We start from the raw sequence: 120,229 nt of genomic DNA on the forward strand, positions 1-120,229 counted from the left end.
ACGGTTAGCCTAGCTTAGCCTAGCTTAGCTTAGCTTTGCTTAGCTCATGATAAGAGCGCTAAGCTCTAAAGACAGGTCCAAACACAAGATTTTCCCCTGATTTGAAAAAGTCCGGTCTTTCTTACTGTATATTCTTGTCATGAGCTAATGTATAGTTATACTGTAGTATCTACATGCTACTCTGTGCTGGTCTGACTTCCAGATGCACAAATGCACACGTTTTTTTAAAAGCCTTATTTCTGTACTCAGCGAAAGCTAAACTGAGTTGCAGCCATCTTCCTCTCTTCAATAAGAAGCAGATACAAGAAAAGGTTCAGGTCAGTTAAAATGACTTGCACGTGCAGCCTCCTGCTGCCAAAATTTCACAAGTATATCTTCAATATGTAGATGTGTTTTAAATCAAATGTTCCTTTGTTAATACAGTGTGAAATAAATTGGAGCTTACTTTTTCCGAAGGCGCTTGTTTTGTCTTGGAATATTCCAACTGATTGCTTGAGGTCGTTTCGTGTTGTCTCAGTTACTAAGAGCCACATTTTGGGGCCAATAGGTTTTCACTTAAGTGATTTAAATATAACTTGAACTATAAATAACAGGAGAGGTCATTGGATTTGAGGACATTTCCAGCCCCGGGGATCACTTTTCCTTTCGTTTATAACTCGTTCAGCTTAACAATTTGACAAACAGCTTCATTAACGTTTTTCGCTACAGCAAATAAAGAGAATAATGAATATGTCGCATTGACACAGTATGTAAATGACCCAGAGGCTGCAAAGCCAGGGTTGGGGGTCACACGTGACAAATGTGTGAGTTTGCAAACATTAAATGTCGGCGGGACAGTGAGGAAAGTCTGTGCACTCCAACATCTCCCCATCCAAATAATCACTCCACAGCATCTCAGATGTGAGCGCTCAAAGGTCCCTGGAAAGGATTGTGGAAGGCCCCTTGTCTAAACAGAGGGCTGAGGGAAACAGAGGGCCCTATGGTGCGTCAAGGACCACAGGAAGTGTTCAATCCTGTTGTGACATGATCGCATCTATGCAAAAACAAAGCTCAGCCAGATCCCCCTGACCTGCCCTCGCCTTCACATATGGACACACTGCGCTCGGAGGCCGCCAGACGGTGTGTGTGGCGGCTGGAGCGCAGGCGTGGACGGCTGAGGAAAGGCAGAGAGAAACGGGAACCCGTCACGGCGCCGGCAAAGAGGAAACGCAAAGTGTCTGAGGCCGAGGTGGTCGTCCAGCCGCCGGGACGGTGCATCAGCGCCGGTGCTTTCTCTCCGCACATGTTGCACCAGATACATGGTTCTCATCAGAAAGGCGGAAAGCTGGCGCGGGGCCATCGGCCCACTCGCTGCTCGCCACGTGACTTCACGGCAGAGCGTCCGATTTTCTGCACTCCCCGACATCCCACACATGTTTCGAAGGCGCACGTGGGAGCGCGCGGGCGAAAACAGAGTCGTCCCGCGCGATCTCTCGTGGATTCACAAGGGAAAGTGGGCTGCTGGGACGTCTGATTTAAAGTGTTGAGAAGACCGCATCGACTGACGCTTTGCATCAGCGCGAATTTCAATAAAACATCTGCTGCAGAAGTGCAAAGACACAAGTTGCAGTTGGCTTGGATCCAGAGACGAGGATGCAAATAAGCGAAACATCCATCACTTTTTCCATCTGCTCAAGGTTAATTACCTTTATGAGTGTTTGTGCTAATTTTTGCAATTAAATATGGGGGACTTGAACTTGGTCATTGTCTACGCTGACATGTTGCCCGTGTCCATCTGTAAAACAAGAACGCTCTGGCATTCTTCAAAGCTTTTCACACCTGGCAGAATTACACGTTGGCACAATAGCGCTGTAAAGCCGTCGCGCCGCAGGGGCTCTGGAGGTGTTGCAGAAAAGTTGTGGAGGAACATGAAATTACGAGGCCGTCTTTGACGTCTCGGCCTACATGAATCGTCACGACCTGTCGGAGTCGCGGGATGAAGAATGCCCCTCTCCGAGTTTCAGCCAACAGTTATTCAATCATTCCACATTTTCCACTTTCGGGGGTAATGAGGACCAGGTTGGCAAAACAAAGTGGGAGCGAGGGAGCGAGGAGGAGAAATTAGGCCAGCAGATTAGTGACGCGCAGCAGTAGCACCGGCTCCTGCGTCCGCAGCAGCGTTTCAACATGGCGACCTATAGGTAAAGCCCCAGCAAAGCCTGGGTGCGCTGTAGGCCGGGAAGCCACTTCAAAGCGGTGGGAGGTATTAAAACAAGGAAGAGGAGAGTTAATTGAGAGCATATAATTTCCAGATGGCCCGCAGAAATCGTCCAGAGATGATTAAACTACTAAGAAGCAATGGAAATCCCTGCAAATTAAGCAAGATCGCTGCCATATGCACTAGACGAGAGTTAAACTGCGTCAGACCGGCTTTTTTTTCCTTCATCTTGTGGATTGATCTCATTTCATCACCACAAACTGGCTTAGTAAAGAGCGCGCTCTTACCCGATGGTCACCGTTTATTTACAGTGGGTGGTGATAGGACCAAGAAAAAGCTGAACAAAGTTGAGGATTTTTGCTTGAATTCAAGGGGATCCGATGTCCACTATGCAGGAATTACAGCCATTTCTTTACACACACATAAATATTAGAATGAACTTCGCCAGCAGTCACTTCAGCCGCTGCTTGTTTCAGTCCATACTCAATGCTACAGTAACAAGCAGGGAGCATAAAAAAGTAATAAAGTAATTCATAGCATTCCATCAATCCAGATTAAAACAAATACCAAGGGGATCGTTTGACCCAGGGCCTTTTCCAATAACATATTATAACAGGCAGCTACACTATGCTCCCTTCACAGGCTGGAGGCTCATGAGTATCAGACATAATTTGCATGGATATTTCTCTGTTGGCTTTATTCTGAGTACAGGTCTCATTGCAGTCCACCTTTTTGAAGTGAGGGTGATGGAAAAGTATGACTTCTTTCAAAAATATGCCATTTCCTGTAATCACGGTGGCTTTACTATGCTAAGTTAATCTAAATAAAAGGAGGTTATTTGTATTTGTTTAATTTGATTAAATGGAAGAATTTTGATTCTTTTTCCATCCAAACCACTCTGCTCCAGGTTGGTACTCAGAGAAACAGTGTTGTTTGCCCAAAGAGTGTTGGAAAAGGCATCATTACATGTTGTTTTTAAAATGTGTTGATTCTGGTTTATTCAGATTTCCTGCTTCGGCTTCACCCTCAAGACGACAGCATAAATGCAATATTTTGCTGTCGTGGACATGTTGGGATTCGCGGTTTGCCGGGAAGGGCTCAAACAAGACACAAATAAAATGGAGCGCAGCAGACCACAAAAATGACAAACCACTTTTGGAAAAGTCAATTCTCCGTGTTGCCCGCCGTCCTCTTACCCCAAATGACTTTAACAAGGAAACAAACACCCACAGACACTCCAGACATCATCAGGCCATTACACCCAGCACATTCCAAGAGTTGCTTGATGGTGATGTGCTGTTTTCCCGTTTTCCCGACGCTGACGAGTCCAAACTACTAATAAGCAGCAACACGATTATTTATAAAGGCCAGACTAGAGGTCAGTGGTGCATCATCAAGAGGGTTGAGTAATGGTGGTCTAATATTTAGCTGGAAGCTCGGTCCACGCTAAGTTTGGACCTGCTGTGTACTCAGCATCTTACTGGGTTGTTTCCATGATGCTCTTTTCCTCCTAAGCCCCAAAGTCATATGAATTTGATTAAACTGAGATTCTAACTTGCCAGTGTTATATATAAATGCAATCTATCACATTATAATCCCCCCGATCAAACCCAAATAACGGATCTGTTTAAGTGCATGTGTTTAAGTAGGAGTCAGTGACAATTTTTCATGGTTGACCAGTGGAAATTGGACTTTTATCCTGTCCAGTCCAATATTGGAGTGCAGAACAACAAAGCACAGCCCCTTTCTTGTTCCGCATGTTTTGTAGTAGCGTTCAGGGAAGGGTTAACGGGCCTGTGTTTGGCAGTAGACAGCGATGTACAGCAGGAATCAGACAGGACCCCGCGCCCCCTGGACTCATATGCATCCACAATGCACCGCTGTGGAAAAGTACAAGGAAAGTACACTCACAGCTGGAGGGGGAAGGCTGTTGACAAACACAGGGCACGGTAATCCTCATCTCTTTCCATCGGCCGCTTTCATGAATCTGTCTGCTCCTAAAGCCTGGTCTGGTCCCGAAGGATCCCACACAAATAAAAGCACATCGAGCACAAAGTCTTTGTTGGCAGACCCCTAACTGGGTCACACCGCTTCCAGTGTCCACCGCGAAGAACACACACTGTACTACATGAAAGGGGTCAGGATTTGTGCTTCCGTTGGGAATTTAAAAATATCCCCCTCGGGCTCTTCGCTCGTAATCCCAAGGTGTGAATGACAACGTGTAATTTCACAGTGCTGCAAGGGCCAAAAATGTTCTCAGCTGATTGTTGCCAGCAGTAATCCCGCGGGGCTCCGGGTTGTTGAAATCGACCGTCGCGCGTATGTGAAGGTTTTGGCCTCAGCTTGCAGACGTGAAGGTGCTCGGCCTGCAGATACCGGCCCGTATCCCGCTGCGCGGCTAGCTCTCCTTCAGCCGAGAGCCAGATTAAAATAGAATGTTCTCATAATCGCCCTCATAAATATGGTTGTTTTTATGCAGCTAAAATAAACGGCACACTAAAAATCTAAGTGCTTTTACATGGGACACAGAATGTGTTTTTAAAGTTTATGATGAGACACACTGTTATGGTTTAGGAAACTGCTGCGTGTGCATTTAAATCAGCGTAGCATGGGCCATTTCTTGGAGATTTTTAGTACTGTACATTTGTGCAGACCCTCTAACAACTGTAGTTTTCACTTCAGGTCTCCAAGACTATCGCACAGCACAGATCACTGTTTCTGAGCTTGGGATCAGAGAACCCAAGTGTTTTCCTGTCTAAAACAGATACATGGTATAATATCTGAACACTGACAGGCACAAAACAAACAGCACAGGGTGAGTCATTTTGTTTGTCTTTATAGTTTATTTACCTTTTCTTGGCCATCTTGCGTTTCTTTGTAGTTTGATTGATTTTCCAACAAGTAATGTATAACAGTTGCTTCAAACAGAGACTCTGGCCCCAAGGGGTCAGGGGTCTGTGTCTGGTAGGTCCATTCAGTAATCCTGCCATGATTTAAGTCGCTCTATAACCAACATAGTACTGCCAACAGAGCCCTTTCTTGGCTGTGGATAACATCTCTATAGACACTTACTGTATGTATTTCTGGTGCCTCCACAAGCGCCTAATGCACCTTAACGTTGGCAGGGCTCAACGAACAGCACCAGAGGGCACGCTGGGTCCTTTGAGAAAACGGGCCCGGCTCGCCAGCCTCCCTGCTGTGCCCTCAATGTGTGGCTCCAACCCACCTGGCAGCACTTCAAAGCCCCGACCATCCTTCTCTCACATGGAGCAGAGAGAGACAGAGAATAGTGCATTTTATCAGTATTTGTTCATGTGCAGCAGGGTTGTGCTGTATAAACAAAAATAATATATCTAATATTTCTTTATTCTTCTATTTTCTTTCTAAAAGAAAGCTGATCAGTTTTGTTCTTAGCTTTTAACAGCTGACTGCCCAGCAATAACCTTCTGAAATATCACAAATGCCCTTTTTCCAATTTTTAATGCTCGTGAGAGAGATGCTGCTGGATCCTGGAGTTCCCCAAAGGTGTACGACTGTGTCCTTTTAAGCTCAGAGGAAAGAGTCTGGTATGAGCGATACTAGGTGAAGAAAGGCAAATGGAGATGAGAAGCGGGAGAGGGCGCGGGGAGCGGCCTGGAGCGCCGGGGGACGGGATGTTGACGGGAGCCTGGCACCGGCGCGGTGGTGGGGGTCTGCAGGAGCGGCGTGTTCACACAGAGCTTCTCTGTGGCTCTTTATCTGTGGCCTGGCAGCACTTCAGTGGAGGCCTTATCGTCATAATGGACACGGGGGAGAGCACCAGACGAGAGAACACATTCAGAACACAGGCCGGCACACAGTGTGCAAACACGTGCACACGCATGGACGTGTGGAAGCCAGAACATTGTTTCACTTCCTTTTTGTAGCTGCTTGACCTTCCTCTACGCTATTTGATTTCATTCACCATGGAGAACTTGAAATGCTCCTTACTCTAAGACGTCCTCCCACTGGACCTCACTGTAATATCCTTCCCTTTACAGGCTTAGTGGCTTTACTTCCGAGGCTCTTTGAGGCCCTTCAAAGTGTGTGCATTAAACTTTGAGGGACAGTTTTGACAGCCTGAAGAGCCACTTTAGATAGAACTTCCTCCCAGCTGCAGGAGACGCTGGTCTAGTGAGCATGAGAGCAAGTTGAAAAGCAGTTCTGAACGCTAGGAAAAACTGAAACAATACAATAAGGACCAGAGAAAACACGGGCTCGGAGGTAAACGCAAAGTTGAGATGGGGACAAGGAGCAAAGCGAAGAAGATGGACGAGGAAGAGCACTAACAGAGCCAGAAATAATGCAACACAAGGAGGAAGTGAGTGGACCAGGAAGAGTCCGGCCAACATAAACTGTTATGATCCAGGCTCATTAAAACACCCTTGTATTTCCACGTGACGGCCTGGCGGTGTACAAGGCGTGTGTACACGGCTTTCTAAACAACCGAAGACGGGAAGAAGCGATGCGTTCAAAAACACACTGTTTTATCTTATGGGATAAATCACGCAGGGAGAAGCGTGCCCTTGAGGATTAGAGTGCGACCTCTGACCCCTGGAGGCTGCTGAATGATTCCACCAGCTGGGAACATCTGAACCTCGTTTTCCCTCGTCTGACAAACAACGTGTCTTGGTCAGTTTTGCCGTCACGAGGGTTAAGAGTTGTGTGGCTTGACTGAGGATGGAGAAGGAAAAGGGGGGAAAGGAGTTCAGCAGCCACCCAGCCAGCGCTTGTTGATCCCCGTGACAAACAGATCCCTCAGCGTGGTGTGGAGAGGATGAAGCAAGAGAGGAGGACAACAAAGAACACAAGGCCAGCAATGTGCACGACATGGAACGATACAATAAGAAATTAAATAGTTCCAAATATGCATAGTCAAAAAATGCAGATGGTTTCATTTAAATTGGCCCCTTTTAAAATGAACATTCTGCTCTCTCAACATTTCTGAGTCAAATATCAGACTTTTACAAATATAATGATGATATAATGAAGAGCATTACGTGTGTCACTTTTCTACACTGACTAAAGCTGAGGTGTGGGTGTGTTCGGGCAGCTAAAACTTGCAGTTCAAAGGAAACGCTGACTAGCAGGAAGCTTTGCAGAATTTCCGTGCAACCTGGGTGACCGACTATTTACAATGAAATTCTGTTTAGGAGCTATTTCAGGGTTGCAAGTAGTTAACACAACCGCTAAAAGGCCTCCACATGAAAATGTAAACATTAGCCTTGTGTTGATCATTTGAGTTACACACCAATTGAATATCAAATGGCTGTTTTATTATATAAACAATGCAAATACAATAGATTATTAGTAGGCCTACTGGCAATGCACCATGTCTACACTGGCAGAACAGCACTGCAGCAGCTGTAGCTCTATCAATTAAGGGAAACCCAGCACAGATACAAAAGCATAAGTTCAGTGCAATTGAGATACTGAGTAAAGGGTTCTTGTAAAATCTTCCCCCCTTGTCTGACCTACAGTAATCCTGTCTCTCATGGGGCTCTGTGACAAATAGTCTGGCTGATGTCAAAATCCAAAAAGCAAAAACAAAAAAAAAAGGGTCAAGGCCGTACAGTTGTTACAGCCTATTAATTTTCCTAACACATAGTCATTCCCAGCCGTGTTTATCCGAACTATAACTTGGCCTCATCTCCAGCGGGTAGTCCAAAAAAAAAAAAGAAAAACACTTCTCAGCTCATAGTTGTTGTGACGTTAGCGAGACACTTATATGACGCTGGTTGATGGCAACCAAATCTCCCAGAGTCCACCCAGAAGCGATCCCATTGGTGAATCATTGGAGTTTTTCCGGAAAAGCAGGGAAGGGATGTTCTTTTCTCAAGAGGAGTGACGCCGCACTGAGGTAAAACGCCGTCATAAAGCTGCTGAACATGAATCAGCTGTCCTCGCCAGCTGATAGCAGCTTTGAATACAGCCACTCAGCTTTATCTGCGAGTGCGAGGGCAATGATGTTTTCCAGTCAGGCCCTGTCGCAGTTCGAGTGTGATCTGTTTGTGTTTTTGTTTTATTCCTGGCACCCGTTTCATATTTCCACTGCTGCCGTTGCCTTTCATTAAACCATTTTCTCCCTGAAGGAAGGAGAGGAGTTTTCATTGCCAGAGTGCTCTAATCTGTGTCAAAAATGAAAGAGGACAAAGGCAGTGCTGTGTTGCTGGCAGACAGGAGAGGAGTTACTACATTAAGTTGATTTAGTTTCATCCCAGTTGAACTAAAAAAAGAGGCAAAATAAAATTATTCATTGGCAAAAACAGACACTCAGAGACACAAGTCTCACGTGCATGGACATAACTCAGTCCTACTATACTTATAGTTTAAGTACTCTGGGATTTACAATGGCAGCCCCAAATCTTTTCTGAACTTGGTATCATCCCATTAGAACTTGGGTGTTACATTCATAAATTTACTTAGATAGTAATAATTAATCCCCATTCATTTTGAGTTTCTTTCTGACACTTGACATTGCTATAAACGCATTTCCTAATTTCACAGAACTTAACAATGACTTTGTTGTTGTTATAACTGATAGAACTGATAACTACGAGAGAAGACATATTGTTATAAACCTGAATTATCAGTGTGCAGTAATTAACAGTACAAGCTTTAATAAACACTGGCTGCAATGACACAGAAAATGCAATAACCAGTTATAAGACGAGCATCACCTGATGCTCGTGGAAAAAGTTCATAGCAGCAAAGGTCCTTTGTATTCTACGTAGATTGAGCATTTTTAACCCTTATAAATTAAATTTCTATCCCCTCTCTTATTTTTATTTTCTTTCTCATAGTTTTTCATCTTTATTTTTCTCAAACCTGGCATGTCACGTAATAATAACATGCTCTTTTAACGCTTAGGTTTGCGTCGATAGGTTCGATGAGTTGCTTGATTCTGATTGGTCAGTTCGGTGACGTTGTTACGTGCTCGGCCACGTTAGAGTGGAAGGTCGTCTGAGCTAGCTAACAAAACTACAACAATGTTCTCAGACTTGGCAGTGGCGTTCGGCAATGAAAGTCTCTACGTAAATAAACTAATCGAAACCCGCGCAGGTTTTTAAAGTTTATGAAATGCTCAATTTGAGGAGATTATTGTGCTTGTTGTACTAAAATATTTCGGACGCTAGCGCTAATGTTAGCATGCGCTAGCATCGAGAGGCATTAGACAAGGTGACGTGAAGAACACCAAACGAGACTTGACGGCTGGAAGAAGCGCACCCAAAGGTGGACTATGAGCCTCCCGAAGACAGGAGAACTTCTTCCACCTGACAGCCGAATAACAGGACGCTGTTGGTGGCTCTTAGGCACCTGCTGCCTCAGGATGGGATTCATCACTTCAGCAAGGTACTAAAAGGCTACGTTTAATTAAAGTACCGTAGGTTAAAGACCACATGAAGCTTTTTTATATATTATAAGTATTGGTATATTTTTATATGTGTTAGTAATTTTAAAACTGCTATAAAGCCAAGTGAGTTTCTTTGTGGTCGTGCTTGACGTGGACGTGGACGTACCGCTACGTGCAGAGGTAAATTGGTTGGTTTTGGTGGTGGTGGATGTGTGGTTGCGAGAGGCTGAGAGCAGTAGCTTAAAGGGAAGATACAACCCACTGTACCTCCTTCGGTTACTGTTTCTGCCCGTGTGCGTTCAGTGCTTTGACATCCGACTATCTGATGTGTGTGTGTGTGTGTGTGTGTGTGTGTGTGTGTGTGTGTGTGTGGAGCCCAGGCTCCCCTGAAGGTACCCCTCCTCCTCCAAAGCTGGAGTCCTGCGCTGTGTCTCGCTGAATTCCTTATCTTAAAACTCTCTCGTGTGGCTATTGTGTTTCGGATCAGCTGGACCTTATCTAATCTGCTCCTTCTCTGTCTGTTTACCTCTGTCCAACAGGGCTCTCAGGTTATTAGACTGCCGTGCTTTGTCTTGAATGTCGTTTACCTCTGCACATAATGCACACGGATCGCATGCATGATTTTATTCAGACTTTGATGTTGCTTAAAAGGAAATTTTGTGTTTTCTGTGTCTGTTCACAAAAATCAGATTTTAAAAATGTTACTGACACACTGGAAAAAGTGGCCTGAAAAAGATCACATCAGCTGAATAATGTTTGACACTAGTTAATATTGCATTAAATAGGAAAAGGGAACAGAAACCAAGATATTAGCAAGTAAAAGTTTACGGCATCTGAGTAATTTCCAAAACTTGATCTTTGACTGCACACAACCTGCCCAAACACGGAGTGACACACTGACACACTGATTAACACAATGAATGAACCAGAAGTCGCTCATCAGTCTTTGGGGTCATCCTGTCTGCTGACACATGCATTTTAAGGTTAGCTTACTGAAGGCAGAGATCTCAAACCGCATCCGCCACATATCCAAAAACCTGGCTGTCATCACCGCGTGTGTGTACTTGTGTGTGTGCGCTTGTGTGTGTGAGGGTCATTGAGGCTGTTTCAAATGAACTATCACCTGAGCCGCGGTTTGAAAAGTGAGTTAACAGTCGAGCCCGGTCCACCTTAAGAAAGAGTTGCCTGCAGTTTTTTATTTTTGTCTGCTGGTGTCAGTGTTGCACCAGGGAAAAGTCTCCTCTGATCAGGTTCTGGTGCCAAGAGGAGGGTCTTGGTTTTAAGGTAGTTCATGATGGTTAGAAAACTTATTCTGAGGAAGAAACATGCAGTACTGGACTATATAATGATCCTACATTGTTTCTATTATAGAGCACAAAAGTATTGTGCAGTTTTATGTGAGACCCTTGGCCTGTATCCATGCATTGCCCCCATGTGTGTTTGTTTTCAGCTCTTACTGTGTACAGTACACCCTCTATTGCCCACTAGGACCAGTGCTGGCTGTGTCTTGGTGTGGCATGTGGAGACTGACACACGGAAAGCAGCTTACAGCTCTGGTCTTAGCCTGGTCCTGCCTGGGCTGAATGGCGAGCGCCTGGGGGCCTCCCAGACTGCCACGAACAGGGCTTTACTGACACTTAGGATTAATGCGATTTCATCAGGGCCTACCTGCTGCTACCACACACACACACACACACACACACACACACACACACACACACACACACACACACACACACACACTAGGACAGGTAGCATTGCTTGTTAGTTAGTGCTCATGTAGAACTACATGATTAGTGTGTTACACTGGAATAGTGTGTGTGTTTGCCCATGCAAGGTTGCTGGAGCATACGCTGACTAGAGGTTGTGTGGGGCTCTGTATGGATGGACGACACAACCAAACAGCAACAGTTACCAAGGTCTTCTGTGTATGTATACTGCAGATGCTCGTGTGTGTGTGTGAACGTGGTGGAAAAGGTCAAGCGTAGTCAGCGTTAGGGCTTCACTCAATTTGCTGTGAAAACATCAGATGGTTCACTTCTGGTTTGTTCTAAAGGATCATTATTATAATTATTGAACAAGACATTCAAACAGTTTTGCTAGAGGTGTATCTTATTAGAATACATCTTCTGCTTTCTCTCAGTGTCATCTTTAGGTTAGGGCAATAAATGTTTGCACACATATTTGTAGCACTGACATTTGTTTGTGAAACTGCAAAAATCCATGCGCTGCTTGATGAGATTAAGCTCCTACTGTAAAAAACACTGCATCGTTAAAAGCAGTAGAATAGTAACATGTAGGACGAAGAACCAGTACCCCTCTGTTTCTGATTCTCTGTTTAGCTAACACATTTTTGCACCAAACCATATAGAATCGAATATACATATTTGGTTGAGCTCTGTTTATGTTCCTCAGACCAAATCAGTCCAAGTTGTCAGGGAGCCAGCGATTGCCTGTTGTATATGCACTGTGAAAGCAGTGAAGCCTAAAGCAGAAGTTGATGTAGCCAGGAAAGTTTGCATTGAATCAAGCAGTGTTTCCAAAAATGTTTTACATTAGCTGCATTAAGTCCATAACATCTTGCGTTTATCTTGCTCGAAAACAGATAATAAGTCTTAATAATAATAATATTAATAATAATACAGATAATAAACTGCATTACAAATTAGTCCTCAAACCTCTTGTTTAAGTAACACATTGACATTTTTAAATGCTCATTCAACCCAAATGTGAACATCACCTACAGAAATAAGCTTTTTAAAAAGGGCCTGCATGCTACTCTACAGGCTTTTCACCCCAAATCTTCAAGTCATAATGTTTTGGACTGAAAGTTTACTTAAGCTTGATTTATGCCCGTGAGTGGTGCGTGTCTAAACTAGCCTGTCTGCAATGGACGCTTTTCCTACTGAACATATTCATGTTAGTCTTGCAGTTGCCGCTTGGTTTGTAGTTGCTGCTTAAGGCTGACCTTAAGAATAGAAAATTTACCAGTTGGAGCAGCCATGTGGCAGAAAATATAACAGTATGATGGGTTCAGTGTGTCTGTGTCTACGTGTGTGTGTTTGTGTGTGCGCGCGCGCGCGTCTGTTTACGTCTGCGTCTGTATTTGTGTCTGTGGCTGTTTGTGTGTGTGTGGCCTTTGCTTTCAGGTGTGACCATGCTGGTTGGCAGTGTGCTGCCCACTACGTGCCTGGACTCTGGGCTGTGATCAGTCCACTTGGCTGCAGGCTGTGAAAGCAGTCAAAAGCCATTACCTAAAGATTTTCATTAAAATAGCATCCACTGTTAAAAAAATGAAATGTTATGATTATAAAATTATTGGTGGCCATTTCCATAATAATCCAAACAGATTTACTGGATATTTATAGAGGACAGCAAACATTTGACCTTAAATACAGGGTGACACAGGAAAACTGGAACTTTTTGCAATCAAGTCGTTTTTTCTGTCACCCTGTATTAAATATTGAGTAAATCCTAGTTTTCTGTCCATATTTAATGCTACAGTAAATGCTCACCAAGATTTAACGATTTACTTCTAGCTTATCTAGTTTCTTTTTACATTTGTGTTAATGTCTTTTACTGTAAGTAGCAGCTGTTAAATAACAGACAATTTCTCTATTCTCAGTTCTGATGTACAGGCTTAAAGGTTGCACTAACTTATACTGAGAGTTTAGATGGCTCATCCTCACTTTTCCATAAACGGATTTCCTTCCTGTGCCAGGTTTTCTTTGGAGAATACATGTAGCTCCATAACAAACCCAACACAACAAAGTTCTTGTCAGTTTTTGTAGAGCTGTGAGTGCTATAAATTTTAATTCATCTCTACTGTATTGGGTTGGAGGTAAACCCCAGTGGCAGATATGTCAAAACCTGAACTCATTAAACCAAACAACAACTCTGGTGGTACAGTAATTTATTGCGTGTTGAGCAAGTAACCCTTCACAGCCCGCAGCAAGTTATTTCCCTGTACAACTGATGCACACTTAGGGCATATTTAGGTATTTGTATACATTACCGTTATTCAAGCTTTTAAAGCTCCAAAGGTGCTCAGATCAACAATGCGCAATGCAGTGAACCAAACCTTAATATAGAGTTGATGGGGTCTGATAGCAATTCATTGTGGCTGTGATAATGGCGACAATTCAGCCATAGAAACCGGAACTATTCCTATTAAAGCTTACTTAAAGTAAACATAGATGTGGGGGATTTCCCACCCTTGTGCTTTTTAATCAAGTAGAGTAATAAACTATTATCTCTTTCTGTTTAATAGGTAATGGCTTTGTTTGTACTGTTTTGGCTTTAAGACCTTTCAAACAGTGCAACAAGAAACAGTCATTAAGATGCATTACTCCCTTATTGAATGATATGGAATGCCTAGACATCTGGAGTGTCCTTAATTACAGACCACTCCCGTCACCTGTATTCATGTTGGCTTTTAGTGCATAATTTTGACTCCTGGACTCTTTGAGATACGTTTTTGTAAAGCAATTTGTGCAGCTTCTTTTATTTTGAAGGATTAGGGATTCCTGAAAGTAGGTGCCTTTCACAGTGATTAAAGGTGCAGTGCTGATGCAACTAAATACCGAAGTGGTACAACAAAGTATAAAGTGTGCAGTGTACTTCTGCTCAGATAGCTCAGATTGTACGTTATGGTTACAAGTTGGCGTATGAAAGGTAGAAATTTATACAAAGCATTTAATACACAGCTAAGTAAACTGTATTTCATGATCCTGTATCACTCTGCACCCTTAACCCCTTCCTTCCTGGCCCTTTTGTTTTTAAGTCTGTTTTCTTTTTGCCTTTTGTATTCCTTCTCACATGCGTCATTTGCTTTATTTCCCATCCACCCGTTCGTCATCCATTCATTTCTCACCTCTACCCATGTCCTTCTCATTGCTTGATGCATTGCGCGATCACTTCTCTCACGTTGAGACTGATCCATGAGAGACAATAGTGCCGTTGTATTTTGTGGGTGTGAGTCGGACCACACAGGAGTGCAGACAGAAGGAAGCGCGTGCACCCCTCTTGTCTCTCTACCTGCCTGCATAATCACCACTGTTGTCACCCGGGTCTGACAGTCCATCGCCTCACAACTGAGATAGAGGAAATACCTCCAGGACTTGCATGTCTTTTAAGGTGTGCATACGTGTCTACATGCATGTACGCCTTTGAGGAGTAGGGGGAACAGGGGGATTAAGTGCCTGTCTCCTCGTGGCACCTGAACGGAGAGAAGGTGCGGTGTAACACATGCACACTGGCCCTATTGTGCATTGTTTTCCTCTTCGTGGCTGACGGTGTATTGGTGATACTGTAGATAGTGCTAACTTGTAAAATCAATATGAATTCCTAGACTGTAACTAACGAGCAATGCACTGTAAAGACGGTTTGTCACAGTTTGAACACGTACTGTAGGGGCTAGGGTTCATGCATGTGACCCAGCAATTGAGGTGGTGAAGGCTGAGCTGAGACAAATGTTGTGAGGTGGTGTTCAGGGGACACGGCTTTCCTCTTTTCAGCCGTTCTACTGAGGCGACAATGCCAACTCACTGTCTGCCTCCAGCCATTTTCCTGTTATTTTTGAAGTCCAGAGTGAACTACATCTGCTAATGAAAACCATATGATGTAAGCTGAAAGCTAGCAAGTGAACCTTGAGTTGGGAAAGTTTGGTCAAAGTAAAATTTCCATCATGAATGTATTCTTGGGTTTCCCCAAGATTTGGTCCTTTCCATGTCAAACTGAAACTCATTATAATGACAAATGAGTTGTAGCCCATTCATAACAGATATACATAGACACATGTCCTGTATATAGATATACATACATAACATAGCTCATGTTGTCTCTTCGCCTGTTTTTGCTCAATTTCCAAAGCTGCATATATATTTAAAGTGTGTGTGTGCATGTTGGCGTGTGTTGATGCTGAAGGCCATTTGACCGTAAATCATACGATACTGTGCAATGTGTTAAAGCTGAAAAAACAATGGTTCATCATGTACCTATACTCAGGCTCAGTGCAGCATGACTTTAAAAAGGGGGTTCTCTGTAGCAAAAAAAAAAACTAAAACAGGACCTGCTTCCTGAGTCGAGACTAAGCCTAATTAGAAAAGCACTGGTATTCTTGAGGACAAAACCAGTATTATTTTTTAAACTTGTAAAAATATCTCAGAGGATGGGCTGAAGTCCGTTTCTGAGAACGCAACCATGAAAGAAGCACTTTTAAACTTCAACATAACACACAATTAATCTGCCAGCACAGCACTGCCCTCAACAGAAGCTGAGGTTCTCCTTATATAGACATGATGGCAACTTACAACGGCAACTGGTTTCAGGAGTACTATTAGCATGGACACGCACAATGTATACAGTGCTGTAAGTATGTGTCTGTTGTAAATGTGGGGTTTACAGCACATTTACAGAAAGTGCCTTTCCTAGAAACAAAGATCATACCTCTGAGCAAAGAGTAAGTGCTGGTGGTCAGAAATTATATTCTTCTGTGTGATGTTTAAATTGCAAGTAATTCATTCATGATTTTCTTAGTTGCTAAATCTTAATTCTATTTCAGAACAGTTGAAAGTGTATTACTGCTACAAGAAACCTAATTTCCCCAGTTAACAGTAAAAATTAAAAAAGCCCCTTCTAGATGGACTGCTGAGTTTTTCCCCTTCACTTTCAACTTGCGTTATTTTGTTATTCGCTTCCCAAATTTCATGCCAAATTTCATTTTTACAGCTCTAATATTTCTCATACTGAGAACTGCTTCTACTGTTGTTAGACCTATATGACTCAAACATTTCTAAGTCTTTCCCTTGTGGACAGATAGCATTCAGAAATGATGACTGTACAAAGTCATGGAACATAGTAGTCAAACACCACAATAGACAATGAAACTTATTCTACCAGGAGTTGTGTAAATCTGTGATAGAAATCACAAAATATAGGAGCCTGGAACCGTAAGAGGAGGTGTTTGCTCGCTTGATGAACTGATATTGTCTTCCTATATTTTTGGTATGCTTCACAAACCGAACTATAACATTCACCACACACTGCATCGCTCACTTATCTTATCTTTGTTCCTTCATGTCACCCGCACAGAAGCCCTACTGCATAGTAGAAGGCCTAGGGTGTTCTGCTGCTTGTGCACAGAATCACAGCTTCAACACATGCAGGGTACCGGTGATCAGAATGTCTTAAGCAACTTCAACAAAGTTATCTATGAATAGAGATTACGGCCTTGAAGCACTAGACAGTCATAAGTAGAATTACGTTTTTCTTCTGTACCTGGGGCTTTGTTATGTAACCTACTTCTACAGTAAGGTGCATGTGTAACTTTCCCATTAGGGCTTCGGTATTCTTGCCTAACACCAAATGTAATGCGTATGACCACATTTTTCCTGTCTTTTGGTCTGGTTCCTAAGACTGACGCGCACCTTCAGTTTTTTCCCTTACATGTGCATTCATGAAAGATCAACCCATCCATCCATCCATGCACGTTTGTGTTGAGTGGGATGCAGGTTCTCATGTAGATAAGGGATCTTATCCTAACAGTGGAGCTCAGGAGCAGGTGAACCTATCAGCCTCAATTGAGATGAACAGATTACGTGCATTTACATATGCACAGTCGCATGCATGTATGCACTAATGCACGTGTGCGTCACACACGCACATTGTTAGAAATTCGACAAAGATTTTGTTATATTTAGTTTAGTGTAAGTTTTGGTTTTGTATCTAATATTAATATCCCTGTTTTATGAACATGTTGAGGATAAAGCATTTACATTTCTTCTGTTATAACATTTCTGTTGCCTTTTGTGTTATTGGACTATAAGGCTAAATTTGTGCCTATAATTGAGCATGCTAAAATCACCACACACTTGTACTGTAATACTAGCTGTTGCTCTTTTTAACAGCCTTGAGCAAACTCCGTGTCCACATCATCGATCACATCATGCAAGCTGCCTGTGAAACGTCTGCACACTTTTTTTTTTTTTTTTTTGTCGGTGTGCACATTCTTGACCTAAAACTGCTGTCAAACTGCTACTACACACACTGGTGCATGCACAGGTCTGCCTGATCCCAGGTGAAGAAACCCTGGAGCCATCCAGGGTCGGGGCGAAAATAACACACAGACTGTAAATTTCATACCGTATCTGCTGACTGCATCATTCTGAGTGTGCTGGTGTGTGTATGCGAGCTTGTGGTGTTAGCTCACGTTTTTGCTGCGCGGCTGTGTGTGAAGGCTGGACGCGATGATATATCAGCTTGGTGATTACAGTGCACTCAAGGATGTGTGTGTGTGTGTGCGTGTGTGTGCATGTGTGCGTGTGTGTGTGTGTTTCAGTGCATGTGTGATTTCTTCACTTCGCGTACTGCAGCCTGACACTTGGGGGAAATCCTCACTCAACGCTGTCAAGAGCCCTGAAGCGAGTAAACACGGGGCTGCAGTGCCTACTGTGTTGTTCCCCTACCAACCTGGTGTGTTTTGTTCGCTGCAGTGACGGCAGGCACCCGTCCTTGAAGCGCCGTTCGCGAGGCAGGACCCAATAACAACGTCCCATTGTCTGGTCAGAGCGTGAGGAGAACAGGCAGAGACAACATGAGCGGGAAGTGTCACTGGTGGTTATCTCTCCAGGAATGTGTGGTTGTCTCGGGATCCTTCGTTACCTCAGGGATGAGAAAAGACCAGCACCAGTGCAACCTTACCCCACAGTGTTTGGTTCATTCTTTGTCAAATTGTCAAACAGCATTAAGACATTGGCTGTTTCTGACAGGTCATGGTATTCAGACATGAGGCATTAGAAGGCATGATGTATTAAAGGAGAAGGTTTACATTTTTAAGTAACATATTGTATTACTTGGAGCAGAGGCTTGCAGGAACACACAGCTTTAGCTTACGTAACGCTTCAACGAAAACATAACCTTTTTACCTTTTACTTCATCTGCTCAACCGTCTAAGCCGGTGCACCGTTTGCCTTGATGACATAAAGACAGAGGTGTTTCTGAGGACGTAAAGATCCCTTAGTGCAGCTTACAAAGATTTACACAGGAAGTCCATGCTGTACATTCTGTAGTGCAGCAGTGACAGCCTCTTTATGGGTTACAAGCCTCTGGACTTGTCAAGAGCCTACTTCAAAAGGAGGGCTTTGAAGCTGTCCGCCATATGGCACAAGTATGCTAAGATGAATTTCAATTTCAATGCTGTAGCGGCACGGTGACCTGTCAGATTAGCCCGCGGAGTGTTTCATTTTGATCAGCTCGTTGGCCGTTTCGTAAAGGCTTTTTTAAAGGACAGACACAGAGACCGCAGCGTTAATTCTACTCAAACCCTGGACATGGACTTGCTGTCAGCACTCTCATGCCTGACTCTAACGTTTGTGCAGCCTAGATGATGCTGGTCTGGGCAAAGAGTAAAGATTTTCAAGCCTTCATTTAGTTAGGAAAAAGGTTCCCAATGGATATTAGTTCTGACCCAACAAGATTAAAACTGAATTGATTTAAGAAAATCATTAAGTTTGCTTCCCATGTTAAGTGGAACTATTACTAGTGTCTTAGAACTTGTTAGAACCTTGAGAAGACACCAGTTTGTGCTATATTCACGTGAAAATAAACTTAGTAGGACCTTTTTTAATAATATTAGCAGAATATAGTGTCAAAAGAGAAAGGTGAAGAAAAATACACATTACTTTTTACCACTATGAACAATTAACTTACTAGTAAACAGAGATGCAGTAGGTAGTATTAAATTCATGGAAGATTAACTTTCTTTTAAACCTGATTACCAGAGTTACTGTATATAATTGGGGTAATTGAATCACGCTCTCACTGATACTTTACCTATATTCAAGCTGTCCTAGGTACCTTACTGTAGCTTGATTCATCTAGCTGATATCAATTAGCATTAGCATTAATTTCAAGTCTAATAAAGTGTATTTGCTTTTTTTTTAATTTTTTGGCCCACATACACTATAAATACATTATGTGGCTATTTAGCTGCTACTGTAAATTACTACTGTAATTTGTGCTCAGAAGTGCTTTGCTGCTGGGCAGTTAGCTCATGGTTTGTCCAATGGTTTGTCAGAGCTTTTTGCTCACTGGCCTTATAACATTAACTGTCAAAATGCTTCTGAACAATAAACCCTTAGGTTGTAAAAGCTAAAGCAAGGCATTGTTTTAATTATGGACAAATAAAAGATACTGCTTTTTAATTTAACCCATAACATCACACATCAATCCCTGTCAACAAGCGTGTAAAGGTACACCTAAACAACTTCCAATCTGTGTTGATTAATATTTGAGCCAACAGCCTCCCATTAAAAACATGCTGAGGAGCCACTTCTGCTGTCTCCTGTCTCACAAACCACAAAGTATGAAACAAGTCATTAATAGGAAGCATATGGAGCAGTGATAAAAGTCTTTAACACAGTTCTTCTCCTCATTCATATGTACACAACATTGTAATGAAATCTCCACTGAAAGTAACGTCTAAAGTCTTGATTCCAAATTCAGCACTTTCTTACAAAGTGCACATAGACTGGCACCACAAAAACATGAGCCAAAGCCATTACCAGCTCCAGTCACACATGCCCCTTTCGACATACCATAAAATGCTACTCGTTAGATGGATTGATTTTTGTGATATGAGGCAGTTTCATTTCATCAATTTGTTTATGATGTACACTTAGACAACACAAAATCAGATTGTACCTCTTAAATAATTCACAGTACAGTACCTCCAGACCTGTATGTAATGCACCTATACAAAAACCCACCACAGGTTTGTGTGACCATTCTTTGTCACATACAGTGGATGTGTCTACAGGTGCAGTTGAGAAACACTGCAGTTATCCCAGCCAGGAAATGATTCAAGGGCAATTGAGAAGGGATGATGTCTCACTCAGCGTCTTACTCTGAGCATTCAAGAGTGTTTGATATTACAGGTGGACTAGGACACCCAGAGGACTCGTATGTCCACAGCTAAACTCAAGGGCCTGCCAGTGGTGGTGATGGTGAAATCGTGTGTGTGCGTGCGTGTGCGTGCGTGTACGTGTGTGTGTTACCTAATATTGAGTGCATGAGGATAGAGTCCAGAGAGACGCTAATGGAGAAAAATGTGAGCCAAGCTTGGTAATACTTACCAGCTGCACAAAAGCATTATCTTCCCATTATGAGTTCTTTGTGCAAATTAGGGTGAATACTGGGAATTAATGTCATTAATGTAAAATTACAAGCGTAATTCATCCATCTTCTAGCACACCAGGTCGTGGGGCAGCAATGTAGGCAGGGAAACCCAGACTTCCCTCTCTCTGGACAGTTCCTCCAGCCCTTTGGTGGGATGCCAAGATGTTCCTAGAGACTTCCTGGGGGAAGACTGCCTGTTCTGCACAACACCAGCCAAGTATGGCTTCTCCTGTGGATGGTACAGTAGATCCACCTGAAGACGGGCCCACGTCACCAATTTGGTCTGTGCATAGTTAGGCCCTGTGGAGAGACCCGGTCACCAGTTGCTTGACTTCATAGCCTGACCCCAACAATGATTCCAGAAGCATTTAGACCCCAGTTTATAAGGTCATTTGGACAAACAAACACCTCCACCATAATTAACTAGTGGTTAAGTGAAGAGTACATACTTACTTTTCATTAGTAGATAAAAACATCATTTCTAGGATCTATAGTAAGTGTCATGGAGCCCTAATAGTCAGTCTCTTGTTGTGGTTGGATGTCTACTCAAAAGTGCTTTTAACGATTTTATTACTGAACAGCTGCCAGCATCTGAAAACAAGAATAGCTGTTGAATGAAACTCAAAACAATGAACTTAAACACACTTACAGTAATATTCCTGCTGACAAGAGTCTGGTGAGAATTCCCTGTGGCTTTATACTACCAGTGACCCCTGTCACAAAGCACACAGTCAACGGATCTATTGTCATTATGTAATATTGATTATAGTGGATTAAAAGCCATCATAATGATATTAACTAAATCATTGTGGTTTTAGCAGCTCATATTCATTTGTTTGTTTAATTCTGCTGTGTTGCAAAGTAGACTTTGAAATAAATTTTAAATCTGTGAGGAAGAGCTGTAAAGAACATGATTTAGATCATGACTTACTCCAATTACAGACCAACAAGCAAATCTTTGTTCCACTTCAAGTAAAGTGGCACAGTTTGTTGATGCATTTGTAAAAATATTTTTTAAAAACAGAATAGAAGAAATAGGAGACATAATCTATCTAGAACATATATATATATATACACACACACACACACACACTCTATTCTCACCCTCCGCGGGTGGTCTCATCCACTTTCCAAGCTCGGGTCCTCTACCAGAGGCCAGGGAGCTTGAGGGTTCTGCGCAGTATCCTTGCTGTTCCTAGGACTGCACTTTTCTGGACTGAGATTTCAGATGTTTTTCCAGGGATCTGTCGTAGCCACTCCTCCAGTTTGGGGGGTCACAGCCCCTAGTGCTCCGATCACCACAGGCACCACTGTGGCCTTCACCTTCCAAGCCTTCTCCAGTTCTTCTCTGAGCCCTTGGTATTTCTCTAGTTTCTCATGTTCCTTTTTCCTGATGTTGCCATCGCTTGGTATTGCCACATCCACCACTACGGCTTTCCTCTGCTCTTTATCCACCACCACAATGTCTGGTTGGTTCGCCATTACCATTCTGTCAGTCTGGATCTGGAAGTCCCACAGGATCTTGGCTCGCTCGTTCTCTACCACCTTGGGAGGTGTTTCCCACTTTGACCTTGGGGTTTCCAGTCCATACTCCGCGCAGATGTTCCTGTATACTATGCCAGCCACTTGGTTATGGCGTTCCATGTATGCTTTGCCTGCCAGTATCTTACACCCTGCAGTTATGTGCTGGACCGTCTCTGGGGCCTCTTTGCACAGTCTACACCTTGGGTCTTGTCTGGTGTGGTAGATCTGGGCCTCTATGGCTCTGGTGCTCAGGGCCTGCTCCTGTGCAGCCAGGATGAGTGCCTCTGTGCTGTCCTTCAGCCCAGCCCTTTCAAGCCATTGGTAGGATTTGTTGAGACCAGCCACTTCAGTTACTTCAGTTATGTTCCGGTGGTACATCCCGTGCAAGGGCTTGTCCTCCCATGATGGTCCCTCTTCCAGCATCTCATCCTCTGTTCTCCACTGCCTGAGACATTCACTCAGCACGTCATCTGTCGGGGCCTTATCCTTGATGTACTTATGGATCTTGGATGTTTCATCCTGGATAGTGGCTCTCACGCTCACTAGTCCTCGGCCTCCTTCCTTGCGGCTAGCGTACAGTCTCAGGGTGCTGGATTTGGGGTGGAACCCTCCATGCATGGTGAGGAGCTTTCGTGTCTTAACATCTGTGGTCTGTATCTCTTCCTTTGGCCACCTTATTATTCCTGCAGGGTATCTGATCACTGGCAGAGCGTAGCTGTTTATTGCCCGGGATTTGTTCTTGCCATTGAGCTGGCTTCTTAGGACTTGCCTTACTCGTTGGAGGTATTTGGCTGTTGCCGCATTCCTTGTTGCCTGTTCAAGGTTGCCGTTTGCCTGTGGTATTCCAAGGTACTTGTAATTGTCCTCAATGTCTGCTATTGTTCCTTCTGGGAGTGAGACCCCTTCTGTGTGGATTACCTTGCCTCTCTTTGTCACCATCCTCCCACATTTCTCGAGTCCGAATGACATCCCGATGTCCGAGCTGTAGATCCTGGTGGTGTGGATCAGCGAGTCGATGTCTCGCTCACTCTTGGCGTACAGCTTGATGTCATCCATGTAGAGGAGGTGACTTATGGTGGCCCCGTTCCGGAGTCGGTATCCATAGCCAGTCTTGTTTATTATTTGGCTGAGGGGGTTCAGACCTATGCAGAACAGCATTGGGGACAGTGCATCTCCTTGGTATATGCCACATTTGATGGATACTTGGGCAAGTGGTTTCCCATTGGCTTCAAGGGTGGTTCTCCACAACCTCATCGAGTTTGCAATGAAGGCCCTTAGAGTTCTGTTGATGTTGTACAGCTCCAAGCATTCAGTGATCCATGTGTGTGGCATTGAGTCATAGGCTTTCTTGTAGTCGATCCAGGCTGTGCACAGGTTGGTGTGTCGCATTCTGCAGTCTTGGGCGACTGTTCTGTCTACCAGGAGTTGGTGTTTGGCTCCTCTGGTATCCTTACCAATGCCCTTCTGTGCTTCGCTCATGTATTGACTCATGTGCCCACTTATCTTAGCTGCGATGATGCCTGACATGAGCTTCCATGTTGTGGAGAGACAGGTTATTGGCCGGTAGTTGGATGGGACTGTACCCTTTGAGGGATCCTTCATTATCAGAATCGTTCGCCCTTCGGTTAGCCATTCAGGGTGAGTCCCATCCCTTAGCAGCTGGTTCATTTGTGCTGCCAGGCGCTCATGGATTGCAGTGAGCTTCTTTAGCCAGTAGGCGTGGATCATGTCAGGGCCAGGTGCTGTCCAGTTTTTCATACCTGAGACTCTATGTTGGATGTCTGCCACTGTGATAGTCACTGGATTCTGTTCAGGGAGGTTGCTGTGGTCTTCCCTCAGATCCACCAGCCACTGTGCATCACTGTTGTGTGATGCCTCCCTTTCCCATATACCCTTCCAGTACTGTTCAGTTTCCAGCCTTGGTGGGTTTGCTCTGCTGTTATTACCCTGCCATTGAGAGTACACTTTCGCAGGTTGTGTTGCGAACAGCCGGTTTATTCGTCTGGCTTCGTTATCTCTGGTGTATCTCTTTAGGCGGCTGGCCAAGGCTTGTAGCCTTTGCTTGGCAGTTTGGAGTGCTTCAGGTATGGTCATCTGGCTGTACCTCTTAGGCATTGGTCTTTTCATTGCACCTCTCTGGGCCTCTGTCATTTGGCTCACTTCCCTCTGAGATGCCTTGATTTTTATATATATATATATATATATATATATATATATATATATATATATATATATATATATATATATATATATATATATATATATATATATATTGCAAATCTTTTATGAGTAGTACTGTATATGTGAGCAGTCATAGGGGGAAAACTTCAAAGAAGGAATTATGAGGTGATAAGGATACTTTTAAGAAGTGGTCTGTACTAACATGTTACATAAGGCTGTCAAGCAGACCCTCTCCAATTATCAATGACATAGCAAGTTATGTAACAGCAGCGCGTGTGTTAGGCTCTAGAGGAAGGAGCACAAAATGTTCAGTATTGACCTGCGTGTGTGCCTCAGTGATTTCAGCAGCTTAATGTTTGTATCTCTTAGCCACAATATTTCCACGTGGAGCTCACACTGGGCTGGATGAGCTCTCTGTTACTGGCATAGAAACAGAAACGTCACGCCGCAGTAACAGTTGAAAGGGGGCAAGCGTAGAAGAATGTTCAGTGTACATCTACCAAACACCTGCTCAGGGTTCTGTGCTACAGTACCTGCAAACGATGTTGATGCACAGGACACACAAATGTGAATGTTTTTGGACGGATCGGCTGCTGTCTGTGTCCAATAAAGTTAAAACCAAGCCACAGCTTTATCAAATAGAAAACAATTGTAAACTGTTCTTTTTGAAACTAAACCTACTCTTACACTAAAATGAATGAAAAGCCTATTAAATATGAAAGCTCAACATGTGCGCTAGCGTCTGAGCGTTTGGACCGCTGGCCCTTTTCATTTTGTGCAAACAAACAGCGATCACTGCCAAAAGCAATCACTCAGTGTACTGTACTGACGACTAGCTTCAGAAAGTGTAGCCTACTGACTGTGTTAAACAGTTATCTAAAGTCATCTAAAACGAAAGCCGAGTAGCAGCTGGAGACGACACGGACCCAATTTGTCAGTCTTCATTCTTGCCTAAACCTTTTTTATTTTGACAAGATCCAACATATTCACCACTAAGAACGAGTGGCAAAAAGACAAATTGTGACTCACACACTGGAAATGTTTTCGCTTGTGCAATAAAGAGCCCTCATCAATCAGTAAATGTCAGCTGTGGCATGTCCTTCTTCTCTGACATAAAATCAGTGTGTTTGTGTGTGTGTGTGTGTGTATTGAATAGAACATCTTGTGCGGAACATCTTGACCAGCCTTTCTGGACTCTGTCACCACCTTTTTGGCCCTTTTGACTTGACCCACATTTTGTGTTGTCTTTTTGTGGATGACTTTCGTCAGAGGACTTACGTATGCGTGTGTCCTAACCTTTAAAATCAGGAATATGATGTGCTTCCATGCTCGGTGGACTACTGTACTTGTGTTGTACTTGTACTTGGGGTGTGCAATTGTGGCCACCATATACAGAAATCTGGTTTTCTTTTATAAATGTTTATCTCGTGTCAGAGTCAGAAATGAACATAGTCTTGTATTAAATTCATTCTCCACAGTCAAATATAATTGATAATCAAGAGGTGAACCATGATATACCTGCAGTCGGCAGTAGCGATTCTTCCAATGTGCTGTGGGTTAGAGAAAAGCTGTTGCTAAGATCATTGCCTTTAAAGACAAACCACACATAACAGATGACAAAAGCAAAAAAAATGTAAGTTTCAAACTTTAAAATGTCAATTTTGCTATAGCAAGGGTAATTTGGTTAACATAAGTAATAACAATAATATATTAATATTAATAATCCTCATAAAAACAGTAATACTGTATAGAAACTTTTCAGTCATAGTTGCAGGGTCGACCCAACTTCAGTGAAGGGGATGATTATGAAAATGTTTGAGGTGAAGCTGCAGACTAACATCTTCTGAACTGCTTTGACTTGTGTGTATGCGTCAGGGTTGCCCTCAGCAGAACATTATAAACTGTCTGTCTGCCATAGACGCCACGTGCGTAACTTCCCCCCGTTCTCGTCGGCCTTACAGTCGAGCACACCAGAGAGTCTATACAGCTTTGCAGATATGATTATATGTCTTGGCAGAAGGCGCTTTGTGTGTTTCATTGTGTTTATGAGTGGACGTGCATGTGTGCATCACACTGTGTCCTAGTTGGAGGGAGACTCCACTCATGGAACACTTGACAGAAGATTTACGTCTTTTCCAAAGGAAAAGGAAACAAAGACAGACTCAAATGATACACGGCTCCTCTATGAGGCATGTCAGAATACTTTCTTCCCTCGATTGATCGATTTCACTTCTTTAGGTAAACCCAACTATGAACCCGCAGTCATTTTATCGTGACAATCTCTCACAGCCAGGCTGTCTGCTGTCTCCCAGCACGTCCTGACTCGATTTGAACCTGTCTCTTTCTCAGAATGACATAGATTCTCCTTTTTACTTTTTTGCTTTCTTTCTTTTGTCTTCTTCATTTTTTAAGGTGCCTTTTTCACTCTCTCCCAACTCTCCTTTTTACAAAATAGCTCCCTCCTCTTCTCTTTCCTCCCTTCCACATCCAGGTAGGTCTTTGGTGCCAGACAGAGGAGCATAGTGTTCCTTTGTTTTTTCCAGGGCTTAAGTCTAACAACTGCAGCCACTCAGGCTCAGTAACACATCAGCAACCTCATATCTGAGGCTTTACATTTCCATAATTGGAATTTGAAAGGCAAGTTCTCACAAAGGGAAGCGGAGGAATTTCCGGATATCTAAAAGTTCTATCTAACAATAGTTACAGACTTCTTATCAGCAGGATTTTTGAACCAGAAAAGTAAATGAGATTTCTTTTGTATTTACCAATCAAGTCTGTTGCTGGCGGACAACATGTGTGTTTCAGGTGGAACTTTACTTCGCAGTTAACATTTGCAATAGAATATCTTGTCATCTCCTGCACATGCTTACTTGGTGCTTTTCCATTCGGGACAGAGGGATAATACATTATCAGCGAGTCCTTCTGCAGTTGGATCCTCCCCTTGACGACTGTTGCCCAGTGCTACGACTGGAGCCCATCACCAGGGTGGGCGGACGGCCAGCCTGCCAGATGTGAGGCCTTTACACGCTTTCTGTGATCCAAGCAGAAACGCAAGCTTCATGTACCACACAGGCATGCACGTAGACTGAAACGCAGTTTAGCTCCGGTTGATCACAAGCTCATACCTGCAGTGTGCGACCTTTACATATAGTCTGCTTCTGGAGTGTACTGAAGAACATGAAAAGTAGTGTCAGAGGCCTGCAGACCTCTGTATTTCATCCAAACCCAGTAGTGACCTTGTTGTGGCCACAGATTCCCCCTGTGGAAAGCAGTCTCCTTCTAGACCCTGCTATTAGCGGCTTTGTGGGGCAGAGTGGCGACATTTTAATGGTACACAGATACAGAGGAGGCTACAAACCCCTGTACTGAGAACACAGCTGGCTGCAGGGAGCATGGACACTTTGACAGTAACCGCCGAGGGATGGTTTGGATTTGTGTTGGCATCCAGATTAACTCAGACATTATATAGTTTTTAAGAACATACCCACATCCATTGTAGAAAACATCATTTAGAACATTAGCAGCCTTTTATTGTCTTTTATACTATATATTGCTGGGTCGAATATGGTGGGAACTTCTCTGGATTGCTCGTTAGCACACAGTGGGAAAGGGGCATGTTTTTTACAAACAAACCAAACAAGCTGTAACTGTTACACTACAAAGACAGTTTGGCATCTTGAAATGAGCCCATCTGCTTTTTTATAGACCGTTAAATGTTGAAAAGTGATGAAACGGTTTAGCTTAGCTTAGCATTAAAGCTGAAAAGAGAAGAAACAACTAGCCTGGTGCTGTACGACAATAATAAAAGCAATGCTGTGAGGGAAGGTTTTGCATTAATATGGAAATGTTTTAAAATAAGCCATCAATGTAAAGATTCAAGGAAGCATTCATCATGACTAAATTGTGAATTGAACTAGTGTAACTAGTACAGAAATGTGTTGCTGAATGTGCGAATGCTGTTTATCCTGTCATAGCAGTTCTTGTGAAATACTTCAGCTTATACTTTTTAATAAAGACAATGAAGGGACATTCCGCTGAGAGTGTAACTGGTGCAACAGATGTTGGGTCATTGGACACACTTACGGTGATCTAAGTGGCAGTGTCATCAAGCTAATAAGTCACTGTTTCCAGCTTTTGCAAAGTATTTTCTGCCACAACATAATGGACTATAAGTTTGCCTTTATATTTAAATGCCGGAACTGTGTTTGGATATACCATTACATTATTTTCTCATTTCCTATAGAAGTGACAGACGGGCTTAGGAAATCTGGCACACATCAGTGAATAAAGCAAACAACAGTTAATAGATTTAATGATGTTTTAGTAAGAAGACTAAGTGATTTTGCATAGGTCAACGGTCATAATGATGTGGTCATCTGAACTGTTTCCTCATAGTGTGTTGTAAGCTTTAACATAGTATTGGGGATGAATGCACACACTCCTGACACAGATGCACACTGCCCCTTGTTTCTTGATGAGACAAACATTACTGCCCAATGATCCATTTGAGACGGTCCAGGTCAAGGTTGACAAATAGCTGTTGTCCAGCCGTGTCATTGTTTCATGAGTCACCTGAGGCAGATCAAAGTAAGCATTCTAAAGATCTAAAGTTGGTACCATCAGATAGGCTTGGTAATGAGGCCAATCTGAAGTAGCGTCTGGAAGGAAGCCAGCCGGACTAGAGTAAGGGGAGGGCTGAGAAAACACAAACAGAGCAGGAGACAATTTTAAGAAAGTAACCCACTGCTTTTAAAGCATCCCTTTATACACCTAAAATTGGTCAGAGTAATATCCCAAGACCTACTGTAAAATGTTAGCCTTACCTTTATTGTACTTGGTTTCCTTGTGGTCGGTCACAGACCATGACAAAGAAAATGTAGTCAGAGGCTGATTATGCGATGAGTCACAGTTGGTCTTCTGTCGTAGCAACCTGCCAAAGCAGCAACTACTTATAAAGATCGCTAAGAAGCGTGAAGGGTAAAATACCATTTTGCACCATTATTACACAGTACAATACATATGCTTCACATTTAAAGCCAGCACAATACTTTAATGACAGACATGCTGCATACTCTATGGCCATTTGATGATAATGCTTTTGCTGTACCTTGCTGTTGTAGGAATTCTCATCTGGGTGGCTCATAGCTCCAGCCTCACCATTCATTAGAAATAAGTTTGCAACATCAAAGACCGGTCAGCTGGTGTCTGGCTCGCTGCTCATCAGACTGGCACGGAGTGATCCTAAACTTCACAAGCTCTGGCCTCAGTTTTAAAAAGAAAGCAATGACGTCAGGCTTTCTGCAACATCACACCGCTCTGAGGCTCGAGACGAGCTAAAAGCTCCGCTGAAATTTGGAGGCACGGTGCAATCATAAATCAGCAGTCCCTCACACTCTCTCAGTCCTGACTTCTGCTGCTTTTTCTCCCCTCCTGCGTCTCGGCATCTCTCGGCCAGAGACGGCATATTTTAAACCCATTAGCGAGCGGCCTGCCAGCTGTACATCAGCAGAAAACCATAAATTGTTTTATTGGATGAAGTTTCTGCAAAGTGATGAGCTCAGCTTTACCAGTTCCCGGTATACCACTAGCTTATGATCTGTGTGCGTGTGTGTGTCTAAAAAAACGCTTTAGTTGTTTATATGCATAACGTCCCTGCTTGTCACTACTTTCTCCAAATCTGTGTCAGTAGACTAGGAACTTTATAGCATTAAAATTGAATTAGCTTCTTATTGCCGTTTTTCATTTATTTCTTCAAGCATGGGCTGTACAAGAAATCCCAACACAGTTTACATATCTTTATTTCACTGTAGCTACCTTCTTTGCAGATATTTCTGATCAATTGTGAAATTTCTAATTAATGGCATCAGTTTCACTGATCTACTGGTTCGACCTCTTTTTCTCTCTGTTTCCACCCTTGCGACTTTAGAAAGAAGGGCAGATTGTGTGAAGCTGCTGACATTAGTGCCCAGCTCTCACCCAGCTCTCATCAGCCCCCCCCAGTCACACAGCTGTGTGCAGTGCAAACACTTTGGACTCGCTGGACTCTGTTGCCATGGTAATCGAGACCACAGCCAGGTGTATACCCACAGTACTGTTCCTGTACCCGGTGATCAACCCATAGCCCCTCCGTAATGAGCATTACAAAAATAAGGGGAGATGGTGTTACACAGTGACGTACAGTCATTGGGGTTTAGAGGTTGTAATAGAGTTGGAGCAGGCCTTCCTCCAACATGATGTTACTGTTTTCCTTCGTCACCTTGGAGAAGGGATTTCTCAAAAATGGAAAAGCCCCCAGGCCCTCACCTTTCTTACCCTTTTCCGGACTATAGCCACCCACCCCCCAAAACATACACACCACATATTCACTCCTCTGTGGAATGATATTGTGGTGCGTCAGCAGAACTACAGACTCCAGGGAGGAATTTTGTATCGAAGGTCAGGTGCGTTGCACCTGTATAGCCTGCAGTGCATGTCGGAATTCCGTCTTCAAGCCTCCCTCACAGACTCCTCAATGTCAGTAAGAGGAGTGGATGTGAACGGAAGTATAAGATGAATGTTGCCGTCAGTGAATTGTACACACCATTCATATCTTTGGAAGAATATACACTGTACTGGACACTCAGTGACACTGGAAGGGACTCAAGTGGAAAGTGTTCCAATTTACATTTAAAACTTTTGGTACATTCATGCTTTAAAAGCTCCTTTAAGTTTAAAGAGGTAATAGCACATTATTACTTTGGAAATTAAATGCAATAAAACACACTTTGCACCATTAAATTAACTTGGGTTTCTCTGCTACAGCCTTAGTTCATGTGTTAATGGACTGTTTGCGGTGTTCTTGACTCTAATTATATATCGCTGTGTGACTGACTTTGCTGAGTCAGTTTGTTGGCTTTATGAGTCTCTGTCCTTGGCCTTTTGCTGTAATACACTTTAAAGTTATCCCATAACTGTTGCATTTGCAGCATGATTAAATTTTAACTACATCAGAGTGCTTTAAAGGCAGACTATCCTTTAATGTGGTTGCGCTCTTGCTCTTCCTTAAGAAATATGTAATTTACCGTATAAGCAATAAACTTGTTGCTGCTTCAGTTGTAGCCCCTTCTTATTTGTGTGACTGATAACGTTAAACATCTAAAGCCTGCTAATATTCCTATACAGTAAAATGGCTCTTGCTAGGCTCTTGCTATTTCATTGCAGACACAGTGACACTGATAAGAGGTATTTACAGTATTACAAGTATATAGTAATATAATGTGTGTACATATACAAGTATAGTATTGTTATTTATGGGTTTAGTAAACGGTGTCAGGGTTTAAAAAGGCTTCCACACATCCCTCCATCATTTATTCTAAAGTGGAATTATGCCCAAATAAGGCCATAATAGACTTTTTGTCTTTTGGAGCGTCTCCACATTTGAATCATTTTAGTAAATGTAATCTATCTCAGTACAGTATGTGAGGTACATTTCTGCTTCTTAAGGCTCACTTTTGATCCTGTTCTACTGTTTATCCTTTTAAAACTTTATTCAAGAAATCTAACTGAGGCTGCACTTAAAATGAATTACGTTATTCCTAAACAGTGCTGACATCTGTTTCAAGGCAAATACTGTACATGAAAAATGAACATAATGGGTCTTTTAAATCTGCACCTAAGGAATTCTGATATGGTGCTTAAAAATCCCCCTGTAGTGTTACTGCTGTAGCGTGGAGCAGAATTGCAATCGTAAATCATGTCCCTTTTCATTTTATGACTCTGTCCACTAAGAATAATCTTAATTCTTCCTTACGCTTTGAATCAGGACTTTAGCTTAAACATGGATCATCTCCTGTATATACAAAGGCAGCCTTTCCTGTAACATGAGGTGAACCAATCCTTTTAGGGAGACCAGCCATAGAGACAAAACTGCTCCATCAAATACAGAACATGTTTGTGTGCTGGGATGGACATGCACACAACGAGGGGGGTGAATCAACTGCTGATTAGGAAATACAGGCATCCAGTCTGGAGTGTTTCTCATCAATAAACAATAACCTTACTAAGAAGTACAATTTGCAATCTACTGCTTTACACACACACTCAAAGGTTCTGTCTGACCGCTCATTCACTTCTTTGACGTAGATGTATCACTAGCTAGAGGGCTGAGGGCTGCCTGAGTGTGATAACATGATTACTTGAGACCAGAATGAGATCAAGCTGTACTTGTTTTCATAGCTGGGTAAAATGGACAGAAAAAACATTGACATTATAGTTATTAAAGAGTAAAGCGACGTTGTGTGTGGAGAATCTAATCACATACAGAGGCATAGGAAGGATGAAAGGCAAAAAACTGAAGAAAAGGATGGTGACATGGCATGTGGTGTTGCGTAACAGCTGACCAGAACACACACAGTCATACAGTACATTACATGTCCGAGAACGCCTGGAACCCAAGACATAACAAGTGGTGGACGTCAGACGTGTAACGCCAAAACACACTGACACATGAACACAACCACATGTTGGAGTCATTTTAGGCAAAACAATGTGCAGCTTGCCACGAGATATGCAGCGGAGCTGTTTGACTGGCGTCAGGTGAACCACAGATTTCACATCTGATTAGTCACACACACAATCAAAATCTCACGGGCATGTAAACGATTACAGCACGATGAAGAGACATTACGTTACGTCAGAGGCGCAATTTCGTGGATCTGAGAGCTGGGAAAAAAAAGCTGCTTTTATAATGATGTTTTTTTTCTGTGCAATTGAGGCTGGAGGCAATTAAAACAGGCAGTTTCCTGTTTTTGGGAGAAATTAGGATTGTCAACAGTTTTTATTGTCATGTTTGTGAATCGTCCGCTGATTGTGCAAGTCGGAGTGGTCTCGAAGGAATAATCTGATGTCTTCAGATTCACATGGATGGCAGGAAAGCAAGCACGTACGGATATTTAACTAAGGAACAAATGAGTAACACGAAGAACGTCACGAAATAAGTTTCATCTCTGCGCAAAACGTGACACTCACCAACAATGCGCAAACACTCGCTAAGACACAGAACCACAAGACTGTATGCCAGCCAGGCCTCGTCCCGACCGCACTGGCACACTCTGTTTCTCTACTATTAGTGTTTTAGGGGAACTCAGTGGCGCTAACAGTCATCGGTGCGTTTAACAAGAACAGTTATCAGGGGTTAAATCCAGGAGGGAACAATATAAACGACGAGGAGGAGGAGGAAACGGCAGCCAACCTGTTTCTTTTACTGTCCTCATGCTTCTCATTATTAAATTAATCCAATTTACTGGAAGATGCGAGATGAGGGTCAAAAGAGCTTCAATGGGTCCAAAATACGCACCACGTTTTTACTAGATGCTGTATAAACAGCTGTCTGTAATTCTAATTGCATAATTCAAAGATAGTTTTGTTTTGTGGAAATGTTATTATTGTTATAATTTGCTCATGATTGTCTTTGTTAATAGCTCATCGTTTTGTTTTTTTGGTCCACTGTGGTGATGCCTTTTTCAAAAATTACACTCTTCTACCTCCGGAGCAACAAATAGCAACTTAGTAAAGTTATAAACTAGATGCTCCAGTGGACCAACATAAATATTATTCTAAATACTTAATAATTGGCATTCACCCATTAAAATTTGTGATCAATCCAAAAAACTAAATATGATGAGACAGAGCTGAGAACTGAAATGACATTAGGATTTTGTAACATTTAATAACATTCTGCACACAAAATGTGTTGTATGTGTGTCTAAGCAATGTTGACTGTGTGCTGTATAGCATCATTATAGATTTACTTACAGTACAGCGCTGCATTGAAAATGAACTGCAACAAGGTTTTCTTACAGCTGTGGATATCAGAAATGCCTGTGATGCTCTCTTACGCTCTCGTTGTTTATTTGCCCCCGGTGACACCCCAATGCATTTATTTATAGTAGATTTTGCCTAATCTTGCATGGAAACCTAATCCAGATGTAGGATTATGTGGAGGAAATGTGTTGTAATTCTCACAATCTCCACTTCAAGGCAAACATTGGCTGCAACCATACATTTTCTCCTGGACAAGGTCCTGTGAAGCTGTTGAGAGCAGGCTGCCCATCACACCCGTTTTCTCCGCACCTACGGCATCAGTTACATGCTACGAGTGGTCTGGTGCCACATGTGTGTGATCATAACATGCATGCTAGTTGTTAGGATGTTTTAACACTCGAGAGGCACATTCTGATTAGCAGCAATCCCAAATGTGATTCTGATTAAGTTGTATTTAGTAGATGATATGTCCCACCTGCTGCTCGGTTACATAACTCATATTTTGCACGTAACTGCAAACATATTAAGCTGTTAGTTAAACTTACATAATGGATGACGTTACAGTATTGGAATAAAATAACCTCTGGGCATTCAGTACTATACGCCATACATATCTATAGCTAGTACATGATGCATATTTTTTGATATAATTGATATGATATGATATGATATGATATGATATGATATGATATGATATGATATGATATGATATGATATGATATGATATGATATGATATGATATGAAACGGAAAAATTAGATGTTGCCTATGTAGCAGCTCTGAGAGAGTCAATGCAAAGTTATTATATTGTACAGTAGCACAAGCTTTATATCAAATCCCACTTTATAATAAAGCTGTTATCATCTCACTTTCACTAACTGTAAGAACAGGGGATGTCGGTGCTTCAACTTATGCAGCTTTGTGGAAATCTGTCAAGCTTTGCCCAAGTTGCTTCTCACCATCATTTAATCTCAGTCGTGCTTTATACGAGATGCTAATTGTCATGTTTTACTGTAGCATCCAGCAGCATCCATTTATTACCGTTAGTTTATTTATTACATGTTATGGTATGTTCATCTTAACATATTCACGCACAGCATCCTTTTTTGTAATGGTGTTGATTTGTTCTGCATAACCTGTAGTGTTGTTTCAACCCCGTTTCCAGTAAAGTGCAGTAAAACTTTAGTCTGTGTTTATTGTTCCTCACTATTAACAGCCCTACGTCAGGGACATTACCTAAAATTGCTCAGATGGTCTACATGCTTAGTGATAAACAGGAAATACTTTTGAGTGTTTGTTGTTTGTTAAAGCAACCAATAGCCAAAGTACTCTCACATTTACAGTAATTATTGTAAGAAGTGGGATCCTTAAAGCCAAAATAAACAAATTACATGTCCCACTATAGCAATCATGGGATAGACCTGCATCGTATTATACTGTAGATTTGAGTAGTGGCGATATAGAAGCACACTCTTGTAAAGTTAAAGGCACATATTTACTCCATCACTGGGTCTTTCCACTGACATTTGGCTTGACCCAGAAGTTCTGCCATCATCAAGTCATCTGCAACAGAAAGAATGATGTGGCATTTCCAGTCCAATGTGTCTGATTCTGGGAAATCTGTTATTAAAAAGTGCTTTTGTTTTTGAGATCGAGATGGTTCTGTTTTCAAGCTCAACATCTTCATTGAGTAACTTTTATGTAAATGAAAGCAGTGTGTGACGTACAAAAGGCAAAACCCCACAAAAATAAAACATTCTTGCTCTTTGGAAACAAGTGCTACTTTACCATTACCAGTAAAATCCAGAAAAATTTGAAAATACAGATTCTTCCAGTTCCCATCTGTCTTTTTTTCCACCTTGCTGGATTTGCTGAGTGGTACAGTATTTGACAGCGGCTTGACAGGGTCGGTTTCAGACGCGGTCGGGGTGGTGCGGAGGGTCATGATGATGTCCGTATAGACTTCCCAGCAGTCAAGGAGGCAGATGGCGCCTCGTTCAAAGTGCTCGCTTGTTGGTGTGGAATGTTTGGTGGGCAAGGTGATTCCGTTTAAAGTGTGAGTGGCTATTTCGGCAAGTATAAATACCCAGTGTGATGGTTTGTTTGTCACTGCCGTGGCCTGTGTGTTGTGCATGTGGCCCAGAAACACAGCGGGTCTTTAACTTATGTTATCATCACACATACAGTAGAGCAAAGTCATTCATGCATTTTATTATTTGCATTTAATTAATATTTACCATTATTATTAATTGCATTAATTAATTTGCTTAACAAATGTGCTGCTAAAATAGTGTATAACCATGTGAACTGATAAAAACAAAGATGCAGATACTGACACAAATATGTACAGTACGTCTCAAAACCGTAAAGCCCCTGAAGTCATATCTAGGTGCCTGACTGAAAACAAACTCTGTGCCATTCACTTGGCAGACTGCAATTTACCTTGGACGGCAGATGTGTTAGCAGTGCCAGCCTTAGCACTTTGTTATGAGAATCGTCTACATGGCTCAAAAAGAACACAAGAAGCAGCTTTCTTTTTCTGTTGCTTTCTGGGTCAATGAGTGTAATGAGTGTGTGTGTGTATGTGCGTTTGAGTGTGTGATCAGGGGACGGGCCCACTCCTCAGTGCATGGCAGATTCTGGGAATGGGTGGACCTGGAGTGTAGCCTTTGTATGAAGAGTACACAGCACCACACAGGTACCAACCACAGCCACTTACTGTGTCTCTGCGCTATTTAATATTTACTAGTGAGTGAAATTCCTGGTTGTTTTTTTCTCTTTTATAGTATTTTATACATCTTTTTACAGGAACAGGACCTTTGGACAGCAATCATTATTTTTCTGCTTGTCTATAGTGTATAGAAGTTCATCACTTGCTGAATTTTTGCTTAGACTAAGCCAGGACAGACTGCTGGACCTTTTGATAGTGCAGGCCTCTGCTTTTGCTCCATTGTTCAACAATACATACAGCAATGCAGAAAATGTATGGCTCTCTTTACATTCACAGATCTTCACAAGGTGCAGCAGCATCACTCCCGTAGTCATGCGAAATGAAGAGGTCAAAAAGGTCAAGCAGGACTTCCCAGCTTGTAGTTGCTCCATTGCCAAAAAACAGGTTCCGGGTAGTTTAGGTTGGGGGTCAAGGATCAAACATATTGATTACATCATGGAGGACTGATCCTTGACCATTCCCAAACACACACATACACAACATTTATCTGTCTCCATAGCGACACTGTGAGTAAGTGTGTGTGTGTGAACACAGCGCATATTCACACATACTTTCCAAGAACCTTGTAAAGCAGCAGTACCTCCACATACTGTACCTCCAGTGCTGCCACCGTAGCACTTTGAAAACAATAGGGATGGAAGGATCCCGTCTCCATGTGAGCGCTTGCCATGGCAACGCCAGCATGTCTTCATTAAGGATCCCAGAAACATTCTGCTGATGATCCTGCAACATTCCTCCTGCCAATCAAAGAGGAGGAGCAATGAAGTGAGAAAACGTAGGAGCAGGAAGAAACATCTCCTTTGATTCATGTTCAGATGCTCTTCTCTGGGCGATGCCAGTCTTTGAATCGAAGCAAAACTGACTTGATTACTGTAAAATCTCCTTGAAATAATTCTATTAAGAACATCTGCATAACTGTTGGATACACGTTGGAGTCCTCAATCTAAAAACCTCAGTTCCAGATTGTTTTCCCCCAATCCTCGTCTCCTGAGGCTGAGTGAACTCTGGGAATACATTTCATTTACTCTCGCTCTTTAGCTCATAGACCGTCCCTTCATGCACACGCCAACTGAGCCAATGAGTCACAAACAAGGCACTAATGGAACTGTGACAGTAACTTGGTTCAGACCAGCTACTGAGAAGACCTGGTGAGGCCTGAGATCACCATCTGTACAGGTGTTCATACAGTGTAGCAGTTTTACTATTCATTGCTTATTGAGTTCGAGACAGGCCTGTATGAAGTGTGTGTTGGTCACGTTTACCTTTGGGAATTTGGGAGACGAGGCGCTGCTGCGTTCGTGGAGCTGCTCAGTGGATGTCAAAACCTCTTGGCTGTGAACCTCGAACTGCGTGCTGCTTGAACTGTTTTCACTGTTTCACGAACAATCAGTTTCTGGAATAATCCTGTATCTCTGAGTCACGCGACGTTTTTCTGTTGCCCCGTCCTGTTCCACTGTGCATGCCAGTGATGAGGAAATGCGCACCCGGCGAGAGGCTCGGACTAGTTCAGGCCGTCGGTGGAGTAGTGCGGCGCGGTCCAACCCAGCTGCGTCATCGCTGCGAGTTAAATGTGTGAACTTGGAACACGGAGCAGCTTTGCTAATTAGCACATGTGTTGTTGATGCACTAACCTCCTCTAACAGAACATCTGCATGTGTCGGAGCTAGAGCTCAGGACGTGTAAGTGGCCAGCTGTTTCAGCGGGAGTTGGAAGGCACGCAGCAGTGGGTTAACTTCATTCAAACTCTTTGTGTGGCCTAGTGATGCTGGATTTTATATTACGCTCTCCTTCAGTTACCCGTAATAAAACAGGGTATGGTTTTCTCTTTTAAGACAAGTAACAGTGCATGTGTTACAACCTTAGTCTATTGCTTTGACACTTTATAATTACTTATAAATACAGTAAGACAAGAAAAAGGTCTCACTGTAGCCGTTTGTGTCTGCAGCCTTTCTCTTGGCTATGAGAAACCTTCATCTTTGTCAACGCACGCTCCATGTGGAGCTCCAGCTCCCCGTGCTACCCCTCAGTTGATTCTCAGGAGAATGTAGCAGGGACTTAACAATTTGAAAGTAAGTCGCTGGATTCCCCTTGGAGCCATCCGCGCTTTAAATGCATGCACTTACGCTGCCGCTGCAATTAGGCCTCCTGTGGAAATCTCCTGTTGATGGGGGGGGCTAGAGGAGCTCAGGAAGACAAGGAGGAAGAGGGCTCAGTGAATGGCGGGAGACAAGTCGGGGAGGAGATGAAAAGAGGGGAGAGGAAGAAAGAGAGAGGCCACACGTTCATTAGACTCAGCCTTGGTGATCACAGGGCTCCGCCGCAAAAACCTCAGAACAATGGCCCCTGTGTGTGTGTGTGTGTGTGTGTGTGTGTGTGTGTGTGTGTGTGTGTGTGTGTGTGTGTGTGTGTGTGTGTGTGTGTGTGTGTGTGTGTGTGTGTGTGTGTGTGTGGCGTCTCTCAGATAAGGCGACCTACTCTCCTTTTCTCCTCATCTCCTCTCATGCCCTCTTGTTGCTGCTCCTTCTTTCCTCCTCCTCTGTTCTCTTTGTCTCCCGCGCTCCGAGGCCTCTCCCGAGATGAAAGGGAGAGGAGATAAGGGCAGGTAAGAGAGTGCAGGAAGAGAAAAACAGCAGAGAGGAAAGTGATAAGGAGAGAAACAATGAGGGCTTTGATAGCATGTGAGCTACTCTGTGCAGTGTGTGCATGTGTGTGTTTGCATAGATGTACATATTGTGTCTATATGTCCCGCAGGGATGTGCATAATCTTAGACTTTGTGAGCAGAAGTCTTTGTTTTGAATAACGAGTTGACGGGTGAGGTAGAGGTGAGGGCATGAAGTGTCTTCCTATTGACCCCTCATTTTGGGATTATTGAGCTCCCTTCTTTTCTTTTTATTAGCACTTACTTGTCCTGTTAAGCCAGCATTCCTCCTTTAGCCATTCATTACCTTGCCCTAGAAGAATCCCACACGCGCACACACACACACACACACACGCACACGCACACACACACACGCACACACACGTTAACTCACCTGTTTCTCCCATTTGAGGCTTTGCGGCCCTTTCGCTGCCCTGGCCTTCCTCTCCATGTCTCAGATAGGTGTGGTTTTCCAATCTGTCCTGCTTTATCTATTACAGCTTCACCCACCCAGCGTCAGACCAGGCAGCCATCTACCACTAGTGTGTGTGTGTGTGTGTGTGTGTGTGTGTGTGTGTGTGTGTGTGTGTGTGTGTGTGTGTGTGTGTGTGTTAGTGGGTTTCCTCCTCCCCTCCCCTGCTAAAAATGTAGTTTCTGGCCAAAAACAATGTGTCATATTACTATCTTTTTGACAGGTGCTTTGATCCATGCAATGACGTGTGCACCCCACATTCTGGCTCGTGGGAGAAGAGACTGGCATCTCTATGATATTAGCTTGTGTGTGAGTTGCAGGCGGGATATACACACTGCTACACATTCCTGAGGATATGGAAGCACAAGTGCCTCCAGGTTAAAGCTGAATCTGGGAGATGTGGCGTATAGGGAGCAATTTATTTAAAATAATTAATATTGTAAAGTAAATAATGTTTTAGGAGTATGACACAAAACTTTCACAACAGCCATCCACATACTGCATCACCATTTCTTACTTAGCTTGGGCTATATTTAAGTGCAAATTTCAGCCATATGAAACAATAGGATGGAAACATACACATTGAGACTTAAAAGGCAAAGTAAAGAAATGCCCCTGAACAGAGTTTTCATCATGGGCTGCCCTACTTTCAAGCAAGCGGCTCCTTTTTGCCCCCTGGTGTTTGTTCCCCTTTTTGGGGGTGCTCGACACTCCTCGCCTGCAGTTCCCTCATTGTCCTGCAGGGGGCAAGCTGAGCAAAGGGATGCTGCAAGGAGCCAGTGGACAGCGTTTGGTGGCTGCACAGCAGGCGGAGCTGTCTGAGTGGGAGCTGAAGGAGTGTGTGTTCGGTGTAGAGCTTGAGTGGTGTCTGCAGGGACGTATTGTGTTTCAGCATACCAGCTCTACTGCATTAAGATCTAATCATCATCATTAAAAATGAAATACAACAGCAATAATAAAAAGTTCAGTTTGTGACTTACCCAAATAAATTAATTTTAGTACAAACCTCCAAAAAGTTCCATATCTGGTGATGAATTCCAGCCGTACGAGGGGTGGTGGTGGATAAGCATCGACTACAACCGGAGCTGCATGAAAGCATTAAGTTTACGTTGTGTACAGCACAGGAGACTCCAAACAGACAGACATGAGTCGACCTACAGCTCAGTGGGTGATTCTGCTGGAGCCAAGCAGCTGCATCCCGGCCTACAGGGACCGTTGTTGCATCCCACCAGGCTGGTTATGAATAAACAACAACAAGGAAATATGAGCCCACCGCTCACACAAACCCATTACGTCTAGAGTTTCCCTAAAGTCACAGGTGGTTGAGGTCAACACCAACTTATACTTATTTGGTACATTTTGGAGAACATATCATGATCACGACTAGTATTTCACACTTGTTGGCTCTTGCCTTTATTTGAATCCTTTTGTCTGTCAGATGGCGTTTAGAAGCCACAGTCTGTCTGTTTCACTAGTATAATTGCACCTCGCGCCATCGTCTTGTGCCAGTAGTTGTTTTAGGGCCTCTGCCTCCTATTCTAATTAGGTGAACATTCATCAGTCATGCAGTTGAGGTGACTTCTTTCTTAGGGAGAAGAGAGAATATGCCTTCTCTTCTTCCTACAGTAGCATACTGTCTCAATAACTCCTGGTCATTCTCGCTCTGGCTGTTAACTTTGTGACCACCATCCTTTCACAGTAAGAGGGGCTTCCTGTGTGAATATAGAGCAGAGAAAAGCTTTCTGGTTGTTCTGTGATTCCAAAGTTGTCCCATAACCTTGTTCCTGTATCTACAGTATAGGGAAAGTTTAAGTGTAGTATTTAAATTACACCGTACTAAAGACAAGTCTCCACCTTAAGGATAATAAGGTGTAGGGTAGCATTGAACTTGACCAAACTGGAAAGCATTTGTCATTTCTGTCCCGGTATGACCTGCCATGTGCGTCATACAAGGACAACTTGGTAGCTGATCCTATTTCCGGCCTAGTTTCTCATGTTTCCTCCTAAATTCTCTGATGGCTAAGGCAAACACGACAGAGCGCTGCTCCTGCAGTCACACAGGCTCGCAGCTTGTGCACCGTGCACACGGGCCCACCTACTGTGCAGCTTGATGGTGCAATTGGGATCTGGTTTTCTAGAAAGGTTAAACAACGAGACCATGCATTTCTTGTGTACATCGTTTGCCACGAACCCAAATCAACCACCGAATCTGATTATTCAGTCATGTAGTTTATCAGATATGTCAAGAGAAGTGCTTGTAGAAGGACTGTGTAAATACATGAGAGAGGGTGACTCAGCCTAAACAAGCTTAGCATCAGACAAAGCTCATAAGCTCCTCCAGAATCCTTCGCTGTGTTCTGCCATAGCTGGGCGGATGCAGACGGTTCATTGTCTCCTAATGATCGGACAAAAATGATAAACGGATGTTGTCATTTGTCACTCCTTCCTCGCATCGTCTGGTATTTTTAACCGCTGCCTTGCCATATGAGCCCATAGTCTAAACCTAGTGGTGTCACCTCTTGTCTCTGGACTACAGTGGAACCAAAGACATAAACACCACTGTGCATTGTGGTGACTGTCACTCCAATGAGCACATCACTCGGGCCTTCAGAGTGATGCAGCGTCCCATAATGGCCTCAGTTCACTACAGTGACACAGTCTCATGTCAATGGAGCGGGCCACAGTGATGTAAGGAACCAAGCATTTCTCAGCTAAGCCATACCAACGCGTCCCGTGTGACAGACGTCTCTGTGTGTCCATTGTCTGTGGAGGAACCGGGTGACAGCAGCGTTCCTCTCCTCCTTTCCCTCCCAGGAGGCCCGTGACATAATGGGAATCCCCCGTCATGCCAGCCCTACTGTAGATGAGCCGTCAGCTGACGTCTCTGAGTGGGGAGGGAGGATGAGTAAGACTCCCTTCTCAGTAGACAGTAGCTGTCCAAGCGACAACTAAAAGGCTTCAATACATGGATGTTAGTTTTCAGTTAGCTAAAGGAAGGGTTGGCTAAGTTAGATGTAGCACTATCAGTCTGGGCCGAAGTAAAACACACAGTGTTGTCCGGTGTGATGCTCTTGCAACCAAATTCAAAGAAAGAAGAAGTGGAGAAAGGACAATGTGGAGGAGTAACCTCACAGGACAGCAACCTCTGTCCAAACACTCTGTTGCAAGTGTGTGCTCACAAAGGATCCATGCAGACACATGCACATGTCCACACGCAACCTCTGCACACGACATAAAAGGTGGTGAACCACATTAGCCAGTGAAGAACTACTGTAGTGGAATGCCTGCGCATGTGAAGTTCACGCTTGCAGGTGTCCAAAAATACGCCTCCCATACACATGACCCTCAGATATGAACGTTTAATGCCATCACACACACACACACACACACACACACACACACACACACACACACACACACACACACACACACACACCGGAGCGGAAGTGGGCTGCCATGGCACTAAGAGCAGCAGCTGTGAAAACAGGCAGTAAGTGATGTCAGAGCAGAAAGGGACTCTGGCAAGCCGAGCCGCTTTGAAGTGTTCAGAGCTGCCACAAAAACCCAGGGAGGGGGTCAGCGTGAGGAATGAAGCTGGCCCGCAGTCCCCAGCGAGAACGAGACAGAGACACGTGACCGCGCCGCGTCGCCATCGGCGCTTCTGGCCGACGGCTCCCCAAAGCTGCAGGTGCAAAGTTACAAGCCTTTCCCACTCCCTCTGCCCTTCCCCTCCTCGCACAGGGAAAACACAGGAGAGGCCGGCGGGGGCACGGCTCCAGATGTGCCAAGTCATACCAGCGTGCCGGCGGACGATCAAAGGCTACAGACGGGAGGAAGGAGCGGGCATATACCTTCACGTGCGTGTCTGCTGTCTGAGCGGACCGCGTGCACAGGTGTGCGTTAACGTGCTAATGCTTTTACGTCTTTAGCCTCAATGGAAACTCTGCAGCATTTCCTAAAGAGCAATTAAAACGGTTTCATGAAGAAACGGCCACTCTGTCTCACCGTACACACGCCGCACCGTCGTTTCCGTTCCATTAGCCGATGTTAATGACTATCGGATTATTCCAGAGCGGTCCCGGCTCGGGCCGCTGCGTGAGCGAAGTTCAGAGACTGGGCACTGGTCTAGCTGGCAGATGCGATGGTGTGATCTCAGCGGGGGGTTCGTAGGGTGTGATGTCTGGCCTCCTCTTCATCAAAACACTTCTAAATAGAAAGTGACTGGCGCTGATGATGCATTAAGACAACAGTCTGCTTGTGGCTTGTTTTACTACATACTACATTACCTGTGTGCGTCAGTCAGTTCCACCAAGCAATTTGTAGCTAACGCTGCTTGTTCCTTGCTGTCAACGTTGTTGTTAATCAAACTCAAGGTGTCTCATAGTCTCTATCTCATAAATGACCCCCCCCAGACATCCATGAGGCCCGAGCGCTTGACCTTCTGACCCCCTCTAACCAGTGGGCGGACGTCTTCCAGGCATTTTGACAGAAATGCAGCCCTCCAGTCACCTTTCCACCGCCTCTAATGGCTCCCAATAAACGTCAAAACAAATCACCCTGCTCTCTCGCTGCGTGACACCCGGAGGATACGTCCGCACACGATGCGCCTGCCGCGACTTGATACAGACACTAAAAGAGGAAAGCGCTTCGGGAGGTATGCTCCTTGTGTCTGCGGCCGGTGATACGGCAACACGTGGCCGCGCCGGATGTGCTCCGGGGCCCCGCTTTGTTCGACGGGGATACAGTCGCTCGCTCAGAAGACCGCTGCCAGCGCTGAGACATTCCTTAGGAGTCGAGGCAGATACGCGCGCGGCAGGTTCGCGAGAAACATCAGCGAGGAATGCGCCGCATCCACTTGGGTGAAGCGGCCGGCATGCGGTCGGGAAGTGGCTCGCGGAGGGTCTGGATCTGAAGAGACAGCCGGGCAAAGTGGACCAACACTGCGAGAACACGTTCATCACCTGAATGCCTGTAGGGTGACTGTGGGTTTAATGAGTCACGCAGACTAGGGTTGCAAAAAAATCTCCAGTTCAACAAGGTTAAAACCAACACCGATTAAATAAAAGAGGTGACGTGCACGGGACAAAATAACAAGACGCTTATGGAACATGCCTGTAGCTTATGCAAGGGATCCATTACTTTCAAATAGACGCTGAGACCACACACCTTTTTGCTCCTGGGTCTCCCGAGAGTCGGTGTTTTGCTCTCATTCACATTCTTTCACTTTCCCGACACCTTTTACTTCATCAAATATCCGTCCGTCAGCGTGCGTCAGATTCCTGCACACACACTTCATCTCTTTGGACTTTCACTCAACCTTCTGACACAGGCGGCGTTTCATCCAACGCCACGTCTTGTGAAAGCCTTTCACCGCCACACTGCTCTCCTTTAATCCCCGGTCCAAGCCCGTAGGATCTGGTATGTCTCCCTGAGCCGGGGAGCAGGGGCGGCTTTCTGCCCCGGCTTGTTCTGAGAGAGAGAGAGAGAGAGAGAGAGAGGTTGAGAGAGAGAGAGAGAGAGAGAGAGAGAGAGAGAGAGAGAGAGAGAGAGACTTGTTTCCAGCTGCATGCTAAGAGGCTGTCTGACATGTCAATCTGTCAGCATACCCACCGAGCCCTGAGCTCAGGGGATGAGACTTCACTCCCTGACCCTTGGCCGCCAACGTTTTGACAGAAACTTGGTTTTAAGATATTTGGATGTCCCATGACTTTATAATTCCACCTTGAACTATTCTGAAATTTGATAACTTTTCAAAACTGACAATCCAGTTTTCACTCTTTTGTGCCATTCATTTATTTTCACCACACATGCTCCTATTTGGGTAATAGGATAGATGCGCTTGTGCGTCCATTTAACTAGCATATACTGCAAATATGTATTTTTAAATCTATTATTACTTTCATTTATTTACGTGCAGTATAAGCTAATCACATGATTATTATTAGCCCTTGCGAAACCACTTAGCTCTGGTAAAATGTTTCATATTTTAGAGTAATGAAAATAGATTGTAAATGACCTCATGCTAAAACCATTTTTATGTTTTGCGTTGGTGATATGATCAAAATTTCTAGATTGCCCTGATAAAACTGACGACATAGTCGTCAGTTTAAAACTGACGACTATGTCGTCTGTTTTATACGAACGGTTTTATCTGTCACTCAATCTTGTGAGAGCTACGTCCCTAAACGGGGCCGTGCGTGCATCACTCCCCTCCATCCTGGAGACAAACAGCCGTAATGGACGCGAGCCGTCACGGCTGACGAAGCTCGGGTTTGGAGCAAACGCTCAGGACGGCAACTGTTGAAGCTCAAATGACAGTGATGTCAATAATTACAGCTTTTTAGCATAGCTGGAGGTCAACTAGCAAATGGAGTCCCTGGCGGTTTGTATGCGTTCCTGCATACGTTGGTGTGTGTGTGTGTGTGTGTGTGTATCACTGTGCATTTAAAAACAGTGGGTGGCTTTCCTTCGTATTTCTCTTGACTTCATGTCTGGTCTGTGGAGTGAAAGGGACTTTTTCTGCCCACAGCAGCTGCTCACATAGTCCGTCATCTGCTAATTCATCTGGTCAGTACTGTATGTCAGTCAGCGAGTGAGGGCAGGGCCTCTGAAACATGAGTCAATTAGATTTTTAAAAACTTTGTAAACTCGCATCTAAAATATGGCACGTTCATTTTTATAGCAGTGCCAGCTTATGCATTAACAGTAAGCCATACCATTATCACGGGCTATCGTTTCAACATTTTGTCATGAAGCATAAACAGAATTGGAACCACACTTCACTGTTTGAGTGACAAGTGAGGCAGAGGACGGGGAGTGGTACAGTAAAGGAAATCTATAGGGTACAGTAGATTAAAGAGCATGAAGCATGCATCTGTTTCACTTTGATGATTCCATGTATTCGTCCTACTCATCCAGAAGGTTACGATTATGATGTATGGCAGGCCAGTCATGCCCAATCAGCTGCCTCCCCCAGTCTGCGTTATTGCCCTCGTCCCTGCATATGTTCCATGCGAATACTGCCGTGGAAGCACAAAAAAGCGGTTGATGTGGTCAGAAATGTTTCGAGCTATGTTTTCGCGGGATCCATCTTTCGAGCGCACACAGGAACCGCAGTCCGTGCGCTACATTCAGATTTTTGTGTTTTGATTTGGGTGTAGCATGTCAATTTGTCAATCGCGGGGCCAATGTTGGAGAGTGTCCAAGTGCTACAGCTGCGACAGAATTAGAGGAAGACGTGGCTTTTTTTACGTTTGAGAAGGGGATTTGACAGTTCAGTGATTACTGTTCGGGCGTTTTAACACAAGGAATTGAAATGACAGGTTTGGTTTAGTCCTAGAGGCCTAAACTACGGGGAAATTTGCCATCATGCTCTACAGTACGTCAAATATGACTTGGTGGTGGAGGAAATACCCTGTTTAGTTGAAGCTAAAACAAACAGGAGCCATAGGTGGTTTAAGTGATAGGAAGGAGAACAGACCAAGTGTTTATTCTTAGAAGCCCCCTCCTCTCTCTGATGACTGACCGGAGAACAAAAATACACACAATCATTTGACTACCCACACGTCGCTGTCCTGATGCAATGCTGTCTTTGCCTTCTTCCTCCTTCACTGGAAGCTCTCTCACAAAGATGACAGAGGTCTCGGATGAGACCCACAAGGCTCATGACGGGGGGGAGCAAGAATAAATTACAGAAGGAGTCGTGGAGAGTAAAATAGTACTGCTGTTACGTGGAAGAATCTGACACTAAATGCGTCTAGATCTGAGGAGGAGTGAATTAAGAGAGGAACTGATGTACATTCAGAAGTGCATCACTGTTGTCTCAGCATGACTAAAATAATCCACAGTCTTGTCACTGAATACACTCATGACATGAAATACATTCCAAGCATGTGTTTGTCTGCAAGGTAATGACATTTGAGAGACTAATGGGTTGTTTTGAAACAAACATAAAACTTACTTCGACACACACCTTCGAGCTGCTTTATGTCATTAGAAAAAAATACGGAAAGTATGTTCAGGGGAAAATATGACCGCACAACTGTGGAGGATGTTGGTGTGTGTGTGTGTGTGTGTGTGTGTGTGTGTGTGTGTGTGTGTGTGTGTGTGTGTGTGTGTGTGTGTGTGTGTGTGTGGTCGTAATATGTAAGTACGGTGAAAATACAGTGTCTTCTGTCAGGCCCAAGGTGCAGCTACTTTGTCTTAAAGCCAAAGACGTAAACATATAATTTGAAGCCTGTGTCCTGTTTTGTTCTTCCTTCTTCCATCGCCTCTGTGTGGAAAGACTAGTTTCCTGGACACTTCTGAGGACACGATAGGTTGTTGACTTTGGAGCGGTCTTGCCTCTTCCCAACAACTGTTCATGAGAAGCTCCAAAACATAACAGAAGAGGTGGGATGAGAATGTGAACGTTTCCCTTTGCTGCAAAGGTTATAACCTTTCTCTGAGGCAGTTTAATTTACAGTATGTTGAAACGAGGGACGTTGCAAAATCATGTTGGTAGTTAAAACCAAGTCAAGTTTGCTTAAAGCTGCAATAATGCCGTAAATAGCTGTGTGACAATGGTCTTAGCTCATGAATGCTGTTGGCTTCATAGGCACAAGCTTATTGTGACACTACTTTTACAAAATCTTTGACTACATAAAATTAATGGAAAAAGTCTTTGATTTGAATGGAAATTGTCAGCATCTTTTAGGCTTGATGCTGCTCTGACTCTGCTGTGTGACTTTGCTTTTATTTCCTGAAGCTGAAGTGTTTTAAATCAGTCTGAATCTGAATTAGTCAAAAACATGAACCAGTCACTAAGTCACTAAGCATGTAGCAGTTAACCAACAAACTGGTAAGTGAAATCTTGAATGAAATTCGTCAGGTGTAAATGAACTAGACTCCAAGTAAATTCTGATGTTGATTCTCTTGCCAGTTATAGAAAACATGCCACTTGAGTCTGTACTGTGTCCACCTTAGCTCAATCAATGATGTAATTGTTGCAATGTGTGTAAAACTTTATTTTCCCAAAAATCCCAGAGGCACTACTGTAGGTGTGTTTGCATGTCTGCGGGTGTAGTCAGCGGTAACCGTAAACCATTTCAAACTGTTCAACTCAAAACCGATAAATCAGGAAATGCGTTTACCCGCGGTGCCAGCAAAATGAGGCGAGCAAAAAGTCCAGTGTTACCAGAGCCAGCTGTTTTCAGGATGTAGTGTTTGTATTTGTTTCATGTCGTCGTCTCTGTGGGCTACGGTTACTGTAGGCCCAAGGGAACGCGGCCTCCGCTTCTGATTCATGCCGACACAGTGGGCGTTTTCTCACAGGAAGCCTCACGAAAACAATGCCGCTTTTTGTTTGTCCGTGTTGCAGTGCAAAACGTAATTCCTGTGTTTGTGCATTACCCACCCTCATTATCTGTCTGTATTCCCAGGGCAACCTGTGTGATGCCGTAGCCTGATTGCTCATATGCTACAGTACCTGGAGCCCCACGTTACCACAAACACACAAGTCAGGCACCAGTCTAGCCAGAGAGAGCGGAAAAATAAACCCACCGGACCCAATCTCCAGGCCTGCTCTTTGTCTGCCACGTAGTAATTGTTTTGGTTCGTGCACAAGCAAGTAAATACGTGGCGTGTAGTATTTGCCATCTTTCAGCAGACTGGCCTGGTTCACACAGTCTGTGCTCAGAAACAGGTGGGATGCGGGGAAAGGAAAAAAGACAAATACCTTCACGTGCACATACAGTATATTTGACTAATGAGCAGCACATGTACCGTAATGTGGACGCACCATGCAGTGCTGTGTGTACATGCTGTATAGAAGCTTGTTGATTTGATTAAAACACGTTACAGGACAAACATTTTTCAGGCTTGACCTACAGTGATGGGACCTCATGAAATCTATGGCGATGAAACAATGCAGGGACATGTTTTTCCATGTTTTAATGTTAGTGTCTGGGTACGATCCGAGCCGTGCCTCAGTCTTTTACTTTGGCCTCACAGCTAAGAGCTGGCTCTTAGTATTAGGACTGTCAGCTCAGATCTGTTTGTGCAGTCACATTCCCCAGACTGCACACACACTACAGGCTGCAGAGTGGGTCAGTAGGACAATGGTGAGTGTGTGTTTGTCTGGGTTTCACTTTTATTTTCATCTGAAACCCCACCAGGGATCTGATATCCTGCAGGTCAGAGGGAATGGTTGATTGCACAGTTGGCAGGAATTTTAATGGGGATTTTACATGACAGAAAGTAGAAAAACAACTGTAGCAGGTGAAGACGACACATGCTGAACGCACAATGTCTGTTTTTTACATATGTAGCATATACTGTTTTGAAATCCTGCCCCTTTAATTGGCATTTCATGGGTTCAGCATCATCAAGGCTCCGGCAGTGAAACCATGCATCCAAGCAATAATATAAAAGGAAAGAGCCGATAGCGACATCATAATGGAAGAGACAGAAGACGCTTAGAATAATGAAACCCTTTTTTCCACATGATACATATTTGTTTTTCGTGCTGGTCTGGGTCGGTTTTGTCCTGTGATCACTGACTAAAGGCCAAGTGTAATATGTCTGGGAATGATTTAAGTGGTAAGAAATGTGAATGACCAAAGGAAATATTTTAAAACAAGTAATTCCTTTTGTGTGAAGTCCTTTAGTCCTTGCAAAATGGGAAAATGAGGTCCTCCTTTTCCATCTTTCAGGAAAAACTGCAAAATATACACAGATGTTTATAAAATATAGTTTAGAGATCTGAGTACTGTAACAAAAGGTGCTGTGACACTTGCATACAGTATGCAAGCAACAGGATAAATTTCAGATTGAAGCATCAGGTACTGGACTCCCAACAGTTACAGTACATTTGAGACTGAGTGATTTTGAACATGCATACTACTGTATACTGTATGTTGTTTTCATAAACAAACTCTACATTATTTTATTATGAAACACCACGTTGTTGATAGATGAGATGGGACGTACCGAAATTCTGCACTTCTTTAGAGGCCATTTGGTTTAAGTTCATGTCCATAGTCTCAGCCAGTACACATGCACGGGGGCAGAGGACTTTGTCAAACAGCTGAATGATCCAGCTGAATATTTTAGAAGTTGTGTATTATTACAATTAGGAATTGTATAGAGGCATGTGTAGTTCGTGCAGAGCCTCCAAATGGGCTAAACAGAAGCGGCTGTTCCTCCATATAAATGTTCCATTACGTGCCTTCTGCAGGAGCGTGACTCGGCTGTGCAGATGTTCAGCAGACCCTCAGCTGCCTCACCTACAGTATTTCTCCATCATCCTACATATCCCATAATGCACCTCTGAATTGCTTTTTGTCAGTCCACGCTTCCTGGTAATTAAAAAGGCCCACACAAATGTTGACGGCATCTGTACTCTACATGCTCATATCATTTACTGCCACGTTTCCCTTCGGCCCCCTGTCTTTTCACTTCTGGATGTATTTGGCAAAACCATTGGCAGTTATATAAAACATTTGTTCCTTGCTCCAATAATTAGGCAACCCTGGAGCACCTATCCAAGCCTGGGGGCTGCAGAAAGAGCCTGGGAATATGGCCTGTACCTGCTGCAGATCCAATGGAAAATAGACACGCTGCACTTCTTAACAAGTAATTTAATCTGACTTTATGTCCGTAGTTTGTTTTTCTTCAAAGAAGAGAAAAAAATCATAATGGGGTGAGATAATTTCACATGGTTCCAACACAAATCTTGTTACTAGAACGTTTAATAAGACAGTGTTTTTCTTCTATGGGATCCATTCAGTTGGATTTTATAGAATGTACTTGTTGTTTTCCATTATTTAATTTTATTGAAGCTAAGACACAAAGGTGACTCCCTCTGACTGTACACGGATTACAATATACTGTAGCCCCATTGTTTTAGTCTTCTTCATTTTTCCCTTCATCCACTATCTCTATTTTTTCCTATGATGTAACATTTGATATAAGATATGATAAGAGACAGAAGAACAAGCCAGTGTTTTAACTACATTATAGACTCAGAAGACTGTTATGTAAATGCATATAAGATGTTTTAAATAGAGTTGAGAATAGAGCCCACGTTAGGTGCAGGTCAGCCAATATGTGAATGCCTCTCAATTCCAGCATTATCACATGTTTACTTACTGGACGTATTAGGTGGGTGTTATGTTATTTAAATTTAAGACAAGATAAAGCCACACTATTCGGTCTCTGGCGAATTTCATTTGCAAAACACAGGGTTCACGTTTTATCAACAGGTCAATCTTCAGCTTTTAGGTGGAGCTTTGACCTTTTCATAGGGACCGTTTTAGTTTCCATTTCAGGGCTTATCCATTATAAACATGCAGGTCAACATTCCTGGGTAATTAAGGCCTGCAATACAGGGCATGTTAAGAATGAATAGATTATTATTTCCACTTGAGTTTCCATAATAAGCGCCAACTAGTATTGAAACCGTTTTTCTTGTCAGGTCTGTTTTTAGTCAAGGTTTTGTATAATTTAAATCAAATGAAAAATCCGTAATTCGCTTCAAAGCAAAATGGCAAACGCACACCCAAGACCGTTTTATGTGCTGTGTAAAACCCGTTGTCCACCTCACTGCTCGGCTAAAACCAAATGTTGTTTACGTTGAGAAAGCACGTAGTAGTTCCAGCATCCCTAGCTGGTATTTACCCGGCCAACCCAAGACATACCTATGCAACAAACCCTCAAATTACTGCCTAGTTTAGCAATCAGGGTGCAGCTAATCCCACTTAATCTGACCGCTGTCCTGCAAATGACCAGTGATAGCTGGGGACTAATGAGAGACTGACTGCTGCCTGTCTAGCCAAGTGGGATTGTCAGTCGTCCTCTGGCTGGCACGAAGGCAAAGAATGCCCGTAAAACATTGATGGACGCGCCGAAAAGACCGAATTGAGGGAAAACAAAAGAGGGGAGGAATGGCTGGAGGAGAAAAAAGAGGAAGTAAAGCAGAGTTGAGACTTTTAACGTACCTGAAGTGTGAGTCCGGGGAGGAAGCGGAGGAGGGGTGGTCGCAGCTACAATAACACAGTCTGGCAAAACTTACAGAATACACTACACACACACGCGCACACACACACACGTGATTGTCCATATGCTCTAAAAACCTTTTCCTACCTGCCAGGACTTTCTTGTGTCACACAGAGCGCCTCGCGAAACACACGAGTCGGCAGTTCCTCCGCTGTCTCTCAACACAGCCCAGGAAAAAATGGTTGTTCGTGTCACTGTGTGCGCGCGTAGGTCCCGGTCAGCTAGTGCAGCTCCGCCGCAGGCACGGCTGCTGCTCGCCCCCACATCTGGCTGCCCGGCGTCTGGCCTTGGCCTCGGTTCACAGCCTGCGGTGGTCTGCTCCGGGCCCGGGCTTCCCAAACGCATCTCGCGTCGCGTCGCGTCGGACACGCCGGTCCAGACCCTCGCGCAGAGACGAGGCCTCGCCGGGCTGCGGGTCACTTCTAGAAAAAACAAGACCGTGAGTTTGGAGTGCGGCGGTGATTTAGGGCCACGGTGGTAGCAAACATGTCACGGATGTGGATGGGTGAGGATAGAAAAGTCTGATTTAAGTGAAAATAAGGTTTTAGTTTACCGTAAATAAGCTCTTTTCTGCACAGCTGCGGGTTGAGCGAGACATGTTTTTGCTCTAGCGAGGAAATTACATCATTCAACTTTCCTGACTTTACTCTCCTTAACATTTTACTACTCTGGACAATCTTCGTCCTCCCACGTTGGAGCTCAACATGGAACGTAATGGCTTATGCTCAGTGTTTATGTGGCTTTTGTTTTTGTTTTTTGTATATTAGTCATAGTCATGAACATGCAGTCATGGTGCCGGTAAAACTTTGTGTGGAAGCCTTTTTTTTTTCTAATGGGACTTGTCAGACAGTTGTAGACACAGTGTGTATGTAGCTAATGGTAATTGTGTTAGACAGATCATTATCATTCATCATCAGATCATTTGTTATCAGTTTATGAAACACCTGAACTCCTGTCCTGAAATGACCCTTTTGTTGTCATATAATCTTTGGTGAGCATGAGCAGCGCAGAAAGAGAGGAAAGAGCAGAAAGTAGATGAAACAAAGATGAAAGTGGTGTCGGGAGCGACGGGGAAAATATTTAGTGGAAGTGTGTTTGAGAACGTGGCTTAAGATCACAGTCCTGAAGCTGGGGGAAGGCCTGAGTCGGCCGAAAGCTGCGTGTGTGTGAGGGGAAAAAGTTGCTCCCGCTCCTGCTGCAGTTCTGCGCACTCAGCAGATGTCTCCCACTGATGACACACACAGACCCGAGCGCTGGCCTCGGATCAGTGTTTAGGCAGAGAATAGGAAAAACAACAGGGTGTTTGAACATGTGTTACTTTTGTGTTTGAACTTCATACAGTACAAGCCTCAAGGAGCAGCAGGTCATTAAAAGCAAACCTCTATGTAGTCGGTGTCACATCAGTATCAGCATCTGAAGTACTGAAGCATCAGGATGCTTTGTGTTGACAGGTAGTAAAAAGTATGTTAGTGATAGGATCTCAGTTCCTCTAGTACTGTTTTAGGGAGTTGTATTTACCTTACAGTATGCTTTTACTGTGATACATTTTGTAGTGTACAGGACTGTATGTTCTTGGTGTTGATGTAAATGACCCAGAGAGCATTTATTTCCTGGAAACCCTCTCCACGTTCGCTTCCGTGAACTCTTTCCATTCATCCCACGGCTCTACGACTTGAAGGCTGTGCACCAGTAGGCACCGGGCAGCAGGCAGCGCCCTGGACAGGTTGCAGGTAGTTTTGCCAGGATAAAAATGCACTTTACTACTTATTAGGCAACAGTGTTGTTCATCTTAACTGGCTGAAGCCCGTTTCTCACTGTGGAAAGGTTTTGGAGCCACTCGGAGGCAGATCTGGGCCGTGTAAACAGCCTACTTATTCCGATTATTTACAAGAAGCATTAAATCATGAGAGGGAGCTTCCTGTGCTGCACACACACCATGAGCACAGCCTGTTTGTGCCCCCTGCCTTTATTGAGCAACGCTTCTGTGCTGAGTCTGCCCCTGAAATGTACTACAATCATAACGTCTGTTCCCCTAAAGGGCTAATTACTCCCTTCACCCCTTCTAAGACAGTCTCACACACATTAAATGGAAGCATCTAGATAAGGTTGTCATAACTGCTGGCATTGATGCTGGAAAGTCACATTGGTGGGCTACTGTACGTCCATGTGAGCGCGGAGAATCGTCCCGGTTAAGTAAACCCACTGGTACCAAAGTTCAAAATCTCCACCACTTGGCTGCGAGGTTTGCAAGAAAATGACATAACAGCATGCGCAGACTGGCCGTCGTGGCGGAAAGTCATTTACTAAAAAAAGACTGGGTCAGTCATGGCTGACATGCCACCATCAAAAGGGAGATTTATTCTAGACTCCTTGGGGGTAAAGCGTGTCACCGCTGCTATAGTGCAGCAGCTAAAAAACAAGCCAGACCGTACAGAGCCACGATTATGCAGTGCCAGTAGCCACTGGGCCGGGCCACTGGGGGCAGAACAGCCATACTGTGTGCAAAGATGACTTTTAGATGTCTCGTTAAAGCCGCTAAAATAAAGCCCCCGGCGCTCCAGAAGACTCGTCTGAAACTTGTGCCCCGATTTTCAAACCGCATGCTTGTCATTCTTCATGCGTCTGCAGCAGCTCAGATTAAGAAAGATGTGCAGCAATTCTGTTCAGCGTGTTGGTTACACAATGTCTGACCTTCACAGTGGGAAAGGGTCACATGCTGTTCGACACTGAAAGCCCAAGTGTCCGACAGGCAGCTAGTGCTGGGTCAGGAGGACTTCATTACCCAGAAGCCCTCAAATGGGTCATGTGGTGTCAGGGTCGCATATCAGATGAACTATATATCAGATTTGCTACCATGCTGCGAAACCCTATCATTCAATAACCTCTTACTATTGCATTTTATTTTCATGTAAACTGTTTGCAACATTCTGTCAACAGATGTGTCCATAAAGCTCCTTCAGCAAGTGAGAGATGGAGTGAGCTGTGTGTGCCCATCATAAAAACCTAATGTCATGCTGCACCCCTTGTGTCCATTTTTACCTCCTTCTGCGTTTATAATAGGAGCACGTTGGAAAATCCTGCTCTTCACTCAAACACGGTGACGCTGGATAATACGGTGGAACAGATGTGCTGTTAACGCATGCACTCGGCGTAAACAAGCCTCCGACTCCGACTCGGTCATTGCTGATCGGACATTTTTTCTTCCATATCTGTCTTCTGCTCCCATCTGTCACCAATTTCCAAATCCAAAACATCTTTTTGTGAATTTTTCTCAGCCAAACCTGGCAATTACTGTCCGGCTGAAAGCCTGCTTTAAACCCTGCTCTTTGTTATTATGTCAGGAGAAGCTCACAGTGCCTTACACGACACCAGCCCCTCCTAGAGTCTAAGTGTTTTTCTGTCTTCGCTTTACATGGTCATTATAGAATTGTTCCTCATCAGAGATATTAATAGTGACTAAAGATGGCTGTTTTATATACCATCACGGCTGGCCCACCGTGTTCCTCAGAGAAACGCTCCACACGCGGAGTTGGAGGACTTAACAAATAACACCACAGGCCACACCTGACAGAGGAGCTGAAAGGACGGACCACACAGTTTGTGCCCTGAGAAGCTGGGCTACGAGATCTATTAACACAACAAACCACTGGGCGTAATTTTCCCACAGATGAGCCAGCTCCTCGCTGCTGGGGAATGTCCCGCGGATGTCAGGAATATACCTCAGAAATGCCCAGCTGGTGATGCAGGTGGAGGCTGGGCAGCGGGTTGTACGTCTGAGGAAAATAAAGTGTTTTAATTGGAGTTCTTAATCAAATAAGTGTAAGTAATAATGTAATACTTCGAATGAGGCTGTTTCTCATTCTCTCAGCAGTTCATTTCAGTGTATTTCTTAAAAGATAAAAAAGTAAAATTCAACTTAGTATCTTATGACCTGTGAAATGAGATAAAACTGCTAATTGCTACCATTACCATTTGTTTATATCTGAGTTTGAGTTCATCTCCCTAAACTGAAGGTAATCCTGGGTTAAGCATTTAATTGTGTGTCAGGAAATAAATGGAAACCTTAAATGCCCCGACACCTCAGGACTTTCCACGTTGCCCTGGTATTTAAAGGCCGGCTTTGAGCTAAGTGTTCGAGTCGCTGCACCAGGAGTGAGCTCATCCCTGAAGTTGGTAGTTGCACTTGTGGCAAACGTCTCACACATGTGGGCCACAAGATTTATGCTGTGTCTATGGTGTGTGGGCGTCTCATGGGATATGCAGAAGCTTGGTCAATATGTTTCTCCCACTAGCTGTCAGACATGTACACAGTTCACGCGTAATGTACAGTATAATTATGTGAATAAACTGTTAACCGAGACAGAAGTTTGCTTTCATCAGTACACTCAGCTTCGATTTTGCTGACTCAGCCCTTTGAAGGTCTGACGGTGAGGTTTTTATTAATGATACACGACAGCGGCCCTTGTCCAGCGGCCTGGCTTCCCACTCTTAGTCACACCTAGTGCTGGTGACAGGCGGCCCAGCGCTTTGATGTGAATCCCACATCCAGCGGTCCGGATGCTGTTCAGTCAGATCAAAGGTTGAACGCACACGTTAACGTCCAGCTCAGACCAAGCGGTTCGAAGGCTGGGGTTAAGTCAACATTTGTTCTTCTGACACTGAACTCGCCCTCAGTCTTGGTGTTTGGACTTTGCTGCTTTTCTTTCCCAGCTGCTGCATACATTTGGTTTTAATACCAAAGTCGGTCAGTGTCAGTCAGGGCTTAGATCGCTGCCAGGAAGAACTGCTGCAGAAACCGAAAATCACAAAAATGCAATAGAGAGATGGACTTTTTCAAATTGTTAATTGCTTCCTCTGTGAGTTGTGCGTCATTCAGCCAACAGGGTTAATGGGGTGAACATTTCTCTAATCCTGCTTTACAAACCTGCTGGTTTTGGCCTTGTCCTGTGGGAGGCTCCCAGTTAGACCATCTTAGATTACGCACTCTCATACAGAAACTCACACTTGTGAATTTTAGTCATTAGTCACTGTGGTATCCGTCTAGTGAGCATTACAGACCAAACAAGAAACTTTAGAAACTACGAGACTAAAGGGTAAAAAAGGGAAAACAGATTAAATTGTTATTTTCCTGTAACTTTATGCCTGATGACAAACTTCATCTGTTACCATAGAGCTTCACTGCTGGAATCCTCTGTCATCTCAACTAGACCATCACAAAATGGGGAAAATTAGCACTACGAGAGTACACACTTGTGCCAAAGCTCAGATTCTATGTTTGTTTCTTATGTGTCTGATGGGACAAACAGCACAATGCTAATTTCAGAGGTAGTGGCGGTCAGTAATCAGAGGAAGGCCACAAGTCACCTTGAGCAAAAAGACGTTGGAGTAATAGAACCACACGATGATTAGACAGAACCAGAAGCCTGCACAGAACCAGGACAAAGACGTTCTAAAAGAACTGTCCAGATCGCCAGAATATGGGCCTGAGCCACAGTCACAGACATGAATGTCTTTGTACTTGCAAACACGCACATAACAGCACACAGTTCACACACTAACACCCATTGTGCCAATTGCCTCGTTCTGCACTCGCTGCTTCCTCCAGCTCCGCTTCGCCCTCCGTTAACAAGGAACAATCAATCAGGGTCATTTCCTGAGCAGAGTCGACGTCCTGTCTCACAGGATGTGCCTTAAGAGGGTCTTGGGCACTGGAGACTTGGTGGGCAGGAGCAGCGGAGCCCACCGCTTTCATGGCAGGAAATCTCGACATGCCTACTAAACGCTGTGTGTAACGTAAACCCAGGCACCTGAGTGCAAGACGGAAAGATCTGCAAATTAATCCCTCTTAATGTAAACGGTGTATGCAGCGGTTTAATGCAATATGGACGTTTATGCGCTCATAGTCTGTTACACGCAGTGTGAGAGAATGGAAACTGTACGTTAGCACATCTGGGCGCAGCATTAACACCAGACCCTCGCTGCAAGTTTATTCACACCTTCTTCCTCTTCCTTTTGGTTTGACATAGTATTTGAAACACATTAAATTCTTTTGCTTTCATAAACACATTGTAAAAAAAAGATGCTGATCAGCTACTAGCTCACACACACACACACACTCCAGTCCTTCCACTGCTACCTTGTCCTTCCGTGGGCCGTGTACAGGAGTTGGTGGAAGCTCAATGTCAAGCCTCTGCTTAGCGAATGGTAAAGGTCGGGCCGTGGAAACTTATGTCACGACAGAGGCGAATTTACACCCCTCTGGAAATATTTCACAGCATTACAAGGAGGGCAAAGGACGAGCCCGATCCCCGAGGAAAAACATTAACAGTGGAGCATTTCACCGAAAGCCAGACTTTAAAATGGGGCAGGGCTCTGTCGTCCAGTTTTTGTTTTGTTTCCTGATACACATGACAAATTTACAGTGCACATGAACATTAGACTTATTACTTACTGTAGAGCTCTTCAATAGGTGTCTGGCTTGAGACACTTGACTTAACTATAACAATCTTCATTGAACATCAACCATCACAGTAAGAGGCAAAATATATATATAAGATTTAAAGGCGCATGGAAGGCCACTTTTTGTGCATTCTGGTACATTCACGAGTCTCTGTTTAAGAAGTGCACTTGCCTGCAGTTGGACAGAGTGGAGCTGCAGCGTAGCCGCCTATCACAGACAGCAACGTGCTCCCGCGACACGAAGCTACTGCCGTGTTGCAAGGTGCTGTGTGGGCTCAGGTCCTCTAGAGTTTCAAACTATCCAGCTAGAACCCATTCTAGCTGGAGGTCCAAGGTCCATTCACTGTTGACCGCCCATTGTTATTTTGGCCATTACCGTACTGTTAGCCATTAGCCACCGTTAGCTGCTAGCTTAGGCCAAACAACAGCAAGCTGGATGCTGTGACCTGTGACCCTTCTACTGTATGACACCTAAAATAACCTGGAAATACCTACTTTGAAAACTTAGCATGAAAAGCAATAAAAGCAGTCATGTTATGTTAAAATATCCCAGTTTAGATAATTACTGACCAATTTATCCCATCATGATTTAAATGACTACGCTTGGTGCCTTGAACTACTTTAACTATTCCATCCTATTTTCTCAGTGATAAATAAAATGTGTCTTGGGACTTCTCCCACTCATTTAGACGTCTTTCCCAAATCAACACTGACAGAAACACATGCAGCCACAGCATTTCAAATCGCTCACAGGCAACATTACTCTGCCAGAAAATGGTGGCCGTACGTCACTACATCTTTGAGTCACTTATTGAAGCACGCTGCAGTTTTCAGCCGTGTGGGTGCAGCTAATGAAGACACTGACACCGGAGTCAGTCCTACGCAGGCGAGTGACTCAGGCTCATGCTGATTAAGGGATCCGCTAACTCCTACTCTCACCCCTCGACCACGGCTGTGGTGTTGTGTTTATCCAGCTGCCGGCCTGCTGCCTCAGACAGAGACCCCCTCAGACCCCTGCTCCTGTCCTGGCTATCTCCTGGACAGATGGAGGGAAACCCAATCCGTCCACTGGTGCATTACTCGTTCAGCTCACTTTAGCGATATATGTTCACACAATTACAGCTAACTACAATATGTCACAACCTCGTCTCCGTTCCAGACCTACAATACAAACAATATGTGTGTGTAATATATACACGAGAGCAACCCATGGGGATATTTAATGCACTGCTGCCAATAACTGAAAAAGCCATTTCGTTCAGAATTTTCGTGCAGTTGGGAAGTTGGAAGGAGTCAGACTCTGACTCTCAGCTCACCCACGTCAATGTGGATTTGCAGCCCGACGCCCAACAGAATACGAGTATGGCTCAGTGGGTTAGACTCTGGAGATGTGTCGAAAGCAATGAATAGAACCAAAAAATAAAGTGCATTCATATTTACGTACTTGGCTTCTGTTTGAGAAGTTTTACTGTCGCTGCGGGTAAAAAGCAAATGAGACGTATCAATGGTAATATAAGTAATTATAGACCAGTGCAGCTTAGAACTAATCGAGGCCAACGAGCGTGGACAGTTTCTGGTTTGCGCGTCTGCAGGGAGGTCAGACGGAGTTAAGTCAGAAAGCAGCTGCCGCAGCCTGGACCTGACGCCAGATACTTAACTTGGAATCCCCCGAACTCCACCAGCTAAGACTGCAGGCAGCACCCGCTCGCCTAAGGCCCCCAGGAAGCTCATGTCTCCGGGCAAGGAACGGAAAAGGTCAAGTTACCCGCCATCGCTTAAAATACAGCATATTTCCCATTAAACTATACTGTGAGCCAGACGATAAAGGTCCATGGCTTATGTCTCTGGTTGGTCAGAAAGATGAGCTTCAACTTCTGCAAGTTGTGTCTTGTGAAACTTGCACACACACACACACACACACACACACACACACACAAACAGACCGGCACCGTCAGCAGTCCTTCCGTTTGTTGTGTCTTTCTACCCGACTGTGAAAAGCTGTTTCCCCGCAGCGAGCAGACAGAGCGATGAGAGGTGTTCTCAAATCCCACGCCGCCCTGAACGCAACACACACATAAAGTCGTAAAACCAGGCATTTTTGCTGTTTTACACACACTTTTCCCAGGCTTCAGCGGGAATACGGCAGTAGGTTTGACATCGCTCATGTTACACATTGAGGCGTACTGCGCGTCCCACAGGGTCCCCCCATCCACCCACCCACACACACACACACACACACACACACACACACACACTGACACAATCTGGTGCCTGCTCTGATGTATAGCCTATAAGTTTGAGTCTGTAGAACTGTTCAAACACTAAGTGCTTATACATGTCTGTGTATATTAATGTTGGTGTTCCCCCAGGGATGAGGTCACAAGGGTCACTTGTTAGTATAATTCTGCTTGTGTGTAGTTAGAGCAGAGAACAGCTGACCGTGTGTCCAGACGGGTTTAAAAGCTTTCCTGGTTGCCCCAACATTGTTAAATTCCTAACCAATAATATCTCCACTCATTTTGTCTCTTCTTCTGTGGTTTCTGTGCATAGAATGTGCTTCGCACTGTATCACTGGCATTCTTCTCCACAATAAACTATATGATGACACTGTAAGTGCTGCGTTCTTTCAGCAGTATCATCAACCAGTGCTAGCGCTGTGTCAGGGGGCCTCCATCCCACTGCAGCCTTACTTTTCCTCTCTCCATCTCTGTTTTCTGTCTCTCCGTTTGTCTGCCTGTCACGTCTGGCGAACAGATTATAGTACGGAATTGGCCAAAAGGAGGTCACACGTGTGCGTATCTATCTGGTGTTGCTCTCCCCCGCTTTCCATCCTTCAGCTCGAACTCAACCTTCCTCGTGTAGTGACAACAGCTTGGGGGAGATATAAAGTTTCTGGCTGCAGACTTTCACACTGTGAATTGACTGCGGTGACTGCCGTCAGATCATAGTGAACATAGAAGCATGGGACAAAGGCCGGCTGAACCCAAGGACGTACTGTACTGTAGCTGTTGGACGTATGCACACCGAGAAGCACGCAAATCATATTTCATGGAGTATTAAGCCACTGCTCAAAGCATCACAGTCATTTTAGAGTTTAGTGACATCCATCGTCTAACAGTGTTTCCATTCACTCAGCTGTTGTTGCTTGTGATCAGAAAATCAGTGGAACTTCATGTTGAGTTGGATGAACTTCTAGGAATTTTACATCTATGTCCGCCCCAAAACATCTACTGTAGGCTTTAATCTGAGGTGCTGACAGATGCGAGTGTGTGTCTGTGTGAGAGGGCGGGTGTGTAGGTGAAGCTGCAGGAATTAATGGGGCTTTGCTGACAGACAGTGGAGAATCTCTGTCAGGGTCTGAGAGGAGGAGGGTAGAAACTGAAAACACCTACACACATTGATGATGGAGACCTGTAATAAATGAATTAGACCCTTGTGTAATAATGACATCAGGACCGTTGCGTAAAGCTGATGAATGGTGTTTATCACTTGAGCTAAGGGAACGGAAAACGATTCTTCTGTTTGAGTTTTTGTGTCTTATCATCATGGTTTTAGACATTTCTGAGAAATCTGGCAATTGTTCATTAAAGTTCATTCAAACCTGTACAGTAATCATGAAAGTGCTACGATACGTGGTTAAAGGTGAAGCGATGGCTAGAGTTGGTGAAGATCGGTGAAGCTAAAGTGTTTCCCTGCTCTCGTCCCAGCTGCCAGATCGCCCTCATCCTCCCTCACTGCCTCTGTTTATTTGAATTGTGCATGAGGTGTTTGGGGAACAACGCTGAGTTGAGTTCCAGGAGCACAAGCCAAATGGCTTATATCATTTACAGAAGAGGTTTTCTAGGCAGTGTGGTCGACAAAGTGAATGGGAAATTAGGAAAAGTTATATTAATAGGAGCTAGTTTGCTAACAGTACAAGTGTATGTAAAGATCAGCAGGATTAATGAGTAAACCTACCACAAGCTCAGAGTAAATGCATATTTGTCCTAACTCCTGTGTAATGACTCAAGCTGATGTGAGCCTTTTCCAAAATAACCAGATGACACGCCTTCGGCATCACTGTGGTAATATCCCCAGGCTTGACTCCACTCCCCCAGAGCCTCGGTGGATGTTATATCATCGTTTTCACATTCACACTAGTTACTTGGAGTAACACTCTCAGAGTTATAATAATGGATGTGCGGCTCCTGTTTATTATTTGTGTGATGTGAATTGCTTTATCTTGGGGAATGTAGTGGTTGAAATACTTAAAAAAATGATAAAAGTGATAAAGAAGAACTCATGATTATTAGTTGGACGCAAGTCATAACACGAACAAAATGTCTGAGTAATTGTATAGAAATATGAGAGGTGAAGTAGGACAATGGTGTGAAAGATCAACCCTGGTCATCTGACTTGACTCCGATAAGTGGGAGGCAGTGTCCGGTTATACACACATGCACATCCACACCTCTTTCATCCTTAACGCATCGACTCTTGGCTGCCATAAGTAACCTCTCATCCCTAATCTTTGCCAAGACCCTCCCTGCCTGATTAGATTTCCTGCTGCACAGGAAAATAGAAGGAACTATGGAGGTGGAGAAGCACGGGTCAAAAGGACAGAGGTAAGAAGAAAGGTAGCGGGAGGCAGAGGAGAAAGTGGGACATTTTCAAGAAAAAAACCACCAGCATCTGCTTACACAGCCTTTTTTCTCATATTACACACACAATGTGGGCAAGAGTATGGGTCACAAAAACACATTCCACTCTCTGAACATTCATATGGTTTCTGAAAGCAGAGGAGCGGGACAAGGGGGGGAGTGAAAGTCGGGAGGGAGGGAGGGAGAGAGGAAAAGAGGGAGAGAGAGAGAGAGAGAGACCAAAATAGGGCAAGACACACGAAGAGAAGAGACATTTATCTGCTGTTCACTTCAGGTGATACTGTCATCGAGCACAGAGCGTAAAGCTCTGCTTCATAATGACCGACTTGTACAGTCTAGACACAGTTGATGGATTTGACTCCATGATGGATGACAGACTCCGTAACATTCCATTTCTCATGGCGTTCAGGATCCGACAGCTTGCGTTGAAGCATCAGTTTTTCCACCTGCGGAGTGTGTGTGTGTGTGCGCGTGTGTGTTTGCCTCCCAGCACACCGAGCATGCGTCGCTACCTGCACACCAGACACTCCAAACGCAAGTTGTTTTTCCAGGCTTCCAGCAAAAATACACACTCATGCTGTGTTTATTATGTTTGTACATAGATGTACACATGACCTCAGTATCTTCAGGCCCTGGGTTGGAAGTATCCCACAGTGGCTTACTGCATATCACTTGTATATATTTTTCACCTATTTGCACTTGCAATAAAATGACTTAACAATGAGCGCGTGGTGTTTTACAGTCGCCAGTGTTGCAGTGCTGCTACTGTGCAGGATCGAGACACAAATACAAATGGTCCCTGACATGTTTCAGAGTTTAGCACACGGTCAGCTGACACATAAATGACACGGGCTGTCAGCTGAGCTGATAAAGTCACGCTGAGCTCAGCACATGCCACACACACACACACACACACACACACACACACACACACACACACACACACACACACACAGCCAGTGGCACTGCTGTGTGTTAAATGTCTCCCTGACACAGACCATGTTGCTGCTCTCGTGTTTGCTTTCTGTTGCATGTAAAGGGATAGTGATTCCGTGTGTGTGTGTGTGTGTGTGTGTGTGTGTGTGTGACTGTGCTTGCGTGTGCGCGCACAAAGACTGTGCTTGCGTGTGCGCTACGTTTTCAAACTGACGCCCAGACACTAGTTGCACAGCACAGTAGGGTTACACAGCCTTTTCAATGGATACACGATGCTGGTGTGTTTTTGACAATACGTTTTTCTGTGGTGATTACATTATTTTGCACTTTTAGGGTGTGACTGCCCTTTAATTGCACACCATGTGTCCAAATCTATGACATCGAAGGTTTTAGTTGTTGTTGTTGTTCTTGTTGTTGTTGTGGTGGTGGTGATCGCGGGGCCCTGTTGGCAAAGAGGCCGCTGCCCCCCGGCTCTGACCTACTTCCCTAGAAGCTCCCCGTCCTTTTGGGCCGCTAACAATGATTTATCTGTGGCTAACAATGATTTATCTGTGGCCACAGTGCGCACGCAGCTTGTGGGTCGGTGGGGTTACTGTGCGAGCGTGTCAAAGTTCACCGGGCCACTTTTCATGGGTGGGTGACGCAGCTGAACAACACTGCTGCCGACTTCCTGTCATCAATCTGTGGCGACCGACTCGCGTGATGACAGACACGACAAAGACAAAATTTACACACTTGCTGCAAGTGTCATCCTTGCGACGTACTAAATCGTACCTCTGACAGGAAGTTGACCTTTAACCTTGAGTGCACTGCCCGAGACCCAGACACACAACAACAGGAAGTTTGGTCTGTTCTTTCCTAGTTAAAAAGGCCTCAGACGCGGATTCTGCACGGTTTCCTACACAAGCGAGTGACACAGGCACATCTTCCTTCAACAAGCTTCCTTTTTTGGATCAGTATCATGCTCTTTAACCTCAACCAGACCTTACAGAGGTTTGCCATCACATTGACCTTTGACCTAAACATTAGCCTAATAGGATTCTTTGGAGTGGGAAGCCACCATAGGAGGAAATCCTACTCTAAAACATATAAACAAAGGGCCCTTGGACTGATAAACAGGAGGCCCAGCGTCTTATAGCTTAATCCACTCCCTGTGTAGCATTTAAACATCCTGGTGCAAAGGTAAATCACTGTGTAAAAGGTACATATCAATTTTCATGAATGATGCGTTCATGCAAGTGAAACGGGCCCGTGCTCACAGCAACTGAAGCTGTTTCACTGCAGTTTGGTGTGACGGTCCGAGGAGGAACCCAAACGGGTGTGTTTGGTTAATCCTGCCATTCGTCAAGGGGGTATTAGCAGGGCGGGAACACGATCCTCGAAGCTGGGGAGTATCAGAAGCCATTAAAGGGAGGTGAGGAAAAACAGAGCGCAGCCTCTGGACAGTATCACTGCGTGTCCACATGGGAGATTCGAAGAAATGACACTGTCATTGATTCAGGGCCCTGGGAAGGGCACCGCTCACATCTGTGCTATTCAGACCAGTCTTGGTGGACTACTGCTGGACGAAGAATGGAATAATATTTTGGAATTAATTTGACATGGAGGGGAGGAACCACCCATCTGGCAGAACAGGACCGACACATGTGCTCCAAGTTTCTGACACAATTCCGATTACACAACACGCCATCAGGTCCGCGGCATGCTAGCACAAAGGAACGCGGGTGGAAAAAAAACCAAGAAAAAAACGGGGGAAAGAGGATTATAAGAAACGATGCATAGTGCAAAATCCATTCTTGAAACAAGGCGGAACCGGCGCTGGTGGTGAAGTCATGGTTGCTTCCAGCATGAGGTCGTCGAGCAGCTGCAGCCGACCTCCTCCTCGGGCCCGCTCCAGCCGGCGGCGCTTACGCAACCCCCGCTGTGACGTCATGCGAGAGCTGCATTGGCGAGCGGAGCCGGCGTCGCCGCGTGCTTACGCCACGAACGAGCGCGAGCAAGTCGTGTGCGCGCGATTAGCCGAGCGAATCTGCGGCGTAAATCACCTCCAGCCCACCGCTGGCAGTCGAAGCCTAACCCACTTTCATCGTCGGCTTCAAACGCCACCAAAATGAGGCGCCCTGACTCATCGCGGGACCGCCGACGGTTGCTGTCTCACCAGCGGCCCGCTTTTCAACCCCCCCTCCCGTCAAAACCCCGCTGTCAGCGTTTTTGAAAGGTGCACACAAACAACGACACGCAAACTCGCAGCAAATCATCTCCAGATGTCAAGAGACATTAAGGGGGTCCGCGGGCGCAGAGTCGAGGCTGGTAGCAGTCCATCCTCGCGGATTAAAGATTCAAGCACGCAGAAACGTCCATTTTCTAACTGCCTCAAGAGCCATGATGTCGTACGTGTGCTATTGTTGTGCATCAACATAGCACATATGTGACACAGTGTGACCTGGCGACTCAAAGCGACCTACATGTTCTTGTTACTCGCAGGGTGGGAGACGGGAGACGTGCTTCATGCCTAATACACACTTTAGTGCTGTTGGGGAGCATTCAGGGGTTGTCCCGAAGGGTTATCGCTCCCAGATCGTATCTGCACAGCAGGCACCCAACCCTCCCCGCGTTCTCCATTAAAGGCGCGCGTGGCTGGAACCCATGACTTCACAAATGCCTGGTGCCTCCTCCCAGGGACCTCTTCACCTCCATTCGGATTTCTATGAAAACACTCGGGCGCGCGCGTCCTGAGCGAGCGGACTGCGGCGGCGCGCAGCTGGGCCTTTTCAGTCGGACAGGAAACGCTCCGTGCACCTCGTTAACCACTGAAACTTGAGTGCGTAATTGATTTGTGGGGGGAAAGGGCCTTTTTTTTTTACCTGGGGTGACAAATAAAATGCCCCGTATGATCCGGCAGAGGCAGAGAAATCATGTGATAATTTTATTGACGTTTAGGCAGCCGGACTTACTGTTGCTGTGATTTGAGCTATGAGTGATGTGTTTTTATACAAACGCTAATGCCTCTGTCTATTCCTCACTGGCATGATTAACATTCAGAGGTCTGACAGGCACATGGGTTTGGTATGTGATGACAAAAGGGCCAGAAAAGGCTCTGGCAGGTAATGGGAGCAGGATGTTTCATGACCGATGGGGAGAAAGAAGGAAAAACACAAGTTCTTTGTCTGTCCGACATGCGACGGCGTAAACAGAATGCTGACGGCCGATGTAGCATCAGATCAGGCAAGAGACGGGCGGCGAGGAGGTCGGATTAGAGAGAGGACAGAACAGACTGCCACTGTGTGTATCATAATTATGCTGCTCGCAGCGTAATGAGGAGTGACGGCCGTGGCCTCCCAAATGAGGCAGATTTTCACGGACCTCGAAAGCAGGGACCCCTGTTAGTCCTGTTTATTGATACCAGGTGCTGGGGTGGGCATGCTGTGCTATGGCTCTGTGCGTCTGGCTTGTATAACACGGCATGTCAAGTACAAATGCTCTCCTCGCTCTGACTCCGCGTACAGTTATAATACACATTTAATCTATGTATCAAGTTCAGGTTGCTCCAATCGCCTGTACTCTGTTCTGTCTTTGAACGCCTCACGCCATCGATGAACCGCAGCATTTCACCGGAGCCTGGGCTGGCAAACGGCTCAGCGTGTGCATACAAACACCCCAGCGCAACTAAAACCAGCAGACCATCATACACTCATAGCTCATGACCCAAACAAGTGTTGTCTGTGCACAGTCGGCTCATTAAGACTTTGTCAAATTAACTAGATGAGTCCACGCATTGTTACCTGAGACCTGTGGGTCTCCTTCCTGTTATAATGCGTAGCGTGCGTGTGTGGGGGGATAAAGCCTCCGTCCACCTGTTCCTGATCATGTTGGTCACACCATCTGAGGCCCCCCACCCCCCCAAGCACCGGTCTCAGTAACCGTACGTCTGAGTGCCATCGTCCTCGCTGGCATCTGAAGGCGTAGCTTTCTGCTGGCGCTGAGCAGAAAACACCCTGCGCTTCATGCTTTCTAGCAGCTTCCCATCAAAACCAAACCAGAACCACATGCTTGGATTTTTGTGAGACGCGACCCAGTGGAAGGTTTGCAATGAATCGCACATAGCATGTGCGTTTATACCTACGAGGCTCCGGCTTGAAGCTGCCTGTAAATGTCATGTAGGCGTAATGAACTGCAGCATTTATTGACATAGATCTTAATTAGGTTAAACGTCGCCTTGACTGGACTCTCCTGGGTGGTTTTAACTGACAAATGGTTACTTGTTACGTCCTGGTGCACGAGCCCTGCTAATTAATTTACAAAGCTAATCCTGAATGGCAGCTTGTGCTGAATCCTGTGATCGAAAGGTCAACGTCATCCAAGTCAGGGTATGTGGAGAGTCAAAGGGAAGCAGAACAAATCGGTGTGGCGATGTGATGTGATGTGTGTAGCACGGGCCCTACACACATCAGGGAGGGGTTCTTCGTGAGCTGGACCGTACTGTTTCTGCTCGCGTGTTTAGAAACAAGGGGGACTCGCGCTGCAGCTTCAGTCTCATGGACCCAGCACAGATCAAACACACTGTGGGCGTGTTGATGTTGGCCTGTGTGTGAAAGAGGAAGCTGCTCCTGTCACCAGGGGAGAAGAGCAGGCTGGACTGTGTGTGTGTGTGTGTGTGTGTGTGTGTGTGTGTGTGTGTGTGTGTGTGTGTGTGTGTGTGTGTGTGTGCCCGCAGAAGGATCTCCCTGGCTGCGACTAAATGGATTCTTCAGTGGGGGGAACCCTCCCTTCCAAGCTTTCCGCTTCCTCACCCCACACCCTCCAGACCTCCACCCAGGCCCTACTGCCTCTGCCGCCCAGGGATAGGCTGCTCTTTCAGGGCAGGGCTCGCACATTATTCCCCCATGTGCCCAGCCAAGGCGAAGTAGCGCTCTGAAGGTGTTTCCAGGACAAGGAAACAAGCCTCACTTTCGTCAGTGCAAATGCATTAGCCCCTGGCCCTTCCTATTGTTTCAACTTCACAATGATCTAAAGCAACATGGAAACCGCTTCATAATGTGTGTGTGTGTCTTGTTTTATTACAGTTGACGACACCTTTTCCTTGCCTAAGACTACAATGCGCACGTGTGAGAGATACAGTAGTGAACAGACTGCCACAAACTGCATTCAGAAGGTAAGAAACGTGTGTGTGTGTGTGTGTGTGTGTGTGTGTGTGTGTGTGTGTGTGTGTGTGTGTGTGTGTGTGTGTGTGTGTGTTTTAGGGTGTGGGAAATCCAGACGCTTAACATTCCAAGTTTCCTGCCCATGGAAACCAAGGACAAACTTTATTTTCCCTCTGTTCTGGATGTACAGTACACCACACACAGCGGACACCAGCCGTGAACACGTTCAAGAAACAGGTCGTTTTATAATCGTTCCCTACGTTTACAAAGCCCAATAATCATGCCAGGACATTTGCATTAGCATAATTACAGGGTTTAATAAAGACGAGTGCTGTAATTGTCAATCATAACATATTATCATAATTATTATAATTATTACTAATTTGTAAAACAGACAGAAACACAACTTTCATCCTGTGTGTCAGCTAAACTCTGTACTCAAAGCACAGGCTCATAATATTAGCACTGAGCTACAGAAGGCACCCCCCACAGGCCTTTAGAACCGTCCCACCTTGTCTGACAGGTGATCTGTGTCTCCTGAGGGGCCTGACTGTTCACATGCTCCGTCAGGTGATGTATGTTGCCGGCTACCTGCTGTGCAGCTGCAGACTGTTTTGGGCTAGAGGTCGAAAGGCCCCAGAATCTGAGGCGGAGCGGCACAGCGCAGTCTGGGGTGGTGTTAAACCCAGGCACAGCTCAAGCGTCCTGAAAGCGTGCACACATTCTGCTCAACCTAAGAGACAAAGACGGATGCAGCTGTGTGTTAAATGTGTCTGTAGGCTGACGTCAAGGCTCCATCAGACATGAAGGGGATTATGTCTTGCCCTGTTGCATTTAGTTTGGTCGGATCATTAAAACTAATGTGAGTCAGAGTGCAGCAGTAAAATTGACTTCATGTTTTTATAACGGCAGAATTGTCAGTCACACACAAATGTTTCTTTGACAGCCGTCCAAGCAGAAGTGAAGCCAATCACGCTCCCAACGCGTCCTTCACTTTCATAAATGTTACATTTTTGCCGTGCAGGCGATGACGGATCCCGCTTCACTGTCGGTACATGGAGTCGTCTGTCACGACACGCTGGGCAGGGTGTGTACATGCAGCGACGTAAATATTTATGGGCGTGTATGAGCAAAGTAATGAAGTGAGAAAGAAAAAGAGAGAGAGGGGGCTGATGGGAAACGAGGCCGGAGCCGTGGTGGTGGCAACATATTTACCTGCTGGTGTGTATGCACAGATGCTGGCAGCATCGCTAAGTGCAGCAGGTCAGTGTGTGTGTGTGTGTGTGTGTGTGTGTGTGTGTGTGTGTGTGTGTGTGTGTGTGTGTGTGTGTGTGTGTGTGTGTGTGTGTGTGTGTGTGTGGGCCCAAGTATAATGTCAACGGGTTGATGTGGTGAGAGCGCTGTAGGTTTGCTCCATCAGCTGTGCTTCATCAGGGAAACCCTCACCACCAAACCTCCCTTCCTCCTCCTCCTCCTCCTCCTCCTCCACCGCTCAGTTTTCCAGCCAGCTCTGAGCCCCTCTGATCCTCCATCTGTTTCCCCTCGTCTCCACACTATCACCTTTCTCCGTCTTCCCCTCTTTTTATCAGTTCTCCTCTGTCTCACTGGTCGAATTTCTAACACCCTCTCCGTCTCTGACTTTTCCTCTTTTGTCTTTCAGCGGATGTTAATTACATGTTACAGAACATCAACATTTCTCTACCTGATCCACTTTCTTCTTTGCATGTCTTTAATCTCTCTCCACCACTTCCTTTACAAACCTCCATGCACTCCCTGAACTCAGGACGTTCCTCTCGTCCATGTCAACTTCTGCCAGACTCTCCAACGTTGTTTGTGTGCTTTTTAATACCACGTATAAAAGGTTATTATTATAATTCCTCTTCTAAGACAACACCGGGGGAAGTAAAAGCCCCCGGCCCTCGTTTCCCAGAGGACGCGGCAGCCTGTTTTTCTCACGGTGGTCTGGGCTGAGCCGTCAGCTGGCACAGCGCGGCATGGGCTGGCATGGGAAGTGGCTGACTGAACCGCACGGGGGATTCAAGCCAGATCCATTTCCTGTCAAACATCCTCCCAGAGGAAAGGAGCTCCAGGACATCAGAGTCAAAGCTCGCAGGGGGAGATAAGTGGAGTTCACTGAACATTTAGCGCGACTTCCTAGCCTAGCTTCATCTGATCTTTGCTGGTGACATCACACGGAGTCTTTGCTAACGTACACATTCAGAAGCTTCTCCAGACATTGACACAGAAACTATGTCTGTGTTCTGTGTCGTCGTTCATGGAAGAGTGTCCATTGAAGGAACCAGAGATGCTGTGGACCACATGGACAATGTCCCCATGTGGAATAAATGAAAAAGTAGCAAGATGTTCTTAACAACCGGCTGGGTGTTTATTTGTGCCTCCATTCTGTAAAACGGGTCATCTGGACCAGGTTAAGCTGGAAGGGAGTGACGCGGTGCTCTCTGGTCAGAAATCAGTGTTTGGAACGATCACGCTCAGACGTCTGATGTCAGAGAGGACAGCGTGAGGGCAGAAGAGATGCAAAAGTTCAGGCCTCTCTGGCGACTGTAAATCCATGCCGTGCCTTGTTTTCGCTTCCTTTTGCGGTGTTGTGTTTTTCCAGAGCTCGTATTCCCGCTGATATCATTACACCGAAACTTCAAATCGCCGATAACCTGGGGCGCCTTGGCGTGTTTTTCTCCACCGGGGTTGAGTTGCATATTTGCGGGGCACGCTCTGCTATCTCCTACCGCTGTCTGGCTCCCTGTCTCCTCGCCTCACAGCTGCTGGGCGCACGCCAGGCGAGACGCAGGGCAGACTTTTGCCTCCGCGGTTTTCGGTCATGCATTCTCTCACACGACATTCCAGACAGATCTTCTTTCAGTACATCCACACACTTTCCAGACCCCCCCCCCCTTTGTGTCCAAGGGCAACATACCACAAAATGACTGGCTGCCACAAACAGGCAAACTAACATGTGCAGCATCAGCCGCGATAGAGAAACGGGGTTTGAAGTTGCCTATTGGACGTGGCTCCAGTGCTCACGTTTATGGGGTAACACCAGACTATTGCAGCTACTGTACCATGTCCAAGCTGCTAAACCTCAAATCACAGCACAATGGCTGAAACTAGAAATCTCATTCGGCATGGAACGTTTTATACGCGGGGCCCGAGTGCAAACACCACCGAAGTCACAGATTCACGAGAAAAGCCCCGGTTTTATGGCGTGTTAACGCCGAGGAATGTTATTCCGCCGGCCATTACGAGCTAGGATAGGTAGAAGGCCCTTGAGTTCAGGAAAAGAAAAACGTGCGAGGAACAGGAAGTCGTGTAAGGTCAGGTTTAAACGGACTGAGTGGAGAGTAATACCAGACTGTCAGCTGTGGGGTTCGGAGTGGAGTTAATTTGACCTCCTAAGGGGCCATGTTTGTCTTTAGTGTTGGTTTTAATAAAAGAAAATAAGAAAGCTGGATGGAGACGGGGTACTGGTTAGATTTATGGTCAGGCTTCGTCATCCAAAATACTAATCCATTAATGCAAGAAACATTTGTTGCGTTTAAAGTCTGCCAAGCTTCAGACGTTCATATCGAGCCTCCCAAAAGTTAACTTGGCCTCGAAGACTGTCATCGCTGTAATGGCAAAGCGTCAGAGTCACGTCACAGAGCAGCAGGTCTCTATTGTGTCTGTGGCCAAGAGGGGGATGTCAGGGAGGTTGTAAACGTGGTGAAGCCACCTTGACCCGAAGTCCAGGTCGCTCAGTTAACAGGATGTTCCTGCCTGTCCAAAAGTGTATCAGGGCAAATAGCAAAGCTGTTCTTCCTGTTTCTAAAAGTCTTTTTCAATTTTGATCTTCATGTACTAAAGGCACTGGGTGAAATTGTAGGCTCTCTGTTTAATAAACACGTGTGTGTCCAGTCAAATCTAAGTCAAATCTAAAAATATTCAAAATACCACAGTCAGCTACTGTGGTGTCATTTATCTTGCTCTTTGCCATTGACAGCACATTATTTATTCAAATGCTTGCCTCAAACTCTAAACAAAACAACCATTTTGTGCAGTTGTGTTTGTGTCTTTGTGCCTGGTCACAGCCTGAACCACCAGATGGCAGCGCTTTGTGTGAGCTTTATAATGTGAATCGAAACAAATCGCACTCATTTATTGAACACCGTGGAACACAAAATACGTGGCATTGCCCAGTTGTTGCCGGTGCACAGCCCTGAGTGCTGCTAGCGCTGCTCACAGCGTCATGCAGGTTTGCTCTGTTGTTTGAACCGCAGTTGTGTTACACGTCCATTGCACTATGATACAGTGATGATGAAGTGTTACAGCGTTACTCATGCAACAGGACGGCTCGCCATTCTGCTTCCATTATGTCAGATGAGGATCTATGCGGTGAGAAGGCCTTTATAATGCAGGCTACGTGCGAGAGGTTACTTTTTTATTACCCAGTCTCCATTGAAATAAAAAACTCGGGCTGCTGGATCAAACCCTGGGTTGGGTTAGGATGATAGAAGCAGCACTGAGGCTTTTTAGGAATGATGTCCCAGAAGAGGAGAGCGAGGCTGAATCGAACCAGAGGACTTCGCCCTCCCCTTGTTTCCTTCGCCTGACACACCATGATTACCCTGCGGGTCACGGATCTTATTTTTCCTCCTCTGCTCCGTTGCATCCTGACAGAACCTCTGCGCTGCACTGTCACTGAAGTATGCAGGGGATTAAAATGTCCCGCAAACAGTCTTAGAAGTTGGGGTTCACTTTGGCCAAAAAGACATAAACACATGCCTCGTTCCATGACACCACTGCCCGGCCCTCGTTCCTCGTCTCTACCATCTTTTTTTGTTTTTTTTCCAGAAGTATGTTGACACACTGGAGTCGTGTCCTGGGAGCGAGGCTTTGGTTGTTGATCCCAGAGCCTTTGTTTACCACTCAGGAATCCCACTGTGTAATTATGAGACGGGGTCGCGCTCCTATAGGCTGTCCGCTTCCTTTCATCCGTCTGCTCTATTAAATAAGTGCTTGTTGAAAACTAGGTGGTGTAATAAATGGATCTCGGGTCTCGTTTCTTCAGATGGCGGCTCGTAAACGTTTTCCCAGAGAGCAAGTAACGTCCAAGCCCGTTTGCAGGTGTGGGACAGAAGCTAGCACCAGCTTTTCATTGCACAAAGTGAATTCGGATAACACGGCTAAACCTTAAAGGCGCTTCGCTACAGCGTGATGCGAAATAGACAGAAACAGATGAGACTCGGGGCCACATAGCGAGAGTGTCTGGATATACTGAGGCTGTAAAAACACTCGACAGCAAACCATAAATCAAACCACGCTCATAAATCACCAGCCAGTCATGGGGGAGTTTTTCCCTGATCTTCAGCTAAAACTTCCATGATGTCGCATAAAGTATGTAAACATCAGGTGTGTGTGTGTGTGTGTGTGTGTGTGTGTGTGTGTGTGTGTGTGTGTGTGTGTGTGTGTGTGTGTGTGTGTGTGTGTGTGTGTGTGTGTGTGTGAGAGAGACCCTGCAGGGTCCTTCTTCACACTAATGAAGTACATTCACTGTAGCCAGTTACAGCTAAGCTGCAGGCAGGAGACAAACTATTTCCCCACAAAATAAACTAGAGAGGCCTGCTGTTGTTTCACTTTGTGTAGTGACTGTTGAAATTATACTTCATAAATTATTTTTATTCATTGTTATTACGCATACAATATGCATACAATGCCTAAAGTAACTAAAAAAACTTTAAATTCACCAGTATGTTGACATGATGACATAATAATTCGTAGCAGCCCTTGTGATAAAATTCATTTTTATCCATATAAAGCTGGAAATTAGCATAGCTAGCTATAGTGAAGGTAGTTTTATTTAGCAAGATCAGTATACACAACATCATCATCATCATCATTAGCATCATCATCACCACATACTGATTCATCTGTGAGTCTTGATCATCAGACTAAACCATCAGATAAAGCGCGTGTCAACGTATATGCTCACAGCAAAGATGCCTGGAATGCCCCGTCGGAGGGGAAGAGGGTGTGGGTGTAACTGCAACAGGAATGACTCTGTATCTCCGTTTAATAATAGTCTAATTATAGCAGAATACAGTGGAAAACACATTTGTGTGTTGCGTGATGTGGGTCTTTTTTCTTTGCCCTTCAACACTTGAATATTTTTACGCCTGCGCGGTTTTTAAGAAGCCTGTTGACAGAGTGATGAAATAATTTGTTTTCATCCATCCATCATGACTGACATCACCAATGCTATTAATTAAATGTCTGTGGAATGATGCTGTTACATCTGAAAACACTGGGGAGCAGTCACTGCAGATTTCAGGCTTTGGGTTGTGATCTGCTTGCGGCAAAGTGGTTTTTTACATCCTCTCTGTATCAAAAACTATTTAAACCACATACTATTTGTCATGTTTGTCTTCCTATTGGCTGTCATAGTTCCTTTGCACATTTTCCCCTCCACAATCAAAGGAATTGTGCCAAAATCTTTCTGCATCTCTGTCTGACCATTGTTATGTCAGATCTGTGACCCCAAACAACCGCGGTAGGATAAAAAAAGATGGAGGCCGACCTAATACTGGCTCCTGTGGTTTTACTAAAGTGGTAAATAAGAAAGCCCCAATTAGCCCTTGCCTGGAAAAGTAGCTCATGGGTTATTCTAACAGCAACAATTAGGCAAGAAGCAAACTCTTTAAGCAAGTTAAGTTAATGTGCTCTTGCCCAAAAGTCTATAACCTCGTCTTCAGATGCGGGAAAGTCCCAAATAGTTTGAAGTTGCAGCAGGATAACGCTATTATACAGGGTACCAAGTCAGAGAAGAGGTCACATAGTCAGGACGGAATGAGACAGAGTAGACACAAAGGCAGACAGAGCAGAGGGCACTGCGGGACCGGGCTCCCTTTATGCTGTGCACTTCAACATCAACTTTGTTGTCATTTATATAAAGTAGCACTTCAAAATGAAGGCACGAAACAAAAGAAATGGGTTACGTGAGCAGGAAGGACACAGGCTCATAGTGGAAAGGTTATTAGACCATGGTCGTGTTGTTCGATGGGGTCCTGCACTCCTTTTGGCTTCTATCAGTCTCTCTCTCTCTCTCTCTCTCTCTCTCTATCAGTCTCTCTCTCTCTCTCTCTTTCTCTCTCTCTCTCTCTCTCGCGCTCTCTCTCTCATTTGTTTTTGCTCCAAACGTCCAGAGGTGAGGTGAGGTGAAACAGATACAGACCTAATAGTTATTTTTACAATCACGTACACAGTGTGTACACACACACACACACACACACACACACACACACACACACACACACGCCTACCTAACAATTCAAATCCTCTGGGCATCTCTGGCTAACACTCAGGTACTGTAGATCCCTAACACTTGTTTCCTCAGCCGTGCTGATTTACATTATTAAAGACTGCTTGTTCCAGCTCTACCACTAATGCAGGTTCAGGAACCCCAGGTCCCCCCACATACAGTACATACACGGAATAATACATGTGGTGAGTTTCAGAAGTGGGAAGTGGACGCAGCTGGAGTCTGATATTTACGTGCTTTCTGTCGCTGGCGTTCAAACTGTGGACACACGAAAACACTGTGTTTAAATAAGCACAGAGAGCGTGTGTGTGTGTTGACTTTATAAAGCTGTAGCTCGCTCAGCTATGTGCTCTAATAGTCTGGGGTGCCAATAAATAATAGGGAGCCAACCATGCACAGTAATGTGGAGATCTCTATAAACCAAGTGTCTGGTATGCTGTTTATGCCCTCACTGTGCATCAGACATGCTTAGGACCGTCATTCATTTTAGGTACGGTGGACAAACTATTAGAAGCATCACTTAATTCAATAGACTCCATCACTGACCCAGACGTCAGTAATCAACATGTAGTGGAATTTAAGTAGTTAGTGTTGCTACATTGGATTGAATCAGGCTGTACCGGTGGATCTAATAGAGGCCAGTGAGTTTGCCTTCTAGCCAACCTGCTTAGCAACAATAAGACCAGAGCAGCCATCAGACTAATCTCACTTGTAATTTAGTTGGGTCTGTATTTAGGCCAAGACAATATTCTGGCAAGGATCCTAATACTGTATCTGTAAGCTATGGATGTGAAGTCTTGTGCAGACATTGATGTCTATTCCAGATCCTGCAAATCTGCCCAAACGTACAACACAATTTGCTCAGAGCCCACCATTGTTTAAGTACAACCTCGTGTGAATTAGGGCTTGGTTTAACTCGAGCCAAACTGGCTCCTCTCATCCAAAACCTGCATCCAGAACTGCATCAGCACATCTCCAGCTCTCCAGCCCAGTCAGCTTGTGATAAACAAGAGACGGTTGAGGCTGCAGATTTGTCTCCAAGCACATTTGCCAGACGTCTCTCGCTGCAGCGCTTTTGCCTGGTTCATTCTTCTGCTCCAGTCACATGGCGACAGCAAGGGAAACACCCCCTGGCAACCAATGGGTGGCTGGCCATTTTGTTAAACTATTTTGAATCAAATTACAGGAACTTTTTGCCGCTTTGAGTTTAGCTGATGAGCTTAACTCCTCCCTGTGCCTGTGCATGTTTGGAACCAGGAAGTAAAAGGACCTAAAGGGACCGGACTGGAAGCCCAGACCTTCAACAAGCAGAGCTCCCACAGTGAGACATCTCATCAGCAGCTATCTGTGCTGAATCCTCGCAGTTGGCCTTGTGCTGCTGTTTGGATGACGCAGGAGCAGCCTGTTCCTCACAGTCACTGTAATACAGCAGCGTGAGCAACTGCACGGTTCTCCAAAGACAAAAACTGCCAACCCGTCTTTATTTCTAAACCCTGTCATAATTATTAAAAAATCTAGTCAGTTAGCTTGACCTGGTATTTAGCTTTTAATGATGTTGTCTAATTCTAGTACAACTAGTACTTGAAGGTCCTGGCACAGATTGTGTTTTTTAGCTTTAGGCGCCATGGGAGCAGTGCATTCTCACGCATCTCCACCCAGCGTTTAAAGATAAGGTACGTGGCTCTTGACTCACGATTAAACGTGACAGCATGTTTCACTTTTAATTGGGTGACACCTTACCTAATGCTTTATTGGCAACATGTCTAACAGCTGCAGAGCATTTGAACAGTTGACTCTATCAGGATGGGACCAGACTGTATCATGAAGGCGGGGCGGCCACAATGCAAAACCTGAGCCGTCAGTTAGCGTCAACAGACAGACACTGTGTACAAAGCAAAAAGTAAAAGGCCGTGGTTAATTCAACCAATGTGGGGGGGGGGAGGGTATGTTATGATATAACTGGACAAGGCGACGCATGGTTGGGAAATACAAGTTGAAGCAGAAAATCCACCATCGAACCGTACGAAGTAACGCGCTGAATAACAACCGAGGGTGCAAAACTAAACCATGTCAAAGTCGGACCAGCGGGTTTAAAGTGCTTCTCTTTTCATCATTTCATAAATAGAAGCAAAGCCTCTGAACCATGAAGACATAAAAGCAAGAGATGAAACGGCGCCACGGCCCACTGTCGGACCATAAACGGGCCTCCGCTGTGGCGCTGCACACCCCCTGTGCACACAGCCACGCCCCGGCACCCGCTGCAGCCACTCGCTGCCAGCTTCCGCAACCTGGCCAGTGTGAACAGAGCAAACACAGGAGAAGCAGCCGCTGAATCGAACCTTTAAATACGTACAGTGACAGAGGTCCCACATTATTGGTCATTAAAGATAACAGATTCAAAAACTATTCAGTAAGTGTCCCAATATGTCTTTTAGTCTCTGTTTATCCTCCTCAATTGATCCTAATACTCAGGTCTCATTATTATTAGCAATGACGAGTACAATGACAGATAATTACCCAAGCTAACGCAAGCCTCCTTCCTCCGCGGAGGCTGCCCTGAGGCTGTTGGCCCCTCCCTCCCCGTCCCATACACCTGTGATGTCTTCAGTATCAAGCGTTCCGCTTAGCCGTGCTTCACCAAAGTTGAAGAGTCACCGGAAGATCGCCAGTCTCCCTGAAGGTGAGTGAGGATTATTGCTTTTCCTGCATGATGCCCCTTTAATGTTATCAGCAATAAAAAAATAACTGAGCTCACCTGAGTGTTTACCGCCTGTCTGCTCCTCCCACACTGACCTAAGTGTATTTTTATTGTTCTCTGGGGGGAAAAATTCCTCCCGCGCCGACGATTTCTATGGTTCAACACCTCAGAAGACTACACAGCGAGCAGTGTCGAGTTACCACAGGTAGGTGCTATCAAGTGCAGGTGTGTGTGTGTGTGTGTGTGTGTGTGTGTGTGTGTGTGTGTGTGTGTGTGTGTGTGTGTGTGTGTGTGTGTGTGTGTGTGTGTGTGTGTTTGTGTGCGTGTGTTTCTGTGCTTTGCTGTGACAGAACTGTGCCACCTTTAAAGATCATAATGAGATGTGGAGGTAGTTGTTTTTATTCAAAACTTATTTCCTGTACGACGTATTGACTTTGTGTTGCGCTGTGTGAAACCTACCGAGCAGACACAAAAAAGCTGAGTCATTGCCAGCACAAAGGTGAAAGGCTGCCAATATTCATGTCTGTCACATACGAAAACAGCTTCTCGGTCATGTTGGTCTTTGCTGGTCTTCAGAACCTGTATGACACAGAACAAGAAAGCCTAAAAACAAAGTACTCAAAGTTAAGAACAAGGCATTTAGGGCATTTACAATATGCTAAATATGTTCAAAGGATAAACAGTAATAAACATAAAATAATTAAGGAAAACAATAAAACAGATTAAAAAAGCATAAAAAGCAGTGACAAGTAAAACAATGGGAAATCAACTGTAAATAAACCTGTAAGCAAATAAGAATAGAATCATTGTAGATTCTGTCAAATCACCATGAGTCAAAACAGTTTGCTCACTCTTTTATGAGGTTACAGACGAGCTGCTCTATAAATAGGCGACACCTCACATAGTGCAGTCACCGCGCGCCCGTTTTTATTCGTGCCGCCTTTTTAGCTGCATAGGTTCCTGCGACGCCTGAAAAGTTAACCGCACATGTTTCCAGGCCTTTCTGGGGACTCGACCACAGTTGCTGAGGCAGCTCCTTGGACTTGGCGGGCGGAGCGCTCAGTCATCGCCGTGCGGTGCCTTCGGCCCGCGTCGAAGAATCTGGCCCTTTTATGAGGGGGTTCTGGCAGGAGGGGCCACGCGGAACCAGTACCGCGGACCTGGGCAGAGCCGAGACGCTCACCAGCATCCACGAGCCTGCTGCGAAAGTGTGTTCACGCGGGAATTGGCGAACGGGGCAGCAAGAGGTCAAAAGGTTATGAGTAAAATATGATATACTAATGTACCAAACAGCGAGGGGGCTCCGGCATGTTCAGTTCAGCGCTGTTTGCCGAGGGGCCCCCTCACAAATCCCCGGCGGAGCACCGTGGCCCTCCGAGCCCCTCGGTGCTTAACCTCAATTAAGTCTCTCGGCAGCCGAGCGTGTAAAACCTTGTCAGAGAGCCGGCCAGTCGGCAATGAACACCGTAATGGAATAATCAAATCCGAGTCAGGTTATAATGGGAGTGATGGCCTGTAACGAGATAATTACATTGCAGGTACCCCACGGCCTTTGTCATGTGAACCACAGTGGAGATATGTGGGCTACCTGCCACTGATAATTAGCCACATCAGGAGCGTTTCTATGTAGTGTCAGTGTTGGTGGAAGAGGCTTAATGCTGCATGTTTTGCATTCCTCACTCTAGGCTGTCAGGGTCCTGAGGCCTCTATACTCACCGATTTCTACCTTTTACTAACCAAATCTTCATCATTGAAGGCTGCTGCTCAGGTCCATGCTAAATGTGAGGTAAGCTACTAAGCTCTTAGTCCACCCCAGTCTCACACCCCCAAATTCAGCCAATTAGCCGCTGGCCCAGGTTCAGTGCACAGCAAGAATCCGAGTTGGTTTGCCGTGCCTAGATTTGCCTTGGGGTCTGGATCCTCACAGCCTCGTCCAAGGCTGGACGGACAAGGTGGCAGCAGGGCCGATCCCGGGTTTTCAGTGAAAAGGTCCTGAACGAACAGGTTCAGTCGTGTGTTACAGTGAGTTTATATCTGCACAAACAGAGGTAAGTTTAGCATGTGGAAAGATGTAGTAAAGTAGAGTCTGTGCGCCTGTGTTCTATAAATCAAACTATTCTAGAGGTTTTAGTTCTTGGGTGACAGTACTGACTGACTCTATAGTGTATAAAAGGATTATTAAAAATATATAGACATAGAAAGAAAGATTTAACCTAATATTGATAACTGATATTTATAGATTGTACATAGAAACACTTTATGATGTTCAGTTGTGAATACGTGTAGATCCTTCCATTGAATCAATTAGTGAACAGTCCCATCACCTCAAGCCCCGGTCTTTACCTGCTCGCTTGTAAATGTCAGCTGATAATCATCAGGGAAAGGGACAACCTAACAACTGGACAAATGACTTTCTAATTTCCAGTTAAGCCCGCACCGCTGCGGTTAGAAGGTTCCGGTAGGGAATTGCCGCTCAAAACATTCCCATAAAATCTGCAGGAAGGATTATCAGCGGCAAATCGCCGGGCTACCGCAAGCCTCAGGGGAGCCCTGCGTGGTGTGGACATAAGGCCAGGGGTTACGTTCAGCCGGCTCCTCTCTGACAAGGTATGTTTTCAGCGGACGCTGGGGAGGAAAAGTGGGGCAGGCCGCAGGAATGTTTACATTTAGGCCATGGGAAGTGGAGAACGGAACACGGTGAAGAGGTGGCGGTTGTCACATCCGCGCCTTCTATTTCACAGCGATCAGACGAGGCGGCAAACGGCGTTTCCATTTCTCACACCTGAAGCTGCAGAGGAGCACGTCTGGTCAGAACGCGGAAAAAGAATGTGACTCATTGTCCAAACACTGTATTGCATTCATCTGTCTGGGCTGACAATGATAGTTGTCAGACTGTTGGTTAAACAGATAGCCTTACTGTAGGTTGGCAAACGAGGGGGCGTAAAGATCGTTATTTCACTCACTCCAAGTCATTAAGTGCTTTTGTTAAGCTGTCAGAATCTATGAGGGCGTGTTTTTCCTTTTTATGCACAAATAATGGAGAGATTGGCGTAGTCACTCCTTATTCATGTTCCTACTGTACGTGACATGAAAGGATTGAACTGTAACCTGAGTGGGTTTGTTAAGTGTCCTTTTAAGCCTACAACAATCCCAACTGAGGCTTGTTTGTGCAGCCTGTTACCTTTCACATGTACCTGGAGCTCAGGTTGACTTACTGTAGCTGAGTGGGCAGGTGTGGGGCATCTCGCTGCCCAACCCCACACCCAGAAACCAGCTAAATACCCACAATTCAGCTGGCGTGACGCTTCGTACAGGGAGCGTGTAGCAGCCCAAGCCTTTCACCTTGAGTATTGAGCGGCTGTAGATCCTTGCTGTGACACTGACTCTCCTGCCTGTAAAACAACCGCAACGATGCTTCCCATCAGGAGGCTCAGACAAACGTGCACTTACGCAACCGGCAGGTTTCGCAACACCTACGGTACCGCTGTGCCTGCGTGACCCACTGCCCTGGAAGCCAGACGGCCATAAAAGCGGCCGTGAAGCGCGGCAGAAAGTGCGCGCAGCTACGCCTGGTCTGAGTTACTCGCCGTGGCTCCACGTTTACTGCCGCTGCGCGTTCGTCAGCGCGGGAACAATGGCCGCCCTCAACGCTGGAGTTTTATTTGGTCCCTGGGAAGCAGACCGGAGCGGGGATTTGAGGGAAGATATGCAGCGTAAGAATTTGAGTATATGATGGCTAGACGCGTCCTGACTCCTGACCTACAGCTATTTGGTCAATGTTCTGCACTAATGAGCAGGACCGAAGTAGACTGTGACATAATTTACTACTCATTCATATTAGACCTCAACTGCAGATTTGAGCTACTGTTGATGTGGGGGCTTTGGCAACTGGAGAGCTTTTAACACCAATCCTGCTTCTAATTATCCAATTTGTTTTTTTTTTATTTAGTTACAGTAAGATCATGTTGCTTCTTCAATTATAAAGACTTGCCCATGCACCCAGGGTGAGAGGTCTGTTTATTGAAAGCCTTTTTCAGTGGGATGTGTTATGTTTAACACTTGAACGTTATCTAATCATACACGTTTTAGCACTACAGGTCATCAGGGGTCATAAAGCAGAAAGTGTAGTAGCACCAACTGATTGCAACGTAGTAAAGAACACAACATTCTTCCTACAGTTGAGGAAACTAACATTTATCTAATTGGTCTAATGCCACAGTTTTTTTTCCTGCATGTTCCTTAGATAAGCAAAACTAAAGCTGGTGAATCACTACAGCTGTTGAATGAATTATTAAGGACTTGTAGGTTTTTAAGCTGTGGCCTCGTTATTGTGTGAGTGTGCGGATGAGCCTCCACTCATCCATAAATTGATGAACCCAGTCCTTCTCATGTGAAGTGTATGACAGACCTGGTCTCAGGCTCGGCTTCAGACTTCTTGGAAGTAAATGAAACCAGAGGCAACCAGAGGAGACATGGTCACTGGTCACACGCTGACTTCATGGCTCGTTCTGCATTTCGTGGCGACTTCATGATCCTCTAGGCTGAAACAGAGCAACAGAAGTGTCCTTATGTCCATAGGTTGAAGTAAAGCGCTTTTTAACATGATTTATGCACATAGTAATGTGGCCTATTAAGTTTTAGCAGTGGAATGTGGTTTTTGGAGCAGCGTTTTAGCTGGAGACTGGCCCTTTTTTAACTGCGGCTATAAATGCTCAGCTGAACGAGCACCGGCAGTGACACAGCCCGTTAAAAACGCCGCGAGCTGCTGGAGGTGGCCGAGATGCTTAAGTTGGCCAGACTGTTAGCAGGGCACAGTCGACATCATGGGGCTCCAGTTTCACCAGTGGCGTATTTGACTGTGGTTAAACAGCATCCTGTATCTATAGACGCTGTGTTGCCATGTGACCATTGTTGGTATACAGTGTTCAGGTGACATGCAGTAATGCAGGGACAAACACAGTGGATTGTGTGACAGTGCCCTGTCACCATGTCACCCATGTTAGACAGATATTATATTTCGTTAGCTTAAGTATATTTTCAGTAATGTTGTGCTCTTCTTTTGTTGTTAAAAACTAATGTGTGTAAAATTAAAAATGGTTCTTCTGCCCCCCAATTATTATTATTATTATTATTATTATTATTATTATTATTATTATCATTATTTTTATTATTTCTGGCGGACAGGAACCTTTATCCGTTGTTGCAGGATGACGTCACAGTCGGAGGTGGATCCAAATCCGAAAGAGAAATGAAACTTTTCACGTGTTGCTTGTTACACATGCTAAATTGTCACACATAAATAACTTGTTATTTTTATTAATATTATACTTAAACGTGTTGTCAAGAGTCAACCTACACGTTCCTCTAAACAAAGTTCAAATAGTAGAAAAGCTTTGTGTTTTGTAATATTTAAATTGCCCCGTGACGCCGTGGGGCTCGTTTCGTAACCTCTTCGTGTGTTATATACGCTTTCGTGCCGCTTAGAGCCGAACTTAGCGCCGCTGCATGTTTGGACCGAGGCGGTAACTCTGGGCAACAGCCCCCCCCCCCCCTCGCTCTCGCCGCCGCTCCTGCCCGGAACAAACCATCCGCGCCGGCGGACGCAGGGGTGGTCGCGGTGTAGGCAGCTGCGGGAATAGCGCAGGTAGGGAACGCAGCGTCCATTTCGGCGCAGTCCGTCGCTTCACTCGACAGTCGGGGATGATTAGTGAACCGCTTCGTGCTGGAGTGTCGTAGGTTCCTCCGGCAGAGCGTCGTTTGGTTCCCGCGCGCCTCCGCTGAGACGTTCTCCTCGGAACGCTACACGTGCGCTTCTGGGAATTTAGCGATAACGGAAACGTCACGTTAGCCTCGTGCGTCTACAGCGTCGCCCCGCTGCGTCCCGTTGGTCTGGACGAACCGCTCGCTGAAAGGCTCGTCCTGACAGCGTGGAGTCCGCATGGCCCAGCGGGGGGTGGACCGAGGGGGCGGAACCACTGGGGTCACGTCAACTTCCCCACTGGTTCGGCGCCTGCGGTTTCATCAGCCAGTAACCGCTAGCGGCGAGCACGTGAAATAAAAATCACCATAGCAACGTTCTATGTGTATAAGCTGTCGTTTTGAGTTGCACTATGTAAAGTATATACGTCTGCGTATATACGTTTTCATTTTAATAGTAATATTATAGTTACATTGTATCTTTAAATGTTACGTACCACGTCATTTTGTCTTCATATATAAGCGCCCCTCGTGCTTCCTGCTTTTATTATCCAACCTGATCTAGTGTGTTTGGGTCCTCCGTAAAAGGACGCTTGTTATGTTTCTTCAAACAGTGTGACACAAGTGTGTCTATTATAGGGGATATTCTCTCCATACGTTGTTTTGGATGCCCATACTGTGTAATATGCTCAATAATGAACATTGTAAAGTTATCACCTTTCTGACGGCTTCACCCTAATCAGCTGGGAAGTGTATAAAGTGGCTTGTTGTTGTGTTTTTAGGATTTTGGGTGTTAGACCAAAATCCAATCTTTGCGACATGGATAAACTGAAATGGGCCTTTTCTCTCCTTGCGTGTGCTGCAGAGTAGAGATAAAGTGCGCACACACACCCTGGTTCGTCCTTCAGACATACCTCACAGATAAGTGACGCTGCCAAACAACCAGTCCAATCCTAGCTACTCGGGCTGTGAACATGGCAGTGAACCCCGCGTTTTAGACTTTTCACTCTTTTTTTTTTTATTATTATTATTTTATTTAACTGTACAGTTTACGCAGGGGTGTCTTCGCCCGAAGCAGCCATGGTGGACGAGCAGCCTCCACAGCAGGCGTACCCGCTGCTCAACAGCCAGGCCCCCAAGGGGAACGCCGGCGCCAAAGACGACCTGCTCGCCAGAGGCCAGTGGGCGAGCAAGACCGAGTTCCTCCTGGCCGTGGCGGGCCAGATCATCGGCCTGGGCAACGTCTGGAGGTTCCCCTACCTCTGCTACAAAAACGGAGGAGGTAAACGTCGCCCCTCTCTGTTGTATCTGTAGAAATAGGCCTGAAGGTGCCATCGATATGTGTCGTCACATCATTGCGTGCAGGTGTGTTTTTTGTGCCGTACCTGCTGTTCCTGGTGCTGTGTGGAATCCCCCTGTTCCTCCTGGAGATGTCGCTGGGCCAGTACACCAGCCTGGGAGGGGTCAGCGCCTGGAGGACCATCTGCCCTCTGTTTGGAGGTACGCTCGCCTCGAACCGCAGCGCTCGCTCCGCTCCGTCATTTATTGAGTAGTAGCATGCGTTGAAGTCCTACATTAACTCACGCGCATCCTCTGGTCCCTGTTTTCTCGTCCCCGTGGGGTTTTTTTTCGGGTTTTTTTTTTTTCGTGCTTATGCAAACAGTCATAGCATTCCTGAGTCCACATCAAGACCAAAGTCATAAACAGAGTGTTCTTAATCAGGCCCCGCCAGCTCCGCGCATGTGCGCTTCACATTTAATCTCAGCTCGCGCATCAAAAGCAGCTGAGCAGTGCCACGTTCGGCAAGCGCTCTCCTTCCAGTAAAAACACGCGCTTGAGGTCGAGTGTCTCGCTTTCTTGGTTTCCGGCGATCCAAACAAAAGGGCCGCGGTAAAACATCGAATTAAGGCACAATTACGCCAGAGGAACATAATCTGCCCTGATTGGCGTGATGAGTGTTAAGGGAAATAAAACACTGCTTGGAGTTATTTACTGTAGGTTGCACATGTGGTTCAGAAATAGGAGCTGGTTCAGGCAATTAAACATCTGGATTGAAGGAATGTATTAAAGTATGCGTCTTTAAATAGACCAGTGGAGCTGGGTCCATTTGATTGCACGTCGTCTTTTGTTTATCACGCTGCGCCACGTATACAGCGAAGCACTACGGACGACCTTGTTCTGGCCGTGTTTATGTTATAGGTGCAGTAGAAGTGGAGATAAATGATGGGGCCCGTGGCTGAGAAGGCACCAGAGGCTTGAGTTGAACACAAGGCTGTAGTGTAACAGTCTGGACACAAAGGCCGTTCGTTCGCTTTTCTGGATGCTTCAGTGATATCACATGATAAGCAGCCAACGCTGATTAGGGGACGTGACCCACTTCCCTGGTAGCCTTGGCTGCAGAATGGTTTGAATGTTTGGGTGGATTCTTGGCCATCACGGGGCCGAGCTGACACTTGTTCCCCTTTCACTTTGCCTGTAGCACATCTGGGCCACGTACGGAGCGCGGTATCAATAGAACCTGTTCGTGTAGAGCGTTTCTGTTATTCAGCGCGTTTAATGATTGTCAGCGTCCACATGGCTTTCAGATGCGCACATGCACGCGGGCCATGTGTTTCCGGGGCTGGCTTGACAGCCCGTCTGTGCGAAGGCCGTGCGCCCGGCGCAGGGGACGGCCGCGCGGCGGCGGCGGCATCGCGTGGCTGCAGGCAGTGGCTTCTGTTGGAATTCCTCACTCGTTTGCGCTTTTATCCTTCAGATAAATGGACGGGTTGGATGAGAGGATCGGACAAGCGGCTGTTTGTCTAGACGAGCGGCCCACTCTCTCTAACCCACTCAAGGCCTCGCGAGGCCATCGCTCATTGCTAATGAAGCCGTGCTGAACGCGGGCTGCCACTCGGTAAATGAGTGCTTTCATGTGGAACTGGAACTACTTGGAGCTGCTGACGGTGTTGTGTTTGTGCCCCGCTTCCCTGCAGGCCTTGGCTACGCCAGCCAGGTGATGATCCTGCACGGCTGCGTCTACTACATCGTCATCCTGGCCTGGGCTCTCTTCTACCTGTCCTACAGCTTCCAGGCGGTGCTGCCCTGGTCCCACTGTAACAACACCTGGAACACCGGTCCGTAAAGTCTGGAGAAGAACTAGAACTTTGATTTTGTCTGTTATGTACAAGTTGTACAAGTACAAAGTGTGACAGGGGTGTGTGCTCGTGTTTTAATGCAGAGGCATGTGTCCTGTTCGACCACCACAACCAGACAGCCAACACGAGCAGCCTGCCTGTGAATGCCACGTCCCCCGTCATGGAGTTTTGGGAGTGAGTCCTTGGGTTCATCACTGGTTTTGATCATTTACCGCTGGCCACAACACGGTGTGTTTCGTATGTGCGTGTTCCAGGCGGGAGGTGCTCCGCCTCTCGAGCAGTTTAGATGAGTTGGGTCCGGTCAGCTGGAAGCTGGCTCTGTGTCTAGCCGTTGTCTGGATCGTCTGTTACTTCTGCGTCTGGAAAGGAGTCAAGTCCACTGGAAAGGTGAGCAAGAAACAACAGGACCCGCGAGCACTGGGATGCCTTCACTGCCTCCCCTCGTTTTCTGGGAACAGAAAATTGTCCAGTAATGCTTTAAATTACCCTTTTTACAATTGAAGTCTTGTAAGTCACCAAGAGGTGCAAAATCAGGAAATATTTTTTTTACATAAATAAATATACTAACCCATTCTGGATTAATTTGATCCACATAAGGTCACAAATATAAGCTAAATGTGCCGGTTCCTGTTATTTACTAGTTCATAGCCTTTAGCTCACTCACATTTATTTGTAAGGACCCAAAGTCATTTTTTAAAAAAACCCTGAGGTGCAACAAAAGTTAAAAACAACATAAATCTTGGCTTTTACATAGCAAGCTAATAAAATCAGGGACTGGGCACTGCAGTAATTTTACCGCCGTCTGTCAACAGCTTTGACAGGTCCAACTTTCCAGGTTTCCCTCTCTTAATATTTCATCCGTGTTTGGGGACAGCACAGACGTGTCCTTCCTGTTTTCTCTCTGCCTGTGCCATCCCCACCGCATCCACACACACTATGCGTGCGTTCTAGGTGGTGTACCTGACTGCCACCTTCCCGTATGTCATGCTGTTTGTGCTGCTGGTGCGAGGTGCCACCCTGCCCGGAGCGACCCAGGGCATCATCTACTACCTCAAACCCAACCACACCCGACTGGCAGACCCCCAGGTACACACACACACACACACACACACACACACACACACACCTGGGATCTCTTTGGGCTGTACATGTTTAAAAGCAGATTCGTCAAGTTGTTATTTCAAGCAGCAAAGCAGCTCTACAGCTCTGTACATAGATCACAAAAACAAAACTGAAACATCAGCAGTAGTAGTAAAATAAAAAACTCGTTTACATCAACCCTCAGGCTTTGTACACGCTCTGTGTGTCTCCTCCTGCAGGTGTGGATGGATGCAGGTACCCAGATATTTTTCTCTTACGGAATCTGCTTGGGAAGCCTCACCGCTCTGGGCAGCTACAACAAATACAACAATGACTGCTACAAGTGAGACACTTTGTCACACACAGCCCCACTTCCCAGCCACACAGATTCCCTCTTACAATCCACTTCAGACAACCCGTATTCACTCGTACAGATGTGAGCAAGCTCCCGCTGGCCACATGGCTCCCAGAAGGAATGGCTGGAATGGACAGAGAAAACACTTTGATACAGCCACACCTTAAAGAAAAGCCCCACTGCCATGTTTCCCACACTTGAGGAGTCCCACACACACTCATACTAGGAGCCAGACACTTAACTCTTGGCCTGTGTTTACACTAACAGGCCACAGCCCCACAAGACAAGGCCAGAGATCAAGACCTCAGTGAAGAATTTAAATTTATTTGCTTAAATCAATTCTCCTGATTACTTATGTACATCCTGAAGTTGCCATAGCAATAAAGTAATTTCCCCACGTGTGCCTTCCAGGGATTCTTTCCTTCTGTGCCTCCTGAACAGCGGCACCAGCTTCCTGGCAGGATTCGCCATCTTCTCGGTGCTGGGCTTCATGGCCGAGGAGCAGGGCGTGGACATAGCCACAGTGGCCCAGTCAGGTGAGACGGAAATATGAGATGTTTAGGGAAAGCGGGAAAGGAGCAAAGGGATTAGTTTGGATCAGCGCTGCACACTGACCTTTTGAATCAATCATGCGTCTTCGTGTTTTGACAGCTCCTCAGCATGACATTGTCTGGAGGGTTTATTTTTATTGCCAAAATGAGAGAGAGATTTTTCTGGTGGGGAAGGCAGATGGAAGTTAATACCACTCATAAATATGTGCTCCATAAACAAAGCGTGTTCCTCTGGGCCACAGAGCTCTGTTGTTGTCCGAGATGATTTATCCGTATTAATACGCAGCTGAAAATAGTTCCTGAAATGTACTGTTGGTGTGACAGCTGCTTCTGCTTTAAGCATATTTAAGAGTGTGTTGTGAGTTGGTATTCATTTTTTTCCGGTGTGGCTTTGTCCTCGAAGGGCCCGGCCTCGCCTTCATCGCCTACCCCCGAGCCGTAGCCATGATGCCTCTGCCGCAGCTCTGGGCCGTCTGCTTCTTCCTCATGATCATCATGCTGGGGCTGGACACGCAGGTAGCCGCGCACACAGGCGGATGGTGAGCTGGCGGTTGTGTACTGTATGTAGTGTCATGCAACACTGAGCCCTGCCTGCAGTTCGTGAGCCTGGAGGCGCTGATGACGTCGGTGACCGACCTGTACCCCCACCTGATCAGACGGCGGCACCGCCGGGAGCTGCTGCTGCTGTCCGTCTGTGTCCTGTGCTTCCTGATTGGGCTTGTAATGGTGACACCAGTAAGTCGCAGTCGGGGTGAGCTCTCAGACTCTGTTTAGCTTTTAAATGACATGTGACTAATGTTTTTTTTTCCCCTCCTGTTGTGCGTGTTTGTCTCCACCGCAAACGCAGGGTGGTCTGTATGTTTTCCAGATCTATGACCATTTTTCCTGCAGTGGAGCCAGCCTGCTGCTCCTCTCCATCTTCCAGGCTATGGCCATTGGCTGGGTGTATGGTATGAACTTCTTTTCTCCTCTTGGTTCTTTGCTTGTTTCTTATACTCTATTATACTCTCTTATACTTGTTTCTATACTACCATTTGGATTCCTCTAATATCTTTTTATGCTCTTTTGTTCCTTCACCATTTATTTCTCTCTTTCAAATTCTTTTCTCTTTTTCAAGCCTCTCGTTTTCCTTTCCGTCCCTTCCCTTATTTTTTCTCCTTGTTCCTTTTCTATAATTCCCTAAATTTCCTGTTATTTTGAAATTTCCACATTCTTTTCATTGTTGCCCAGTTTAGTTCAATCTCATTTTTCCATCGTTCTTCCTCTTTTTGTCCAAGCTAATCTTTTAATCTAACATTAATTTAGTTTAGAGTAGATTAGAAAATATCTTGCCGACTTATTCCCAGTCTGAATTTAATTAAATTCTTTTGGTGCTCATTAATCTTCTAAAGCAATTCCACATTCTGGCAAATAAAAAAAACATTAATACGTGTGATTTAATATTCTTAAAAATAGTAGTTTATTTATCACTAATGAAGGCATTTTCCGACATCATCTGCTCCACTTCCTCTCTTGTCCATTCCACATGGCCTCACAATATATGAATATGACTGCAGCCGTGCACCGTTGGAAGGAGACTGGCTCCTAGCCAGGCCCCTGTCTGTCTCCTGTGGGCCCTAAATCAGCCCCTGGGCCCCATCGCCTCTCAGTCTGCCAGCCCCAGGGAGCCCTTGTTACAGCCAGACCCGGGGCCTCTAAAGCAAAAACTTTGTTAGGTGGAAAGGATGTATAGGACATTATGACAATGAAGTCAGAGGTTGCTGTGAAATACAAAAAAACTAATTTTTGCCAATGCAGGGGATATGAAACGAGTGTAACTGATGTTAGTGTAGGAAGGCTTGTTTTACAGCTTTGATGAGGACTAGCTAACACAGAGGTCAGGGCTGCTCTGCACCTTCTGCCCTTTTGATAATAGTGGAAGTTTACATTTTTTCAAGGTCACAAAATGAATGAGTTGAAGCAGTTAAGGGTGAAACTGTGGGAAGGTATTTCACTCCACAATGAAGTTCCTGTCACTGCAGCGGGAGCCACTTACTGTTACAGACACAGACTCACGCTGTGTTTACAGGCTCCCTGGGACATTTTACTCCTGCTTCCGCTGTTGGTTGTGTTGATTGTTGTTGTTCTTCTACACGTAATACATACAGTAACGAGCTATGATGTTAATGTCCTCAGAACCTCTGCTTTTCCTCCAGTAAAGGATAGAAACAAAGACCTTCTGAGCAAACTTGGCCGCCGGCACCATAAACAAGCAAACCACTATGTCAAAGCAAACCCCGACCACTCATGATGTCCTTGCTTTGGCCACAGGAGCCGAGCGCTTCAGTGCCAACATCAGGGACATGATCGGCTACAGCCCGCTGCCTTTCTTCAAACTGTGCTGGAAATACTTGACCCCGGCCGTGTGCACTGTGAGTGACCTCCTCGCCGCTGGCCTGCTTTCACACTGTGGAGTGTCCGCTTGCTGTGGAATAACACACACACACACACACACGTGTGGGCTCTCTCTGTCCTCCTCAGGCTACCTTTGTGTTCTCCCTGGTGCGCTGGTCTCCGTTGAGCCTGGGTAAAGGCCTCGTTGCTCCTGTCTGGGCCACCACACTGGGCTGGCTCCTCACCCTCTCTTCTGTCTCTCTGCTCCCCATCTGGGCCATTTATGCCCTGCTCACCACTCCTGGAACCCTGCCACAGGTTGTACCACCACACAATTTAATCCCGCATATTGCCACGTACTGCTGAATATTGTTTTATTAACCGAAGGAAATTGAAAGTCTGCGGAACCAAAGTCTTTAAATGTGATTTGAAGGGGATTTTAGGATGTTAATCCAGTCAACTGATTGTGACTTTTTGACTCCGCAGCGCTTCCAGCTCCTGTGCAGCCCTGCCAAAACCTCATCACAGGCCTTTCACCACTTCCCCAACAACAGCCCGGCTCTCACATACAGCCCTGAAAAGACTCTGGCGGAGAAACCAAAGAAGCCGATCGCTTCATCCAGGATCGTATAACTGATAATAAGCTGCTCCGCCGGTCAGGTGTGAGGGACGCGGTTAGAGCCGATGCTGCTGGGGGCTGGATCTCTCTTCGTTTTTATTAACAGACTAAACAACCATCAGGTCAAAGGATTCTGTGCTGTGCTGCCTGAACTGAAAAGATTATTGTCATGAACACAACTCATAATAATAGAACGTAGGCTTTCAGGTCTTTGTGTATTCATAAAATCATGCAGCTACAGGGTTAAAACTAAATCAATCAACATGAATACATTGCTTTTAACAAATCAGTCTGCACTTGAGGTTCACCTATTTTGTAGCTTTTACTCACATTTTACTGTTTTTTATTAGTAGTTGGTACCTATTTGTTGTCACTCCTTATCCTACCACATGTTGACCACGTACGTGAATAGGTGGACCTTTAGTTAGTCGCTAAAAGCACTGGATCGTGTAGCTGTGAACTGGGATGCAGCCTGCTACAATCGATGTCACCAGCCCCTGGGGTTGGCTTGTTTTACAGTAGAACATTACTTTTCCTCCATCTTAACCATATTACCTTTTTCCAAAGCTACTGTATGTGGGGACCATTTAACCACCAGTCGTCATCTTGCTGAATAACGTTTAGCTCCCTTCTTCGTAGGAGATCTCTGCTTCCCGATGCGAGAGATGCAATAGCCAACTAAAAAAAATCACCTCTGCCAACACCTCAAGTGCTCAGTGTGATGTCGTGGTTAATACTTGACCTTTGACTGAATGACTGAAATTTGGACACATCTGTATTTGAGAAGTGGGCAGCGAAGTTTAATGTTAATTATTTAAGTTTTGGTAGATAAAATGTCTGCAAAGGTCAGAGGCATTATTGGAGAGTTAGGGGGTCTTTGCACTGTGGCAGAGATGACTTAAAAGCCTGCACAAGCTGAAACCACGGTGTCTCTGTCAGCTTTACGTTAATACGACATTACAGAGCTGCTGCTGTAAAGATGAAACTGAAGTGTTTTTTTATTTTATTTTGTGAACCAAATGTTTTTATTTAAATAGTTAATAGTTAATAACTGAATGCATTGTAGAGATGATAAAATGAGGGATGTTTTTTTTAAATGAAGGTAATGCTATGTGATTTTGCAGAATCGTGGTTAAATGTTTTTTTTTTTTTGTTCTTGCCTTCACTGATATCCTGATGCAAAAAGACATTAAGACAAGTTGGAGATGCTGCATGTCCTGCTCTGAAGGGCGTGTTGCTGTTGTTGTTATTGTTGTTTGCCTTAAAGACAAACTAAAGAAGAGGATTATTCCCGCGAGCAGAGTTAGGTCCTCGTGAAAACTCTAAATTAGCATCATTCGGATCTGGATCCAAGTCTCTGATAAAGTCTTTTGAAATGTTTTTACTTATGAATTGATCTGAGCGTGCTAGTATGTCTGTTTACAGGTGTAGATGTGCCTCTTTATTTTAAGATGGATTAAGATTTTAAGGTTAAGATTTTTGTATCATTATCTTCTTTTCTATACACACATATATATATATACACAATGTTGATAAAAGTGTTTGGTTTGATTGTGTTTTTTTTTTTTTTACAAACTGTTTGTGTAGTTGTGTTTGTCTTTTTCATAACAGGATACTTTCGCCCGTGAAATGTGTTTAAACATCTCCCTTTGCGCCATGGTAACAGATGCTGAGGACACACCTGGATCCTACAGAGAGTGAAGGGAAGTGTAGGAGATGACACACGCACCATTAGTCACGCACCCATCTCCATAACAAACACTGTGATTGCCATTCCCTTCATCAGAAGCGTTTTCATCCAGATGGGAATTGCTGGTTTAACGTGTGTGTGTGAGGAAGAAAGAGGGAGTCATGGAGACTAAAGAGGGAAGATAGCAGTGCAGGGATGTGTGGGTGTGAGGGGGGGGCTTCTGACACCACCACTTAGATAGAGAAGGCTGTTATGTAAAAGGCTCGGCCTGTCAATTAACCATATTGGATTCTCTCCCCTCCCGGCCACTGTAGGAAGTGGGCTGTCCCCCCACACACGTGGCTCGGCATGCGGGGAGTACACACACACACACACACGCGACTTGTTTTGATGATGCTCAATACTGTATGCAGCTTGTTGTGCACGTGTGATCCGTGTTACTGTGTGTGTGTGTGTGTGTGTGTGTGTGTGTGTGTGTGTGTGTGTGTGTGTGTGTGTGTGTGTGTGTGTGTGTGTGTGTGTGTGTGTGTGTGTAACAGGGCTGGTTTATGTCCATATGGTTGCCTTGGCATACATCTCGCTTTCAGATGATGGGGATTAAAAATGATCCAGCGGGTATGAGAGAGTGTGAGATTCAAAAGAGGAAGAGGGGAGGGCGTGGAGGACACAGGGGATGTGTGCCAAAGCATGTATGGGCGTGTGTTTTCTGTGTGTGGAGCTGAACTGCCTCCAATGTGCTCGGGCTCCGCGCCACCAGTTTGCAGCTGCACCGCTTTTCACCACACGCATTAATAAGTCTGTGTGCGCTCATGGTAAACCGAATACAGGGCCAGGTGAAGATCACCTGAAACCTTCATGAAGCGGAGCGCGTCCCTGCGTCAGTCATCGATCACTGGTTTGCTCTGCCTTCACAGGCATTTTTTATTACTGCACTTGACAGTCAAGTGTAGAGAAGAGAGGGTGAGGGGGCTCGGTTCGGTAGGAGGCGAGGCTCGAGGACAGGCGGAAAAAGGAGACGAGCGCTGATGGCGTGTGTGTGTGTGTGTGTGGGGGGGGGGGTTGGTTGCATAACAGCTGGATCATCTAGACGTGGAGTAGAGTTCAGCTGGATTCTGGTCACCTGCCTCCAAGTGTGGCCGCATCGACACGTTCAGGTTGTTCTGTAGCAAGGACTTGTGAGAGGCTGAGGTCATGCGCACCCCCCCATGCAGCACCGCCCCCCTGGAAAACAATGAGCAGACAAAGGAAACTTTAGTGACCTTTATCTGGAGGCTCTGGTGTGGGATGCTGGGATGCCTCACGTGTGGACGGCGCCGCGGCGGGATGTGACAGGGGCGACCGGGCTTACGGTGGCAGCACACCATGTTCAGCCTTTCCTGGCTGCACTTCCGCCGCCCGCCCCCGCGCTGGCCGCGTCCCTGCGCCGCTGCCCACACCGCTCAGTCACGTACTGTGGAAGGAGCTTTTGGATTAGCGGGGGGGGGGGGCGCTTTGGGAGAGCTGACACGGGCTCTCGTCGTGCCGAAACGTAATAGCTGCTCTCGGGTTCGCGTCGGCTGCAGGGGACGTGTGCGCGGGGAGTGCGGGCCTCCTTCTCTACAGGCACCTAGACACACAGCGACCCCCCCCCCCCCTCTTCTGTGGTGTGCAAAGGTAATACCAGTTAGGTGACTCAGCAAGTGAGCAGTGTTTTGGAACTTTGTGGAAGTTTAAGAGCAACCACTCTTAAGCTTGAGTGTGTGTGTTTGTGTGTGTGTGAGTGTGTGTGTTTGTGTGTGTGTGTGAGTGTGTGTGTTTGTGTACGAGTCAGACACGGGCTCCGAGGTAGTTCGCATTTCTAAACCCCCCCCCACTGGCACCACACCTCCGTGCAGCGACAGTAAAGTCTCAGGACAGTTCCAAGCAGTCGCACAAACCTGCAGACACACACACACGCACACACTTCCTTTGCTTTCTCATGCCCGTGTGCAGCGGTACAGCACCTACTGTATACACGCTCAGAGACCCCCCTCCCACACTCACACTCACCATTAAATGCCTCACACAGAAACGGTGAACTCCCAGTTCTTATTCTGGACGTGGACATAAATTATCTATTCCCCGTCTAGTTTGCTGAAAGTCTCTGGTCAAGTCCTGTTGTACTTTTAGCCTTAAATTATTAAGCAAGTTAAAGTGCTAAAAGTGTAAAAATAACGGGCTGATTTGAAGTTGGATGCAGACGCGTCTACGCTGAGATAAATGGTGTTGGTCCTGGACGGCTGTGACGTAACCTCCACGGTGACGGTGGAGCGGACGGCCTGACTGAGCGCGCGGCGTTGTTCGGGTTGCGCTCCTCTCTCCTCCGGCGTTTGACTTCACTGATTCGAGAGGGAGCGCGCGCGCGAGAGGCGAGGAGGGGAGGGGAGGGGAGGGGAGGTGATTGAACGCAAAGGGGCAGGACTTTTCCTCTCCGGGTCCTATTAAGCGCAAACTTTGTGTTTTTGTTCTCCAACTTCAGCTCCGTGCTTCCAGCCAGCGCACACTTTTCCTCCGCTGCTGCCGCCGCTGGGTTTGTTTTTCCTCTTCCATTTTCCTCCCTGCCTGATTTCGTTTCCTCCGCCTGTTGGTTGCTACTGTTTGTTTGTTTTTTTTTGCATGGGGGGTGCGGACACCGGGAGGATGCGCTTTTCGCAGGGGCGAACGCCCAAAGTTCTTGCCCACGGCCGGTGCGGGCTGGTTTCAGTGGACATATAGATGCGTTTCGGGCTGGAATGAACAATGGTGCGGCTCCTTGGTGCTGTGGACGGGGGCACGGTCCTGCGTGGGCTGCTGTTGCTGTGCGCCGTGGAGTTGGAGCTGGGAGCCGGGCTCGCGACTTTCCAGGGTTTCTATCTTCCACCTGCGAACGGGTCGCTCCTCACACCTGCCCGGAGGACGGATGGGCTCGTGCGGACCGTCGATCGGATTTACCACGGGGGAGGCAAGGTGGGCTACCTGCTGTACCTGGACGGGAGCCGCTTTCAGCTGGACATGGAGCGGGACGAGGCGGTGCTGTCGCATCACTTCAGTCCCCAGTACGTGCTCGCTGTGATGGGGAAGAGCCCCGCGTCCTTCCAGCGGGAGTGCGTGTACCGCGGCACGGTGGACTCCATCCCGGAGTCGCTGGCCGTCTTCAGCGTTTGCGGCGGGGGTCTCGAGGGCTTCTTCGCCGTCAACCGCACGCGCTACACCGTCACGCCTATCGTCAGGGCGAAGGGACACGAGCACGTTGCGCGCGTGTTGCAGGACAGGGACGCCGAGAGCGCGCTCCACGTGTTCACGCGCGAGAGCTTCAGCTTTGAGGCGGCGCGCGAGGGGCGCGAGAGCTGCGGGACGCGCGACGGGCGCATCGGACGCATCGGACGCAGGCATGCGGCGGGAACACGCCGGCACAGGGGCCGCGTGACGGGGAGACGGGACGGCGGGGGGTCCGTCGTGGAGGACGCCGATGAACGCGGCGCGCACGGGCGGACGTGGTGGAGCCGGCTCGCCAAAGCGGCCGCGCCGCGCGCCGGAGCGAGGCACAAGAGGTCGGTGTCGCGCGCCAGGCACGTGGAGCTGCTCCTGGTGGCCGACGACTCCATGACGAAGAAGTACGGCAAGGACCTGAACCACTACCTGCTCACGCTGGCCTCCATCGCCTCCAAGCTGTACGGGCACGCCAGCATAGAAAACCCCATCCGGCTGTCGGTGGTGAAAGTGGCCACGGTCGGCGAGAAGGAGAAGGGGCTGGAGGTGACGAAGAACGCGGCGGCGACGCTCAAGAGCTTCTGCAAGTGGCAGAACCAACAGAACCCGCTGGACGACGAGCACCAGCACCACCACGACGCGGCCATCCTCTTCACCAGGCAGGTAAACAAAGCTCCCCTCGCGCCGAGCACCTCCACCTGTCGCCCTCTTCCCTCGCGCGCAGCCGCGAAAGGGGCGGCGATACGTCCCGCTGTGACGACACGGGTGTGTGTGTGTGTGTGTGTGTGTGTGTGTGTGTGTGTGTGTGTGTGTGTGTGTGTGTGTGTGTGTGTGTGTGTGTGTGTGTGTGTTCATCTGGACACGTTGAGGCTTATTCAAATGTCAACACTGAGTAAAGACGATTACTGACACACGTCACTGTTTATGTTTTCCGTGCGTAACAGTCTGTTATTTTTATTCTCTGGGTCCGTGGGGAAGCGATCCCCACTGAAACACGTTTGAATCCCAGTTAATGAGAAGCCGGGACTTCGCAACCTGCTCCCCACCTGTCACCTCCCCATTACCGCACGTTCACTGTTTGTTTTCCTACCCCGTCTGTTTCTAACTCCTTTTTCTCTTCGCCGAGTCTCGCGCGCGTAACGCAGCGCAGCGTCCGTGGAACGACCGTAAAGAAAAACAAATCTGTATTTCCTGCGCCTGGTGTTTTTCTGGCCTGGCTCCTCTGTCTCCGGGCGCCCCCTCCCAGTCCCCTGACGACCCGAGAGCCCGTGTGATCTGATCTAGGGCGCGTGCCCGCCGTCGGGCACGTGCATTCTTCCAAGGGTACGGGGCGTTTGAAATCAGCTGCAGGGTGCACAGCGGAAGTATCCCTCAAACTCCCTTGAACGCGCAGCTGAGTCGATTGTCATCCAAAGCCTCGCACTTCATCCCTCTCGCCCTCTCCCCCCTCCCCTCCCTCCCCCGGTGCCTGATCCAAACCCACAGGGCAGCGGATCGGCATGTCCGGGTGTGGCTCCGCGGCGGTTCGCTCCGAGTTAACTTGTTGGGTTCACCTTGGATCGCGGTGAGTTCAAGTCATGCAAGGTCTTGTCATGGCCCGAGCGAGGAGGCGAGTGCCGAGGATGTTACCTCAGGCCTCCTGGCAGCCGCCAGGGCATACCTGAGGGCTGCACGCTGGCAAAGTGGCCCAGTTCCTGTGTGGCAACCACCTTGTGGATCCTTATTAACCTAGTTGCCACGAGACCTGCAGGATTTATAGTGGAACACTTCCATGACTGGAGAAAGTGCAGTGCTGATGGCAGCTTTAGGACAGAAAGCAGTATTGTGTTATTCTTACTTTTTACTTTGTATTATTATACTTTTTCATGTGTTGGCCTCCATTTAAACAGTCGTTCCTTCTGTGTCTCTTTAAAGTTCCACAGTATCAGTCTTAGTAGGTACTTCCATTAATTGAACCTGTCCTCCACGCTTCCTTCGCACGCGTCTCACCTTCGCCGCTGGGAACCTGACACCAGCCTCCAATCATCCACCGCAGACCTCCGAAGCGGGCCGGTGATCCGCATCCGCTGCACGTCCGCGCAACCAAACCAGCCTAATTGCAGCGGGATCTACGTGCACACGGTTAATGTGCCACGTGGGCTTCAGGGTCGCGACCTTCAAACCGTAGAGGCGGGCGTTTAGGACGAGCAAAGCGCGACTCTAACTCTGACCTCTGAACTCTTTAGCCGTTAGCGGGCCGTTATCAGGGTGATGTGTTTTGGCCGAGCGCTTAAACTGCAGACGAATTGCATTCCCAACGACAGCAGGCTTTTGCTGGGCTGCAGGGAAACGGGGCAGCCTGACGGCGTTAAGAGCACCTGTCTGCAAAGATCCCCCTCGGTGTCAGGACCTGCGCAACATTTACAAGTAGATGGAACCATTAATGTTTCCACTGGTTGGACGCCAGTCAGGGAACACCTCTATTTGGCTCCAGTACCTCGTATTTTGCCCCATTTTAGTTGAAAACGAGTGCGATATACAAGGTGTGGTAATGTGTTAACTGTTCCCAGGCCTTTCTAAGGAAAATAACTTTGGCTGTAGCCCCAGTGCAGAGTTAACAAACTTGGATGTGCTGTAGATTTGTTTCAGATGTTTTATAGGCCTGTGGCCGCCCCAGCGTTGCACTGTACTGGGCGTCAGAGGTAACCGGGAAGCCGAGTCATTCTTCTTTCTTTCCTCCGTGTATGTGGGGCAGCTTTGAAGCAGATCCCGATTATTGTGACCCACTGAACTAGAACCGAGGCTCGCCGAGGACTGGCCGAAGCCGGTCGCGGTCGGATCGGGAGCGCCGCGGGGGGACGCGCGGGGCCCCGGGGAGCTGGGCTCTTGTGTGCGCTGACCCGTGTGGCCGTGTCACTGGGTTCCGCACATACCAGCACCGGGACACAACAACGGGCACATTGACAGGGCTCCTCCGTGTGTGCGGGATGCCGTGCGCGGGCCGTTCACGGCGCTGCGGGTCCAGCGGCGGACAAAGCGCCGCTGTGGGATGGGCCGGGGCCCGCGGCCCAGTGGAGATGTTGTCGTTCGCGCTCCGGCTTCATTCACGTTTCGCGGCGATGCCTCCAGTGTGTGAAGAGACGAGTAGCAGGTAGCTGTGATGCCAGTGATGCAGTGGGGTGTTGATGTTCCTTCCAGTCGCCTTCACTGGGGTCATATTTGGAGTAGAAGACAATAAAGGCGCCTCCGCCTGCACACAACCCTGTCCTCCACGCTAATGCTTATTTACAGTCTATGTGCCTGAGCTCAGCGCGTTCTTACACCTGCACTCGTTTCCGCCCTCGGCTCCTTCACGCGTTCGCCTGCGCGTCTGTACATTAACGTGTACATTTCCCATCCCTTGCCCCCATCGCAGCCAGTCGCTGTGTTTGCTTTAGCTGTTCTCAATATTTCACAAGTGCTGTACCTCGTCTGGCGTATGTTGACAACCCGCAGACAGCCAGCGCCGGGATCCAGCGTCCTCGACCCCCGCCGCCGGTCTGTCGACGCCTGGAGACTTCAGTCTGTCCTCTAGCAGCGGCGTCACGCTTCAGCGGCTTGAAGCTGAAAATAAGGGCTGGAGCTGTGACCTTGGGCAGATTTGTGTTTCCCTGCAAAGAAACCTTTTCTCCATTCCTTATACTTCTTTTTTATCGGTAGCTGACTTACTTTCACTTTTAAAATGTTGCAGTTGATGCTCATATGATCTGATGTGACTGCGTGATTCTGCTCTCACGTGTCTGGCTTTTAGTAGTTCTGAGTAAGGCTTTCACCAACAAGGCCTGGAGGACAGTATTTGCCTCAAGAGACTAGAACTTGCTTGGTTCCACCAAGTGTCTCAGTAACTTAACTCAGTATAAATGATGCCTTGCTCCTTTCACACTCTGAGCTTAAACATGGTGTTCCTCAGAGGTCAACGTTGGGTCCACTTTTGTTCATTGCCACTATGTTTAGTGAGCATGTACCCTCACAGTTGTTAACTACATCATGTACTGTCCACAAAATTTAAAACCTGTTGATCACTGGTAAATTATCACTGCTCACCTGTAAGTGCTTTGAACCACAGTGAATTAAGCACCCTCTTTAAAAGAAATCTTTGTGTATGTGTGTGTGTGTATGTCGGGGGGGGCTGTTTGTTTAACACAAGCCTTGGCTTAGCTTGCCAGTGGTCTTGTCTCGTGACCTTTACAGCCAGCTTGCCACCTGTTCTCCTGTTATTTCTGTAACTCCTTGTTCCCAGTTCTCAGTTCTTTCCTTTAATTTCCGTTATGCCCCGTCCTTTCATTCCAGCTCTCATTCCTGAACTTGTTTCTCTTTCCCTCCCTCACTTTTCTCCCTCAGACTTTTTTGTCTGTCTGAGGCCTTCAAGTGAAAAACAATGAGCGTGACCTTTGGGGTAATTTCAGGTATTTTCCACATCACTCATTTAATCTCTGATGAGACATTCCTGCTTTTTACTCACATGGTTCCATGTGACGTGATGTATCAGTAAAAGATGTGTACAAGACAAAGCAGAACAGAATCCGCTCTCACACTGGAGCCTGGGAGGGGATCAATGAATAAATAAATGAAACTAAGTGACTTGTCGAGTGTGTGGGAAACAGAGAAAAAGAAACAAACCAAAAATAAAGGTAAAGCTCCTCTATATGATTCTAAATAAACCAGCTTTTCTTCTGTAGTTTGAAACTAAGAAGAAAGAAACTTCAGCGGCCATTCATAGCCAGACTAAGCCTTTGTGTGTTGTTCATGTGTCCAGCAGTCACTGGGCAAATGCCAGCGCACTCTTCCTGTGTGTGTGTGTGTGTGTGTGTGTGTGTGTTTGTGTGTCTGTGTGTGTGTGTGTCTGTGTGTCTGTGTCTGTGTGTCTGTGTCTGTGTGTGTGTCTGTGTCTGTGTGTGTGTGTGTGTTCTTTCATGTACTGTATGTATCAGTATGTACCTGTTAATTGACGTGTGTTGTCATAGTGTGTGCGTTGTCCCAGCTCATCAGTCATGTGTGTCTGTGTGGGAGAGAGAGAACGCACAGAACACAAGGCAGTTTGTTCCGAACCAATCGGCCTGGAACGGGTAAACACTCGCCCCAGAGAGCCTCTCACACACGACCCAGCTAGCCTGTCAGCGCCACTTAGCACCGCGATTCATCCTCTCCACGAGATGTGTGTGTGGATTCTTCACTACTTTCTGGTATTTTCTCATGAGCACACACACACACACATGCATGTTTGCCGCCGTGAGCCTGCGCTGGCGGCCGCAGTGTGTGAGCGCGTGCACTAAGGACACGCGCCGATTGATCGGTGCACTCAGGGCGCCAGGCAGCGCTGCCCGAGGCCTCGCGTGCCTCGTGTGCGTGGACATGCATGGGAACTGAAACGGAGATCGATGCTTAGTACTCGGGCATGATGCGAGGCAGCAGGACGGTATCGAGCACAAATGCAGGGGAAGAAACTTAAAAGGCATCGACCTCACACGTCAACACCACAGAGGATTGTGCTCATCATCGCTTGTGTAATGTTGTCTGTGGCTTTGGAGGAGCCTGAAGTAAGATGGGCCTAAAAGATAAAGCTGCCTTCAGTAAAATTAGATTTGGTTCGTGTTAATTTTGGCATCACGTCTGTTTCACTTTCACTGCGGTTCTAATCAGACCTACCCTCTGTCTTCTTCGTCCAGGACCTCTGCGGCCACCACTCCTGCGACACGCTGGGCATGGCCGACGTCGGCACCATCTGCTCTCCGGAGAGAAGCTGCGCCGTCATCGAGGACGACGGCCTCCACGCCGCGTTCACCGTCGCCCACGAGATAGGTGCGCATGGATACACAAACAGAGACGAGCCCGCCGGGGCACGCACATCTGTCAGCGCGCCTCCACGGCTGATTAACATCACCAGACTGATGTCATGCTCGATATCTGAACACCTTGTGTGTTTTCTTTTCTCATTCCTGGTGCGTGTGCAAACTCAGCACCTGAATCTCTTACAGCCGCTCTCTCCCTCCTCTCTCTCTCTGTTTGAACCCAGGTCACCTGCTCGGTTTGTCCCACGATGACTCGAAGTTCTGCGAGGAGCGCTTCGGCGTCAACAGCGACAAGCGTCTCATGTCCTCCATCCTCACCTCCATCGACGCCTCAAAACCCTGGAGCCGCTGCACGTCGGCGACCATCACCGACTTCTTCGACGACGGCAACGGTGAGCGCGGCAGAGACAGGGGATCCCTGACTGTAGTTCAGCAAACATCCGTAATAGCTTTTAAACCGAGACATTTTTCAACCTTTATTTCTAACAAACTGCCTCCATGTGAGCTTGACCTGCCACCGAGGGCTGTTTACTACCAAACAAAGCCGGAATCTCTGTTATTAGAAAGTTATTTACAATCCTATTAACTTGTTAAATGCTCCATTGTGGCCAAAAACGGATCACTGGCAGGAAACCAGAATGAGTCATGCTCTGCGTTCCTGTTTCATAGAGCACTTCTCATTCATGACGGCCATAAAACATTTTCTGTTGACATCCACTTAAACACTTCCATCGCTTTCAGCATAATTCATGTAGCAACAGCAGCATTTCAGATTTGACAGTCATTGACTGGCTCGCGCTGCCGATAGACTAAAATGCAGTTTCCCTCTTTCTTCTCCAGCCGAGTGCCTCCTCGACGCGCCGCACCAGCCCCTGCTGGGCTCCGAGGAGCTGCCGGGGCAGAGCTACGACGCCGTCCGCCAGTGTCGCCTGGCCTTCGGGCCCGAGTACACGGTCTGCCCGGGGATGGACGTGTGCTCGCGGCTGTGGTGCGCCGTGATCCGCCAGGGTCAGATGGTGTGTCTGACCAAGAAGCTGCCTGCAGTGGAGGGAACGCCCTGTGGCAAGGGACGCATCTGCCTGCAGGGGAAGTGCGTGGACAAGACCCGAAAGAAGCACTACTCGGTACGCTGTCAGAATAGGTTCTTGTCAGGTGGGACAAAGAGGCCTTAATTAAAAAATAGATTCCTTTTTATAGTTCAAACCCTGGTATTTTAAGCACCTATTTTCCAAACTTGATGTAATAAACAGAACACCAAAAAAAAGGAAGAAACAGATGATGAGAGTGTCGCAGGCATGTGGTCGGACCATATTTTATTAATGGCGCTGCTGATGGATCAAAGTTGGATTCGGCCTCAATCAATTTGTCACATGATGTGCGGATCAGGCCCAACGTATGGGACAACGGGTTCACTGCTCCGTGCGTTGTTGAACTTCATTTAAGGGTTCAGAATTTTTTTAACCTCGTTGGAAAACTATAAAAAACAAGATCTAATTCAGGCTGGTGCTTGGAGAAATATTCAAGCTGTGGCTTCAACAGACTTTCATTATTATCTCTTGGGAACAGCCTCATTCCTTTTCTTTCAGTATCTTTCCACAACCGCAGTTCAGGCCACATTTTTCTCTATTAGTAATGTCTCTCAGAAGGTTTTCTCTGCGACACATGGCCTGGCAGGCTCCCGCGCTGGCTTCTAGCGCATCCTATAATCACACCCTCTTATCGTCTTTCTCCTTCTTTGTCTTTTTTCTCTGATGATTTCCTCCGCTGTCACTTTCTCCAACTTTTATCTCCTCCGTTCCCTCGGCTTTTTCCTCCTCGCTCCTCTCCTTCCTCCTTCAGGCGTCCAACCACGGCAGCTGGAGTTCATGGGGTCCTTGGGGTGCGTGCTCCAGAACGTGTGGAGGGGGGGTGCAGTTCGCCCAGCGCCTGTGCAACAACCCGCCGCCACGAAACAACGGACGCTACTGCACGGGGAAGAGAGCCATCTATCGGTCCTGCAACGTCACCCCATGCCCCGCGTCGAGTGAGCGTCTCACATAACAACAGCAAGGTTGCAAGGAGAGGATCAAAATGCTTGGTATCAAATCCCTGCCCCTCTTCTGTATGCAGACAAGAGTTTCCGCCAGGAGCAGTGCGAGGTGCGCAACGGACCCCAAACCGATCCTAAAGGGGTGAAGACCTTTGTTGAGTGGGTGCCCAAATACGCAGGAATTCTCCCGAAAGACGTGTGCAAGTTGACGTGCAGAGCGAAGGGAACAGGATACTATGTGGTATTCTCCCAGAGGGTGAGTTAAATAAACACTGAGTGGAGAGGATCTCGTGAAATAATATGCAGAGGGTGCTGACAATGGTACTGTGCTCAGGTGACAGACGGGACCGAGTGTCGGCCCCACAGCAGCTCGGTGTGCGTGAAGGGGAAATGCATACGGACGGGCTGCGACGGCATCATTGGCTCCAAGCTGCAGTTCGACAAGTGCGGCATATGTGGAGGTGACAGCACGGGATGCGTACGCGTAGCAGGGAACTTCACCAGGAAGAGGTAAAGGCAAAGGCCCCTTCATAGGGCGTCATCTGGTTCTGGCGGTAAAGGTGTTCACAGTTTCTTTCCCTCCTGCCACACAGTAAGGGCTACACCGAGGTCGTGAAGATCCCCGCAGGCTCCACCCACATAAAGGTCCGTCAGCACAAGGCTAAGGACCAAACCCGCTACACCGCTTACCTCGCCCTGCGGCGGCCCAACAGCGAGTACCTCCTGAATGGAAGGTTCATGATCTCCACGTCCGAGACGATCATACCGCTCAACGGCTCCGTGCTCAACTACAGCGGCTGGAGCCAAAGGGATGAGTGGCTCCACAGCATGGGGCCCGGCGCCATCCAAGAGGCGCTGGTGATTCAGATTCTAGCCACAGATGCTAAAAAGCCTCTGGATGTCCGCTACAGCTTCTACATGCCCCGCCGGACTGCGCCACAGCAGGCGGCGGCGCCGCACGCCCCCAACCCAAAGTCGGCTCTGTTGGTGAGCACTGCGTCAACCACAACTACAGCCACAACCACAACAAGAACCACCACCACCACGAGCAGTAGTACCACTACATCTTCCTCTGCTACCCCTGTTCTCATTCCAGGTTCACCGACCCCTTCAAGTCCCTTGACCCCATCCCCACCCCCAGGGCCCCAGTGGGTAACAGGTCCCTGGATGAGCTGCACCAGGACTTGTGACACTGGCTGGCAGAGCAGGACAGTGCAGTGTAAAGACCAGGAAGGGAAACTGGCTAAAGGCTGCGTGCTGAGCGCTCGCCCCTCTGCTTTCAAACAATGCCTGGTGAAGAAATGTTGAGCAGACAGCTGCAAAACAAAGACATGTAAGACATGATCTACAGGTTCGGGAGAAGGCGTAATTTGCACCTCTTGAGGTGTCGAGTGCTGGATGTAGGACCAACGAATGGGTAATAAAGAGGACGTTGAATGTTGACAGGAAGTGCACAGACCAGTCACTAAGATACTCAGATTGGCTTAGATGCTCCAGACTATTTGGCAGGTGAACCCTGGGAACAGAGACCATCCAGCGCATACGTCTACGATAAACAGATTTCGTATCGCAGGCGTCGTGATGGGATGGCGTGGAACTAAGCTGCATGTCATTTCCACATGGCCAATAACGGATTGTCTTTGCTTCCGTCTCCAAACGCTGGAGGCTCCGTGTGTGTTGCCCTGTAATGGCATGCATGTTGTGTCTTTTTATTTTTGTACTCCTTGTGTTTTGATCACTGTGGGGATTCGTACCCGTTGTCTTTCGTCCTGCGAGTATGTCTGAGACAAGCGCCCCAACAATGGGAAGCACTCATTATTTACTTTTGTTGTCATTTTGCCGCTATGGTACTGTAGCCTTGATCCACATCCACTGCTCTGCGCATCAGCATCCTGTATTAAGACGATCTCTAAGGAATCTTTGTAGCAAGAGTCTCTTGAGAAAAACACCAAGATTGTGTGGGTACGTTAAAAGTATCCCTTTGCATAGAGGTTCTGGTTCAGGACCACATGTCCCCACTTTGAGCTCTGTGTGTTCTTTGACTCTTGATACCCAGAAAACTGGGAAGCAGCGCAAGCAGAGAAGCCAAGATCGTCCTTTATTTGGTTTTGTCTGCATAAAGCAGGTAAACCCAGACATATTCTTTTCAAGTTTTGCTGTAAACACAAGTATTGATTCTACTGAATTTGATCATCACATGGAAAGAAACACGCCATGGATGTATGCTATCCTTTAGAGGACGACCCTTACAACACTTCAATCAAGAAGGGGCGTAGTCGCTTTGACTCAATTATTATTATTATTGAGGGGAGTTTATTACAGGCTTTGGGCCGTGACCAGACTCATGTTTAAAGCACATAACAATATCAAAATGCGCTTTTAGGCTTCTTCAACCTCTGTTCCTCCTGTATCGTTATTATGCTGGTGCTGGATGCTGTTCTTTGTTACAGTCGATATCTTTTAGCGTGTTTAGGAATCAATGCTAAATGACAATGTGTGTCCTGGATACTCACAACAACAGCAAGAGCAATACTAATAACTGTTTGTCTCTATTTCACATTCTTTATTTGCTGTTTGTTTGTAGGTTGTGCCACAACATTAAATACACTTGGAGACACTTAGCTGAGCTGAATATAAAAACCATAAAAAATGCTAACTTTATGCTAAGCTAAATGCTAACAGGCTGCTATCCCATGCATTTGTTGGCCTACATAAGCTTGGTAGCAATCTTCTTGTCTAAATCACAGCAGTTAAATGAACAAAAGTATTAAACTCACAGAAATAACTATGTTTAAGTCAAAACATATGTTTTTATTGTACTTTGGATGTACTGGCCCTTCAATCCTTCATGTTTGCATTGTTGGCAGTTTTTCACGATTCGCCAATTAAATCTAGGTTTTGTTTAGAGGCAATGAATGTAGAACTCTTTGAGAGAAGTTTCTAAACAAACAGTCATGTTTGTGTGAAACTGAAGGATGTAATGTCAGACACACCATCACAAAGTATTGGTTTAGGTTTCCGCAACAAAAGGAATTTAAAATCCTTTTTTCATGTAGGTCTGTAACTGTGTTGTACTTTCCGACACTCTTCCCATTTGTCCGCGTGACAAACTTCACCCTGCTGAAAACAAATCATCATAATGACCCGGGTCGACATGTTACTCACAAGATGTCCTGTCTTCTGGACTCACGTTGGGATTTTATTTACACAATGTAGACTTTTTGTACATGAGTAGATCTTTCATATACGTGTTAGTATTCAAACCTATTTACACAAAAAATGCACACACATTCAGACACACACCACTGAAACAGTCCATCGGAGTATTTCAGACGCAGGTGCACCAACCTCTGACTCCTCTGGTGGGGAAATCCCTCTTGCTGAAAAACCAGAAACACGGCACTGAACTTGTAATTTATTGTTTGTACAACTGGTATGTGTGAATAAAAAACTGAGATGAGCTTTATTTATTATAGTAATTTTGTATCAAATTACTATTTAACTTGGAATATGACTGTGCAGAATCATTCCTTTGTAAGAATATAGTGTTTCTTTTCTAGTCATCCACATGAATCTATGTACATAAAATCTATATATTTCAATATCTGTGTCTCTGTGTCTTTGTAACTACCTTACTGATCCCCACGAGGGTGCACACAGATGCCCGCTGGGTTTCTGTGTCTGGTCCAAGGACACCTCCACCTCCACGTGAGGCCAGGAGGAACCGGAAATCGAACCGCCGGTGCGGGGTTTCACGGACGACTGACCCCAGCGACAGCAGTTCCAAACCACTCAGTGGAGCTTAATGTGAAACAGATGTGGCGAAGCTGAGAGGCTTTGCGTTCAGTTTCAAACTATTCGCGTTCACAGGAAGCCGGCCTGCCATGGAGCAGCTGAGGAAAAATGCTGTCAGGCATGAAGAAAACTCTAATTAAGCAATGTTAAATTAAACCATCAGTCTTCTCAAGGTTGACGCTTTATGTTGAAATATAATACTGGTATGAAACACAAAGACTCCAAACTGTGTGATTCATCTTTTAACATCTGCTGGCTGATATTTTGAGTGATATGGCATCTGCAGCATCATAAAACACTACTGAGCCCTATGAAAGCCCTGTTTATTGGTATTTTATCACATAAAAGTACATTCTGTATTATCTGATATTTTAAATGATTAAAGTGTCTGGACATCTATTTACGTACACAGGTCGTCAGTCATTGAATACATTTAATATTTATTCATTATTGGGTTGGGCTACCTCGATTCTATTACAATTCAATGTCCTAATAATTATATAATCAAATAATAATAAATGCTTGTGTTTATCACATCTGAACCAGACTATTGTCAAAAGCATCAGAATTGATGCCAGTACCAATAAAAACTTGTACTTTACTTCTTCTTCCTTCTTGGATTATGTCCCTGCTCTGTGACTCATACAGTGGTCTTTCACCCTGCATTACTGAGCATTTGCTGCCTTCCTGTGCCCCAACCTACACATTTACAGATGCCGTGTTGAGTCAAACGTGATGCGCATGCGCCCCCTGTCGACCAAACCTGGAAATGACCCGTAAAGTCTTGAAGGTCCTTGAGGGCGTCTGGAGGATTTTACTAAGCGCGTCTCTACCATCTGCTGGAAAATGATGACATTACAACGACTCTCTGCTCCGTCCTGGTTCTTTTAAGGTGGACTTCAGCAATATGGCCTTCGGTAGAGGATTTATTTGAGTAGTACAGAAAGGAAAAGGTAGGAAATTGAATAGTGTGGTATCACTTGCTTTGTTTGTGTTTGTGTGTTCTTTGACTTATATTGTGTGTACTTGATCAAAGGCTAAAGCAGCAATAAAAGGAGTTTAAAATATGACCGGTTTGAACTTTGACCACCGTCCTCATTATTTAGGAGACGCTGTTTCTGAATAGAATGCCTTCCGTCTTTGCTGCGCGCATTCGCTCATTCATTGGATCCACGCTTTCGCCGTTATCCTAATCAAAACTCCAGCAGAACCTCGTCCTGTCTGTTGAAGTGGAGCAACCGTCCGGGCGGGGGGGGGGGGGGGGGGGGGGGGGGGCAGGAGCCGGAGTAGAGCGGCGCTGCCTGGCTTCCATCGCACAGACACCGGTTCGGAGGAAACCGCTCCACCTTAAGACCTCGGCGGCCCCGCGGCGCTCCGTCTCTCCGGGGAGCGGAGCTGCGGACTCCGGCTGGCAGGAGGTGCAAGATGCTCCCGGGGCCGCGGCCGGCGAGGTGCCCTTGCCATTCCCGACCTGCTGCCGCCTCCCTTCTCCAGTGCGATTTATGTTATTTTAATACGTATAGGCTGAAGTCTAATGCCGTTAGCGCCACAGTTAGAGGGTTTTCTGTCATAAACTAAGCATTGAAGTCATCCATGAGGCTGTATGACTCATATTACCAGATGATATTCGGTGCTGATACTCAGGAGGCTCTGAGTGGAGCATCTTGTGACACACGAACATCATTTGCCTTGTTCCTCTGCCCAAAGACGCGCTCCCTCCCTCCCTCCTGACTGATTATTGTGGCCACGCCGCGGGCTGCGCCGCCGCGCTCTCGTTGCGCACGGGGTTTGACCCTTCCAGGATCAAAGCGACGGCGAAAAGGGGGTGGTCCCGGGTCAGGGCGATAAATAGGAGGGACCGGCTCCGCTGCGAGCACGAGAGGAGCTGGGCTCGGAGCAAGCGGGACTGCGGAGTAGAAACCAGCCCCCGAACTCAGAGAGAACCCGAAAAACTCTGAAGACGTCTGCTGCGTTTTAGGGGAGAGACCTGTTGGAGTTTACTGCTGACACCCAGCTTTCGCTTTTCCGTTAACGAAAGAACGTTTCTTACAACCAGACAGACCTGCACAGAACTTTTTTTATCGAGTATTGCACTGGATTTGATTGGTTTTTAGATTTTTTTTAGGTACTTAGGTAATTTTGTGGAAGTTCAAAGACTCTGGGTTTGTAGCTTGTAGTGGAAAACAATTTCAAAGGATTTACGCGTTTCTTCCTAGAGACAATTATTATTTCATATTCTCATTCGGATTTTTAAAGTTTTATAATGTGGCTTTTAGGCGTTTCCATGTGCGTGGTTGCGTGCGTCAGCGTGGCGCACGGCGCCTGGGAGGAGAGCACCGTGGTGCCGGTCAGACTCGATCCAAGCGGCCGCTCAGAGCCGTGGCGGACTCTTTCCGCAGACGAGAAGGAGAAGGAGGCGGAGATGCGAGTTTACCGCTTGGACGTATTTGGCGAGGAGCTCGTGCTGAGGCTCGAACCCGACCAGACGTTCTTGGCACCGGGCTTCGTCTTCCACGTTGTCGCCGCCCCCGAGTTCAAACCCAGCCCGGAGCCCCGGAGCGGCGCCGAACCGGGCTGCTTCTTCTCGGGGACCGTGAACGGAGAGGAATACTCCGCCGCCGCGCTCAACCTGTGCCACGGGCTCGCGGGCGGATTCTACTTTCGGGGCGAAGAGTACTTCATCCAGCCCCGCAACGCGAGCGCGCGCCCGGGTGCCGAGGGCGACGTGCACGTGATCCGCCGCAGAGGTCGCGCACCTTTGGCCGACGAGGGCAGCTCCAAGTGCGGCGTCAACGAGGACGAGGAGAGGGTGCCAAAGAATCTGGACGAGGAAGCCAAGCGGGACGCGAGTAGAGCGGGCGACACCGGTGAGTCATTTATTTACAGTAAAGGTCGAGTATAGTTTTACTCTGTGTCACTGACTACAGTAAGTGCCGTCAGCTGTGCGCCAGGCTGCACGGTGCGCAATGCACTCAGCCACCTCTCTGACAGCGCCTTACAAGTGGAGAGGCGGGGAGGAGGGGGGGCGAGGGGGGCGAATTTCTCCAGGGAGAGGGGGGAGTGGCGGTGGGAGGGCCGGAGCCAGTCAGAGTCCGGTGGCGCTGAGACGCAAACTCGCCTCCTGGTACAAAACGCACCGGCAGACATTTTTGCAAGGGAGGATTTTCTCCCTTTCGCCCGTTCTCCCTCTCTCTCTCTCTCTCTCCGTCGCATAACTTTCCACCAGAAAAAAAAAGGCTCCATTTCGGAATGCGGGGCCCTGAGGAGCGGGAACCGGCCGCGGCGTGACGCTTAGTCACAGCACGGCTCCTCCGGACCCGCCCGCGGCGCGCACCGGCCCGAATTGGCGCCCAAACGGAAAGATTACCGCCAAATGTAGCGCGTGTGTCCGCGGTTGCCGTGCAGAACTCCTGGGGCCGAACAGGATGAAGGTGTGGTCTGACCCTCTCCCTTCTCCTCCCCCCTCAGCCCACCACAGGAGCAGGCGCTTCGTCTCCACCCCGCGCTACCTGGAGATCATGCTGGTGGCCGACCAGTCCATGGCCGAGTTCCACGGCGCCGGGCTCAAGCCCTACCTGCTGACCGTCATGGCGGTGGCGTCGCGCCTCTACCGCCACCCCAGCATCCACAACTCCATCAGCTTGGCGGTGGTGAAGCTGCTGGTGGTCTACGAGGAGGAGCGGGGCCCCCAGGTGTCGTCCAACGCCGCCTTGACCCTGCGCAACTTCTGCCAGTGGCAGAAGCAGCACAACCCGCCGAGCGACCGCCACCCGGAGCACTACGACACCGCCGTGCTGTTCACCAGGACGGTAAGCGGGCGCGGGGACGACGCGGAGCGGCGGGCAGCCATTGTGGCCAGGCGTTCATTTATGCCCGTCTGCCTCCTTAGGACCTGTGTGGAGCGCACTCCTGCGACACTCTGGGCATGGCAGACGTCGGCACCGCGTGCGACCCGGACAGGAGCTGCTCCATTATTGAGGACGACGGGCTGCAGGCGGCTTTTACTGTGGCGCATGAGCTCGGTAAGTCATAGAACTGTAGAGATGCGAAAGGCACCTGGAGGTCGTTGTGTAGCTATAACCTGGTGTCGGTCGTCCAGGCCACGTCTTCAACATGCCCCACGACGACGCCCAGCTGTGCTCCAGTGTCAACGGGGACCACTGGGGCTCCCACATGATGGCGTCCACGCTCTCCAACCTGGACCAGCGGCAGCCGTGGTCGCCCTGCTCCGCCCTCATGGTCACCACCTTCCTGGACAACGGCCACGGGCAGTGCCTGCTGGACAAGCCGGTCAAGCCTCAGCCCCTCCCCCAGCCCCTGCCCGGCTCGGTCTACGACGCCGACCACCAGTGCCGGCTCACCTTCGGCGAGGACTCCCAGCACTGCCCCGACCTGAGCACCACCTGCGCCGCTCTGTGGTGCACGGTGACCACGTCCAACGGTTTGCTGGTGTGCCAGACGAAGAACTTCCCGTGGGCCGACGGGACCCCGTGCGGGCACGACAGCTACTGCCTGGCCGGCCAGTGTCTCACCAAGAGTGAGGCTGCCAAGCACCAGGTAGGAGCAGTTCTGCTCTGAAATGCCAGAAACAGCACCAGCTGCGAGTGCGTCGTGGTCCATCATTAAACAACATTTATGTCCCTGGTGGTTTCAGAGTCCAGTGAATGGCGGATGGGGAGTGTGGGGCCCCTGGGGCGACTGCTCCCGCACCTGTGGTGGGGGGGTGCAGTATTCCTTCCGGGCCTGCGACAGCCCTTTGCCCAAGAGTGGGGGAAAGTACTGCGAGGGCAAGAGGATCCAGTACCGCTCCTGTAACACAGAAGCCTGCCCCGACGCCGACGGTAAGAGACCCCCATCACAAAAACAAGACTTTGACTCGTTCCGTACGGTTTCTCGCACACGCGTGCACGCTCAGGGTGGACCAGCAGTAAACACAACCCCTCTCTCTCCGACTCAGGCCTGTCGTACCGCGAGGAACAGTGCCTGGCCCACAACGACATGTCGGCCCAGGTGTCTCTGGGTTCAGGCGATGGTGTGGAGTGGGTGCCCAAGTACGCGGGCGTGTCACCCAAAGACCGCTGTAAGCTGGTGTGCCGGGCCAAGGGGACGGGATACTTCTTCGTCCTCAAATCTAAGGTGAGAGTTGCTAGACGTTAGAAGAATAAGCGACGTGTTCTATTGTTCGGGCTCTTATCTAATTAAAGTATCTGTTCTTGTCTGACCTTGAACTTCAAGAATGCTGTATTGTGCTTTTTCCGAGCCCGAGGCCGCAGCCATGGGAGGGCAGATATGGGCACATGCTGTTGTGTAACACTTTTACTCCAACTAACCCCTTCATTTCCGGCCTCTTGTCTGCCCCCAGGTGGCGGATGGCACACCCTGCAGCCCCGACTCCACCTCCGTTTGTGTTCAAGGCCAGTGCGTCAAGGCCGGGTGCGACCGCGTCATCGGTTCCAGCCGGCGCTTCGATAAGTGCGGCGTGTGCGGAGGAGACGGTTCCACCTGCAAGAAGGTGTCCGGCTCTCTGGATCACGCCAGGTGAATAACCGAGCGGGTTCTTCAGGTTCTGCGCTCTCAGAGCCCAGCGTCTATGTTGATTGCTGAGTTTCACCATCTGTCTGTTTCCGTAAGGCCCGGTTACCAAGATGTTGTTACCATCCCTGCTGGCGCCACCCATCTGGACATCAAGCAACGCGCCCCCGGCAACGGTCGTCAAGACAACAGCTACTTGGCGGTGCGCCGCCAGGACGGGACCTATCTGTTGAACGGCGACTACAAACTGATGACCATGGAGACCGACATCACCCTACGAGGGGGCCTGCTGCGGTACAGTGGCTCGTCTACCTCCCTGGAGCGCCTCCGGAGCTTCTCCCCGCTCCCGGAGCCCCTCACCATCCAGGTGCTGTCTGTTGGGGAATCTCCGAGACCTCGAGTCAAGTACAGCTACTTCGCCCCCAGGCCCAACCCTACCGTCCGCCGGCAGTCCATTAATGCCATCCGCGAGGTGGGAGGAGCCGAGTGGACCTTGAGGGAGTGGGGTCCCTGCTCGCAGACCTGTGGAGAAGGCACTCAGCAGAGGGAAGTGGTGTGCGTGGACCCCCACGGTCGTCCTTCCAGAGACTGTCCCGAGGAGCTGCGCCCCTTGGCCTCAAGGTCCTGTGCCTCGCAGCCCTGTCCCACTTGGCTTCTAGGAGAGTGGTCGGTATGCTCCAAGACCTGCGGCCGAGGCTTCCGCAAGCGCCCGCTGCACTGCCTCGGCCACGACGGGCGCACGCTGACCCACGAGAGCTGCGACCCCAAGGGCCGGCCGCGCCCCCTACTGGAACTGTGCAATCAGGCTGCCTGTTAAAGACTGCTTCCACAATCCTAACCTCCAGTGATCCAGCCAGTGTTCAGAGCGAAATACGAACGCCACCGCCTCCGACGAGGCCAATGAATGTTTACATCTGGCGCTAACGGCACCGCGGCAACCACGGCGGCCACATCCGATGACGTTTACCTTGTCCTCCGGTCACATCTGGGGCGAATGCAGCGAAAGCCTTTTAAGCCTTTTGTTGAGGGGAAGAGAGGAAGAGTGAACATTCCTGGTCGCCTTTAAGAGCACGCTGCTCATCATGCCAATGTCATGCTTGTGTGTGTGTCTGACATGAGATTGTGTGAATGTTTTTTTTTTGATTGTTTGAAGCTTGTATATAATGTTTGTCCAAGCTGGGCTGGACAGACCCACATGGGGGTTAACGCAGAGTATATAAAGAAGCACGTATAAGAGAATAGCTCCTATTCTACTTGGTCGTCCCATCAGGTATGGAAAGTGAGAAAGCTCATAGTCATAGTGTTTATGTTCAAACTTGCCAGTCTACATTTATTTATCACAAACCTGTAGCACTTCTTTTTTGTTTTTGCCAGCGGCACATTGTAACAGCCAGTTGTCTCTAAATGCCTCAGTACACCTTTGTCCTTTAGCCATACCTTGCCGTCGTCCACACAGCCGGCAATGAGGGAACTTGTTAAAAGACCAAAGAAGAGTGTGTGAGTGTGTGGAGACCTGTAGAGGGACTTGTCTCCTGCTACTACTTCATAAGTAAGTCTCTCCTGCCTTCCGCGAAGGCACCCTGATTTTTTTCTAGCAAGTTTTTTTTTTCTCTTTTGTACAGAATATCCAAACATTATTTATTTTTGTACAGCCTGTTTAATGTAATCTTGTGGCTTAAAAAAAACATTATTGTTTATTTGTCATTGAGATCACAAAAGGAATTAGAGTATATAGAGTATTTATACATTGTTATATATATATATATATATATATATATATATATATATATATATATATATATATATATATATATATATATATATATATATATATATATATATATATATATATATATATATGGTCCTAGATTCATGAATAAAGTATCACATTGACCTGTTTAACTGCTGTGTCCAGAGTGGGTTGTTTCTTTTCAACTGGAAACCACAACTTCATACACTTACCAGCCCCTTATTTTAAAGCTTCAACAACTCATGTTTTATATATTGTCTAAAAACTTCAATTTAAATTAAGTACTAAATAACTAAACTAACTAACTACAACCTAAGTGTTACTCTTAAACTATGGTCAGTAAAGACAGGCACAAATTACCTGCAGATGCATGTCCATTCAAAAATAATATACACTAAACAAAAATAAATTCTCCTCCATTTAGAAAATTTGGCTCAGAAAGTCATATTGTTTCATTTGTGCTCATTCTTTAAATAGTTCTAAGAAGAACTACTGCTGAGTTTACCACAAAGTATTACAGGTGCTAAATTTGTTACTTATCCCTAAAATTGATGGAAAACAATACTAGTGGAGACATCCAACAAGCTGGTCAGCAAATATAGGAAGTATTCCATTCCTGTAACAGCCAATAAAGGCTTTCTTGTTTTTTATTGAGAAGGGAATGAATAATGTAGAAAATGCCATTATTTGTTCAAATGTAAAGATGAGTAATATTTTTTTCCACAATGATGCCTGTGTCATTTCCGGTCACCCGTTGCTGGTTGAATGAAAGAAACATTAATACAGAATTTGCCTGGGGAATGAATAATTTAGGGCTTCACTGTAATGGAAGAACTGTGCAGCATATTTAAAATGGGACTTTTGTGTTATTCAGATCTCTCCCACTAGGGGGCACCACGTCCTAAACTTTGGACACCAAGTCACTGCACCCCGCCTCTAAACAGTACAGGCAGAGGGCACGGGAGTCGTGACCTGGATAAAATGCTGAGGGCAACAGTCAACTGCTGGGACTCTAATAACCCTTTTAAAACCCCTGCAGTCTGACATTATAGTAGCTGCCAGGTCTACGCAGCCAGTGTTTCAAGCTTGAGTCTGAAATGTAGGGGGTCTGCTGAGGTGTGGATCTAATTTTATATTTAGTTCTAATTTAATGCTCTATTTATATTTCATTTTATAGATTAGTGGCATATCAACATATAGAAATCACGTAGACTCCGTAGGATTATATTAATTATACTATTATATTAGTTGTTTTTCTAATGGAGAGAAGAAGAACATATGAATATCAAACTATCAAACGCGGGGTGTAATCTGCACTGATGTGTCACTGCATTGATACTGCAACACTATTATTGGCCTGTGACATAAACTTCATATTTATGGATGTAAGTGAAGGCAGCAAAGTTCGACCTGAGTATTAGCTGAATTCCCTGACGTCAATGAATCAGCCAGACAACGCAGCCGCGCCTCCGCGGCTCTAATCAACGTTAAATCACTACCTTAAAGTCGTGTGCGCGTAGGTATTTTCAGCCGCCGAGCTGTAGATCACTGCAGCCCTGTGCGTCGTCCTTACAGGCTCCAGCCCCTGTGGCACTTCCTGTTGGGCACCGAGGATGATGATCTCCAGCCTCGTCGGCTCCCATGTGGCACAAAGGAAATCATTATCCTGTAATTATGCGTGGTTAAGAAGAAAATTGACCATCTCTGTAATCTGTGTAATAGCACAATGTGTCACCAGGCTCTAAACCGTGACAGGATGGCTCGTACTGGATACTTCACCTACATGTATTTAATATATTCTCCATCTGACTTTATATGTGAGAAGGGAAACGTCAACATTAATTTGTCGGCCTATTTTGAAACGTCATCACGGCTCTGAGGAAACATCTGTAAGGAATTATGAATCATCGCTGCTCAATGTAGGTGGCATTTCCGAGGGCTAAATTGACTCCATCCTCGAGCCCTACCCATAAAACTTTAGTTCAAATTGTTTCAGATTCCCCACTTTTAAAGATCTGAACATATTGTGGCCAAAAGCCCCTTTAGATGTTTTATTTTTTATTTTGCACAACTTCAGACAAAATACTAAAAGTCGACTGTTTTTGTCTCAGAGACAAACTCTAGGGTGTTTTAATTGCTGTTGAAATGTTTCTCAGTGTAAAATAATGTTTGGTTAAATGATCTTAGGCAAGATTTTAGTTTGACGGACACATTTACACATTAAGGTTTTTTTGCACCTGGACCAAGAGGTGCAACATAACTCTACAATATTTATGTTGCTGGCCTTATATGTAA

At 46.5% G+C, this 120,229-nt stretch overlaps 3 protein-coding genes and 1 long non-coding RNA gene across 9 annotated transcripts; 3 read left to right on the top strand and 1 right to left on the bottom strand.

Annotated features, from left to right (window-relative positions):
• Positions 1-35,064: 35,064 nt before the first annotated feature.
• Positions 35,065-86,333, bottom strand: LOC114870057 (uncharacterized). Of its 4 annotated transcripts, none has more exons than XR_003788250.3 (8): positions 85,501-86,333; positions 84,721-84,853; positions 80,772-80,891; positions 53,214-53,548; positions 41,250-41,324; positions 38,905-41,176; positions 38,243-38,804; positions 35,065-37,717 (listed from the first exon to the last, which is right to left on the bottom strand). It is a non-coding gene; the product is annotated as an uncharacterized LOC114870057 (long non-coding RNA). The 4 variants fall into 4 exon arrangements; XR_003788249.3 differs by having other exon boundaries at positions 38,905-40,959; positions 41,098-41,176; positions 84,721-86,333; XR_008692508.1 differs by having other exon boundaries at positions 38,243-38,537; positions 38,612-38,804; positions 84,721-86,333.
• Positions 80,371-95,675, top strand: LOC114870048 (sodium- and chloride-dependent GABA transporter 2-like). 2 transcript variants are annotated; one of them, XM_029174675.3, is made up of 15 exons: positions 80,377-80,517; positions 87,058-87,291; positions 87,375-87,509; positions 88,985-89,125; positions 89,230-89,320; positions 89,401-89,533; positions 90,098-90,232; positions 90,466-90,569; positions 90,993-91,117; positions 91,536-91,648; positions 91,730-91,867; positions 91,980-92,082; positions 93,443-93,543; positions 93,653-93,823; positions 93,992-95,675. In XM_029174675.3, exons 1-15 carry the CDS (start codon positions 80,466-80,468, stop codon positions 94,136-94,138), a joined length of 1,923 nt encoding a protein of 640 aa, XP_029030508.1. In that variant the 5' UTR covers positions 80,377-80,465; the 3' UTR covers positions 94,139-95,675. The 2 variants fall into 2 exon arrangements, with proteins under 2 accessions (XP_029030513.1, XP_029030508.1); XM_029174680.3 differs by lacking the exons at positions 93,653-93,823; positions 93,992-95,675 and having other exon boundaries at positions 80,371-80,517; positions 93,328-93,461.
• Positions 95,676-98,228: 2,553 nt separating this feature from the next.
• Positions 98,229-109,185, top strand: LOC114844523 (A disintegrin and metalloproteinase with thrombospondin motifs 5). 2 transcript variants are annotated; one of them, XM_029131986.3, is made up of 9 exons: positions 98,229-99,684; positions 104,706-104,838; positions 105,053-105,220; positions 105,669-105,952; positions 106,668-106,851; positions 106,938-107,113; positions 107,192-107,367; positions 107,451-107,844; positions 107,954-108,128. In XM_029131986.3, exons 1-9 carry the CDS (start codon positions 98,572-98,574, stop codon positions 107,978-107,980), a joined length of 2,655 nt encoding a protein of 884 aa, XP_028987819.1. In that variant the 5' UTR covers positions 98,229-98,571; the 3' UTR covers positions 107,981-108,128. The 2 variants fall into 2 exon arrangements, with proteins under 2 accessions (XP_028987819.1, XP_028987810.1); XM_029131977.3 differs by having other exon boundaries at positions 98,231-99,684; positions 107,451-109,185.
• Positions 109,186-112,475: 3,290 nt separating this feature from the next.
• adamts1 (ADAM metallopeptidase with thrombospondin type 1 motif, 1) lies at positions 112,476-117,955 on the top strand. Its single transcript, XM_029131999.3, has 8 exons — positions 112,476-113,519; positions 114,121-114,461; positions 114,542-114,674; positions 114,752-115,209; positions 115,307-115,493; positions 115,610-115,788; positions 116,015-116,190; positions 116,284-117,955. Exons 1-8 carry the CDS (start codon positions 112,916-112,918, stop codon positions 116,999-117,001), a joined length of 2,796 nt encoding a protein of 931 aa, XP_028987832.1. The 5' UTR covers positions 112,476-112,915; the 3' UTR covers positions 117,002-117,955.
• The last annotated feature ends 2,274 nt before the right edge of the window (positions 117,956-120,229 follow it).

This window comes from Betta splendens, chromosome 2, assembly GCF_900634795.4.
Source record: "Betta splendens chromosome 2, fBetSpl5.4, whole genome shotgun sequence".
In the NCBI taxonomy this organism is placed as follows: Eukaryota; Metazoa; Chordata; class Actinopteri; order Anabantiformes; family Osphronemidae; genus Betta; species Betta splendens.

What these genes read in the sequence shown, in the direction of transcription:
- LOC114870048 (XM_029174675.3), top strand. Translation starts at nt 80,466, where the DNA reads ATGGTTCAACACCTCAGAAGACTACACAGCGAGCAGTGTCGAGTTACC. An exon ending in TGCTGGGGCTGGACACGCAG is followed by an intron (nt 91,649 to 91,729) that starts GTAGCCGCGCAC and finishes CCCTGCCTGCAG; the next exon opens with TTCGTGAGCCTGGAGGCGCT. An exon ending in GGCTTGTAATGGTGACACCA is followed by an intron (nt 91,868 to 91,979) that starts GTAAGTCGCAGT and finishes CCGCAAACGCAG; the next exon opens with GGTGGTCTGTATGTTTTCCA.
- LOC114844523 (XM_029131977.3), top strand. Translation starts at nt 98,572, where the DNA reads ATGGTGCGGCTCCTTGGTGCTGTGGACGGGGGCACGGTCCTGCGTGGG. An exon ending in ATGTGGTATTCTCCCAGAGG is followed by an intron (nt 107,114 to 107,191) that starts GTGAGTTAAATA and finishes TACTGTGCTCAG; the next exon opens with GTGACAGACGGGACCGAGTG. An exon ending in GGGAACTTCACCAGGAAGAG is followed by an intron (nt 107,368 to 107,450) that starts GTAAAGGCAAAG and finishes CCTGCCACACAG; the next exon opens with TAAGGGCTACACCGAGGTCG.
- adamts1 (XM_029131999.3), top strand. Translation starts at nt 112,916, where the DNA reads ATGTGGCTTTTAGGCGTTTCCATGTGCGTGGTTGCGTGCGTCAGCGTG. An exon ending in GTGAGGCTGCCAAGCACCAG is followed by an intron (nt 115,210 to 115,306) that starts GTAGGAGCAGTT and finishes TGGTGGTTTCAG; the next exon opens with AGTCCAGTGAATGGCGGATG. An exon ending in GGCTCTCTGGATCACGCCAG is followed by an intron (nt 116,191 to 116,283) that starts GTGAATAACCGA and finishes TGTTTCCGTAAG; the next exon opens with GCCCGGTTACCAAGATGTTG.